The sequence below is a fragment of the Sebastes umbrosus genome, chromosome 19 (assembly GCF_015220745.1).
Source record: "Sebastes umbrosus isolate fSebUmb1 chromosome 19, fSebUmb1.pri, whole genome shotgun sequence".
Lineage (NCBI taxonomy): Eukaryota > Metazoa > Chordata > Actinopteri > Perciformes > Sebastidae > Sebastes > Sebastes umbrosus.
The window spans coordinates 7,295,834-7,440,012 of NC_051287.1; the positions used below are offsets into that span (position 1 = coordinate 7,295,834).

Genomic DNA, 144,179 nt, shown 5'->3' on the forward strand with positions numbered 1-144,179 from the left:
GAGTACGAACACACAGCTTGCTGTATTTATTTAGTCTAGTTTCAGACTGACATTGAGAATTAAGGTCTCAATGTCAGTTTCCAAATGAAATGATTTACTAAATAAAAATAAAAAAAACAAAAAATAAAATCCAATAAAATAAAATGAAATAGATAGTAATATTAAAAATAAAATAAAAAAAATAATATGAAATAAAAAATAATTGGTTGATACAAAAATAGCTGCAGAAATTAGGGAATGAAATAGGGGGATTATTTCCTCCGCGTTTTGTTTTTTGTACTCTCTTACCTTTACTAAAATCTGCATCTTTGTATCTACTACTTTGTTTATTCATATGTTCATTCATTTGTGATTATTTTTAATCGTATAATAACTAAAAAGCCATATATACTAGTACAAATAACGAGGAAATTCTCATGCTTGAAAAACGAATACTGCAGGATTTTACTTTGAAAATATGAGACCGGATGCGTCTCTCAGTTGTCAGGTGATCAGCTCACTGGACAGATCGGTTAGTCGGTGGCACAAGCGTCTAAAAATAAGACGAAAAGGGGGATTCTTTCTGTTTTTTATTCACCACGGAGGGAAATAAATCGTCGATACATCTTCTATTTTAAGGAAATGTCCCAGTAGGACTTGTTGTGGTACGTAAATACTGTTTTAAACGTTGTGTTTTGGTTCCGTTAGCCGTGTTGCTAACCCGGAAGTCGCGACATTGCAGGTATACAGGTTTAGCCGTTAGCTCAGTTATGTCCTCTAACAGCTGATCATCAGTGACAGTCAGCTTTCAGTCAACATGTCTGCAGAGTTAGTGTCAGTGACTGTTCTGCATCTGAATTAAATGCAATCTCCCTTTACTCCTGCTGCACAGCCTGCACAAATAATATTAAAAATAAATGTAGTATTAATTAATTGATAAAATGTGACAATTTTATATTTCTGTATTAATTTTGCTTCTTTATTTATATATATTAACTCTTTTGTTTAATTTCCCCTTAAATTATAAATGTATGTATGCATTTATTTATTTATTAATGTAAAAATAAATATAAATTAAATGCAAAAATTAATTAATAAATAAAAATAAATAAATAAAAGGGAAAATTAAAAAGAGGAGTAAATAAACAAGGGAATTAATACAAAGATAAAATATATAGTTGTATGTCCTCTAACAGCTGATCATCAGTGACAGTCAGCTTTTTGTCAACATGTCTGCAGAGTTAGTGTCAGTGGCTGTTATGAATCTGAATTAAATGTAATCTCCCCTTTTACTCCTGCTGCACAGCCTGCAAACCTGAATGTAACACCAAGGTTGATTATGTAAATATAGTGCATAAACTGTTGATGTTTTGATGTAGAAGTGTGTACTACTGTGTGTTGTTGATTTTTTATCAAAGGGTCACTGCTGTTTCTGTGTCTGTCTTCATGACAGGACAGAGACTCGTGACTCATCGATGGTGTATTCATGTTGGACTGTATCTATGACATGACTAATTCATTAGTGTAACGTTACTGATCCTAATGACAGGTTCTAATGGTTGTGTATATTGGGAGTAATGTTAATGTCTGCATATCGTCCGTCTGTATGTTCTGTAGTACACATAATGATGTGCCAACATGATACATGTTAGCATATTTTGCAGCCATATGGCTACTAGTCTTGGTGGAAAAAATATATAAATCAGAATCAGCTTTATTGGCCAAGTATTTGTGTATACATAACAAGGCATATTGCAATTTTGGTGGTACACACCATAGACTAGGTACACACAGTTCCAATAGAAATAGTGAGACATAGAGCTAAAAACAGGACAACAAAGATAGATACAAATAAACATAAATTACATAGAACTAATATGTAATGTAGGCTACATGTAAAAATAGGTACCAAAAATCAATGTACTGCTAGTCTACAGATCAATGCCTCATCATTTTCATTTTCGTCTGTCTGATTTTGTCCCTCTGTGCCTCTCTTTTTAACTGTCCCCTCTCTTTACAGACACATCAGCATAATGTCGGGGAACAACTTGGTTCTACCCATAGTGCTCTGGGGCCGCACGGCTCCCACCCACTGCATCAGCAGCCTGCTGGTGATGGACGACTTCAGCACCATCATCACCGGCTGCCATGACGGACAGATCTGCCTCTGGGACATGACACCTGAGCTGGAGGTACTGATGAGGGTGAAAGTGGTGATGATGGTGATGATGATGGTGGTGGTGATGATGATGTGGTTGTGTGTGTGTGTGTGTGTTTTTAACCTACAGCTTCTTTACTCTGCTCCTCATCGTCTTATTATAACCCCCCGGTTCTTTTGTTTTCTGCTCAGATTTGTCCCAGGGCAATGTTGTTTGGTCACACAGCCTCCATTACCTGTCTGTCTAAAGCCAGTGCGTGCAGTGACAAACAGTACATTGTCAGCGCATCAGAGAGCGGGTGAGTACATTTTTACGCTGTGGAAGCCATCTCTTATTAGTTTCAGGAACATGCTGGCGGGGAGCTGTTGTTGAATTATTAATACCTTACAAGAAGATTGGCAATGGACAACAAGTTTGTGAGACAAGTCAAATCACCTGCGAAAGCATTGGCGTGAATGCTAAAATGTAAACGAGTGAGACGGTTCTGGCCTTCCTGTAGAGCATGACAGAGGAGATGATACACACGTTCTAGATATGAACCCCCAGGATGCAAGTTTAACTGCAGATCATTTCCTACTCATTTATGTCTAACTTCAGCCTGTTCATGTTTTCAGAGAGATGTGTTTATGGGATGTGAACGATGGACGCTGTATTGAGTTCACCAAACTGGCCTGTGCTCACACTGGCATACAGGTAAGACACACACTCGCACGCCCTATTTTCTCAAATCAAAGCTTGTATTCAAATCCTGCCTTATGGCGCATTCACACCAAGCAAACTCTGTGTATAAATGTATGTTTATAAACCACAGACTGTCTATGGTATAAACAACAGCGTTGCTGCCGTATTTATGTCTATATGACTTTATCTTTAGTGTTGCAGGCTGGCACTGATCGATCCGAACACCATTCAGAAAACAAGCATTTAAAAAGTTGTTTGCTTGTTGTCTTGCTGACAGACATGACAAAGCATAATCTCAGACTTTTACCAATCGGCATCATCATGTAGTTATTTCTGCATCGTTTTGATCCTTTTATTGCAATTAAACCACAGCACAATCTGTTTATTTTGGGTTCATACCGCAGGAGCGACGTGTGGCTTGCTAAATACAGTCAGTGCAATGGTGAAATTCAGTGCCACAGGGTGATGTCCTGAACCCAGACATGACGGCGTTTGTTTTTCCGCCATATCTCGGACTTCCACAACATGTACAACGCAGCAACAGTGGTTATTTCTCCCATGGTTGATGGTGGAAATAAAAGTCGTTGGGATCTATGGAGTCAAGCTCCTTCTCCTCTCTGGTGCGTTAGTAACGCGAATGAACACAAATAATACTGGCGGTCCAACTTGTGCAAGTAAAGCGAAGCGAAAATTTGCGTCGCTCTTGATGTGAACGGAACATTAGTCTCACATAAGCACAACCAGATATAAAGGCCAGTCGCAAATGGTTTTGCAATTACAGCAATTAATGCTGAAGCTCACATGGTAAATTCATCTTAATGTAAATTTCCACAGCACTAATTCCACCAGTACAACAGAGTCATGTCATACCCACCACTCTGCTCCTCTCAGTTTCTCTTTTTAACACAAATGTTCTTTTCCTTCACTTCTTATTTACAATCTCTTCTACTTTTGCTGTTTTCAATCGCTATGAATCTACTGTCAATGAAAATCCACACATCCTACCAATGTTTCATATTCAAAGCATACCAGGAGAGGGAGGGGTTTCATGTTCAGGTCTCTCTTCACCTTTTGATTTCTCTGCTCCATGTTTCTCCTCCCTCCTCTGTGCTTCTCCAGTTCTATCAGTTCACCGTCGGCACTGAGAGGGAAGGGCGTCTGCTTTGTAACGGCCACTACCCAGAAATCCTTGTGGTGGACGCCACCAGCCTTGAGGTGCTGTACTCGCTGGTGTCCAAGATCTCTCCCGACTGGATCAGCTCCATGAGCATCATCCGATCCCACCGAACACAAGGTGAGAGTTGGAAAAGACATTGGAGATTAAACGGATGGGATTTGTTTCTCCAGGGTTGATTTTAATATTAAATGTGCTGCTCAGTGATTTTAATCCAATACGGAGCTCATATGTCTGATTTTTCACCTCCTGCCTCTGCATTTCAAAACCATCCACAGAGACATTTTAAGTGAGCAGCTCAGGCACTAATTTTGACTTGGTGGTACTTTGTCTCTTTGTCTCTATGTAGAGGACACAGTGGTGGCAGTGTCAGTGACGGGGATTTTGAAGGTCTGGATCATCACAGCTGAGGTCAGCAGGATGCAGGTACACCGCCATACAGATGATCAGTCTTGTGTCAGACCTGTGTGTACTGCCGGAAAGAAATGTGTAAACACAAGTCGAAGTGCACACCGGCCTTTACAGTATTGCAATGACTATTATGGTCATTATATATTAATATTATAAATGAAAATGATGATCGAAACAAATATCAGCTGATATACCATTAGCTATTTTTTCAACCTCAAATATTGATTGGTGTATCAGCTCAGGATCTAATTTGTTGTTTTTGGTGTGTGTGTGTGTGTGTGTGTGTTCAGGACCTGGACCCTGTGTTTGAAGAAGAGTCCAAACCCATCTACTGTCAGGGCTGTCAGAGTATTTCCTTCTGTACCTTCACTCAGAGCAGCCTGCTGGTTGTCTGCTCCAAGTACTGGAGGGTAAGAACCTGCATTACCACTCAGTAAATCTACAAGTACTGGACTAGAGTATTGTGCACACCTGTTGTTTTGGCCCTAGTCTGAGTTGTACTACATTAATAAAAGTGCGTGTGTCTCTTTCCCGCGTGTGTCAGGTATTTGATGCAGGCGACTACTCGTTGCTCTGCTCAGTGTCCAGTGACAGCGACCAGGCCTGGACCGGAGGAGAGTTCATTGCCACCGACAAAGTCATCATCTGGACCGAAGACGGCTGCAGTTACATCTACAAGCTGCCCGCCAGGTAAACCTGCTGCTTCTCCTCCGGCTCTCACATCATCATGGGTGCTTTAACAGCATTAAAGGCATGCATGGGTTTTTCTGACCGTGTATGTGCTACACAAATGCTGTAAACTTAAACTTATTGTGTGTGTGTGTATTCCTCAGCTGTCTGCCCGCTAGTGAACATTTCCGCAGTGATGTCGGGAAAACCAAAGAAGGCTCGATCCCTCCGCTGGTCTACAGCATTGCCGACCGCTCGGACAAACAGGTCAGCCCTCCTCTCCTTCACTCTGTAAACTAAGCTTTTGTAAATGTTGTATATTGAATAATATTTAAAACGGATTGTTGCACAGACCTGGAACGCATAGACCAGCTCAGAAAAGTGTTGTACTGCACACTCCTGCTGCACACCAGCAGATATTTCTTATTAAGGATGCTTTGGTGTACTTACTTTGGACTTCACCTCAGTCTGTTTTAACCCGATTGTCCCTTCAGTAATAGACAGATGCTAATGATTTAGCTGTTGAGGTACCTGTTTCCAGAGATCCGTATAACGATACTAGACAGGGGATTTACTGGATGTGGAGGGTTTTCCAGATCTGGCTTCTCTTTTGTGTTTTTCATAGCAATGATCTTAGCTATATGAGCTGGGCTAACCCAATGCATTCGGCAGGAAAAACATGTTGGTATTGTATGTTTCTGCAAACCACGGATACGTCGAATACCAACCTGACTAGCTTGGTTTAGCAAAAACAAAACCTGTCACACTGCTGGAACTTTTTGTGTGCAACTAGCACTTTGGATCTTATTTTACATACATACAAAAAAAGTAGACTGCTATAATGCCAGTTAGACTGTCATTAGTTGGTTCATAGAATGAAACTGCAAAAAAGTCTTGCACTGAACTAAACTTCCTTTTCCTGTTGTTCAAACGTGGCTTAAATAATCCAATTAACACCTAAAATGATCCTTTGTACACTGGCTACATCCGTTACAGGTAGCTGTGTGTAGTTGTCTTGTGGTGTTGGGTTGGCAGTCTGACTGTGTTTTGTTTGTATTGATTGATTGTTTGATTTGATGATTTGATTTAGGATCATCAGGGCTCACGTCAGGCCCATGGATTAGACCTAGTCATTTTTTAAAAGGTGTGAAGGAAAGAGAATCCTCACAGAGGAACTTCATAGACTAACATGACGGATTGGAGATGTTGCCGGGCCTCACCAGAGCTGGACACATTTTGTCCCGTTTGACAAAATGAGTCAACAAAAATCAGCTTTTACTGGCACAAGGTTATCTCCCAAAATGTTACAACTGTGGAAATGTATATCGTATGTAGGTCTAATGTACATAATGAAATTAATAGATATAACTATATCCAAGATACATGCAATGATCATGTTATGCAACTGATGAATTAGGGTACTGGCAAGTTTTTTGGACAAATTCAGGCACCGATAATAACAATGGAATCATTTATGTACTTTTATGAAGTGTGAAATCAGATGGTAAATGACCAGGCTTAATCCATGTGCGTGAGCCTGACCCCTGGTGTTTTGTATGTTCTGTGTAGTTATGATTTCATTTTGGACCTTCAGTATGTTGTTATGTGTATTTATAATTTATTGTCTTGTAGGTATTTATTTGTTGTCTGTGCCTTTTTGTTATTTTTGTTGTTCCTTTTTATTTTATTTTTGTCCTCTGATGCTGCCATGACTCCCTCCCTCCTTTGACCTCCTGACTCCTCTCAGAAGGAAGGAGAAGGAGGTGAGGAGGAGGAAGTGGTTGTGGAGGTGGTGTGCCTCCCTGCCAGCGGGTGCGACTTGGAGCTCTACACACCAGAGCTGCTATACCACCACCGGCCTCTAGAGGCACCAGTAAGCCCCAGAGAATGCACTCTGAATACCAAAGGCAGGAAGAAGAAAGTTCACCTTCTTGGCTGAGCTGCAAAAGCTGAAATGGACAGAATTACAGCGCTTACACTACAACCATTTTACTAGCCTTTAGTTGAAATACAAGCTTTTAAAATCAAAGTAATTCATTCCAAATTCATGCCGTTTTGCATCAAGCCAAATGTTTCGGTATGCAAAATGGTTCAAGTTAGATTTTCTGCACCATGAAACGAAAGTAAAACATTATACTATTTTTAAAGGACCATACCAGTCGATAGAGCATGTTTTAGCCAATTGACAAATTGTTCAACTGCTGAATATACAGTATTTGAATGTGTTCTATACTGGTGGGATATTTGTAAACTGAAGCTCAGAAGTCCGAGCATTCACCTTTTGTTGTTTTCAGAATTTGACCACGATCTTTTCCTAAACCTAGCTAAGTAGTTTTTGTCATGTAACTTCTGTACTTAAGATACACCACTTCCGTTGTTATTTAACCCAAACGATAATCTTTTCCTTAACCTTACTAAGTAGGTTTTGTCACGTATGTTACGCCACTTATGTTACGCCACTTATGTTACGCCACTTTCGGTGTCATGTAACAACTTCCAGTGGGGCGTAACTTGATTACGACCTTTTCCTAGACCTAGCTAAGTGGTTTTCTTGCCTAAATCTAACAAAGTTGTTTCCTGTGAAGACGGAAGTTTATTTTGAAAATACTAGAGCGTAAATTGACGCTGGACATTCGTAGGAAAATGCACGACAAATGAGGAATAACTTTTAGTAAAATATCATACGAAACGGTGTATGAGAATACGTTGAAACGGTTATTTTCATTAACTATTTTATTATATTTTTAGGATTAATTGGCTAATTGTTCAGTTTATTAAATGTCAGACAGGTGTGCACCTTCCTAAAGCTCAAGGTCACATCTTCAACTATCTCGTTTTGTTCGAACAACAGTCTGAAACCCAAAGATAGTCAGTTTACAATGATATAAAGCAGCATGTCCTCACATAGGAGAAGCTGGAACCAGAGAATATTTGATGTTTTAGCTTTTCAAAAATACTTTGTGATTAATTGATTATCAGAATTGTTGGTGATGCATGTTCTGCCAGTCAAGTGATCTATTAATCATCTAATCCCTTTTAATCATTTTTGCACTAAATGTTGACTGTGATGGATTAACTGTCTGCAGCAAGTTTCAAGCTCTGATTTTCACAGAAATGAACTTAAACCAATGTCAACGTTAGTTAAACGTAAAATCTGTGGTATGGTCCTTTTAAGATAGTCGGGTGTAAGAGTTGAGATCAGTGTGAGGTTTTACTACCTTGGAGATGAAGAGGCTGACAATTTGATTTGTCCAAAAATAGTTTTTGTTTCAAGACGGATTGCTTTGATTTTGTGACTTTGCAGCTCAGCCAGAAAGTAATGAGCTGAGATGAGAGGAGCAAACTGTGAGAACAGCAGCGGAAACACCGACATCCACTCAGTGGCTCACATTCACCCTGCAGCACTAACAATAGCGTTGTTCATTGTTCATAATGATAATTTGGGGGGAGTGGTGTCAGTGTTGCCGACTTTTGACTTAGGTTGATTTAGATTTAGGGACTTTTGGAGCTAGTTGGCAGCTAATGCTGCAGTTACTTTCATTGGAGAAGAGCTGGTAATACCGGGCTGGGTTTTTTCGGTTCTAGCGTATTCTTGCTAGTTTCTGAACATTACCGACCCTAGCTTTAATAAACAAATTTTTTCTGACGTTAGCAGAGGTGCTCTTTATTTCAGATTTCCTCTATTAAATGCTGTGGGAATCCCTGATATAAAGAGAAACTATTGGTTCTGTATGACCTGATTTAATATGTATAGCATGAATATTGAAAACAACAGTGGGCCTATTATGGACCCTGATGGAACACCATAATTAGCAGGAAAATTAAATATGGTAATAGCTGCTATAAAAGTAAAAGTAGATCCTTTATCCAATAGAAGTAATTACAGGTGTGACATGTGTACAGATGTTTCCCAATGTAGCCTTCAGACTAATTTTCAAAGTGTTGGGATGGAAGTGTAAGCCGCTGAGTCGATGACATTGAAAGTGACCGGCCTGTTTTGTTTGCTCCTCTCCCGGGTGTCCTTCCTGCCTGACTAAGAGACTGAACTCATTCTGGTTCACCTGATTTCATGCTCTCTTCCCACTAAAACAATCCTCCTCCTCCAAAAGCACCATCACCCTCCTCATCTGTCTTCATACTGATGAAGATGCATGCAAAGTCCCCAAGCTGCTTTTTAACAAACAAAATAATGACCCGCTGAATCCCTGAGTTCACGACGAGCCAAACACCAAAGGGAAGTGATGGGAATACCATGACATTAACCATCATGTTTGTCACAAAGGATAAACACTAATGATGAATACTAGACATACAAGGGACACAAATGTAGAAATGTAGGCGCCGTGACAAGATTCAGGTAAAGAACAGTCACCAACTGTGGAATGAATAAGATAAAGTAAAAGTAGAGGAGTAGGTTAGGTAGTGAATGGAAATGTTGTAGTAATGTACATAATCCTCAATTTGCAACCATGTTGTAATGCATCCTTGTATTTTTACACCCAATTTAAGTTTTGCACAAATATAGTCCAGATGAATGGGTAGAAACTCCACCCATCTGCAGCACAAAACACAAACAACAATCTTGCAAGTCACCATGAGTTGATATTCTGTCTCTCTCTGTCTCTCTAGTGCTGTCTGCTCTAAACATAACTCTTGTCGTCACTGTTGTTGGATTTATCTAATCACATCTTATATCAAGATGTGGTTTAGTTTGTGTGTGTGTGTGTGTGTGAGACTTATCGTGTGTTTAAAAAACAACATTTGGTGGCACTTTGCATACTCTCTGTGATTGTCTAGAGCGTTCAGATGAGCTGAACTAACCGGTTGTGTTACTCCGGGACACCTCCGCCATTCCCTGCCTCTGTACCTCTTTTAAATTTTGTAGTTACCATGGTGATGGCAGCCCATCCTCCTTACACGCCCACAGGTTCACGAGCTTTCATCCTGTCCATCATTATCACTACCCTTCACCTGGCAGCAGCTCCTGGAAATGACCTCATTCATAATGAGAATTCAGTTAAAGACACTTTTTATCCTCAATCAGGGTATTTGTCCTCGACTATAGCAACAGTACCCACGAGTCATAACCTGGACAGGTATGAAGCCAGGGAGCTGTCAGAATAACAGTCAGGGTGTCCACTACAGATTACAATCCCTGCCACAGCATGATACTGCAAACTAACAGACGGCCCCTGCTGAGGTCCAAATCCTGTTTGTTATCCACCCTGAAGTTGATTCATTGGCATTAAATGGATAGTTTGGGTGTTTTGAAGTGGAGTTGAATGAGGTACTTATCCATAGTCAGTGCATTACCAACAGTAGATGGCGGTTGGCACCAGAAGCGTAACATAATTGTGATTGGCCCTGGGGCAAAAAAAACATGCACGTACACACACAACCGTTCCAGACAATTGCTATGCCACCATGGAGAAGCTCACCATGCAACTCCCATACTGTAACCCAGCCTTAGATCAGCACCACGGACAGCAGCTGTGCAGCAGTACGTTGCTTTGCTGCTGTGCTGGTACTCCTGTCTGTTTCTCCAAACTCCATCTACTGTAGGTAATACACTGACTATAGATAAGTACCTCATACAACCCAGCTTCAAAACATCTGAATTATCCCTGTAGTGTTGAGGATGTTTCAGCCAAGCGGCCAGTATCGGTCGCTTTTCCACTGCAGAAATCAACAACCGTTGTCCCTTTATTCACTGCATAACGCCATAAAAAAACTCCAGCAGGACCGATGCTGTGTATGAACTTTCTCATAGGTGAGTGAACTAAGCAGTTGTAGGGTAGACAGCAGTACAAAAAACTAGCAGTAGGTGTAGTTTTAACCCCACCAGTCCCTCCTCTGTGCTGCATTAGCATTTGTTCTAATGCTTGAATCAACAGTTAGGGTGCGATCGTTGGACTTCTACAGTGGCTACATGTGGTTTGCTTTTACTCTTCACGTACCTCTGATCCTCTCAGCCCCTACCTGAATGAAACCCCAAACAGCATGTTAGAATCAGCCGGTATTTACTATCCGTGTCCTCAGCCTGAATCCGAGGTGTGTGGTTCTGTTTTCCTGCAGTTTGCTGTGTGTTGTTGCTGTTTGTATGAAGGCACCTACGAGCAAAACCAAACATTTCAGCTTCACATTCTCAGACGAAGAACCAATACGGCATGAAACACTAAACTAAAAAGTCTTTAAGGGAAAAATACTCCAATTGTTAAGAGATTTGGGGCGTCAGGCTTTCAGATGTTGACATGTCTTTTGTCCTCCACCGGCCTCCAGCTCCTGATCTGTCCTCCTGTGACTCGGTTCTTCTTCGGCCGACGGGAGCCCTTCCACAAGCTGCTGATCCAGGGAGACTCGGCGGGCAGACTGTCCCTGTGGAGCATCCCAGACACCTCGCCTCTCCAGCCGCTGTCGACCGCTGCAGGTATGGCGTGATGGACATGACACAATCACTTCCCTAGAGAAGGGTTGCTACTCTGTTGGTCAAAACAAAAACACAGAGTCCACTGGTGTTCGTACAGTGAAGTTACAGAAAAGTTCAAAAGAGGAAAACAACCAAAAGAACACGGATAAGAACAAACTTCTTGCCACCATTAATCCCTCTTAGTAATCATTAAAGAGGACCTATTATGCTTATTTTCAGGTTCATACTTGTATTGTGGGTTTATCCCAGAACATGTTTACATGCTTTAATGTTCAAAAACGCTTTACTTTTCTCATACCGGATGTGCTGCAGCACTTCTTTTCACCCTCTTTTTTAAAATGCTCTGTTTCTTTTCTCTCGAAAAGCCCAGTCTGCTCTGATTGGTCAGCTGGCCCACTGTTGTGATTGATCTGATTGGTCCCCAAATCTTTTCAACACTGACTTATGACTAAACATTTGTTAGTGTGTTGAGTGTTTATAGATAGAGAAGTAAATTCCCTCAGAAGTGGTGGTGAAACACAGAGGCTGAGTGACATCTAGTGGCCAAAATGCGTCATGGTGCTGTTGACTAATAAAGTCAATAATTTACATTATTGATATTTTTGTTTCTTACAGGGCTCATGATTTGAAGAATATGAATTAATTATCGTAAAAATATTGTCTCTCTCCGTCTCCGTGCAGAGCTGCAGGTGTCGTCCACCATCAGTCTCCAGGAGGCGTTTGATAAGTTGACCCCCGTGTCTGCAGGGATCATCGACCAGCTCAGCGCTCTACCTGGAAAAGAGGGACCCATCAAGGTTTGAAGCCAGACAATGTAACAATGTTTGAAGAATGCACTTTCAAAATATTATGTATTTATTAGGGCTCTCAATCGATTAAGATATTTAATCGTGAAAGTTTATTAGATCAGAGGTCACAGGGCCCTTGAAAAAAAAAATGTGTTAGGTCACATGGCAATATATTTGGCCTCTCACTGCAGCCTACCAATGTTTAGATGATTGGATAACTGCCATTACAGTTTGGTTGTCAGGTATCTGACTGTCTGTGTGTGTTGTTCTGATCCCTCAGGTGACGGCCAGCGTGTACATCCCCTCTCAGGGTCGCCTGGTGTGTGGGAGAGAAGACGGTAGCATCATCCTGGTTCCTGCCACTCAGACCGCCATCGTCCAGCTGCTGCAGGGGGAGCACATGCTCAGGAGAGGTGAGGGATGGAGGGAGGGTTGGAGGGGCACAGGGAGGCTGAAAAAACAGTAAACAGACAGTCTAATTTCTACAACAATTAATAAATAAACAAATCTAGGGCTGCTGCCTAAACTTCACCGGTTGGAATGAGCACAGTCAAGAGCTAGTTCAGTTCATCAACTCTGGTTTTAGTTCTGGTCCATTTTGTGTCTGAGGTATCATAAACAACCACATGTATTAGTCCCATCATCCATCCTCAGTATCTTACGCTTTGTGTCCGTCCGTCCCGCAGGCTGGCCGCCGCATCGTACCCTGCGAGGTCACCGGAACAAGGTGACGTGCGTCCTGTACCCGTATCAGATCTCCCCACGCTACGACCAGCGCTGGATGGTGTCCGGTGGAGTGGACTTCTCCGTCATCGTCTGGGACATTTTCACCGGAGAGATGAAGCACATTTTCTGCGTCCATGGAGGAGAGATCACCCAGCTCATTGTCCCGCCTGAAAACTGCAGCGTAAGACCGAAATCTAAAACATGTAGCTTTATGTGTTTGTTTCTTCCGTGGCCTTTTCTTTCTCTTGTCATTAGACTCTTTTTTCAATCTTGAGTTGTTTGCTTTTTTTGCTTCATTCGTTGTGTGTTGTGTCTGAGTGTGATGAACGTACTGAAAGGAAGTATCGTGTTATGTTGCTGACATTAGATAAATGTTACGCGGGGTGATGTCATTGTTGTTAGAGAGAACTTTAATGACCTTATATTGTTGTGGTCAAACAAACACACACACACACACACACACACACACACACACATTAAACCAAATGAAAATGTTATGTTGTTTAACTGACATTAAGATCAAATAGTTTGAATTGTGTTGTTGCCATGGAAATGAGATGTCAGATGCTGTTGTATTAGTGGAGCTGGACTAGAATGACCTATCGCACACACACACACACACACACACACACACACACACACATTAATTAAGACATTTCATGTTTTGTGTCTATTGAAACCTATATTACAAAAGTAATAATATGGCTCTTTCTCTGAGAAGTCGTCCCCAACGCAGCTGCCTGTCTACTGAGCATCTGCAGCGAGTTGTAGTCTCAGCAGTGAGTTCATCTTTGTGATATGAATTCATAATATTAATAACCGTGTTTTCATTAGTGTATAACAACCTGAAAATAAGTATCGTAGTGTTTTCGTTAGCTACACACAGCACCGACCATTGGATTTAATAGTGGACTATTTAACTCGGTGATACCCCAGAAGGTAACACAGTCAGGACTTACTGTACATGTCCAGTTCTGTGGATGATCCCTGTTGCCTGCTGTGTTTGCTCTGCAGACTCGGGTGCAGCACTGCGTCTGCTCGGTGGCCAGCGACCACTCCGTCGGCCTGCTCAGCCTCAGGGAGAGGAAGTGCATCATGCTGGCGTCGCGACACCTCTTCCCCATCCAGGTCATCAAGTGGCGCCCGGCAGACGACTACCTGGTGGTGGGATGCTCCGACGGCTCCGTCTACGTCTGGCAGATGGATACAGGTGAGTGACCTCTTCCGCAGTTCCTCTTTGGAGTTAAAACTTGTGACAAAAGTCAAGATGCTATCACTAAGTTTTTCCAATTAATAAATGGGATTTATTAATTAATAAATTAATGGGCTGGCAGTGAACTTCTGTATAATTCTAAAACAACCAATTCCCACAAATTCTCATATTTGTCTGCACTACAGGCTGCATGTAAAATACGGCCGCTTGTTTAGTCCCTCTCTGCATTGGAGACCGATGCAGGGCATACCCCTCTTGTGTTACTTTTGGATGGACCAGGAACGGCGTGTCAATAAGCTTGTTATATGCATAGTGTCCTTTCAAAAAAAAACTTTGGTTTTCACAGGAAGTTAGGTTTAGGCAACACAACCACTTTGTTAGTGTTAGGAAACGGTCATGCAATTTTGTTAGATGATGTATTTTTATGTATGAATCAATTATTTAATTAGTTAGTTAATTAGTATGCATTAGAGGTGTTTTGTCGGTGTATTGTTGAACTATGACAGAGCCAGGCTAGCTGTTTCCCCCCGCTTCCAGTCTTTATGCTAAGCTAGGCTAACCACGTCCTGAATCCAGCTCCGTACTCGACACGCAGACATGGGATTGATATTGATCGTTTCTTATAACTCTCAGAAAAAAAGTGAATATATTGAACTATTCCTTTAAATCTCATCTCTCTCTTCTGCGTCTCTGTTTAGCCGTTACCATGACAACACAGTCTGTAGTAAACGTTTATGTGGCACAGCATAGAGGTAGCACTAGCTTGAGTGATGACTAGCCATCGGAAAAGACCAGGTGCGTGCATGCGTGCGTGCCTGCCTGCGTGTGTGTGTGTGCGTGTGTGTGTGCGTGTGTGTGCGTGTGTGCACATGTGACTTGAATGAGCTGTAGTGCTGGGAGATTGCAGGGTAGCTAAGTGTGAAATTAAGGAAGGTGTGTGTGTACTCAGGCGTTGGACATGTAATAGGGCAATGGCTCACAGGCCCTTCATCACAAGCGCGCACACACACACACACACACACACACACACGCACACAGGTATAATGGCACCACTTCTTCTCTCACTCAATACCAGAGCCAATACTGATGTCAGCTCTGTCAGCTAATGATGTCTCTCTAAGCCTCGCTCTCTGTCTGTAAAGGTAGAGAATAGTTGCAGTCAGAGATGGAGACGGCTATCTGTGACCTGAATCATATTCAAGAGACAATAGATGATACTGGGCGTCGAGACACAAGGAGCGGGAGATGGTGCGAGCGAGTGGAAGATTGATATAAATAGAAGGAGGGTGCAAGGACAAGTAGAGAAAGATTGATAGGAACAGAGAGCAGGAGATAGGTGATAGGAATGAAAAGAGAGAGACAGAAGGAGGCTGAGATAAAACTATTCTCTGATACACTACATGGCCAAAGGTATGTAGACACCCGAACAGGTGATTGAACATAATGTGATAGCTGAACATGGGCATTAATCTGCTGCTGTAACAGCCTCCACAGCAGTGATCCTCTCCCATTCAGCCACAAGAGCATCAGTGTGGTCCAACTCTGATGTTTGGTGGTAAGATCTGACTCCCAGTCAGTGTTCCGGTTCATCCCAAATGTGTTAGTTGGGGCTGAGATCAGGGCTCTGTACAGGACGTACAGTATGTACACTACTCCGTACACTACGCCGTATCAAGGGTTTGAGACATGTTTGTTTACCCGTTTGTGTTTTCAGGAGCCTTGGACCGCTGTGTGATGGGCATAACGGCGGTAGAGATCCTGAACGCCTGCGACGAGCTGGCTCCGGCCACCGTGGACGCTCTGAGCCACTCAGCCGTGAACCTGAAGCAGGCGATGACTCGCCGCAGCCTGGCGGCGCTGAAGAACATGGCCCAGCACAAGCTGCAGACGCTCGCCACCAACCTGCTGGCTGCAGACAACGCCGACAAGGTACTGACAAACGACTAAAAACAGTTGCACTATAGCAGAAGGGAGGCTTTGTTTGGTAAATGACTTCAGCTGTCAGCCATGTGCACTAGTGCTGGACGGGGGAGCCAATTAGTTGTCAACTTATTTGTCATTTACTGAGCAGACACACCAAACATTCTCTCGTTCCAGCTTCTCAAAAGTTTCATCATAGTTTTCCAACCAGTTCAGTGTGGTGACGGGGTTGGCCTGTCCTGACTGTATTGTATATTTTCAAATATTGTAAATCTTAGTCGTATGCAACAGTTTTATTCTTTCTTAGCCATAATTTGTGCTGTTAAAGTCTGACTTAAGTTACACCTTTTTCATGGGAAATCAAACTCGGAGAAAACAAAACAGACAAATGAAATGACGTAAGCGTTCACTCCGGCTGCAGGCTGAAGAATAGTTCAGTTTTGTCAGATGTCGTCACTCTACTGACTTCTAATGTTGAGGTTGAATTGATTCAGAACTGATTTCTGTGTCTCTTTCTCCTCGGGTCTTTTCTCTTTCTTTGTCATTCATCAAAAACAGACAATAGCTTTAATACACACAAGCGCGTGCACACACACACGCACACGCAGTGGCTGGTCAGCTCGGTCAGATAGCTGGCTAAAGTCACAGACCAATTAAAACTGCTGTAGACGAACCAAAGGTCAACACTACAGCCACGGTGTGTGTGTGTGTGTGTGTGTGTGTGTGTGTGTGTGTGTGAGACACCATTGGTGTCTCCCAGGGAAGGATGAACTATCTTAAATGTCAAAATGGTAAAAAAAAAAGAGAAAGAAGTGCAGTGTTTCTTTCTCTGAGCTTTCCAGAGAGCAGCTTTAGGGGTTTAAAGGAGAAATCCGCCCAAATGTTAAGATGTGCGAGTCACTGTAGCAGAATATAATCGCTCGCTCGAGTCGAAATATTTCAAGTCCCGCACCATTCCTGTCGCCTGGCGCAAATTTATGTCTATTTGCTTCTGTGCATTGACTTGGTATGTAATTGCGCCTGAAAACAGGTTTGTGTTTACAGTTTTAGGGTTTAATTCATACCATTTTATGCCACATTTCATCCATAAAGTGCACCACATTTGAAAGCAGTCAAACAAATCCCAAGTAGTCAGACTCCCCGTCATCACGGCAGTAAGCCATATTTAATCAGCATTCAAACGAGAGTTTCTATGTGGAGCAGCTTGTCTGTGTCGACCCCTCAGAGGAATCAGAGCTTCACTTGTCAGACTCGGATGATCTGATCTGCCCTGACGGAGTTAACTCCGCCCACCTGGGCCTCCCAGCTCAGAAAACAAACGCTCTGAATTATTTAGTGTCTGAACAGCGTTTAGTTCAGCTGCTCGTACAGTTTGACTTTTATAGTTTGACTTGGAATCCATTTAGCTCGGCATCTCCTCTTCTGTTGGGTCCGTCCTTTTTCTTCCTCTTCCCTTCCATCAAGATGACCTTTGTTTTGTTTCTTTTTCCCGTCTGTGTTGGTTTTATTGGAGGTGTCTCCCGGGTTTTTCCTGCCATAACTGCTCATAATCACAGCTCCTCTCTGAAAAGGCCAACACACAAAAGCTGCAATCCCCCCCCCTCCCCCCCCACCCCCCGGTCTATCAGAAACACATCATTGTTGTTCTCTTGTCTGCCTCCCACCTCTGTGTCATTTCTCTACTCAAATGATGGGTCAGAACCACCCACTGTCACCGGTGAGTGTGTGAGAGTGTGTGTACTCCCCTACTGTGTGTAATGACAGATAATGGCCATGAAATGTCAGACTATCAACCCAGACATTACACCCAGCCAGCTCCCGGCCTCTGTTCGTGTGTGTTTACAGCTGTTGTTGTTGTTGTTCACATTTTCAGTTTGTGTGCGAGGAAGTCGATGTGTGACTTTGAGTTTGTCCTCTGGCAGGTTTGCTGAACCTGCTGATCTGTGAATGGTGTTGTCACACGAAGGGAAAAACTGAAATAATTAGTCGATCGACAGAAAAAGGAATCGGCCACAATTTAATCAACTAAAAATGTCAAACATTTTCTGTTCTCATTGTCTTAAATATGAGGATTTGCTAGTTTTCTCTTGTATATTAACTGAATATCTTTGTGTTTTGGACTGTTGCTCGAACAAAACAAGACATTCTCTCAGATGGTGCTCTCAGAGCTTGTGAATTGTTTTTTTCCATTTTAATTATCAAAGACACCATAGATTAATTAAAAAAAGGGGCTAGAGCAGGTCGTCGGCGGTTCGATCCCTGGCTCCTCCGGTCACAAGTGTCCTTGGGCAAGATACTGAACCTCGCGGCGTTGTTGTAGTGGCAAAATATGATGTGTAGGGATGTTGTTCATACACACAATACTGCTTAATTAGCTTTACATGAAGAGTAATGACTAAAAAGAAAAAAAACAGTCAATCTAAATTGTATCAACTTACAGGAAATGTATCCAGGAGGAGGAGGGAAGTAAAAGCAACACAGCAAAATAATGTAAAATTCATTAAAAAAGTTAGAAAGAATTTTCTTCATTTGTGCATCTGATGTCTCTATACAGTGTGTGTGTGTGACACACTGGGAACTGTGGATGTGTGTGTGTGTGTGTGTGTGTGTGTGTGTGAGTGTGTGTGAGTGTGTGTGACTGTGTTCGTTGGACCCCAGTGGTGTTTGCCAGAAGGGCCCTGCAGGACAATGACCTTTAGACCTGCTGCCCAGGAGCTATAGGACACTGTGTGTGTAAATAAGAAATTGAGTTGAAATGTCATTTATTTCCAAAGACAGACTAGTGTACTAAGGTGACCTCAAGAGTTTGAGAATTTGATAGGTAATTTGCTCAGAAAATTCAGATTTATCCAAACCAAACCTGGTCATTTGTAGCTCATGTATCTGCATGAGTTTACAGCCTCAGAAATAACATCAGGTCAACCACATGTACGTGTTTATTATTGTCCAAGTGTAATGTGGCTGATTGCCTTTAGATGGCAGTGTTCATCCACCAAAACATCGCACGCAGGCAGGCACACACACACACACACACACACACACACACACACTGACACTGCAAACACACACTGACACTGCAAACACACTCACTCTGAAACATGGGAATGAGGCACAACTATCTTGGCTTATTCCTGGTAAAAATCCAAGAATTCTAACAGCTATGTTCACTGTGTTAACTGAGGTCAGTTCAAAGGTAAAATGTCAGCAAGCTTTCACTAACTATATTTACCGTAGTGCACACACAGCGTTCTGCTGGCAGTCATTGTGGAAAAGATTTGAGCTGGAATCAAACAGCTCTTTGAATAAAAAAATTAAAAAAAAGTCAAAGGAGGCAAAGCAACAATGCGGTAGCGTTGATCAAATACACATGCATTTATACACACGCGTGTACTTCACCGTACGTGCATTTGCTAGACTCACACACACACAGACTGCAGGTGTATAGTGTCTCTCGGTCAGTCAGCAGTCTCCACTGCTAATTATTGTTCTCTCTCTCTGTGTCTCTCTCACACAGTCATGTCCAGTTCAATTCAATGAGCTTTAATGGCATGAAAGGTTAAAAACAGTGTTTCCGAAACCAGAAAGTTGAACACAGATTAACAACAATACCTAAATCAATGGTGGCCATCGCCATCTTGATTCTTTGCGACCAGAAGTGACCCGAGAGGGTGGAGCTAAGTACAACCAAACGCTGAATAAGACATTTTTAGGCGACCAAAAAGGTTATAATTAACTTTTAATGAATTGAAAACACTGTGAAAGGATTAGAGATGTAAGACGAAAACACGGACAACTCCGAGACCGGGCAACGCCGTGGTAGCGACCTGTCAATTACAAGGTAACCACGCCCTAAAGCATCCCCTGCTTTATGGTCTATTTGACTCTAAATGGGACCATCATCATACTGTATCGTAGAAGAATTGAAACTAGCGATTGAGACCATAAACTCATGTTTACAATGTTTACTGAGGTAATAAATCAAGTGAGAAGTAGGCTCATTTTCTCATAGACTTCTATACCATCAGACTTCTTTTTGCAACCAGAGGAGTCGCCCCCTGCTGGGCACTCTAGTAGCACTGACTAAAAAGAGAGAAAGGCAGCATTGCTTTGTGCAGTTCTACTTCAATGGAAAGTAAGAATTTGGATCTGCTGATGACTAGAAGATACAGACAGAAAACGATATGGTCTGTCTGTTCTGTGGTGAAGTTTAGTTTTATATCACAATCGTTTTAGCCACAACATGTAAAATACTACTCCAATAATATCAAAACAAGCTCACTACAGTTTATAACAAATCTTTAGACAGCAGCCATGTGGGAAATCAGACATCGGATCTGCTCAAACTGCAGACAGCCGACCAAAATTCAGCCAGATTGTTGATTGTTCATGTAATTAATCAGGCACCTCAAACTGCACGTCAGACGACAACTGATCTGGCAGAAGTCTGGTCTGATTCTAAAACTAATCTGGGGCGAACGATTTGGGACTAAAATCCGAACAGTGTCTCTCCAGTTGAAGACTAAACTAAACAGTCCTCATGCAGAAGGAAACCGCTGCGAGAGTTTAGAACAACAAATGGAGAATCCTTCATGAAACACAGTCCGATTAAAACCCAGCTTTGCCTTTTCTTTTCTTTATTTCCCTTAATCACTCCTCCCTCCCGGTTTCCTCTAACAGGATCACCGGTGTCTGATTGCAGTCATCAGGTCATTAACATGTAAACAAACAGCCCTGTTCTACATACAGCTCCACGCAGGTGTCTCTGTTAATACAATTAAAATCGAGCGGTGTGGGAGTATTGGTGGCAATTACAACTAATGGGTTGTTGTTGTGGCGGTGTGTGTGTGTGTGTGTGTGTGAGACTGAATGACAGTTTGTGTTTAAAGGGAGGACTGATTTAAATCATTATTCTCTGAATCAGTAACAATGTTGACAGTCCAGGTTGGATTTTTCATTTAGGATCTCCTAAATGTGGTTATTAAGGCTTCATTAATCAGTATATTTTATATTAACAATGAATAACATGTTTCATGTCAAAAGTGTGACTCGTGGTGACCCTCTTTTAGCGCTTTATTTCGGTTTTAATGGCACATTTCCTACAGCTAAAGTGCCAGTTCTCAGGAGTTGGTGGAGACCAAACCAGAGCCAAAAGGAGTGAATATTGGACTTCCATTTATCTGTCTGCTGGATGTGGAAGTAGGCAGCTGTTTGCCAACATCTTAGCGACAGCAACTTTAGAAGATGTTATGTCAGATGTTTTTTAACGTAAAAACGTGAAAGGCTCTCTCTAGACCCAGTGTTTGGTTTGTCCGTTCTGGGCTACTCTAGAAAGATGGCGAAGCAACATGGTGGACTCTGTGAAGAGGACCCGCTCCCTATGTAGATATAAAGAGCTCATTCTAAGCTAACACACAACGAAAAACACAACGATTGTTAGTTTCAGGTGATTATACACTAATGAAACGTAGTTATGACTATTATACTCCATTTCTGCAGATCCCCCGAAATGTTGCACACTGTTCCTTTAACTGATGATGCGCTTCTCTTGAGTCAATGATGTTTAAAAGGCTGATCCATGGCTGAGACTAGTGGTCAAAGGAGCAGCTGTAAAACGGTGGATAAACACATCTCATTTTCTATAAATTCGTCACAATAAAAGTCCCCCCTCCTTATTTTTGCTGCAAGTGTTTTCCATCACACAGCACGGCATGTAACTTTGGCCCAACTCCGGAGATGGTCCATCTCGGGCCCGACTCTGTACAACTCGGCACGGCTAAACTAGTAATGTCAACGCGGCACGGACTCGGAGCGGCCAAAAGTGCCAATGGAAAAACACCATCTGGTGCATGCTGTTACCCACCTAATAGATAAAATGGAGCAATTTTCACCAACTTTAATATTTTCTACAAAGAAATACCATCAGAACAATTTGAAAGATGCTTAAAAAACTGACATAGTGACTTAAATATGTGGCCAGTCATAAGGAAGGACAATGGACATAAGGACTCTGACTGGTTGGTCAGGTGACAGATTGAAAATATCCCAAGAGGGAGCTCTAATCTAAAATTGATATATACCTTTTTCTACAGGAACAAAGCACAGTTTTCATTCATCACTTATTTTTGAAAATTCTCTCTCTCTCCCCCCCAGGGCAACCTGCCGAAATACTCCCACAATGCCCTGGTGGTCCAGGCGATGAAGACCAACCTGACGGACCCTGACATGCACGTGCTCTTCTTCGACGTGGAGGCGGTGATCATTCAGCTGCTGACGGAGGAAGCTCAGAGACCGAACCCCATGCTGGTGTCTCCAGAGACGCTGCAGAAGAGCCAGGCCGGGGCCGACAAGGGGGGGTCCTTCCTGGCCAACAAGATCTTCAAACAGGTCAGAAAACGAAAATCATATGAAGCTTAGATGTGCTTAGATGTGTTACATGATGTCTTTTGTCTTCATATTTTCAGGATTGTATGTAGTGTTTTTCTGTTTCATCTTTTTCTTGTGCTGTTCTTATACTATTTTAGTTTTGTTTTTTAAAATAAAATTGTCTCCTGTCCCAACCAGGTGAAGGAGACGATGAAGGAGACCATCAAGGAGCACCTGTTGGACGAAGACGAGGAAGAGGAGGAGGAGATGAGGAGGCGGGAGGAGAAGTCCAAGTCTCTGAGTCTGCTGGAGTACAACCTGACGATGGACACGGCCAAACTGTTCATGTCCTGCCTGCACGCCTGGGGTCTCAACGAACATCTGGACGGCATCTGTCTGGAGCGACTGGGCATGCTCAGACCGCACTGCCCCATCTCCTTCGGCCTGATCTCCAGAGGAGGTCACATGTCCCTCATGCTGCCCACCTTCAAGGTACTTGTCTGTCTGGTGCCACCTGTGTTCTGGGTGCACTCTGGTCAGGATTCATCAGGTTGATAGAGACCCAGAGGTTGCCCCTTGATTCCAAATTGTAATTATTATTGCACTTAAGTATTATTAGTTAATTAATTATTATTAGTTAGTATTATTTTATTCATAAATCACATAGCAAATCAATGTTACAAAGTGCTTCACTTCGAATAATAAAATAATAGAATTAACCACACCAGTACTTCCAGGAGCCCTGTTTTCATTTGTCTGCCTCTGTTTCCCAGGAGTCCTTGCTGCGGCAGTTGTCCCTGGCGACGGGTCTTAAGCTGACTTTGACGGACATCGTGGGGAAGGGGACGTACGGCGTGTCAAGGGCCGTCACCACGCAGCACCTGCTGTCTGTAATTTCACTGGCCAACACTCTGATGGGCATGACCAACGCCACCTTCGTCGGAGAGCACATGAAGAAAGCACCAGTCAGGTAACGAACACACACAGACGTACATTTGAATATTCTTTTCTATCTTTTTTAAATATAACCGAGTAGTTTGGGGACGGAGAGGTCTTTCAGAAAATCACATTTTCTCAGGAGTTGGCGGGGACCAAACCACGACTCCAATGGGATGATAATGTGTCTGAGTCGGTGAGAGAAATCAGTGTGATTGACGCAGAATGTACGTGCTAACTGGCCGTCGGCTGTAGTCTTTGTGGTGTGTTCAAGTGCAACTTGACGGCCAAGACAAAGGTGACGTGAGGCGACGCAACAGTCAGCCTTCATCGCCGCTGGTTCTTTGATGTTGGGTTGGTGTGTCTGAGCTGTTAAGGAATGCCTCTGCACCTCATCGGTCAGGACCTGCAGCTCGCGGCTATTCAATTTCACTTTTCTTTTTCTCTCTGTCATTGCTCAGCCTACTGTGTTCTTGGCGCAAAGGTAACATTTCTACTTCGCCAAATGGATAATTGCAATCGCAAAAAAGGGGCAAATTGCACCAAGCTGCAAAACCTTATGGCCGTGTTTGCGCTGTAAAATCGCGCAATAACTTTTGTTAATCGGACCTTGAGATGGGGCGGATAGCGGTTGCAAGTGATGTGCAATTTATGGTGCTAACAGTGGCCGCAATCCATTCTTTGTGAATTTGCCCGTCAGTGGGGGAAATCTTTCCATCAATTTTTATAACAAGTGGACAATGAGTTTGATTTCAGTCAATGAAATCAGCCCAGATGGCATCAGAATCTTTGGAGCGCTGCCCACAAAAACCAGAACCACTCATTTGGCACAACACAAACACAGACATGTTCCCGAATCGGACACATCTTAGATGTATGTATAGAATAGAAATTCTTAACCTAAGCTCAACATATCTGGATTCACCAGGCACAAAAACACACCCCTGATCCATCATCAGTGATTCCAGCTGAAAAACAAAAAAAATAACAACCCAAACAAACAGAACAAAAACTGAATTCAAAGCACGGAACACAGACGCCGCTCACATACACAATAATACCACCAGCAGCAGCAGCTGAAGTTCAACTACTGTCAAGTCTGTGTGTGTGTGAAGCTGATTGTTTAGTCTGTCTGAGCTCTCATTGTGCTGTGAAAGATTTAACACGGAGGTCGAGGTCCTGCTGCTGTAACACCAACACATCATTTCATCATTTCGTCAACCCTGCACAGAATAACCGCGCAGGGAGGGCGAGCGAGGGAGGGCGAGCGAGGGAGAGTCAGAGAGGAAAACACAGAGCGAGGGAGGAAGTTGTTGAAAGGGAGAAAGGTGGTGAAATGATTGCTTTTATCAGCCTACCCTGATTTTTATTTCACTTTCAGTCTATCATTTAGTTATCTTTCTGTTTAATTAAATAAATTGGTTAACATATAAAAAATGTGTAATAGCTGGCTCTGTAGTTTAGCCTCTGTACAGGGTCAGCCTTTCAGTGCTCTCAAGTTAAATTCATACCTTAAAAGGCACTTAAATGTTTCCGAAGGTTGAGGTGAAATGAGTACAAGTTGGAAAGGAAGTCTTGCCTTACATTAGTGATTAACAAGTCCCTTAGTGTATAATAAGAGCTGTGTTCTTAGAGCCAGTATGAACTGACACACACAGGGAGAGCCTTTTGTAGTAGAGCTGCTAGCCCAGCTCCAACCCTGGTACCCACATAGTGACTCTCTCAAGGGGGCATAAAAATGTGCTCCTAGTGACTGTCAAAGCTCCAGCAGACTTCCTGTCTTTCCAGCAGAGGCACACAGAGTCTGACAGTAGATGCTCATTAGCTCTGACTACCAGTTCTACATGACTATACACCGAGCACTGGTCAGTCCCCTATCCCCTGACCACAACCAAATGTGGTTTCTTGCAGGGAGCGGGTGGTTGGGTTGATGATAAAGGTCGCTTGCCAAGTTCTTCAGCCATCTTTGTGTTTACTAGGCCACTAACCGGGGGCTGTACTTTCAACGTGATTGACAAGCCCTCGGGGCAGCTCTTCCTCTTCGTCCCCTCATGTTGGCTGAGGCCAGACAGGCCCGCTGTGTCCGTCTATGTCGGGATCTTTTATCTCATTCTGCTGTGTCATTGATTTGCTGAGTCAGAAATGATGAGGAAACTACGTGTTGCAACTTAATCAAAACTTGATAGACTTGATGCAGACAGAGGTGATAAACAGGAATTGGCAGCTAGAGCATCACAATCAAAGAGCACCACAGCAGGAGGACGCAGCACGCAGCCTGGAAAACTTTTCAAAGCTGTTTATTACTTTCTCAGAAACAAAGAACTTCTCTTCTGTGGTATGTCCGGATCAGAGAAAGTGATTGTGCAGCTACAGATGGAAACTGAATACTTCTTTATAAAACTCTTCTCTCTGGCTGTCTCCACTTCCACGCTCCAAACCAGCGGTTGTGAATATTTGAACGTGTTTGGGTTTTTGGCTTTTTCATGTTCCCCATCTCACATTAATGACGGCAGAAAAGCTTCCTCCCTGTGTGCTGGAGTTTGAAAAGAAGTGCTCCTGAACTCTTAGTGTTTTAGTATTTCATCACAACAACCACAACAGCGCTCCGTCCACCAACTCTGGCTTGAGGGCTCGAGCTTGTCCGTGGAACAAGCCCTGGAAGTCCTGTTATTGAGAAACTGACCTAGACAGAAATAATCATGAAAAACACAAAACCCTTCTACCTGGCTCTTGTTTCCTTTCCTAACCTCAGTCTATAATTCAATTCAATGTATATTTATATAACGTTGAATCATAACAGAATTTATCCCAAGACGCTTTTCATATAAAGCAGGTCTAGTCCGTACTTTATAATTTAGAGTAGGGTATTTTTTTTGTCCTTTTAACCGATTAGACTGTTGTCAGGCTATTAAATAGGCGTTATCAGTTGTTATAAACCCCATAGATGTGGGTCAATAGGGGCCCACTAGACCCATTAGTAGGTTTTATCATTTATTTACATGAAAGAAAGAAGGTATAAAAGAACACGACAGCGACCTCTAGCGACCGTAGTAATTATGACAGGAGCAAAGACGAAAGTCAGGCGCAGGGTTTTCACCTAGCAGACTGGAGTTCGCATCACGTGTGATACCAACAACTTGTAGTTGTCTTTGTGTTTGTAGTCATTTTAAGCCAAAACACAGTGTTGTTGTTTTTTTGCCTAAACCTAAAGAAGTTGTAGTTTTGTTGTGTAAACCTAAAGAAGTTGTAGTTTTGTTGCCTAAACCTAAAGAAGTTGTAGTTTTGTTGCCTAAACCTAAAGAAGATGTAGTTTTGTTGCGTAAACCCAAAGAAGTTGTAGTTTTGTTGTGTAAACCTAAAGAAGTTGTAGTTTTGTTGCGTAAACCCAAAGAAGTTGTAGTTTTGTTGCCTAAACCCAAAGAAGTTGTAGTTTTGTTGCCGAAACCTAAAGAAGTTGTAGTTTTGTCGTATAAACCTAAAGAAGATGTAGTTTTGTTGTATAAACCTAAAGAAGTTGTAGTTTTGTTGTGTAAACCTTTTTGTTTGTGTTCAAAACGTAACAATTCATTGAGCTGCACAACATGTTAGAACGTGTTGCTTTTTCGTTTTACTTTCACTTTTACTCCTATTGACCCACATCTATGGTGCTTATAGCGACTGATAACGCCTATTTAATAGCCTGATAACAGTTGCATTGGGAACAGACAATAAATATAGCATTTGCACTATAGCTGCACTGTGGACACATTGAAAAACCCATAATCTTCAGACATCCATATGGGTTGATTTTCACTTTCCAATAAACATCCACCACCTGTCTGTGTCCTACAATTCCTTGTTAATGCATTAAGTTTGACTTTTGGAGAAAAAAAACACATTTTACGGCTCCTAACCATTTCAATTCTGAACGTCCAATCATACGCGAGGCACGTTTAAACGCTCAGTACAGGATTTCGAAGTTAGATTTCTTTTTCCTTTGGCTGGAATTGAATCAACTAAAATGAGTGGATTTAGATTTTATTTAGATAACAGCCCCAAACCACATTTTCCAGCGTGTACACACATTACACATGCAGATACAAAAAGCAGCATTCTGATAACATCCTGAGCTGCACTGACAAGCCACATACTGAATTTATTTGGACTGATGAAGTCTGATGTCAAATACTGTGTATAAGTGACAAACACATGTAGTCTGAGGAGTAAAAGCAGGCTTAGTGACGTGCCATGAGTCAAAAGCCAACTGCAGTTTCTTCAATGTAAAAATTATCTGTAAAATGTCTTAAATAAGGCTGTCAATCGATTCAAATATTTAATCGCGATTATTTGCAAGATTGTCCATAGATAATTGTGATTAATTGCAATTTTGCAAATTTTTTTATCTGTTCAAAATGTACCTTAAAGGGAGATTTGTCAAGTATTTAATACTCTTACCAACATGGGAGTGGGCAAATGTTTGCTTTGCAAATGTATGTATATATTTATTATTGGAAATCAATTAACAACACAAAACAATGACAAATATTGTCCAGAAACCCTCACAGGTACTGCATTTAGCATAATAATTATGCTCAAATCATAACATGGCAAACTCAAGCCCAACAGGCAACAACAGCTGTCAGTGTGTAGTTTCATATGATACCAGTATGTACACTCTAGCTATAAAACTGAGCCCGCTACAAGCTCCACAATATTGGCGGCCCGTCAGATTTTTAAGAGATTACTTAAAAATCGCAAATTGCATTAAAGGAATTAGTGGCATTGAAACAAATTTGTGTTTTTGACAGCCCTAAAATATTTGGTATTCTCTTATGGTCTGGTGCAGTTTGTGCTGTACTCTCCATTCACTGCGCCTCAGCAAGGAAACACAGTCTGTGGACACGTAAAGAGAGTTTAGCACTAAAAATGACACAACTTTGGACTCCTGAAGCCATAGCCTTGAAGAATTGTACTTTAGAATCTGATTCATTGTTATTAAATTACTGGAATGTGTTTGGCATAGTTTTCGTGCTTGTTAGTGAGACTGTGTTTCTTAGTGTTTTGTGTGCCACATTGACACAATGGTGTGTGTGTGTGTGTGTTTGAGAGAGAGAGAGGGGTTGTCCGTGTGTTTTTGAAAAGCAGTGTGAGCAGGTGTGTGTGCGGTTGTGAGTTGAGTGGGGTGAGAGGGCATGCAGGTGCACGTGTTTTGGTGCTCTGTTGTTCTGAATGGTTCTCACTGGATGTTCTCTTTAGAATAAAACAATTAAAATAATTATGTGTGTGTGTGTGCTAGTGTGTTTCGGCACTCTATGTAGCAGCAGTGTGATTTTTCTGGATTAATTCAGATTTCTGGAATTTCCGACTTGAAAACACGTCCCACGTGATTTGTGTAAATCCGTAAATATTTTTCTGCAGACTAGGCTAACTGTAAACATGCCAGCTAAGAATGCCTTCCTACTATTCACTCTGGTTTGTGATGGTGTAAAAATGATGGGCTTCTATCCAATCAAATGTTATGATACTATCAAACTCTCTAGCCAATCGGATTGTTTCGATACAGCCCAGCGCACGTCCATAACAGAGACGATTGCAGGATATAAAAAAACACAACAGAATAATAACAATTTCAATAGAAAAGGATATCTTGGCAGTTTGTGATGTTCACTTTCTCATAAATTTGCTTTTTTGTACCCTTTCACACATTTATTAAGCAATAACAATATCTATATAGGAGTACTTTAGGGCTGTCAATCCATTAAACTATTTGTCTGTTGAAAATGTAACTTAACTGCATTAACTTCATGTGAAGTGGGCACATCTGTAAAGGGGAGACTCGTGGTAGAACCAATTTTATTCACATAACTTATAAGGGACTCCTTTCAAAATGGAAAAAGCTAGTATGACCTGGTTGGTACCAATGGATTGTTTAGGTTTTTTTAGTTTCATATGATACCAGTATCTTCACTCTAGCTTTAAAACTGAGCCCGCCACAACCCAAAAATCGCAAGTTGCTTTAATGCGTTAAAGTGATTAGTGGCGTTGAAACGAATTTGCGTTAACGCGTTACTATCAATGATCAAAATTATTCCTTTACCTCCATATTAACACTTTGTAACGTCCTCTTGTCGCTTTTTTAAAAAGTTCCTCACCGTAGATTTTTTGCATTTTTCAACTTTTAATTGTAGAGCTCCCCTGGCAGCGCTTGTTGCCTGGCAACCGTTATTGATCACTCTATTGATTGTTGTATTGGAAGTGTTTGTGTGTCTCCGAAAGTTAGACGCCTCCAGTCTGTTCAGACTCAGGATGGTGTCCTCAACCCAAAATTCAATAGGCTGGAGCCTGAGAACACGCACACACGCACGCACACACACACACACACACACACCACACACACTGATTTTCAGGAAATAGAAATAAAAAAAAAATGTTGTTTGTGTGAACTCCTAGTTTTATGTATGTATGTGTTTCTGTGAGTGTGTTTCTTTGTATTATGGTTTGTGTGTGTGTGTGTGTGTGTGTGTGTGTGTTGGCCCTCCTCTCTCCTCCCTGCTCCTTTTAATATTTCATGCCTCCTCTTTGTGATCCTCCTCCAGGCCTCCCAGACCAGGAGGAACCCCGGAGACTCCTCGCAGGACGCTGGCCGCCCCCCCTCAGCCCTCCAACCCAGCGCTACAGGCCCAGATCAAACAAGGTAACTACAAAAGGGAGGGGGGCGTTCGCTTCACACACCCCCAGGGCCCTGCGGGGAAGGGTGGGAGGGAGGAGAGGCGGGGGTTTGATAATGCAGCCCACCGGCAATAAAACCCACAGAGAGTTACAGAAAAAAAAAACTGAAATATCACAGGAGGAAGCTGCTGCTGCTGTTTCCACGGTCAGCGGGTCTTTAAAGGGGCGTTCTGCTGTTTTTGACATGAGGGTGGACGTGCTCCAACTTCAGCTGCAGTACGAACCTCTGACTGCAGCTTTGCATGTGGTCCTCTCTCTCTCTCAAAATGACTTTTATCAATGAAACACTTACTGAGCACTGAATTAGTTAATTTAGTAATACTGGCAGCTACACAGTTTAATAACCTCAGTCTGTACTCACATTATGGGGTTCTGTGAAGGGAGTTTTTGTGGGAGAGGCTGATTCACGTTCACTTTGGCGGCCTCGGTTTTTCAAATTCAGAGATTCATACGGGAAATATTGAGACTTGTCCTCATAAGAAAATGCAGAATTGTGTTTTGTTCAAATATCTAAAATAACTTACCTGGCAGAGGCTATTTTGTCCTTTTAGTGTGGAGAAGTTGCATATTAAGGTATGCTTATGACCAGTATGAATCCCAGAAAAGAGAATTTATCTAATCATCAGCACGGTCTGACAGTTTTAGAATCAAGGCAAAATATTCTATTTCAGTCTCCACATGGTACCTCTCTAAGTACGGTGGATTTTAATTGTTACAATACAAGAGAGGTGGACGAATCATCTATAGAGACAAGAAAGAAAATAGAAATTGAAAGAAAGGAGAATTTCACTTAGTAAAGGTGGAAAAAAAGGTCTTTCTTTGTAGAGAGAAACCTGCTCTGGTTCACTGTCGGGGATGTTTTAACCAGCCGTCACCATCTGCCTACCACACACACACACACAGCTACCTACCACACTACATCAAGCTCAATACCTACAAATACACACACACCAAAAATCTATGTGAGTACATACACCGCACACACACACACACACATATGCATACATATGCCATGGGTGGCACCCTCGGGTGTTGGGGGAAGGCGGGGTTTTAGTGCTATTGTCACGCCTTAATGGGGGCCAAGCGTGACAAGCGTGTGGACTTATTCACGCCACACGCCTATTCACCACCATTCAGGGGGAACGCTCTGCCGTGACCTCTGCTCAGCCAGCTACTCCAACCTGGCGTATGCGTGTGTGTGTGTGTCAGAGGCTTTGTGAAGGAGAGCGCTGTTAACCCTGCTCACCGTCTCCTTTCACATGGAAATAAATGAAGAGGCCCCTGTAATATACTGCAGCGTTTACAGTGAGATTAACCGAGAGAGAGCAGGGTGTCTCCACATAATTTAACATACCGAAAAAACATCGTACGGCTACTATTTTCCGATCATGTCCACACTAATTCAGATAAATTTTTAAAAAAAACATCTTTATTTTTCTCCATTTCGGACGTTTGTCCACACACTGCCAGCAATTTCCACCAGGAAGAATGGTTTCTCAGGGAACAAAGGATAATTTGGGTTTATTGCAATATGGGTCTTATTTCCGTAGTTTTGTCCATCATTTCTATCATTGATAATAGCTAGGACTGTCAAAATTAACGCAAGTTTGTTTTAACGCCATTAATTTCTTTAACGCAATCAATATTTCAGAGGTTGTAGTGGGCTCAGTTTTAAAGCTTTAACATTTATGATATTACTTTCATCCTTTTGATAAAGCCAGTTTGGCCTCCTTCAACATTCAAGCTGGTAAAAAGAGCTGTAAACCTGAAGATCCACTCAACATTCACTCTTTCAAAAGGATTAGTGAGAAGTGAGAATTCACTTGAGAAGTTAGTAATTATTAACTAGAAAAGTGCACTCGAGTACAAATCTGTGTCTCTACCGGATCCTTTACAGTCAAGATGAAGGGCAAAGATAACAAAAACGCGGATTTATTCACTTCGTACCATGCCTAACTTTAGTGGATCATAACATATCGGTATGGAATTAATCTGCACATGTTCCGGTTCAAAATTAGCTTTTCTATGGATGTCAGTTTTTGAGCCACGACAAAGGCCAAAATGTGGAAATGCCTTCTGCTAATGAAGCAGTTGTTGAACACTTGAGACTCCTACTGGCCGGAGTGAGGTGTCAGCAGTCAGTGACGGTATAAGACGGTCAATAAAATAGGGTTTTCAAAAATGTTGAATCACCGTACCCACGAGAGGTCCTTGAGCATGCATTCATAATTGAGCAGGAAAACATATTAGGATGATGGTTACATTATTTTGCGAGATTAGCCGTGGACAGACTGACAGAAACGCATGATCTCTCCACATGCTTAAATAATAAAGAGATGATACATTTCTTTACAATTTTAACAAATTGTACATATTTGTTTCTGGTGCAATGATGTTTTTTTTCCAGGGTTAAAAGCTTTGACTTTGACTGGACTCAACAACAACATGCTTGGACCCAGGCCCAGGCAAAATCTATAAAAGTTTAGCCAGGAAATGTTTATGGAGGATAAAACATTAGATGTGAAAGAATGAGTGTACTCTACATACATGGACATTTTCCAGTATACTAAGTCATGGTTCAATATTTAATCGCAATAGTTAAAGCAGAGCTAAAAAAAGAATCTTGTAATGACTTTTTTATATACTCTACCCTCAGTAACATGTTATAATTCCCGAGTTTTACAACATGTCAGGCACTGAATTTTCAAGGTAGAAATAAGTATTAAAGTATCATCTGCATACGTGATTATTTTATGATGTCTACACCAACATCCAAGCCTTTTCTAGAGGGCACCGTCCTGCAAGGCTCAACCATTACCCTAAAGTAGAAAACATAAGGTGACAAAATTATATCCGACCTCCTCATACAGCAGATTTTCATTTGAACTTTTATTTTATCTTTCTGATTTTCCTTTTCACCCCCCTCTGTTTCTCTCTTCACACCGTCGTTCACTGCATGGCTTCAGCCTGCTGCCTGTTCTCTAGAAAGAAACCCGTTCTACAAACACACTTCAATATTTCTTTCACTGTACTTTCAGTCAATCTCTCTTTTGTATTTGTGCACTTTAACTATTTCTCTTTTCTTCTTCACCACCAACTGATGTGTAATGTTGCTATAACTGTTTTCTCTGTCGTGTCCTACTGTATGTGCTACATGTTTTTTCTGTGGTAGTTGGGCTGTTTAAAAATATGTGACTGTTAGCTGATTTTATGTGAACAATAAGGGTATGTATTGTTTGACTGCATTGAAAAGTTAGTTATTGAATCTTATATATGTTCAAGACATTTCTCAACGTTTTGGAGAAAAGCTGGACTTTCTTTCTTTCAGTGGCAAATACCCTTGAAAATTAAAGTGTTCATAATCATTTTATCTCCACAGTATAAAGGTTTCAGGTTTCAGGTTTCTGGCCCCAGCACAGTGATGCTCAACTTACGGCCCGTCGACCATTTTTTAATTCACAGTGAAAATTAATTTTAATTAATAAATTAATTATTTTTAAATTTTATTTTAATGTAAATAATTGGCCAAAATAGACAAATAGTTTGTTTATCAAAAAAAATAATAAAATAATGCAGCTATGTTTAATGTTGTACAAACTCTTTAAAAAAATAACCAAAGCATTTACAATTTATTTGCAAAAGTTAATTTAAGCTAATGTCAGTTCATTTGAAAATAAATAATTTCAAAGAAAGATGAGCTATTGGACTTTTAATGTTTATTAATTTTATTTCATAAATATTATTAATGTTTGTTTATTAACTGTCACCTGACCTCCTGTCATTTTGCAAAAGTGGCTCCAGGGCAAAGCAAGTTGAGTATCCCTGCCCTAACATAAAGAAACATCAAATCTATATTCTTATTACTATTTGAACCAGCACATAATATTTTTACCTACAGGTATATTGTTAGACATCCTTTTTGGAAATAGGGTTTGTGTTCCTAATGAATATGGGTTAATAAAATGCTAGTGCCTCAGTCTGAAACCTGAATGTCCCGGTCAAGGATTTGTGTGTGCTTTAGTTTGTCTGGGTGTAACGATCTAATTTAACAACTCTTTTTCTAATCTCTTCACCAAGTGCTTGCTGGGAAATAAAGAGTCATCTTTGTTTCACTGGTGCTTTATTTTGGCCTTTTATGAACCTCTCTTTTTTATATCTTGTCACTTTTATCTGCTATAGGAAGTCTTCCCCTCTGCTTTATTTTATTGCTATATGCTTCTTTTTCCCCTTTTGTTTTGCAATTTTTAGATTATTAACTTTTTTGTTTTGTGGATGTTTTGTTTGTAAGTTTCCCTTTTACTTGCTTGTTACTACTTGTGTGAATAATTTTTTTTAGAAAATATTCAGTATTCCTCCTTTACATACTTCCTTTTTTGGTGTTTGACTTTAATTACGCAGCAGCCATATTTGATTTACCTGTAGCTAAGTGGGAACACTGTCCAGAGGACGTTTACCTACATTAGATGAGGACCGAGCCAGTTTGTAGATGACGTACCGACAGAGCAGGAGAAAGTCCAAATCAATCTTTTACTACATGAGAATACAGTATGTTTTTGAACGGATGGGGTTACAGTAGAATATGTTAGAACTGTGCCAAGATTTGTTTCTTTGTGGGAATCTTGCTAATGTTATCAGCTTTTATTTACCGTTATAATGTCAGCTGCATCTGCTGGCCAAGAAAGTTAACTATAGGTAAAGTCAAAAATATTGGGCTCATTATCAACCCCTACTTAAACAATTACTCGTAGCTGGTTTGATCTCTAATAATCGACTGCTAATGAGTACTAATACTTACTGATAATATTAGTTTGCATTGTAGGTTTGGGGGAAATCTAACATGGCTAACATTAGCGGAAGAAATGGATCAGCGTAAATCGATTTGTTGTAATCCTTTGATTTGGACTTTCTGCAACTTGTCCGTGGGATTTATGTTCATTGGATGATTCAGCAAATCAAGAAATATGTCCAGTTGTAATGCAGTTGTGTGTAATTTATACAGAGGGGTGTAAAACATTTGTCAGGGTGGTGGATATTTTTGTACCATGTCTGACTTTCTTATAAAGTATAGGAGACTGCAGCTCGCCGCCCGCCACAGACCTGCAATTATTGTCTGTTTTTTGTCGCAAACTATAACCGCAGTCTTTACCTGATCTTAACCACATCTAAATCATGGTTTATTTACCATAACCAACATTCTCCCCTAACCTTAACCATACTTTTAGTTGACATGTGCAGGTATTGAAGGTATTTTAAAGACTTTGGTGATTGTCATTGAAAAAATGTAAACGAACGCAATCGGGGTTCTGCAGAACCGTCCAATAGCAATGTTCTTCTTTTGGATCCATGGCTTGTTTTGCCATAGTTGATTTAATTTGCATTAGCGTAAAGCTAATTTAATATGCATTATTTCTTAACTTCTTACTTCCTTTCTTGTAATGACTTCCTTATGTTTTCTGTTCTTGTGTGTTGTAAATACATTTTCTTCTTCCTTGCTGCCGGACTGAGTATCCCATCTCTCCATTTTGCTAGTTTATGTGTTTATATCTTCCTAACCTGATCTTTCCTTCTCGACTATTTCTCTCCTTCTCTTCCTTTGCAAGCTGCTGTAGCTGCCACAGCCAACACCAGCACTGTTACTACCACTGCTGGGGTTCTAGGGGCCCCTGGGGGCCTTCTTCAGAGGGCCCCTGGCTCCCAGAGCCCCGGCCCTGCTTATAACATCCCCTCAGTCAACGAAGGTACAGACTGAACTGACGGGTACCGCTTAGGGACAGTCTCGCAGTCATACTCTTTTTCTCAGTTACTTAGCTTTGTCTTTGGAGATCTTCTGCTTCCTAGATCTTCTTTCCTACATCCCTTCCTTCTCTCCTTCCCATTTGTATTTTTAATTTTTCGCTCTCCATTCCTATTTTTGTTTTTTTCACAATTCTTCACCTCCCCTCTCTTCACTCCATCAGTTATTCATCTCCACCCTTTTTTTCCTGTTACTCTTCTTCTCGCCATGTCTAGTCACCTCTTTGCATCAGTCTTGCTTTTTCCTTCAGCCAATGTTCCAATCTCCGGTATCTCGCTCCAGTTCCTTGCAGTGTCCTTGTCCTTGTTTTGGTCTACAGCGCTGTTTGTTTATCTGTCTGTCCATCGTAGCTGAGTTCAGTCCACTTTCAATCCAGTCAGTTGAAGAAATTGATAGTTTTGGGTCTCCAGATGTGAATGCTGCAAAACACTTGGCACAGGAAATGGTCAAGTGTCTATCTGACTTGGTCATGGGAAATTAATCAAACCTCAATCTCAACCAATTGGCCTCAATATCTTATTACAATATTTTCCTTGGCCTTGCAATGTTGTGAAAAGGGTGCAAATTGCATATTTTTAGCCAATCTGCTACAAATTCAATAATCATTACAAATACCCAGGACCAGTTTCCTAGTGCAGCAAAATTTGGTGAGACAAAGAGCTGTGTCATCAGCAAACAGCTTTACTTTACTAATGTTTGGATGAACTGATGCATTTGAGAGTGAATTGACCACAGTCCTTATGCCCTGGTCTGTTGTATTTTTTCATTTGTTAGCAGTATTGTGCAATCCTGTCCTGTTTTCTGTCTCTAAGCCTACCTGTCTGTCTGAATGTCCATGTGTGTCCTGACATTTCAGTGTTTCTAAGCTCACTGTTTGCATGCTTGCTATTTCCACTGTGTCACTGGGGAAAAAACAAGCAAACAAAAACAATTTAAAACGGATCAACAAAAAAAAAATAATGAAGATTTTCCCTGGTTTGACATTTAGCCGTCCCTCTGTTTTCAGTTGCAGCACATCCATCTGACACTGTAGTACATTTTGAAGAGGCATACATTGTAAAAGTTCCGTTTTGAAGTTAAAAACAGAAGACTGGATGATAACTTATTTCTTGAATTAATTATTGTAATTTGTATTAAATGAACTAAAGAGTTCATCTTAACTTTATAGGAGACTTTCTGGTGTCCTTCTTGGAGCCTAATGCTGTTTTTTCTTTTTAAATAGCTATCATAAACATTTTTTTGTTTTTTTAACAGGATGTTGGCTTTTTCCTTGAAGGCCTGTTGCCCCATCCACCTAAACAATGAATGTGCTCCCAAATGATCTAAACTGTTCTACCTTTGTGGTTTCTATATGGAAATCAAGTGCCTCTCAAAGCTGATAACCTTAAGTTTCCAATTTTCAGAGACTACAGTTTTTATTTAGTTTTGTACCAGAAAACAGCAAGCATGCACACAAAGGCTTATTCCTTCCCAGTAGGAATATTTAGAACTAACCTCTAATTTTCTGTAGAGGTAAACAGCAACTTTAGCAAATCTGTCAAGTTTTTTATACCATGTTTTTCCCCAAAACACTGCCCAGCAGAAACATTATTATTATTAATAGTATACACTATCAGGAGTAGTTAGCAGCAGTAGTAGCAGCAGCAGCTGTAATACTTGTTGTGAGCAGTAGTAGTTAGTAGCATCGGCAAGGATAGTTGTTGTTGTTAGGAGCAGCAAAAGTATAAAAGACAATTCATACTTTCCGCGTTCGCAAGGGTCTCCTTTGGTCCTTGTGACATAAATATCGTCAACCGCCCATGTCCGTGAGAGTTCGCGCGGACCCCAAGTGGATCTGCATCCCATAATGTATGTCTGCGCAAACGCGCCGATTCTGCATGCTCCAGTTTCATTCCACACTCCAGTCCAGTAAGTGGCTTATGCACCTCTAGTTGGTTTGTCAAGAAGAAGAAGAAGAAGATAACAAATGGATGGTTGTTTTTACCCTCATTTATATAATTTGTTTTCCAAGGCAGGTTTGGTGATCTTGCAAGCAAGAGTACACTAGATATTTAAAAATGATCCAACCAAAAAACCGAGCCCAGTGTTGCCAACTCTTTTCCAATGAAAGTAGCTAGCGCTAGTGGCTAACTAGCTCCAAAAGTCCCTAAATCTAGCGAGAAAGTCGCCAAGTCGGCAACACTGACAGTCCGTCTGTTCAGGCCTCCCTCCGAAGCCACTCCCCCACGATTATCAGACTTTGGTGACGCGCAATGAGTGCACGGGCAGAGTGCGCACAGGCAGGCAGGTAGGCAGGGAGCTCGTCCAATCATTACATTCAGGCCGATTTAAATGATTGTAAGGGTTTATTACAGTCCTTCAACAGCCACAGATACAACACATTAATGCTACAAACTGGAATGGAGGGATTGCATGCGTGGATTGTCAGACTGATACGGACCCTCAATTGTAGTATGAATAAAACCGGGGAAGGTATGTCCGAGGCTTTAGTAGTAGTAGTAGTAGTAGTAGTAGTAGTTAGTAGCACCAGCAGGAATAGAGCTCTGCAGCAACCGTTGTAAAAGAAGTTAGCAGTAATATTTGTTTTTTTAACTGTGCTTAAAGGCATCTACTACATTGGCCATTGTCAACCACAATTTTTGGTAACTAAAAGCACAATTTGTAAAACAAATTAGTCATGAAATTGGCATACAGTAAAACATCTTACACTAACCGTATAGCCCAGTGAAGTCACACACCCAAGATTAAGGTATGGTGAGGAAAGCAGATGAAGAAATGTTGTCTGTGTGTAACATCAAATTTATCTCAACACTCTCACAGCTGTCGCTTGAAATTAAATTACATTTTCTTTTTTTTACATTTGAGGTTTCTGCAAGACAGTGATGCAAATGTTGCAACTAGAGGTTGACCGATTTATTTTCGGATTCCCGATACTGAGATAATATTTGTCATTTTTGTGTGATTCATCACAATCAATCTGTCAACCTCTACATAGAATATTCCTGAATGTGATATGTTTGTAATACGCCTAATGGTTTGAGTTTTCCCTGTATATTTCAATGGCGGAGGTAAGTTGGTGACCTTGGATAAGAAATTTGTATGGAATTTCTTACCTGGTTAAAAGCCATTCACTGTCCGTTTAAGTGCATTTCACATACATGCATCTTCCCTGGAAAACATATATTAAACCAATATATGTGATTAAGGTGCTTGGTTGATGTCGAGTATCGGCGAGCAAACATTTAAGTCCATTTTCTTTGTCACAGACATGTAAAACCTGGTTTACATTTCTCTGGTGTTTGGTGTAAAATATAAATATTCAATACAATATGCCATATACAGCTGGATTTGAGCCCTATTAAAGCGATACCAAGACATTTTGAATGTTAGTTTTCCATCAGTCACTCAGGTAAATGCTACTGAGAAAAAGTGTTATGTATAACACTTATAAACCCTACACACGTTTTCTAATGTTTTCCTCTGTTTTCAAGTAAATTCCTCCACACATTGCAGTGTTGCTGAATGAAATAAAACACACTTAAGTTCATCATGCCAAGGTATCGTTATGAGGCTTTTGTCGATCCACCTGACAGTGCTGTATACTGTTATCTGTTTACCTGTTGAATGCCATCAAACATACTCCAGCTCTGGTTAGCAGAAATAATCACTTTGCTCTAACCAAGACTGCAAATATTAGCCGGTAATATTCCCATCCTGTGTTTAACTGTTGTTAGTGTGTTTTTATTTTATATGAGGATTTTATAAGTAAGAAGTCAGTGTGTTTGTGTGTGTGTAACGATGTGAGAAACTCACTGCTGTCATATGGAAACATAGTTTTTTCAAGCTGAAGGGGCAAATTGGACCAAAATAGTGTTTCAAACTCCTAAAGGAATAGTTTAACATTACAGGAAATACACACTCGATATCAATCTCCTGTCTGCAGTGTGTTCATGTGCGACTTTTAAACGTAAAGTAAAATGTTTGATCAGTTTTTTAACAATTTTTCTTTCACTTTCCACAATGGTTGTGATATCAAAGGATTTATCTAACACTTCAGTCCATTAGCAAGATATCTTCATACCTACTGACCAGATTTCCAATAAAATCTGCCTGGTCCCCAGAGGACCAATCCTAATTAATTTGTTGACCCTTGACCTTTCCTCTTTCCTGCCACCATCGGAACAAAATTTCCACTTGTGCACAAAATCAGAAAACAATTACTAAAAAGCTAAATTATCAGCATGTCATTTGTTCTGTCCAAACACTTTCATATTGCCTGTTATAATATGAAAAGGAAAAAAAGTGTTTTTATGTGACGAGAGTGAGATGTGTGTATGAGCACATGAGAGGTTTTGGAATATAGAGTTACCCACTGGTCCTCCATGTAGTCTTTTCTGACTGTGTGTATGTGTGTTTGTGCAGGTTGGAGCCAGCTGGCAGCCATGCACTGTGTGATGCTCCCTGACCTCCTTGGCCTGGACAAGTTCAGACCTCCTCTGCTGGAGATGTTGGCGAGGAGATGGCAGGACCGCTGCCTGGAGGTAACACACGCACACACATTGTATGCACAGGTCCAAGCTAAGCCTTTTTGGGCCAACCCTGTCTCCTAAGAATTATGTTTTTCTACTCTGAATTGAATTATCAACAGCAAACACGTTTTGAAAGAAACACAATGTCAACATGATGATGATTTTAAAGACACACGGCATTCAAAGTTGGCCACTCCTATAGAGTGAATGAAGTAAGGGGGTGGCTTTAGTGAGGACAAAGCAGTGAATCAGAGAAATAAAACGCTATTTTTAGGGCTGTCAATCGGTTAAAATATTTAATCACAATTAATTGTGTTTGTTCATAGTTGATTATTATTAATCGCACATTTTTTTATCTGTTCAAAATGTAGCTTAACAGGAGATTCGTCAAGTATTTAATACTCTTATCAACATGGGAGTGGGCAAATATGCTTGCTTTATGCAAATGTATGTATATATTTATTATTGGAAATCAATTGACAACACAAAACAATGAAAAATATTGTCCAAAAACCCTCACAGGTACTGCATTAAGCATAAAAAATATGCTCAAATCATAAAATGTCAAACTCAAGCCCAACAGGCAACAACAGCTGTCAGTGTGTCAGTGTGCTGACTTGACTATGACTTGCCCCAAACTGCATGTGATTATCATAAAGTGGGCATGTCTGGAAAAAAAAAAAATACTTATCAGAATAGCCATAGTCTTAACTTTACCCTCTGTGCGGTTTTAGGTGCGAGAAGCAGCACAAGCTCTCCTGTTGGCTGAGTTGAGGAGGATTGGCCAATCGGGACGTAAGGACACCATCGACCTGTGGGCTCCCTACCTGCCTCAGTATGTGGACACTGTCAGCTCCCGTAAGTACCTCACACTGTTCGCTGATTTCTGTTGGGAGCGGGGGTAATTTTGGTTTGCCCTAATCAGTCGTGCCTGACGTATCCATCCAGCCAATGTTACTTTCAGTTGTGGTAGTGGTTTCTAGGATCAGTTAGCTTAACGTTTTTCACGTCGATTAAAGATATATGACGATTTAAGAGTTGTTATTTCCGTAAATACATCTGCATCCATCGCATCACCAATTGTCTCTATTTTTGGGGCCGTGTTTGTGGCCACTGTTTTCCATGGATGTAGCAAGATAGCTAGTTAGCTATGATGAAGGAAGGGAGATGATATGCCCATTCTTAATCCCACCTACAAAGCTGTGATTGGTCAATTAGTGCAACAAAAGACCTACTTAAACAAATCTGAAATATCTATCTATCTATCTATCTCTCTATCTCTCTATCTCTCTCTCTCTCTCTCTCTCTCTCTCTCTCTCTCTTTCCTTCACTGTCTCTCTCCTCTCTGTCTGTCTGCTGTATATTCCCTGGTCTCTCTCTCTCTGTCTATAGTTACACCTGCTGATGGGAAGAAAGGTGAATCTCCACCTTCTTTTACTAGAAACAGCCTACTAAAATGCTGTGTGTGTGTCTGTGTGTGTTCGGGAGTTGCCTTGTGGTTGCTGAGGATGCTGGGGGTTTCTCAGGGGAACAGTTGCCATGGAAACGGGCACCGGTCAGTGTTGTGTTACCACAGCAGTACCGCAGGCGGGGGAGGTGGGGGAGCGATGGGCCGGTGACCTCAGGGGACGGGGGAAGGATGGAGGGGGTTGGCGGGAGGGGGGTGGAGGGGGACAGAGACAGTGAGATAGAGCGAGGTTAAAGGGTCATTGAATTTGATCTGTGTGCTGCACAGCAAGACTGGAACAGAAAGTAAGATGACTCCATGCTGGTCCTGGAATATCATGGGAAAGTCGGGGAATGTGTTGAATCCTCTAGAGAAGTCTTTTGAATCTGAAGCTGCTCTATTGTTAAACACCAAATATGTAATTTCCACACATTTTGAACTCAAAATCCAACCTTTTTTCCTTCCTGTAAAACAGGGTGTGTTAACCCTTTCTGGTCTCTGACCCTGTGTTTTGGCCCCAACGTTCTCGTACCATCACATAATAACTGCAGGTCTACTCTAATCCTGAAGCTAACCAGCACTAGCACTAGGAAGCATGTATAAAGAGGAGGGTGACAAATATTATCAAACAGGAAACAACGTGGCGGCCTGCTCGTAAACTTTCTGTTATTCCGTCTAAACAATCCACCAAAATCTACTTCTAAAAAACATTTTAACATATTAAAATCAGTTGTAGATTTTAGTTTTCAGTGTAAAATAAACAAAACATCATCGTCATACTGTATACTGGACACCTCTCACACGCTCACTCTGTTGTCCTTCTCATGGGATGGAACATAAGTGGAGCGATTGGACCTATTTCACACTGTTGACACTGTTATCAAATAGGCTCTCTGTAGTCCTCTTATGTCCGTCTGTCTCTCAGCTCATCCTCTCCAGCAGCAGAGTGGTCGGTGTTTGAAGGAAGACACCCGTATTTATCCATTAGCTTTTAGTGAGAGGAAATGTCACTGAGCCCCACTGACGCTGCATGGGGCTGACCAGACAACACACACACACACACACACACACACCCATCCAAAGCAGTGGCCATGACCTTTCAGCTCTCCAGGACGCGTTTAAAGGGCTTTAACACAAAGGAAACAGGCGACCAGGAGTTGTTAACCTGCACTCAGAGGGAGAGACATAAACTGTCCACCCCTGTCTTTATCATCACTGCAGTGTTTAATTAGCTGCTTTTCACCTTGAAGGAGCAGTTTAGTCTTTCTGACAGTGAGATGAGAACATCAATTTCACTCTTTGTGTTAAATAGGGACATGGTTAGCGTAGCTTAGCATAAAGTTTGAAAGCAGGGGGAAACCGCTCTCCTCTGAAGTTAGAGCGTCTCTAACAAGCCCCCCAGGAAGAGTGCCGGGCGTTGAAGCAAATCTTCGCAGTGGCCAAACGGCGGTGCTATACCTTCCATGTCCGTCACGTGATGCCATTTGGCCCAAAAATACTTTTTTTCCCATAGACTTACATTGGGAAAGAGACGTCCACAAATCCGATGGACGTTCGCTGCATGTACTGCCGCGCTGCAGGGACACAGAGTCGGTTGAAAATCCGGAAAGTTTGCCTTGAATGAATCAGACCTCGGCCACATTGTTTTGGAAATGAAAACAGCATTTTTGCCCACTGATATCCAAAAACACACCTCTTCCTGTCTCTCTCCATATTGCCCTGTTAGCTACAAAGAACGTACAGTTTATTGATTCGCCCAGAGTCTCATTTGATTGGATGAATTTTTGTAAACGCCCCCCCCCCCCCCCCCCCCCCCCCCGAGTGCAGGATGAGTCATTAAATATCTGTTTACAGGAAGAGAAAAGACAGAGATTTATAATACTGTGATACTGGAGGTAAATGAACAATTAACACAGGGACACATGATTGAAACTGGGGAAAAAGTATTTCTCATTTCATGGGGACTTTAATCTTTGGGGTGAAAGACTTCCAGAGCTGCAGGGGGTAGAAAGGGGGCAGTGGCAGCCCAGAGTACAGCCTCCAAGGCTGGGCAGGGAGAAAGACTCAACCTGGGGATGGGGGCGGGGGGCTGGATTGATAAAGAGGGGCTCTACACACACTTTACACTCTCATATTCACATACACACACACACACACTTGATTAACCAAAGTCCCCAGCATTGTTCCTCCTCACACACACACACACGCATGAACACACCCAGTTGTTAGGGTCAAACTGTGTGTGTGAAGCTGTGTCTTTGATCACTGAACAGCAGTCACCATTTCCTCTCTCTCCTCTGCCTTTAGTTTAATATCTGGCCCCGATCGCCCAACTCATGAACCTGCTGTTGTTAAAGAACCGCCTCCTCCTCTTCTCTTCTCCTTTGCTTTTCTTTGTCATCCTCTCATCTCCTCCTCTTAGCCTTTTTCTTTTTGGCATCTGTCTCTTCATCACCTCTCCTCCCTCTTCCACTTCATTTCCTTCTTCCTTTCCGTCTGCTCCTTATCCTGCTCCTTCCCCTTGTTCTCTCCCTCCTCTTCACTATTCTTACTTTTCATTCTCGACTTTGTTTTGTTTGTTTCTTTTACTGGTTTTCTATCCCAACTTTTACCCTCCGTCCTTTCCATCTTTCCTTCCCCATCCCCCCTTCCTTTCCCCTTTTTTTCCCTTCATTGCTGGGTGGATGGAGTTGACATTGACTGGCCTTATATTCTTCCATATATATCTTCTATGTAGTTTATTTATATATATAGGGCTGTCAAAGTTAACGCCATAATTACACGTTAACGCATATTCGTTTTAACGCCACTAGTTTCTTTGACGCATTAACAAAACTTGCGATTTTCTATTCGTTGGATTTTTAAAGCTAGAGTGAAGATACTGGCATCATATGGAACTAGAAAGCTAAGGAATCCATTAGTACCAACCATGTCATACTAACTTGTCAAGAAGGACGCTTGATAACGCTCAAAACTTACGCTACTTTTTTGGCGAAGAAAAACTGGCATGGCCATTTTCAAAGGGGTCCCTTGACCTCTGACCTCAAGATATGTGAAATTAAATCTCCCTTACAGATAAGAAATGTGCAATCAACTATGGACAATCATGCGATTAATCTTGATCAAATATTTTAATGGATTGACAGCCCTATTTATAATATATATTATTGTTTGTTAGATATATAAAACACTAAAATACAAAAAAATAAATAAGTAATGAACATTGAATATAAATAGAAGCACGATAGAAATAGCAGACAGTGACAAGGTTTGACATCTTCCTGCTGTTTTTAAATAGAAAAATAAAAATACATATCTCAAATATGTGTTTTTCAAAAATAATTCAAATAACACAGCTGCTAAAAAGGAAACCGACCTGCCTCATCTTACCAGAAAAAAACATAATCATTGATCATTTTATCTATAGCTCTTAAAAAAAGAAAAGAAGAAATGAAACAAAAGATTCAAAATGAAAAAGAAATTGAAGCTTAGAAAGAGGAGAGTACACTTTGATTTAAAGAACAGGAACCGAGGAGAGAGAGAGAGCAACAGACAGAAGAGAGGAGGACGGGATCCTGGAGGTTAACAAGGCATGCTGGGAGCTATGTGTCATGGCTGACATGACAAGCTTGACCTTGGAGCAGGGCACAACGCCTCCTCCTCCCCCTCTGTCATCCACCCCTCCTCCACCTCCCTCAGCTCCTGCGTCTCTCTCTTTCTCATTCCCTCGCCAGTTGAGTTATAGGCCCGACGTGTGTGTGTGTGTGTGTGTGTGTGTGAATGAAAGATGAACCACCTTAAACAACACATGCATACCAGAATTAACCAAATCTGCTCAGTGGTTTATTATCAGACGCAATTCCGTAGCTCTGGAAAGTTATTGCAGTGACATCATTTCATCCATGCAAAGTAATCCATCAGCAATGTGCAGAATATCGGACCATCCCGCACTTCATGATTTATACCAAGTGCCAATGCAGGAGGCAGTGTGTCCTTTATGTAGCGAGGTGGATCGTCGGGGTGGTGGAGGTCGGGGTGGTGGATGGGCGTGTAGCTCGTCTGACTCTAATGCAGGAAACCTGAGTTTATGTCCTGTCACAGACCTGCAATTTATAATGTGACCACTGATCTTAACCGAGTGTTTTAGATGCCTAACTCTAACCATACCTTAGAGATTCTCTATACAATATCCAGAACATTAATATTGAATAAAACACGTATTGTCCATGTACAGATATAGTGGAGTAATGGCTAGCTGATGGCTCCCTCTGTGTGTGTTGTAATCTGAGCTTCTCTGTGCTTTGTTGACGTAACCGGGCTGGCTGGCTAGCTCACGGCCGCTGCTCTGCACTGCGGTCATACGGCGGTTACAGCTGATAACGACGGCGCCATTGCATTGAGTTTGCCATGTTATGATTTGAGCACATTGTTTTATGCTAAGTGCAGTACCTGTGAGGGTTTCTGGAAAATATTCTGGACATTGTTTTGTGTTGTTAATTGATTTCCAATAATAAATATATACATACATTTGCATAAATCAGCATATTTGCCCACTCTTATACTTGACAAATCTGGCTTTAAGGTACATTTTGAACAGATAAAAAATGTGCAATTAATTTGCGATTAACTATTTTAATCAATTCACAGCCCTAAAAATTACAGTATATGTATTATGTTTTGTTTATGCATAAATTCCCATGCGGTATATTGTAATTCTGTTTCAGAATCAAGGGTCTAAGCCGATAGAGGGTGTCCTTTTGGACAGTACAAACACAGTGACACCTGCCAGCCAATCGGAATATATCATTTATCATCTTTACTGGTTCTTCTTTTCTATTCTGATCATCTCCTTTGGCTCCAAACACTGCTGTGTTCCACGTCAGTAGAGCTCTGGTAAACTGAAATTGAACTGAGAGAGAGAGAGAGCTGTTTATGTAGAAACATCAGTGTCCAATCACAGCGAAGCATCAATTATGTTTTAATTAAGTTCAATTAAGTTTTTATCACTTTAACATTTGAGACGGATAATCAACAACCAGGCTGTGTATTGGCCTTCTGTCTTTGTATGTGTGCATGTGTGTGTGTGTGGTCATTATGTTGAGCTGTCAGCAGTGTGTGTGAGCAGGTTAATTGGAACATGATGCACAATGTTAACCAGAATGAATCAATGTAATTACAATGTGTGTAATTACAGTGTTTTTCTGGTATTCATGTCCTCGTGTGTTGTGAATTATTTGGGGGTGGGGGGGTTCAACACAAATGATGTAATTTCTGAAATTAGCTTTTTTTTTTTTTTTTGCCCGTTGTTTTCCCGCACAGGGAAACAGTGTGAGGACTGCATGTGTGTGTGTCTGTGTGTGTGTAATTCATTAATTAGGCTGTTTTCCCGGAGATTAGCCCAGCGTAGGCTCTGTTACCTTTACTCGCTTCATTCATTAGCGCAGCATCATTCATTAGCCCAGCCGCTAATGAAAAGCCACTCTTAATTGGCAATGGAGAGATAAGGGCTAAATGAAAACACTAAATAAAGAGGTTGTGTGTGTGAGTGTGTGAGTGTGTGAGTGTGTGTTTCCATTAATTCTCTAGATAAGGAGGAGGCCCAATAAACCTTTATTAGCTACTTAACCAGGACAGTTAGTCTGATAATAAGGATCAACACAGAAACCTGGTGTGTTGAGCTTACTACACACACATACTCACACATTGTTGAGGGTGAGGAGAGTCATTTAAATACCTTGTATGGTCATGCTACTTAAAATACACTGAACACACTGCATACATGTATGCTAGTCTGCTCTTTATGTCTTTTCGTCAACATGTGTTTCCTACACACTGTGTTTCTTTATTGATTTATTCCCGTCAAATGACTCAACCTTATCTGTTCCAACTCACTGTATGGATGTTAAAGGAATATTTTACAAGGCTTGATATGATAAACTTGGTAAACTGTGGTCTTCCTGTTTAATGTCTCAGTACGTTTTCTAATGTTTATTGTAACTATGCTGTTTATCACAGTGCAGACATGGTGTTGTCTTGACAGAGATTTGATCTTATTCAGGGGAAGTTCACTGAGAGCAATAGTCTCTTTTTCAGGAATGCCCTGATCACATTCACACAGTTACAGATTCACACTTGGAAGCTCGAGGGCACCTTAGTGGTAGTAATGAGGGAGGGGCAAATGCTGCTTCTTCACTTTCCCCACCCAGATTTATCCTGTCGCTCCGGAGGATTGAACCGACAACCTTCCGGTCACAAGCTTGCTTCTCACGCCCTGATGGTCCGCCTATTTCATGTGACAATACAGGCTGATATTTAAAAACTAAAATGTTTGTTTCTCTCTCTCTCTCTCTCCTTAGCTGGGTCAACCACTGAGCCCTCCCCTCCAGCTCCGCCTCCTCCCGAGGTTCAGCCAATAGAAGCAAAGGTTCCTGAGGAGGAAATGGACGTTACGGATGATGACATCACAGCAGGTAGGGACATGAAATACGACGTATAAAAAAAAGGCTCATTTAAAGTGGCAATCGTTGAGATTTCAGTTGACGGAAGGGGTTTATTTCACAATAATGACTGGCTTGCTGTACATTATCCTTTCCATAACAAAGAGTATTGAAGCCAAGAGACGAAACTCCGGTGTCTTTTTGACAACTGCCGCCATTTTGGACTGAAAATGCTTATTGTATTTATAATATTTTATTGTTCAACACAGGCCAATTTTGTAGAATTCACTTCTTGGCAATATACGTTCTTTGTCTATAATCCAACACGGTGACCATCTCAAAAGGCATAATTATTGCACAGTCCTATCCCGGTATCAGGGACAGGGTGAGGAGTTGGTTCACCATCTTATCAAAGATTCAAAATTACATTTCTTAAAGCAACTTACTTACAAACTTACTGTGAAATGTTTGAGGGTGTTTGGGGTATAAAATTAAAGGATTGTTTTCCCCAGTGACCTGTGGAGCCTCATCTGGTTTGATATAGGAAACATTAAAAGGTCATTTATCATTTATGTGACACTGAATTTAGGAGTTTTGCTCCGGTGACTCTGAATGTAGGTTAATCACTGTGTGTGTGTGTGTGTGAGTGTGAGTGTGTGTGTGTGTGTGTGTGTGTGTGTGTGTGTTTTCTAATCAGTGCCACACAGCCCATGTGTAATGTCAGTGTACTGTGACCTGCATGGTGTTAAAAGCAGTTTGATGTTTAGTGTGCACACATGCGTCCTCTCCCTCTCCCTCTCACACACACTCACACAAACACACACGATAAGGTGAGAAACACTTCTCCCCAGGAAACGACTGACACCTGCAATACAGGTAGAAAACACACACACACACACACACACACACACACACACACACACACACACTTTTCCAGTCCATTTATCTTTTGACACATTTCCCAGAAAGTTTAACGGTGACAGACACAGACAGGTAGATTTTCTCTAGTGACTACACTCACACAAACAAACATTTGAACAGTACATTTTGATTTATTTGGGATCATTTACGTATAAAGATCGAGTATTTTTCCTTTTGAGTGGCTTGTGTTCCACCAGCTTCATGCCTGTACACTTTGCACAATTTACTTCCTCGTAAAGCAGCTGATCATCATCTCATTAACTGTAATGGATTCAGAGATCACAGAAAAACAACTTGCACGTCTAAAGGGGAAATTTATATTCCAAAAAGCACTGCAGAAATGGCTCCAACGCTGTCTTACCATCTCTTCCCTTCCTCCTCCTCCCTCCATCCTTCCCTCAGACCAGTCAATATCGCGGATGTGTCTGACAATTTATCATTTCTCACAGCTCATTTTTCTCCTATTGACAGCAGTTTTTTTTTTTTCCATTCAGTCTCTGCAGTATTAAATCTGTTAGCAGACGCCTCAAAGACAGAGCCGAGTCTGAATCTTCTCTGCTGTGGTGGAAAAAACTCATTGAGCCTTAAAACTTTTCACTGTCTTTCTCTTCCTTCCTTCCTTCCTACCTTCCTTCCTTCCTCTAATTTGTGATTGATGTACTGTTTTGGGAAACCTGTTAGTGTTTTGGGTAATGGAGAATCAGCTACACATGTGTAGTTTGTGATATTACTAAGCAGTTAAAGGTGTTTAAAAATATATATATTTTTTCATGAAAATCAAACCCCATGTTTTGATTTTCAGTCTACTATATCCATTCAATGTAATTACCTCTCCATATAGTAAAGTGTCCATAGTTTTTATTGGTTGTGGAAGAGTCCGCCATTCCCATGCTGGATTCAGATTGCCTACCTAAACTTGAGGGATTCACAGAAAAATGATGCACGTATGTAATCCAGCACACTTTGACCTCATTGATATCCGCATATTTCTGTTTGTCTATTTGTTGAGAAAGTTAAATGATTTATATACGTACGCAGATGATAGGGCAACATCTTCAAATGTCTTCTAAACCCAAAGATATTCAATTTGCAATGATATAAAACAGAGAAAAGCAGCAAATCCTAACACTGGAGAGGCTGGAACCAGACAATAGTGATATAATAGTGATCTGCAAATCAACAGAAAGGTAGATTCATTAGGTTCATACTTGTACGAGGAACTTTCATTTTGTGTTGATTTTGGCGGTCCCTGTGGACAAAAGCGGTAGTGTTTCCGAGCACCAGACTCCCTTTAGAAAACCTCTCATTTTACTGCAGCAGGGTCTGACGGTCTGCCCCGCGTATTCCTGGTTCTGGTTCTCCCGTGCCTCCCTTCCCTCCCGGGAAGAACAGGAGAAAAAGGGGGAGGGGAGGAAATATAGAAGTAAAAGAATGTAGGGAAGGACAGGAGATGAGGAAAGGGGAAGAGGAGAGAGGAAACAAAAGAGGAGGAGATGAAGAGGAGACAAAGGAATAAAGACAGAGATGTCGACAGCCACAGAATCACTTGGCTGCAGGCTGTTACCACAGCGATAGACTCATCACCTCCGTCTACTGTCTCCCCTGTCACACACACAAACACACACACACACACACACACACACACACACTGTTCAGGTTGTGCAGGTGACAACAGTTGTTGCTCGGTGCCACAGCTGCAAAACCTCCCAGACCAGAGCACACACACACACACGCGCGCACACACACACACACACACACACACACACACACACACACACACACACACACACACACACACACACACACACACACACACACCTCTGTGTGTGTGTATGTGTGTGTTGTAATTATGTCCATAGCAGTGTCAGGGGATGTCATTAGGATCCACAGTACCCTCCTCCTCAAATCCTCCCCCCAAGCCCCCCCCCACACACACACACACACACACACACACACACACACACACACACACCCACACCCACACACACCTCTACTGGCATGACATTTTGATGGGAAACATTTTGCCAAAGCATCTACACAAACAGTGTGAAGTGAGTGACGCAGACAGTGAATACAGAGACACAATGATGCACAGTGAACAGGATGAAACAGGCGGTGGTGATCTGGTGATCACTAACTGTTTAGTTGAAATTTGTTTGTAAAACATCTATAAACATTACATAGATAGATGGACCAGAAACCAATTATTAGCCAGACAAAGTATTAACTATCTATCTAAATAATGTTATATAGATTCTTTACAAAAGTATTTATTAACCATTTAACAACATATTATAATCATCAGTTACAACTTTATAATAGCCATCCAAATAAAGTTTATAGACGGTTTACAAACCGATTATTAACCATTAACAAAGTGTTACAAATACCTATCTATGTAAAGTTTACAAATAATATCTTAATCATTAGCAAATACCATTTCTAAATGTTGGTTATTATAAAGTGTTACCAGCTGTAGAATTAGATTATTAGTCTATCAACAGATAATTAACATATTTTTTTTACAAGCGATTGTCATTTATAAAGTCAAAATGTCAAATATTCTCTGGTTCCAGCTTCTCAATTGTGAAGATTTGCTCCTTGTCTCTATTCTATATTATTGTCGGTTGAATATCAATGTTTTTTTGTTTTTTCCTTTTGTCTTTGGGCCGTTGTTCAGCCCATAAGAACACTGGTAACTGCAGTGTTTTTCAATTCACTACAAAACATCTGCAGCTGCATTGAAACCCGATCATATTTATGTGGAACAGTAACGTGGTTCTACACTAGAGGGAAGACTGAGAGAGAGGATCTCATCTCTGCCTCTGATGGAGCGGCTGACCTCAGGGAGGTCAAAGGTTGCTGCTGGACACAGTCCCATCCCCCCCTACCTAAAACGGAGACGTTTGAAAACACAGCTGACCCCATGTTAGTTTTAAAACTCCCGGTTTGTATTTTAGTCTGGACGGACAGAAACGGAGACCTTTGAAAGCGATGACGCAAACATCAACGTTAGTTTCTTTATTGGGTCTCATCAGCCATGACATCACGCCCCATCACATGCACCTTTTCCGGAAGAAAAGAAATGACAGCCTAGAACACCAGTGGTTAATTACAACATGGATAACGAGCTACAAGCGTTGCTGACCTTGTTGTCCATGCTAGCAGCTGTAGTGCAGTTCAATTCTGCATTTTATTATGCTACTACTGCCTACGTGCGCAGGAGGCAAGCTTTTATTTGAGCGCTTTGCATCAATTACTGTGTCCAGCGCTGCTTCCTGTTTACACCGGCATGCGCATGCCCAGTATACTTGAATGGTCATGTGATATGCGTTTTCAGGCATGGTAGTATGAACAGAAACGGCCCTTAAACGCCCGTCTGGACAGAGGTCGTTTAGTAACGTATTAGTGTGGATGTAGCCTTAAACCACAGATAGATACTTGCAGCAGTATTGCTTTCTATTCAACATCAGTTCCTCATCCTGTTAGTTGGGAGGAAGGAAGGAAAGTCGTACCCTTGTGAGGGGTCTGCAGCGGCACAGATAGAGGTCAGAGGTCAAAGGTCAAGCTGACCCTCACCTCACAGTGTCATTAGCCCCAGTTGTGATTTGGTTAGCTGAAACGCTAGCCTCCCCTGCTAATCTAATATCCTGGAGCCTGGAGGTCGCCTGGGTCAGATCACATTTCTCCTCAGAACAGATTGAACTTATGGAGAGATAAATGGTCGGAGCTGCGACTCCCAGCGCTCTGATTGTTTCTGATGATTGTGTCTCTTCTGTTTTACACAGCGAGGGACCCAGCTGGTGTGTAGGAATATTATTATATTACACACAGAAGAGTGAAGTTATTGTCCAAATGTTATTAATGTACAGGAATGTATTTCTGGTGGATAGATGGTAGGACAGGACAGTATGTATGAACACAGAACATTTTGTTCGCTATGGTACATTGTAGTATGGTATAGCATGGTATAGTATACTATATTATATTATACAATGTATAATAGACACAGAATCAGATTATTCTTGTGGCGGTAGCTGACTCACTTCTCTCTCATTCTTTGAGAATATGTGCAATGTACAGAGATAAGAATCCAATGTAATGCATTGAGGCAGATGTGGGATCAATAATCTAATAATAGTGGTCTGTACATCCATCAGTACTTTGCAAACTAGAGAAAAGGAAAAGGCGGGAACAGTCCTTTGTTTACGTTTTCAAGGTTGCGCGTGAGTTGTTTTACTCACCAGCACGAGTGCTGCTCTATCGCCGCATTTCCACCAGATCCGGTGATGGAGTGCGTCTCAACGCTTTCCATTCATTTCCTATGGAAAGCAGGAGAAGCCCAGTCGCCCAGTGCATGGTGGGAGGTTTTGCGGCGAGTTGGAAAGGGTTTGTATTTGCATAACGTTGAAAAATGTTAACTTTTATGTAAATGAGCCCGTCCAGCGCGACGCATCCGACTCACGAAACTTGGACCAAGCTGTCAAACTAGGCTATGTAGTTCTAAAATGAAACGAGAAAAAAATTCTCGCTGAAAATGTTTTCAGAAGTAGATTTTGGTGGATTGTTTAGATGGAATAACAGAAAGTTTACAATCAGCCTGCCATGTTGTTTCCTGTTTGAAACGGCAAACCAGAAAACCAGGGACCAATCAGGTGCATTCAACGATCGGGTAGGTCACCGCTTGAACGGCCAGTTGAGAGGAGCAGCGCGTCCCCTGTTGTCCCCGCTGGACCTGGTGGACATGTACTGCTGGATTTAACATTATAGACATGACCACTGACTATTTGTGTAACAATTTAGCCACAAATTCACAGACTGACCGTACACGGTGCAGCCATGTACTCGGTTTTGACCGATTCTTGTTTACTTTACTGAGGCTCTGAATGTCCCATCAATATGGTTCTTCACTGACACTCTCCTCTCATATACAGATCGTTTGTGTTGAAAACTTGCAGACAAAAAACACAAACACTATGCTATAGTATGGACACAATGGTACTCAATTACAGAATAAAGACATGCATTCATTCACTGCTTTAGTAGCTGCTAGTGCTTCCTCTTTTCTAACCTAAACAGTTGATCACAGTATGACACTCACATTCTCTCTCTCTCTCTCTCTCTCTCTGTCTCTCTAACACACATACATACACACACACACACACGTACACACTTGTCTCATGGTTGAGTGGACAGTGTGATAATGTGCACGTGAAGGGGGATGGGCAGGGTGTGTGTGATTGTCTGTGTGTATGTGTGTGTGTGTGTGTGTGTGTCAGGGTTTATGAATGTGTCACAAAGATAAAGCGCTGGCCTTGGGGTAGTGTGTCCGTGTGTGTGTGTTTGTGTGTGTGTGTGTGTGTGTGTGTGCATATGTGTGTGTGTTACAGACTGGCAGCCTGCTCATGACGTGGATGGAGAATCACAGAGACAGATGGAAATGACTGGTTTACTGGCTGGATATCTCGGCGGTCACTGTCAGAATACCTGATTGGCTGTTTGATTACTAACCGACTTAATTGCAACCTGATTGGCTGTCTGACTGACGGTTTTGCTAACTGGTTTAAAAACAGGCCTGATTGGTTGCTTAACTATCTCAGCTCCTAGTCACAAGCCTGTCACAGACAACCATCCACAGTGTGATGGTTTGACTTCATTATTATTATTTCCTTATGAAGTCATTTAGGTCAGACGAAGAGTCAACCAGCACGACTGATTGTTAACGTCAGAATCCCCCAGCTCATCTAGACAATCAGACAGACAGAGAGGTAGTTAGTTTCCAGGCCTCTGGGTAGATTCAGATGTTAATACTGGTCACATTGATCAGTATGAAGCTCTGTTTTCACCTCAGAGTGAATGATTGAAAGGCAAAGCACTGAAATCAGAGGCTGCAGATTTCTCAACATGTGTCCTGAAGTCCAAATTTTTATTCAAAGCAAACTACCAACCTCTTCTTCACCGTCTTAAAGAAGTCCAGTACATTCAGATTCACTATTCTCCGCTGTTTCCTCCGCTTTACTGTCAGCAAGTGATTCAGTTCAGGAAAATGTTGAGTTCTCAGATAATTTGTCTTTTTCACCGCAGAGATCTGCTTGTTGTGTCTAATCAGGTCGGATTAACTGTCAGACATCTTGAATTGATCCAACGCTTCAGACTCGACACAACAAACTATAAATCTGTCATCAAGCTTTTTCCCTTATTTCTCCTCCATTTCTCAGCAATCCAACAGAGAAACAACTCTCTTTTAAAGTTATATTTCATGGCATTTCTTATATGAAAATGGTTCCACTCCTCTCTACCACACTGATATACAACATTATATTGATTTTCTTTTTTTTTTTTTAAAGTAGAAGAAAGAGAGGTAGGCACAAACAGCACAATGGTACCACTTTGAAAATCCAAAATGAGAACATTTTGCATTTGGACATTAACTTTGAGCTGCAGACACTGTGATTTTGGTTTAAATACATTTAGAAGTTCTGTTAAAGTTCTGAAAAGTCCCATTAGATATTGTACTGATGTAAAAAAAACTCCAGACATGGTGAGGCTTTTACCATCCTACAAGTTTTGCCCTGGCAAACCCACAGTACTGCAGAGACATACAGTATACACACAGAGGAAAAAAAAAAGAGGTACTGTGACGTATTTCCCCGTGAAATGGAATATTTGAGCGGTGTACAGTTACAAGAGGGATTTAAATCAAATCCTTTGCATTTGATTGGACAACTAAAAAGTGGGTGGGCTTAGAAAGCAGCGCGATACGGAGCTACTGAGGACTGTTCTTGTCGCTAAAAGTTGCAGATTCATTGATGTTATTGTTGTTGAAATTAGTCGGCACTAGCTTACGTAAGCACACGTCATATTTTGTTTTACAGGAAGAAAAGCTGATTGAAGTTTGATATAAAAATACAAAGAATTAGATTTTTTATTTTAAAATTGCATTTATCGTTAAATCGCAATTTTTTTATGTGTTCAAAATTTACCTTAAAGAGAGATTTGTCAAGTATTTAATACTCTTATCAACATGGGAGTGGACAAATATGCTTGCTTTATGCAAATTATGTATATATTTAATATTGGAAATCAATTAACAACACAAAACAATTACAAATATTGTCCAGAAACCCTCACAGGTACTGCATTTAGCATAAAAAATATGCTCAAATCATAACATGGCAAACTCAAGCCCGACAGGCAACAACAGCTGTCAGTGTGTCAGTGTGCTGACTTGACTATGACTTGCCCCAAACTGCATGTGATCATCATGAAGTGGGCATGTCTGTAAAGGGGCGACTCGTGGGTACCCAGAGAACCCATTTTCATTCACATATCTTGAGGTCAAAGGTCAAGGGACCCTTTTGAAAATGGCCATGCCAGTTTTTCTCTCGCTGAAATTTAGGGTAAGTCAGGAGCGTTATTTAGCCTCCTTCACGACAAGCTAGTATGAGATAGGTACCAGTGGATTCCTTTGGTTTTCTAGTTTCATATGATGCCAGTATCGTCTCTCTGGCTTTAAAACAGAGCCCGCTACATCCTCCGAAAGATCGCGGCCCGTCGGATCTTTAAGAAGTTAATTAATAATTGCAAGTTGCGTTAACGAAATTAGTGGCGTTAAACCAAATTTGTGTTTACGCATTATTACTCGGTGGGAGGACATGAACCACGGTCTCCTTTGTCAAAGTCTTGAGCTTTGTACGTCTACCTACTGTACCTGCTACTTCTACCACTTACTGCACCAAACAATACTACAAAAGAAGTTACCAGTGCATTGATGCATTGATATCATACTGACATAATAGTCAGCTTTGAAATATCTCCAAAATGATCTGTATTTCATTCCCCTGGTAACTTGTTGGGTTTCTATAAACATTTTAATTGTTCTGCAAGATGTTATGGTCCTTTATCATCTTCCGTAGTCCTCACCTGCCTCGCGCCTCCTGTTTCTTCTCTGTCTGTGTGATGGGAAGATAATTTTCTTTTCCCTCTCACTCTAAGTTGTAATGCTTTTCATTTGGCGGAGTGTAAATCTAATTCCGTCAGATGGCTTTGATTCATCTGCGAGCGAGAGGAGAGTGCGACTAAGCTGCGGTGGCTTTAATAAAAGTAATTCCTTCTTTATGAAGAAGTGGCGTGATGGAGGCCGTGCACTGTCTCTGCATTAGGGAAATTAACATCCAGAGCCATTTTTCAGACCGCTCCATTAACGGCACGAATCTGACAGCCGCAGAGTGACGAAAATATTGGTTGTATTAAAAACCTGTCGGATAGTAAATTAAACTGCGAAACAAACACATAATTGATAACAGAGGATAGAAAAATAAGACCTCAGGCTTTCAATATTGCCAATCTGTGCCTCCGTGCAGTAGTACTGACTTATGAAGTGGAGCAAAGTTAATGTGATTGGGAGTGGATGTAGCTGTAGAAAAGTGCATCTGTCCTGCATCACTACTGTGTTGAAGCATGTGGGGAAGGCAAGGGGAAGAAATACCTGAAATGTTAGGGATGACTCGTGAGTCAAAATGATGACACTCAGTTGAAAAGTTGATATACTGAGTCCAAATTATTAGATAGTAAGTCAAAATCTTAACTTAATACTTATTATTTTGTATTAATCTATGATATAAAGTTTATTTGCATGTACTGTAATTGTCAAAATGTATAATCCGTTATGAAATAACATAACATATATTACAATATATTGTAATTAGGGCTGTTAGGTGATTCAAATATTTAATCGCGATTAATCGCATATTTTTTATCTGTTGAAATTGTACCTTAAAGGGAGATTTGTCAATTATTTAATACTCTTATCAACATGGGAGTGGACAATATGCTTGCATTATGCAAGTGTATGTATATATTTATTATTGGAAATCAATTACCAACACAAAACAATGACAAATATTGTCCAGAAACCCTCACAGGTACTGCATTAAGCATAAAATATATGCTGAAATCATAACATGGCAAACTGCAGCCCAACAGGCAACAACAGCTGTCAGTGTGTCAGTTTGCTGACTTGACTATGACTTGCCCCAAACTGCATGTGATTATCATAAAGTGGGCATGTCTGTAAAGGGGAGACTCGTGGGTACCCAGAGAACCCATTTTCATTCACATATCTTGAGGTCAGAGGTCAAGGGACCCCTTTGAAAATGGCCATGACAGTTTTTCCTTGCCAAAATTCAGCGTAAGTTTGGAGCATTATTTAACCTCCTTTGCGACAAGCTAGTATGACATGGTTGGTACCAATGGATTCCTTATTTTTTAGTTTCATATGATGCTAGTATCTTCACTCTAGCTTTAAAACTGAGCCCGCTACTACCAAGACATTGCAAGTTGCGTTAATGTATTAAAGAAATGAGTGGCATTAAAAGGAATTTGCGTTAACGCGTTCACTTTGACAGCCCTACAAAAAAAGTAACAAAACGACTGGGTTAGGTTTAGTAGAGAAACACCATGATGAAAATAAGTGAACACTGAGTTTTAGTTTCACATGGGACACGAACGGCGATCTCCTGGACGAAAAGACAGTGCCGTTTTCGTTGTATGGGAACGAAATTTCCCAGGCTGATTTGACAGATCATTTCAGAACAGGTTCTTATTTTTTAAACTATTTTTCATGGGATAGGATGTTTATATGATGTTGTTGTATTGCTGCTTCATGATGTAGGCCTTGGCTGTTCTAGAAATAAGGGAAACTCTGAAAGTAATAGCTGCTGTGAGGGAGGTTAATGGATCTAAAGATTGATGGATGATCAGCAGAGATGTAAAATCAACAGGATGTGTAGTTACTAGTAAAACCAGCAGTTTGCTTTAGTTGTGTGGTCTCTTCTTACAAACTTGTATCCAGTTTGTTTGTGGTATCTCCTGCGGACGCCCCCTGACCCCTCCCCCTCCCCTTCCATGCCATCTAATTGAAGCGCTGTGTTCCCAGCAAGCGTAGATAGCTCCCCTGTCTGTGTCTTAAGACAGTAAAATACACTTAACCTTCAGATGGACTCGGGCCGGTTGGAAGGGCAGCCACCGTTTCAGGACTCAAATCTTTTTTCTCTATCAACTTAATTGTGTTTTTCAATTATTTCCCCAGATTTTCTGTCTCCTGACATTTGCTGTAAGGACAGTGTTTACCCCCGACTCTCCCCCTCCTCCCACAACATCAGCGCTCTTTTGTTTTATGGAACTTCTTTCTTGATCTAGAGACATACAAAGGCTTGAGGCAACCTTCAGAGTTCTTGTTTTTTGAGTTCTTGTATATTCATGCTTTTACCTTCATGGCTAAATCTTTTCTCTCACGGCATTTTACTGCCTGTCGTTCACTTTTCTTCCTCCCTCCTTTCGTTCTCACATCAGTTTCCTGCTGCTATTGATTCCCTCCCTCAGTCCCTGGTGATCAGGTTTTACCAGTCTCCCATTGATTACCAATGGAGGCGGGTTGAGGTGCACCATGGGAAGATGGTGGGGCTGCAGCTCGAGAGGGGAGGGTTTGGGAAGGTTGTTGGTTTGATTTCCTCAGCAGGGTTACTAGAAAACAAAATATATACAATTTTTTATCATAATAGTAATATAAATATATATTAGGGCTGTCAAAGTTAACATGATAAAAATGCGTTCACGCAAATTTGTTTTAACACAACTAATTTCTAGTGCTAGAGTGAAGACATCATATGAAACTGGAAAACCTAAGGAATCCATTAATACCAACAAAGTCCTACTAGCTTTTCACAAAGGAGGTTAAATAACGCTCCAAATTTACACTAAATTTTAGCAAGGAAAAACTAGTATGGCCATTTTCAAAGGGGTCCCTTGACCTCTGACCTCAAGATATGTAAATGAAAATGGGTTCTATGATTTGAGCATATTGTTTATGCTAAATGCAGTACCTGTGAGGGTTTCTGGACAATATTTGTCATTGTTTTGGGTTGTTAAATGATTTCCAATAATAAATATATACATACATTTGCATAAAGCAGCATATTTGCCCACTATCATGTTGATAAGTGTATTAAAAACTTGACAAACCTCCCTTTAAGGTACATTTTCAACAGATAAAAAAATGTTAGATTAATTTGCGATCCATCACGATTAATTATATACAATTATACGATTGATAGCGATTCAATATTTTAATCGTTTGACAGCCTTTGTATCAATAAAATTTTAATTCAGTCACAATGGGGTTAAACTTTATTAATAAAAAATAAAAAAATTCTGTGTTTGTACAAAAAATAAAACAGTAATTTATTTGTTTAAACTGTCACTAAATGAAATACTGAGGAATGAACAGCTTTTATTATGTGGACAGCAGGTCGCTTTAGAACTTGAAGTTAATTGGTAGAGAGCTGACCCTAATCATTGTGTGTGTGTGCGTGTTGCTATATTGATTACTGTTCTTCAAACAAAGGAATCAGCTTCTCTCTTTCTTCCTTTTAATCCTTTTTTCCCACCCTCTTTTGCTTCATCCTTTGCTTTTTTTTTTCTTTCTGGCTCAGTCTCTCCATCATCCCTCTATTTTGCCTTTCCTTTCTCTGTATTTTTTTAGTTTCTTTTCCCTTTCCTCCCGCTTCTAGTCTGTTCTCTCTCCCATCCTACCTTGCCCATTCTTCCCTTATACCTCTTTACCCCATCCTTCATTGTTCAGTCTTTTCTCTCTACCCTCCTCGTCACCGTTCTCTTATTCGAACTTTGCAAAAAAGGCAGAGAAAAAAAATAAATTGTTCTCAAAACTTAAAGCAAACAAACATTTAAATATAAGAATATGAATGTAAATAAATACAGTTAATGAAGATGATGATATACGTGTTTAAACCTTTTCTTAAAGGTGAAAGAGTTCAAACTTCTTCTTCTGCTCAGCAGCATTTCTTCTTTTTCTCTGACACATCCATATTTTTAGCGTGATTGCATGGACTCCACAGGTTGTTGCATTACACCATCCTGCCCCTTTTTTTTAATAGATTCCTTCCTTTATGGATAATGTCATCTCAGCCAGAAAGCCTTTTTATCCCGATCCGTCTGTGGTTTTTATGAAGATTTAGCCGAGCTGAGGCGAGCTCGTCCGTCCGTCCCTCTTTAGTTTATTGGGTTATGTTTGGGAGCAGGTTGGCCAACAAATAGGATTTAGATACAATGTCATTATAATAGATCTGCCGGTCGTGAAGGAAGCAGATCGATAGGCTTCAAAAATCAATCCGTCCGTCCACACGGGCCGACGGGCAGCAGGTACACACAGACAGGAAGTGATGCGACATGACGGCCGCTCACATCTCTCCAATGATGAAAGTTCAGGGCATCTACACGTCTTCGAAAGGTCTTAGATTATTTCTTACAGTTGTACGCAGCACAGCGTCAAATGACTCCTCATTACCTGTTTGTCGTTTTAGTTTTCTTATCGTCTTATTTGGTACCTTTTGGGATTGTCAAGAATTTAAAATAAAGTTTGGAGTTTCAATCTGTAATAAATATTCCAACATGCAGTGATACATTTTGAAGACAGAAAAATTAGAAACCAATAAAATGTTACATTTCTCTGCTGGCTTTCAGTTTATAGCTGTGACCAGATACTGTATGTTCAGCAGGCAGGTCTTGTCAAAAAACCTTAAATCAAGGCTAAGGCAGACTGTACATATGTAGCCTGGTGGACAAAACCCAGAGAGGAAATTCCAATAAGCACTTCCTGCTGCTCATAAAGCTTATTGCTGTGAACACATGGTAATAATTGAAGGTGACCAGATGATTGCATCAGTGTTTTGATCACCTCTCTTCTTTTATCTGCTTTATGCCAGCTGGACAGTCAGACGACATTTTTTATAGAGATTTTAAGGTGTCAATCAAACAGAGACTGTAACTGTGACAAAAATAGGATTTTGAGAAGTCCCCAATGGAAATGACACGCTTGCCGAGAGTTATTATTATAATATCATCTGGTTCAACGATATGAATTTGACACTGGATTTAAAAAATATATCATGTTGATGATATTGCCTCAAGTTAATCTATAAATTGTAGTATCAGGTTTCATTTTAAATTAAATAATTTATTGTAAGTTATGTTTTTAAATGTAGATAAAACGTTGGTTTGGTTTAGCAGTTTCCTGCGGATCATGCAAAGATAAGCTCAGTGCAGGATTGTTGGTCTAGAAAACATCCAGAGAATCGATAGAGCTTGACACATTGGTGCAGTCAGTCATTGTTAACACGATAACACCATTACCACCAATAACTTAACAAATTAAGTGTTAGAGATATAAAAACCAAATATGTTTCTGCAGCTGCACAGCCAGAACATGTTTGAATATCAGAAGCGAACACCAATGACAGCGCAGCATGGGTGCTTATCCAATCAGGCGTCAGAAGGTGTGACGGACCTGTTACTGGTTATTGACTGTGGTGTAGTGAACACACCAGTGCATATACACACTCACACCACACATTGTACACCCGTCCTCCACACTCCTCTGTAAATACGCTAAGAAATGAATCCTATAAGAGTTCTATCAAGGGGACTACAAAAGGTGCACACTTATTTGTTCTTGTCTTGTAAAAAGGTTTAGGTTTATATACGACTAAATGCCTCTGAAACCTGCAGAGACCCCTTCCATCCGTCTAAATCTCCCTCCTTCTCTTTACTTTCTCTTTCTCTCTGTAAATCTCAACTTTTTAGTGATTCTGGTTGGAAGTCTATCTCTAATTCTGTTATCTACTGTCCCAGTCTGGCCCGGGGATGGATGCCATCTGTAATCCATTTATCAGAGCCGGCCGCTGGGCCTTTTTCCAAATGACAGCTGGCCCTTAGCAATCTCATTATAAAAAGCACCAGGATATAATATGGAAATATGGGGGGGGGGGGGACTCCTGAGGTCTGAGAAATGGACTGAGCAACAAACACACAGTGGACAAAATATTAAAACAAAATCAGTTTTTTTTATTTTTATTTTTGATGTATATTTGGGCCGTCAGTCGATTGCGATTAATCGCATGATTGTCGATAGTTAATCGTGATTAATCACACTTTTTTTCCGCCCAAAGATGCATGAAGTTATAATGTAATTCCACTACATTCAAACTCAAGCTGTGTTCGAACTTACCACGATTTTGAAGTTATTATATTTCATTGGAGTGTAATATTTTCAGGAACAACTCACCAGCTGAGTCATTAATCATCAGTGCAGATCACAGTCTCCTTTTATCCTGAGTCATCATCCCTTAGTAATTAGTCCCCTCATAGAGTGCTCCAGGGATGACGTATCTTTGTAGGCCAACCAGGAAGTTAGCATTGCCCCCTGGGTTCCGGCAAAAAGCCAATGGGATTTTTTCCGTTGGTTTTTGGATTATTGCTGAAAATAATCTCTGTGGCAAACACACGTTTATGATACTTAGACGTTTTGTTCCGTAAAATAATCTTCACAAACGAACAACGAGGCTGTAAAGGCGGACAAGTCAGCTTGATGACGTTTAGTAGTCTCATTTAGCTACATAAAGGCTTCAAAATCCACGAGTGGGATATTTATTGATGTATTTTATGTTGTAAAACAAAACGTTAAAAGCTCTTCAGCTTGTGTTAACCACATACCTTATTTCAGGCATCTAACTATAAACCCATTGACTTCCAGATGAAGGAACCGGAAGTGTTAAAATGCTCATTTCCAGGTTTTAGGACTCATTCTTGTAGCACTCTAGTACAAACTGGGGGTCAGGAGTTTGGACAGCATGGGCATTTACCAGACAGGGAGGGTCTACTGAAAGATGCTATAGCATGGTATATACCAAGGTGCATCATGGGAAATGTAGTGTATTTGAAGTTTGACCCATACTAGGGACTGAAAGTCAGGATATATCGGCTTCTATTCCTTCTATTTTGACCGCTCTTTCTTTTATCTGTCTTTTGTGATGAGTACCCCAACTTTTTAGAAGTGCAATACTAAATCACTGGAGTACCCCTTTAAATCTAAATTCAGGCATGACAACATTTACCAGTTGAGGATCTATTCTATTCTATATCTATCTCTATTGTGATCATGTGACGCTAACTAATCCAACACGTGTGAAGAGAAAACTCTGTTAAGATCAACAGGAAATAGACACAGCAGTGACCAACTCTCTTTCTATTCATCACACCCAGTGTGCTCGCTAACCCCTTACTCCTCACAGACACTGTGAGTGTGTGTGTGTGTGTGTGTGTGTGTGTGTGTGTGTGTGTGTGTGTGTGTGTGTGTGTGTGTGTGTGTGTGTGTGTGTGTGTGTGTGTGTGTGTGTGTGTGTGTCTGTGTGTGTGTGTCTGTGTGTGTGTGGTGAGCGAGCGCTGGTTCCCTTGCAATTCAAATCCATAACAATGCTGTGCTCGTTCATCCAGAGAGAGAGAGAGAGAAAATAAGAAAGAGAAATCCGAGGGTGAGGCTGTGGGGTGGTGTGTGTGTGCCTGTGTGTGTGTGTGTGTGTGTGTGTTTGGTTGTTACATGCACACACAGATTTTATGTAGTCCTTATTGGGCCTTTGATCCGAGGGGTGTAAGGAGCTCTCATCTCCCACTGTGTTACTCATACAGACACACACACACTTATCGGTCGCACACACACACACTCGTGTGTTCCTCTCCGGGCTGCAGCAGCTCCCCACTGTGTAGACCCTGTCACACGCGCACACACACAAAAGAGGTTATTTTGGGGTCGTCTTGGTGAACACAATGGACGGACACGCCCCTACACACACACACACACACACACACACACACACACACACATATATATACACACTCAACAAAAAAGGTTTCCAGTTGCACGTGTCCAAAAGCCTTCCAGAGGTCTGTGAACATGACCGCCTGTATGTAAGTGTGCGTGTGTGTGTGTGTGTGTGTGTGTGTGTGTGTGTGTGTTTGCACTGTGACTAAAGGCTTTCAGCGGGACAATAAGACGTGTGCCTGCGTGTACGTGTGTGTGTGTGTGTGTGTGTGTGTGTGTGTGTGTAATGGTTAATACCAGGACAATAGAAGTGTGCCTGTTCAGTTGTTATCGGCTCACTGGAGACTCACAGGCCTGCTGTTTTTTTTAACCACCTTTCACCATGAAAAGGAAGAAAAAGGAGACGGAAAAAAAAGAGATGAGAACGGGGGTCCTCCCCCCTCACTCTCTCTATTCAGCTAAAACATCTCTCAAAGTGTCAGAAGAAGGAAAAAAACACACCTACAGTGTCTTCAGACCTTGCTAAATGAACTACAATGTTCTTATATACATTTTTTGTGGGTCACTAAAACCAATAAAGAGCGCTGAAAGCAGCGTTTACAGGTCAGATTTGTGGTTCAGGTTCTGCAGCTTTGCATTTTAATGAGGTTTCCTTATCTTGTGACGGACATTAGATGGAGCTGTTGGCAGGTTTTTTATGTTTTACGTTTAGGATATTTGCAGGAGGCACATTTGGGACAAATTATGATTTTATTGGTTGAAAACATGTGAAATGGTTATTTCTTTTCTTTGGTTGAAATATATAGCTGACCCTGAATCCACCATATTATACAGTTTACTGTAGTGTATGTTATTATATTGTATAATACTCAGCTTTTGGTTTTAAGTCACTTCAAATCATAAGCAGTTGTGGGAGATATGTTTGATAAGCTTTTTTTATTTAAAACAAAAATATATTAATAGGTTTGAAATTTATTATCATGTTTTCATAATATATTTGTACCTTAAAATGAAATACAAAAGTGCATCGTTCTCAAATTCAAAAGTTCAATAAGGGTGTAACTGCTGGGGTCGAGAGAGATAATATACTGTAATAAACTGTATTATGCTCCTCTATATTTGACAATGAATATGATGGCGCATATTTTGGTAACACTTTATAATAAACATAATTTATTAATGGTTAATTGATAGTTCATTAAACTTAGTTAATAGTTATTTTACTGTTAACAAACAACAAAATGACAATTAATAATGTTTGCTAAATATTAGTGATGCTATCATTTCTGTTATTCCAACAGTTTATTGTTGCACACATTATAACATTTTATACACTATATATATAAAGTAAGTATTTGTTAATGTTTAAGATATTATTTGTAAACCTTAAAGAAATTATCTGTAAAGCATCTACAAACATTACATAGATATTTGTAACACTATAGCTATGATACAATATATAATTTATCAACAAATTATTTCATATTACACAAACTGCTGATAAAATAACAGAAATTATAACATTACTAATAATTAGTTAACATTATTAATAACCATTTCATTGTTTGTTAACAGTAAAATAACTATTAACTAAGTCTAAATAACTATCAATTTACCATTTATTAATGAAGTTATTTTAATAGTAGATCTTGAGTTAAGATGATTTGGTTTATGTCATTTGAAACAAACTATGAAACGCACAAGAATGTTTCATCATTAACCACCACAAGACACTTAATTTCTCTCTCTGTGTCTCTACCAGGCTGTCTGTCCAACCTTCCACCAAACGCCAAGAAGATCTCCAACTCATACGAGGAGCGCCGCAAGCAAGCCACCGCCATCGTGCTGCTGGGGGTCATCGGGGCTGAGTTTGGCGCTGAGATCGAACCTCCGAAGGGTTTAGCGCGGGCCCGAACCGGCGGACAGGCGCCTGAGGGCTTCGGACTGACGAGCGGAGGGTCATCCAACTACTCACTGGCCAGACACACATGTATGTACAGAGATAACACACTCATTGCCATATTTACAACCTGGATATCCCCAAATGTATTTTGCGTCCCGAGGTAGGCATGTAGGGATTGTTACAGGTGTCATTGGGGCTGTTTCTGTGTCACTTGGCATCGGGCTAGCTTTGCCACAGTTTAGAACAGGTCCAGCTAAACTGAACCTGAACCTCCTGGGGTTTAAACGCAGCTACATGCTAAGTTAGACATGGTTTTCCTGACAAAATGAGGACAGGATCAGCTGAACGACAGCTAAGTCTTTTTTGTTTCCACTGTATTTTACAAACAGTGATGTTTCGGATATACGTCTTTAACCCTTTAAAAAACGGACCATTGTTTGCATGAAAAACCATAACAGCTAAAGCATTTATTGTTTTTGCAACGGAAAGCCAAAGCGTCTTGCTTTCACATCATCCCGTTGTATGCTTGTGATTACGTTATTACGTTACGTTACGTGTCGTACAAAACGCAGTGACAACACGCGATGGCGCCAGAGTATTCCAGAAATCGTTGTTTGCATGATCCTGTTTAAATGGATGTGAAATAAAAACTATAATAGCTAGAGCATTCATTGTTTTTGCAGCAGAAAGCTAAGGCTTCTGTCTTTCGCGTTGTACGCTCCTGATGACATTATTACATTATGTTATGTGCGAAACGTAACAAAACTATCAAAATGCCTTTGCACTCAATCTGCTCATAAAAATGAGCATATCTAAAACTTATGGATTGTTTTCTACATTTAGAAAATCTTTTGGATCAATATGTTTTGTGTTTATTAAGTGACATTTTATGAAAAAGACATGTCAGATTTTTTTTTTTTTATTTCTGACAATTTTAATACTTTATAAATTATTAGCTTTTGTCATTTTATCATTGTTATTGACTTACATAACCTTTTAGCTTAGATTGTACAGATTTTAGGGATGTGACGTTTGAAGATACTCCAAGAAATTACATCACTATAAGCAAACATACCAATGTGGACACTGGCAAACCATTTCTATTACAGAGTTCAAAGGGTTAAAAAGGTGACACTGCTGTTTGGAAAGCGAGTGAAGTCAGCGGTTGTGGGACAGACAACAGTGGCGCTGATACTGTTATTGATTTTCTTTCCTTGTAGTTCTTCTATTTTTCTATAATCTTGTTTCATCTTTGTCATTTTCTCCTTGCTCTGTTTGGCCGTATGTTGTATCTCCATTACTGCCAATGCCAGACACAGAGAAACCTTTGAAACTTTTGGTTTCTTGGGTATCGTTTAAAATACCAGTACCAATACCAGTACCCTTAAAGTGATACCAATACCAATAGGGTGCTTCATTTGATACCTTTTTTTTCAATAGCTTGAGAACTGTTAGATGGATTGGATGGAAATTTGGTACAGACATCCATGGTCCCCAGCAAATGAATCCTAATAACTTCAGTGATCCACTGACCCCTCAACCAGCCGTTCGTGACCAAATATGTATATATGCATACAGTATATGTGTGGCCTCACAGAACTGCTGCAGGACTCTCACCCTCAGACAGATACTGACATGTTCAGTGGTTCCTGTTTTGGTCCAGAATCATGGTTTTCTCCAAACTCAGAACTACACAACTGACAAAGTCGAAACTTCATTGTTGGATTAGAGGTGAGGAGAGAGATGGGATTGATTTTCACCCACCAAGCTTGACACCTTAAGGAGCTTGGCGTTCACTTCCACACACACTCACTGGGCCCAGCCTGTGCCACGCTGTGCCTGCAGCGTTGGACCTTGGTGGGCATCAAACCTGCACTAAGCAGAGCCGCTCTTCCATTCTGCTGCCCCTGAGCTCTGATTGGCTGCCTCTGGGGCCATCCGCCCAGCGACAGAGCCTGCACCCTCACTGATAGACTGTGGAGCGTGATGTTGGCCTTGAACACAGCGGTCAGCTCACCTGTGTGGACTCACCGGACACACACACAGATGCACAAACCCCAGTAAAACCCCAAGCCCATGTCATCAGATGAACACAACTCAAGATTTAATTGATCCCCTTGAGTAGAGCTCCCTCCACCCAATTAAAACCTTTCACTGACCCCTCTGGCTGGGTATCATTTGGACAATGTGGTCCCGTATGATACTTGTTTTCACTAAACAGAATAAACCAAACTTCTCAAAGTCATCCATGTTTAATGTTGTCTTAACGTAAAGCAATCACACTAGAACTTTGCCCAGATAAAATACAATATAGAAATTGGAAGAATTCTTACTTGAATCGGAAATCAAAGAATACGTCAAAGACTAATGCCTCATGTCCACAGCATGGTTTGGCTCAACTCGACTCACTTTTGGTACAAGGTCCTTTTCTATATTTCGTTACTCTCCACAGCTGACTGAGGAGGAAAACTTTTGCTGCATAGAGTTAGGTCAGCCGGGAAGTTGACCCGGATGCAGATCCCTATGCAGTTAAGCCATAATGGCCGTTCCAGGCAGCTACTTTCTGTTTTTACTTTCAGTCAAACTCTGAGACAAGTGTTAGAAATGATTGATTATGTTTATTTGGAAAGCTGTAGGAGGCTTGCCCCAAGATATGTCATTTTGACTATATTACCTGGGGAATGGGAATGGGAAAAACAGCCTCCCATTCACACACTGTAGACCAACCCATCCACCTCGACCACTTGTTTACTAAGATTTTGCGGCTGTAACTTCCTGCCATTGTTCTTTATTCAGTCATAATTCACATGGCCACTAGAGGTCTTTGTCACTAACCTAAACATTGTTGTATTTAGGCATTTGAACAAACAACTGATTTTGTCGTTTTTCTTGGAGAACAGTCTCTAAATAACCCCCTTTTCCACATATAATAAGCATTTTCAGTCCCAAATGGCGGCAGCGGCTGTTGTCAAAAAAACACCAGAGTTTCGTCTCCTTGCTCCTATACTCTTTGGTTGAGCATTTCACTTCGTTTGATAACATTGAAAGTAAAGTTAAGCTCTGCTGTCGGCCTCCCAACCCATTAAAAAAAAGACAGAGAAAAAGAAAGAAAGAGAGATTGCGAAGGCGAGCGGTAACATTAAAAGAGTTTAACAGCGCGTTGGCGCTGTGAATGAAGAGAAAGGAAAGTTATTTTCTGATTGTTTCATGTCGTTAATGTTCTAAAGCACAAATAAATAACCATCATCAAACACTCAACAGGTGATTCACTGTGGAGACAGACGCTCTTTGTTTCATTTTCCTCCTCTGCATTTCATTCATTACATCCAACATGCATTAGTAAATATATGCAGCAGTAGATATCATCGCAAGGTTTATTTTTTTCTAATGTGTTTTCTAAAAGTCCCCTGAACTTTTGTTGGAAACCCCCATTTAACTAAACTGAGGAGGCTACAGAGCATCCTGCTCCGTTAACTGACCCCACAGAGTGGCTGAACCCTGTAAAATGTGTTATTACTTAATATAAAGCTTCAGCAGACAATTACAGATGACTGTAAAAAGCATGTGGTGGAGGACATTATTTAGTCTTTCATCACTGTTTCTTTCTCATGTGTTATGCTGCTTTCATTCCTGCCTCCTCGTCCGTTTTCTCCCTCTCTTCTTTTTTTCTCGCTCTCATTCAGTCTGTTGTTTTTCTCCCTCCTTCCACTCTCCATCTCCCCCTTCTCCTCTCTCTCTGTTATGAAATTGAAAGATGGATCGGCGTAGTTGGCATACAGCGCCGTGTGTGTGATGAATGAGAGCTGTCCGCCCAGAGAGAGGGAGGGTACAGTAGTCTATACAGCAGAGTATAGATTGATGTTTTCATATGGCGAGGGGGGGAAATGGAGGGAAGATGGAGGGGGAGATTGAGCTTAAGGGAGGAAGGAAGGAAGGAGAGATGATGACAGAGGGAAGTGAGGATGTGATTGGACAGGATAAAAGAGACAAACTGTACATCTGTGTATCATCTCTGGACAATAATGCTCACAGTAAATGTCAAAATACCTCCAGTGGCCTCTGAGGCCCATTCACCGTGAACGGTGGCATTTTAAAACATTCATGAGAGCAGATTGGAAATTGAGTTTTATTTTCTATCATTGAAAATTGAACAGGGGCAAGCAGGTGATGGAAACTAAACCTAGTTTGAGGTTTGACTGGCGCTCTTTTAATTACGTAATTTTCGTTGTGCCCTTCTCCTCCTCTCTGGAGAATTAGCAGCACCAACTGATTATCTTCATGTGCTCAACTCCTAATATTCAAGCAACAGTAGTAGTTCAGGGAAACACGCATTCATTTGCATTTTTTTTGCTGAAATTGTCTGGAAATTTGTCTAACATTTGCTCTAAATTTGAATGGAAATGTTTTTCTTACCATTGATTAGCACTATATGTTTTTTTAATGATTAATAACTTCTTAAAGGTGCTAAATATATGATTGGGAGCATTTCTATTGCCTCTCAACGGCTCTCAACATGGCGACGGCTGAGCCGGCGGCAAAGAAAGTATATTGCCAAGAAGTGAAAGTCAATTGTTTGTTCGCAACATCAGCGCCCAGCAGCAAAGCTATGCTTCCGCCATTTTGGACTGAAAGCGATTACCGGACGCCAGTAAAATGTCCGTCTACAAAGTGCTGTACAAAAGTAAAACTAAATTATTTATATTCTATTGTCATATTCTACCAATATGCCCTGTCTTTAGTAAAATATTATAAATATAATGAGCGTTTTCCAAAGTCCAGAATGACGGCAGCGGCTGTTGTCAAAAAATCCCCAGAGTTTCATCTCTTTGCTTCTATACTCTTTGTCGGCGGCTCACAGCTTACGGTTCTAATGGTTCTAACAGTGCTAAGAGTGCACTGGTTGTTGAAGAATACTAATTTTATTTTATATATTATATTCTGATAATCACGATAGACACAGCGTCTCTCTTTCTCTTTCACTCTCACTCTCAAACTGGCTCTCATTCTTTGTCTTTTTGTATTGCTTTTTTATTATTCGTTCTCTCTCCCTCTCCCTGCAGCCAGTCCGATCTGGCTCTCATCCACTAACCAAGTCCCCAACATTGATTTACCTTCACCTCTCATTTAAGCTTGAACAGAGGAAGAGAAAGAGAGAGAACGGGGGAGCAGGGCAGATGGAGGAAAGAAAGTAGAAAGCCTGTTAGTGGTCGACTCGGCCTGGTAAACTTTAGACATCACCAATCTGTCACTATTTCACACTCTCTACTTCCCTCCCTCCTTTATTCCTACTTCCTTCCTTCCTTCCTTCCTCCTCCTCCTCCTGCTCTAATCACCCTCTCCGTGTTAATGTGACATGTTTACTGCTCTAACTAACAGCTCATTACGGCCAACTGATGCTTTGTCAATAGCTATTGGTTCATTTGGGTCCGGGCCTGTCTTTAAACAAAGATGTCCACCGTGAGAAATGGACCTGAGTCCGGCCGGACCTTTTCTCACTTCCTGCCTCAGTGACTTGAGGGGAGGGGTTGTAAATTTGAATCTCGATACCGGCCAATTACAGCACTGATTGTTAACGGCCATCTTTAATAGTCCAGGACAACAAAAAAAATAATAGAGGCTTCTATGTGCAAATGTGTCCGTCAGATTAAACCTCCATCAGGTTCATTATAAACACACACACACATACACACACCTGCCCACCCACAGTCAGTCACTGCTCATAGCGTTGAACTTTGACCTCATAACCTCTGAGGCCTGAGGGGGTGAGGGGGTGAGGGGGGGAGCTCCGCTGGTTGACTGTGGGAAGAGCACGTACACACGTATTAACAATGAGGGGTTTGAATTTGACCTTTTGCCCCATGACCCCCAAATTATACTGCCCCCACCTCCACTCCCTGATCCCATCCTCCCACACAGTCACCTACCCAGTTTATTTATTGATAATCAGTTTATTTGAAACTAATGTTAAGTTGATTTCCTATCAAAAGGAAGGCAGCGTTTGCAAATAGCGTTTATCATAATCTATACAACGTACAGACCATAAGAATGTTAACCGAGCTTGTAGCTTGTTTTAGGCCTCATCATTTTTTATTTTATTAATTGAATTTATAATGTGTTATAATCGGCTTATAGCACTGTATAATTATAGTTATAAGCACCTATAAATATATATAATGCTTTATAATAATAATAATTACTAAATAATAGTAAGGTGAAATATCATAATACTTCATAATTGCTGGTCACTCATTGACATTTTTTTGCAAGGATCATAGTGTATTATAATTCCCATAGTTGTAATACATTATAATCTTCCTATAATGCATTGTAATGTGATTATTAGTAATAAGCATTGGTGCTTTAAGTAAAGTGAAAAAATATCATTAAATCTATGCAAGAACAACACAAAAAACTTTAATATAACAGTGATTATAATGCATTATGAAATGATTATAATGTATTACAACTATGAGAATTATAACACACTATGATCCTTGCAAAAAAAAAAAGTCAGTGAGTGACCAGCAATTATGAAGTCTTCTGATACTTGACCTTATAAGTCATTATAAAATGCTTTATAATGTGTTATGATTATTGTTATAAAGTATTGTGAATATTTAAAATGCTTTATAATAATTATAAATAACTTATAAGGTCAAGTATCATAATACTTCATACAGTAATTGCTGGTCACTCACTGATCATAGGGTATCGTAATTCCTATAATTGTAATACATTATAATGTTTTTATTATGCATTATAATGTGATTATAAGTTACTCTAAGTGGTCACTGGGTGCTAATAAGTCGTAGTTGTAGTTTATGGAGTATGATGATACTTGACCTCATAAGTCAATATAAAATGCTTTATAATGTGTTATGATTGGTATAAAATATTATGAATATGTATGAGTGCCTATAACTATAATTATACAGTGCTATAAGCAGATTATAACGCACTATAAGTATGTTTATAATGCATTATAGACATCAGCGTTGTAGAAAGCACGAACAGTGTTTTGAGGTACATGTTTGAAGAGATTTAGGTGGAAAAATCATACAGGAGTAGTCTAACTCTGAGCGTAATTGATTTCTGTTGGTGGTCTCGATGATTTGTACTAATCACTAACTGGAGGTCAAAGTTCATTCAACCCTACATCGCTGCTGATATTTATAGTCCACTATTTGTATGTGTATTGATGTATGTAACAAAAACATGATTGATTTTAGCTCTTACTGCTGTTTGCGCACGCCATGTTGATCACCAGCTGAGGGTCAAAGTTCACCGCCTTATCACTGATTCAGTCACAACACGCTAACAACACACCTACTCTGCATGTTTCACTCTTTCGTCTCTTTTGCCAGCAGCCACAACATAACTGCTAACAATGTTAGCGCAGATGCCCATCTCTTACAGTCTATATCACCCATAACAGCGTATCGCAACGATGCTAACAAAGTTAGTGCTCTATCTGTCGCTGCCGGTATATGGGTATATATTATGACAGTCGTACCCAGTAATGCTAACACGGTTAGCTTCTAGCTATATCTTTCATAGCCCCATCCATAGGCTGTGTGTGTGTGTGTGTGTGTGTGTAGATATAAACCAATAAGGAAGGGTTTGCCATTTAAGGCGGGTTGATGATTAAATGCCAGGAGATCCAGATGATGACATTAGCTGTGTGTGTCTGCAGACTGGAGGACCTTTAGAGCCACCACAGGATTATAAATACTTATAGTAAATGATCTCTTTTATATTATATGTTTCCTCATATAATGATTGTTTAACATTTACATGTCAAGTGAAAATACAATGAACTGTATTGATCTCTGACTCAGACAGCAGAAGAAGAAGGGAAGGGCCTTCCTGATGCTGTTGTAGAATCTCGTTCTGCTACGATACGATCGCTTGAATGAATTAATAAATGGCCAGTTCATTTATGACAACTGAATTTATATGCATATGGCTTTCTGTTAACAACATCAGATGTTTATTCTGCCTTTTCGCGTCTTCATTTTCCTTTGGCTATGTTTTTGAAGCACTTTGTGAAGAATCTGCTAAAAGCTCTGGACCTTAGGCTTCAGTGGGTGAGACAGGCAGAGAGAGACAGACAGACACTCGGGGGCGAGGGGGGTGTATGCATGTGTGTGTGTGTGTTGGGTGGGGGGGTGTTATTGAGGGATAGGGGGATATTTTCAGGCGCCTTAATGGTCAGTCTGTCCCCACAGAGACTGGCTCAAATGTCAGGTCAGCTATGAAGTGACCTCCATCCCGCTCGCTGTCTTTATCCACTCAGTGTGTGTGTGTGTGTAGCACCAAAGTAGAATCTTTTTTTCCCAAACCTCATTTGAGATATTATGATTTATTATTTTTGTTTTATTTCTAAGACGTTTTCTTTAAAGAGGCCCTATTATGCTTATTTTCAGGTTCATACTTGTATTTGGGGTTTCTACTAGAACATGATTACATGCTTTAATGTTAAAAAAAAACGCTTTATTTTTCTCATGCCGGCTGTGTTGCAGCACCTCTTTTCACCCTCTGTCTGAAACGCTCTCTTTCAGCTCCAGCCCCGCCCTCTCAAAAAGCCCAGTCTGCTCTTATTTGTCAGCTGACCCAATGTTATGATTGGTCAACGGAACCAAACTCTTCGGACTCCGCTCCAATTCTGCTCTAACTAGCTTTGTTTGAGGGCGTGACAAACTAGCTGCTAGGCAAAATGTGTTACTTGGTGACATCACCACGTTACGTAAGAAAAGGCGGGACTTCAAGCAAGGCATTTCAGGCAGTTCAGGAGCAGTGTTTCTGTGGGGGAGAGTAACTCTCTTTGGCCTGGACTTTAGGCTTCGTAAGTTTGCAGAACCTTTTACATGCACAAAAACTATATAACACAATAAAGGAAAAGGAAAAAGGACAAAAGCATAATAGGTCCTCTTTAATGAAAAAGCAGAAAATAGGCCGAAGAAAGGTCCAACATACAGTATGTGTCGATGTCTAAAAAAATGTCGGAAACTTTTCCGATAAGTGTTCGGAAAAAATGTTCGAAATAATTCCGAAAAATGTGTCCGAAAAAAAAGTCAGAAAAATGTTGGAAAAGTAAAAAAAAAAAAAAAAAGTCAGAAAAATGTCGGAAAAGTGAAAAAAAAAAAGATTCTGAAAAATGTCGGAAAAGTAAAAAAAAAAAGAAATTCTGCAAAATGTCGAAAAAAAAAAAAGTCTGAAAAATGTCGGAAAAGTAAAAAAAAAAAAAAAGTCAGAAAAATGTCGGAAAAGTAAAAAAAAAAAAAAAAAGTCAGAAAAATGTCGAAAAAAAAAAAAAAAATTCTGCAAAATGTCGAAAAAAAAAAAAAGTCAGAAAAATGTCGGAAAAGTAAAAAAAAAAAAAAAAGAATCCGCAAAATGTCGGAAAAGTAAAAAAAAAAAAAAAAAAGTCTGAAAAATGTCGGAAAACTAAAAAAAAAAAAAAAGTCTGAAAAATGTCGGAAAACTAAAATAAAAAAAAAAGTCGGAAAAATGTCAGAAAAGTAAAAAAAAAAAAAAAGAATCTGCAAAATGTCGAAAAAAAAAAAAAAATTCCGGAAAGTTCGGAAAAAATGTTCGAAATAATTCCGAAAAATGTCGGAAAAGTAAAAAAAAAAAGAAATTCTGCAAAATGTCGAAAAAAAAAAAAAAAATTCTGCAAAATGTCGAAAAAAAAAAAGTCAGAAAAATGTCGGAAAAGTAAAAAAAAAAAAGAATCCGCAAAATGTCGGAAAAGTAAAAAAAAAAAAAAGTCTGAAAAATGTCGGAAAAGTAAAAAAAAAAAAAAAAGTCAGAAAAATGTCGGAAAAGTACAAAAAAAAAAGTCAGAAAATTGTCGGAAAAGTACAAAAAAAAAAAAAGTCGGAAAAGTGAAAAAATAAAAAATCTGCAAAATGTCGAAAAATAAAAAAAAGTGAGAAAAGTAAAAAAGAAAAAAAAGTCAGAAAAATGTCGGAAAAGTAAAATAAAAAAAGAATCCACAAAATGTCGGAAAAGTAAAAAAGAAAAGAAAATCAGAAAAATGTCGGAAAAGTAAAATAAAAAAAAGAATCCGCAAAATGTCGGAAATGTAAAAAAAAAAAAAAAAGTCTGAAAAATGTCGGAAAAGTAAAAAAAAAAAAAATCTGCAAAATGTCGAAAAAAAAAAAAAAGTCAGAAAAATGTCGTAAAAGTCAGAAAAATGTCGTAAAAGTAAAATAAAAAAAAAAAATCCGCAAAATGTCGGAAAAGTAAAAAAAAAAAAAAAAAAGTCTGAAAAATGTCGGAAAAGTAAAAAAAAAAAAAGAATCTGCAAAATGTCGAAAAAAAAAAAAAATTCCGCAAAATGTCAGAAAAGTAAAAAAAAAAAAAAAAAAAGTCTGAAAAATGTCAGCAAAGTAAAAAAAATGTCGAAAAAAAAAGAAAAATGAATGAAAAAAGCTGATATGGTCGTGGGCCTTTGACCATGTCGAGATTGTAAATTCGCTAACTCTGGTGCATTTCCATTGATGTTAGTGTTGAATATGCACCGTCCCCTTTAACTGAACACATAAGTGCAGATTTAATGTCCCATTTCAGCGAAAAACACGACAGTGTGAAATAAAAAGCGTCAGGGAGGCCGATGCAGCTGCTGTGTCTCACCTTTATCACATCTTAATTCTCTTTTTGTCCTGATATTATTCACTCCTGCAACAAAGGGAGAGAAAGAAATGTGAAATAGGAGCTTATTAAATCACATAAAGCGTTCTGCAGCATTGTTGGAGGTTCCCTACTTTACTCTGATTCTACTGTTTCTACCGTTTGCAGGTAAGGCGCTGACCTTCCTGCTGCTGCAGCCACCCAGCCCCAAGCTGCCTCCCCACAGCACCATCCGCCGCACCGCCATCGATCTGATTGGCCGAGGCTTCACCGTGTGGGAGCCCTACATGGACGTGTCAGCGGTGCTCATGGGGCTGCTGGAGCTCTGCGCTGACGCCGAGAAGCAGCTGGCCAAGTGAGTCATGTGGCCACACAAACTCAAATATTATTGATAAAATACAAAACAATTTATTTTTAATTCTGAAATAGATAAACACTGTACCTAAATATATAAATAAGACATTAAGAGGCCCGGAGGAAATATATGTTAGAATTTTGTCAGTGGAAGAAAACAGTGGCATCACAATACATTACTCAATATTGTTGTAATGTGTGTAGAGAATTTTGCTTTTTTACTTCTTTTGCCAAGAAATACGGTATGTCCAAAAGATCCGGCAGGACCTGCTATATGTTGAAGTATAGTCATCAAATGGCACTTAAAGGTTCAGTCGGTTACTTTTAGAGAAATAACTTTTAAATTTAAGGTATACTGCAAGATATAAATACACACATTGCGCATAAAGACACTTCAGTTCAGTCCTGTGTTTCTGGTTTATTCATTGTTTGTGTTCAGACTGCTCAGTCGTCCCTCTCAGATTCCAGAGTACAGACAACAGCCTTATTATACATACAAATATAAGCACACACACAGAGAAACACTCAGGCACTATAGAGCCGACACGCTGAGTTATGGAAGCCAGGCTGTAATCTGATTGCAGGACATTATGATGATGTAACGATGTCTGCGTTGCTCTGACATGTGAGTCCTCCGTCTGCGTTCACGTTGTATCATGTTCTTTTTCCCTTTTTTTTTTTGCCCCCACTATAAAAATGTCTATCCAGAAAACTAGTGGTCAGCTACACTAGTGAAGCCATTTCCTGCTCCTCAGAGGGTGAACCCTTTAGATTTTAATGTCCAGTTCACCTTTCCTCAACTGCTGACAGAGAATCCTGGGCACTGCTGGTGTTGGCACAAGCCAGTCAGCGGCATAGACTGGTTTGACACGACTGTAATCGTAACCTACCTAGTGCCCAATGCAAGAAGGAAGTGGTAAAGTAGTAAAGCCAGCCTCTTGCTTGATTTGATTGGCTGCCTGGGCCAAGTGTGACATTGACGAGTGGTGCGTCTCCGCACCTTGCACTGAAAACAATAGTTTTACAGGCGACACGTTTCTAGCGAGGCATGTCAGTGTGATCGGGGCCTTAGACCCCAGATGTTGTGATCAACATCACAGCCAGCAGAGAGGAGGTCAAAGGTTGTGGCTGCCTTCACACAGTAGTCATAGTGAGGATGTGGTTAAGTTAATGCAGCGTTTTGAATGAGTGAAGGTCAGAGGTCACAGAGAGAAGGTAATTCAGTGGCATCTTCTCGTGTGTGTCTGTGTGTGTGTCTTTGTCTTCCTCCCTGCTGAAATTGACCAACATGAGTTGATCCTATTAAGGCTGAAACTCGAGCTGGGCCAGTCTGGTTAAATGAGTATAGATATGTCTGCTGCCATTGAGTGTGTGTGTGTGTGTGTGTTTGTGTGTGTATGCAATCAAATTTTAGTAGAATAGAAGAAAATTAAGAGAACTTGGACAGAGTCAGACATAAAGAGTCTCACAAAATAGTAAACATAAGGAGCAGTCTAGAAAACCGGAGTCATGAGTTACACACAGTATATATAGTTCCGTTAAAAACAATAGGTGGTGGACTTTTTTGGCCCTTGACAGAACCTGTGTAATTCCAAATACTACACCTGTTACTACTACTACTAATAATAATAATGCTAATAATTTCAAAATCAAGTACTACAACTTCCGTGTCCGTCACGTGATGCCACTAGGCCCAAAAATACTTTTCCCCGTAAACTTACATTGGGAAAGAGATGTCTAAATCAGTAGATCATTTTCTTTTTTTTTAGGTAAATCAACTTCCCAGTATGAATACTCGTGAAGTCCCTGGTGCTCGGGGCCTGTGACTTTAGCCCCGGTAAACCTGTGAATTAAGGCGTGTGAGCAAATAGGATAAGGTGTTGTATTAACGTGTTGCCGTCCTATGCTTGTGCACTGTTAGATGTGATAGAACAGGCAGCAGAATTATCTAATAATTGCTCAAATTAATGAGAACAGTATCAGTGGCGAAGCATTTCTCAATCAGGCTTCAATAGCACGATACGTTTTAAAATCTCTCTCTCTTCTTTGTTGGTGTCACGACTTTTCAACTCACTGCTGTTCTCCACCATCGACACCTCTCCCTCTGTGGACCTACTGACAGATATCCCCTGGGCATTGTGGCTTTTTCTGTAATTGTCCTGTCATGTCTGAAAGAAAGCCATGAGGAACATTTAACTTACATTTAATGGACATCTATGTCTGGATGACAAAAAGCCATTACTTTAATGGATAGATGTTGTCTATTCCATATCTGTAAACTGCACCATGTAACCTGTTTCCACCAGGCTTCCTGGAAAACTTGGAATTTTTCTTTGCAGTTTTTAATTCATCCAAGGACCCTTTGGGCAACTGAGGAACTTACTGTAAAAGACCTTTAAAACATTTTGAGAAATAAACACATGTGCTCCATGATTGTATCTGGCAGCCCATGTTATAGCCAGAGACGCTGCACAGAAATACAGTACTGGGCAGATTGATGAACTGCTGTTTGTCAAGAAATAGTTCCAGCAGGTAACTTCACTTAAAACCACAATTTGTCTTTTTTATATTTCATATTTGCATTTTTGAGTCAGGATTCAAAATATGGATAAAACATGTAGGTGAAAACTTACTTGATGTCTATTAAATAAACAAGGTGCCATATGTAAATAAGAAAACTTTGGAATTGCAGAATAAGGCCTCTGAAACTTTCCATCCGAAAATCTGTCATCGAGTGTGACTTTATCAGATGTCCTACAGCGGACTGGGATTTAAAGGCCTCTTGCTGACCTGGATCTGGCTCTCATCCGGTCAGTGTGATGTGTTTGTTGTCGCCACTGCAGAGATAAATGCATGTTTTAATGTGTGTCTCTGAGATAGACAACAACACAATGTATTTATCCCTGCATGTCAAATACACACCATATTCTCTCTGTGTGTTTTTGAAAAATTGCATTTGTCATGCAGAGGTGGACCGATGTTTTGGTAATCTGTGTGTGTCGTGCAGAGATAAGCACATGTTTTTTGTCACCATGGATGCCGACTCATGAACACAACACGATGTTTCCACACAGAAAAACAATGACAGAACTACAGGTCACTTCTCAGAAACAAACAAACGTGTGTGTTTACGGTGTTCTTTAGACAGTGACAGGTTTAATGGAAGATATATTCTTTAAGTTAATTGTAACCTTTTGGTTGCTTAAAAATGTCTTATTCGCCATTCGGTTGTACTTAGCTCCACCCTCTCGTGTCACATATGGTTGCAAAAAAACAAGATGGCGAAGGCCAAAAAACAAGATAGTGATGGCCAAAAACCAAGATAGCGATGGCCAAAAACCAAGAGGGTGACGGCCAAAAACCAAGAGGGTGACGGCCAAAAACCAAGAGGGTGACGGCCAAAAACCAAGAGGACGACGGCCATAATGGAAAGTGTGCATGTGTGGGCAATCAAGGGAGAGGAAGTGTGCATATAGAAGAGCTCCAGTTAACCTATCTGGTAACTATTAGATGTAATTCGTATAATGATCTTGTTTATCAGTGAAGTGTACCGAACACCGCTGCAGACTGGAGTCTCTGCTAGAAGGGGGACAGTAGCCTCAAATGAATTGATCGAATAGACCCCATATCATATGTGCATCTGCTGTCTGAAAGGGGTTTAAATGAGCACACCAGCCTGTAAGCCTAAATAATACTAAACCATCCAGTTACCCCGTCTGCAACTCGTTGAGCAAAGCGGTCAGTAAGCCAGTCGGTAAACAGCCAGTCAGTCACAGTCCTGGTTCCTTGCAGCGGTGACTCTCATCATGTGATCGAGGTTATTCACTCCTCCCTCACACACAAAAATCAATACTTCCAATCCTCACTGTGTGTATGTGTGTGACTCAGTATTGACTGGATAATGTCAGCGTGATACTGGCTGTGAATGCAGTCATGTTGCCAGGTTCACACACACACACACACACACACACACACACACACACACACACACACACTGAACCTTGTGGGAGTGTGTGTGTTTCTTGTCATCTCCACGTACTGTAAATTCAGTAGTTGAACAATTTCAATCTGATCTCATAATCTAGTTCACTTTATTTTAGTCTGTCACAATGGTAACACTTTATAAAAACCATCATTTATAAATGGTAAATTAATAGTTAATTACTGTTAAACAATGGAATTATAATTAATAATGTTTATTTAATTATTAGTAATGCTATAATTTCTATTATTTTATCATTAGTTTGTGTAATATGAAATAAGTAGTTATAACTTTTATATTGTATCATAGCTGATAAGAGACGATAACAATTATTATTATTATTTATCAGTTTATTGTTGCACACATTATACCATTTTGTATACTATATTAGGTATTGGTTAGTGATTAGAAATGATTTGTAAACCTTTAAGAAATTGTTTGTAAAACAATTATTAACATTACATAGATATATGGATCCGAAACCAACTATTAACCATTGACAAAGTATGAAACTATCTAAATAAAGTTTATAGATGCTTTACAAAGTATTTATTAACCATTTAACAATGTATTATAATAATCCATTTCAACTTTATAATAGCCATCAAAATAATGTTTACATACATTTGCATAAAGCAAGCGTATTTACCTACTCCCATGGGAGTATTAAATACTTGAAATCTCCCTTTAAGGTACATTTTGAACAGATAAAAAAAAAAAAGTGCAATTAATTTGTGATTAATCGTGATTAACTAGTTTAATCGGTTAACGGCCCTGACTATTAACTTTGATTCTGGCTGCGCTGTTGTAATGAAATATAATAGATTGCACCGGTGTACCTAATAAAGAGGCCACACACAGTTTTAGAGTGTGTGTGTGTGCATGTGTGTGTGTGTGTAATAATAATCATCCAGATTATTTCATTACATGCTCTAAACGTTGGTTATTAACCTCGGTGGTTCTCCGTACAATTAGCTCCCTGCACTCCTGCCGCCTTATATCAACACCGTGACTGTTTCCAATTACAGCCACCCCTCTAAATGAAATTAAACATTTCAATATTGCTGATATATTGCCAATATATTACCAGTATTAATTACAGGTGCTGTAGCTGTGATCTGTAATCAGAGGAGATGAATCGTGCAGCTCGGCCGTCCATCCACCCACCACTCTCTCTCTCTTCCTCTCTCCCCAGAGTAATTTCTTAACAAGGTGGCCTCGCTCACCCCCTCTCTCTTTCTCTCTCTCTTACACACACACACACACACTCAGAGGGGTGTGTGGCCAGCTGTTAGGGTGTGTGTGTCTAATTCCTGTTGCATTGTGGGAGTCCATTATGCCGTCGTCTGGTGAATGGCTCCCATTGACTCGGCCTTGACATTATAAGCTGCCCGCTAATCTCTTCACTCCATATATTAGTAAGGCTCCATCTCTCCGCCGCTCTCTCTTCTCTCCGTTTAATCTTGTTTTCTTCCCCTCTCTATAAAATAGTCTATTTAAATGTGCCTCTTTAGATCATTGTAAAACATCTCTTTAAAGGATAAGGCTCATGATATTCTATATGTTTCTTACTGTCAACAAATCCCATTAAAAGACCAGAACCAACAGTGAATGTATCTACTAACGAGTATCGTGTGTGTGTATCAAAGCCTGATATCTCTTCCTCCTCTGTGCCATAGAGCTCCATTAAAAACACATCAATGAGCCACACTGTTGCACTGGGTGACATGTTCCTTCATCACCATGAACACACATACACTGTTTATTTTGACTCAGTCCAGCATACACCGTCCTGCTGCTGTAAATACTCACTGGCTAGTTAGCGATACAACCCAAAGTCCTACCGAAGTTTAGTTTTAATGTAAGTGTGATTAAAGGTTACTGGCAACCCAGAACTTTATCCAGCAATATCTCTGTCAATTTTATTTACTTGCTTAAAGATAAAAGCCCGTAAGTCCTCAACAAAAGCATTATGCAGAATCCAACTCGACTTTGGACTTGACAGTGATTTGTGACTTCACTTGGACTTTGAGTTGGAATGACTTGATATCCTCCTATGTTAGAAAAAAGTGTGCAGCGAATAAATTTAACGTCAGCCGATCAGGTTGCATGAGGAGGAGTGAAATGTGCATTTGGTAGTTCAGACAAACAGACTACAGACTCTGCTGTGCTCGACAAAAAACAGCTCAGAAATTACAAATAACATACTAAGGTGCACCTGAGCCTTTTTATTTTAAATGCTAAAAGGTTTATTTGAAAGTGATAAACGCACATTTTAAAACATCTTCATTATTTCTGTAAATGTATTGCCACTGTTTCCAATTTTTTAATGGGATTACATTTCTTGAAACACAAAGTAAATAGGACTTGGACTTGACTGGGAACCTACTAGACTTGAGACTCACTTGTGACTTGCAAAACAATGACTTTCTGATATTTTATTATTTAACTTTTTACTCTGCATTTGTTGAAAAACTACACCGTCCAGATGTTTTAGAGAAATTGTGGAGCCTTTTTAAAAATGACACTATTTTTGTGAGCTGTTTTATATTCTTCAGTAGGAACCAATGGGACTCATGATCTCAGTATTTTGTAATATGAAATGAATATAAATAATTAGCATTCAAGTAGTTTTTGACCAAAAGTTTTTATCTGGATGAAGAGACCCAGGTGCCATTGTGTCCTCCATCTTCTAAAACTAGACCTGTTGCCTGTTGCTTCTCTCCTAACTTAAATCTTTGCTTCTCGTGTTGATCTGTCTTACAAGCTCCAACATGTTAAAAAAAGCTCATATGTTTACTGTATTTTGGATTTCAAAAATATGTTTTTGGCATATGAATGAAACCTCTTCCACTCTCTCTCTCTATCCACAGTGTTACCATGGGTTTGCCCCTCAACCCGCCGGCAGATTCGGCTCGCTCAGCCCGCCATGCCCTCTCTCTTATCGCTACTGCTCGGCCACCAGCCTTCATCACCACCATTGCAAGAGAGGTGAGAATGAACTGTTCAAACATTTTCACAAACAGCCACCACATACTTTTACATATCATGTGTTGCTGTAAGATGAGTTTTTAGTGCAGAGTTGCCTCTTTTGGTTTGCACAATGTTTCCATGCTGACTGTAGTGGAGAGATGGTAACAAAAAGAGGAATTTTATACTAAAAAGAATATAAATTTAGAAGATACCCACTTGATTTGTTTAACTCAGACTACTGAAGCCTCTTATTAACTTCAAATAAACTGTGAAAAGTCATTTTGCACTGAAATATGACTGTTTGAAAACTGTTTTCCAGGTTCATCGGTACAACGCAGCTCAGGCGAACTCCCAGTCGCAGCAGAACGTTCACACCACCACTCTGGCCAGAGCCAAGACTGAGATACTGCGAGTGATTGACATCCTGGTAGAGAAGATGCCTGGAGACGTCGTGGATCTGCTGGTCGAGGTAAACGTTATCACATGTCACATGAACGGGGCATGAATCATTCTCCACAATCCCAGTAAAGACAACCAAGATTGCATATTTGGCTTTTAGAAAACTGTTACAAACATCTCTGAAAAATGTTGAATTAATTTCCTGATACAAACTTGAAAAAAACAAACACAACCATTATGGGAAATATCATCACATCCCACTATACCTCCTTGTCTCCTTCTCTCCTCCTCCCCTTTCCCATATGTCATCATGTAATCTCCTCCCTCTCCCCCTCCTCTTCTTCAGGTGATGGATATCATCATGTACTGTATTGAAGGGTCTCTGGTGAAGAAGAAAGGACTACAGGAGTGTTTCCCTGCTATTTGCAAGTAAGTGTGTGTGTATAGGTATGTTGACAAGGGTAGACTCGTGGGTACCCATAGAACCTATTTTCATTCACATATCTTGAGGTCAGAGGTCAAGGGACCCCTTTGAAAATGCTAGTTTTTCCTCGCCAAATTTAGCGCAAGTTTGGAGCGTTATTTAGCCTCCTTCACGACAAGCTATTATGACATGGCTGGGACCAATGAATTCTTTAGGTTTTTTAGTTTCATATGATACCAGTATCTTCAAGCTAGCTTTAAAACTGAGCCTGCTACAACAAAAAAAATCGCAAGTTGCGTTAATGCGTTAAAGAATTAGTGACGTTAAAACAAATTTCTGTTAATGCGTTATTATCGCTACATACTGTAGTTCAGTTGTTTCTCGTGGTTCAGTTTTATGTAAACGAGTGGTAACACAGCTTGATTGTTAATTCTTTGTCTCTTGAAACCATCTTGCTTTCTTTGCTAAATTGCTAGATGATGCCCAGTCGAATGTTAATGTATTAACGTGCGTTTGTTGTCCACTCATTCAGGTTCTACATGGTTGGTTACTGTGACCGTAGTCACCGCATCGCTGTTGGAGCTCGCCAGGGTTCAGTGGCCCTCTACGATGTTCGCACTGGAAAATGCCAGGTACATTTAAAACTCTACACAGCTCGTCTCAGTAGCTCCGTTGTTTGATCGCAGCAGGATGGAAAAGCTGTAGCAGCTGGTTAGTTTCTGATTGACACCAAAGTCTAGCTTTTGCCAGTTTTATCCATTATCATCCAACCACCCATTTTAACCTTCATTCTTTCATACATTCATCTCTGTCCGCTTTTTGATTTTCATCCATCTATTCAATCAGTCAATGCTACACCCATCCGTCCATCCATTCAATGAGTCAATGCTATATCTAACCATCCATCCATCTAATCAATTAATGCTACATCCATCCGTCCGTCCATCCATCCATCCATCCATCCATCCATCCATCCATCCATCCATCCATCCATCCATCCATCCATCCATCCAGCCAGCCATCCATCCATTCAATCAATCAATGCTCCATCCATCCATCCATCCATCCATCCATCCATCCATCCATCCATCCATCCAGCCAGCCATCCATCCATCCATTCAATCAATCAATGCTACATCCATCATCCATCCATCCATCCATCCATCCATCCATCCATCCATCCATCCAGCCAGCCAGCCAGCCATCCATCCAGCCAGCCAGCCATCCATCCATCCATTCAATCAATCAATGCTACATACATCCATCCATCCATCCATCCATCCATCCATCCATCCATCCATCCATCCATCCATCCATTCAATCAATCCATCCATCCATCACTGAACATGTCCAATTGTTCCTTACCTAATTTTCCGTCCATCCAGTAAAAGGACGTGTTACCTGTAACGACAGAAGAGTAGAGGAAGAGATGAGAGCAGTAACAAGGGGTGTAAATAAAGGGAAACAAGGAGGAAAGAAAGAGGGAAGCAGGAGAGGAGTTTTGTTGCCCCGACTTATTTTTTTCCCTCAGTAATTGATAAATGATGAAGCGATGACTCTCTTAATCACGTTTTTTTGTCTTTGCACACATTTATGTTTGATTGTGTGTGAGGTTGTGTAGTGTATGTGTTTGCGTGTGCTACTTGCCTTATTGTGTTTGTGTGTATTTCTGTGTGAGTGTGTGTGTGTTGGTAATTTGCTGCGTATTGATTTGCAGTAACCTGAGCAGTCTAGTCTGGTGGAGGGGGTCATTTATATCTGATAACAGCACTGGCCCCTGTTCACCCGACATTTAGTTTGATTGTGTGTGTGCGTGTGTGAAGGTGTTTATGTTTGTGTGCACGGTTTAAGGACAGGAGACCCTTTTCTTTTGAGTGTTATTTGCAGTAATTAACATTTAATAGATAATGGCATCGCATGTGTGTAGTATTTCAATCATTTAATTTCAAATGTAAAATAAAACTATCATCATTAATAGGGCTGGGTATCTTTGGCTATGTTCAAACTGCAGGCTAATCCAATTTGTTTCTCAAATTAGATTTTTAAGACAGACTGTCCACACTGTTAATCAGATTTCTGTGTCCAGATAGCACCAATCTATCTGCACAGGTTGCTGTGGTAACGGCGGAAGCCTCAGTAACTACATAGCTATGCTGGTGCTTTCCAACACGGTTCAGAAATGTCAACATTCAACATATCCGTGGTCTGGAGAAACGTGCAATAACGTGCGTAACGCTGAGGTAAAAAGAAGACATAGTTTGCTGTCAAGAATTAATGAGCAAAATCAAAAAGCATCTACAAAATTTCGTTTCAAATCAAAACCCGTTCTCGACACCCAATGCTTTTAAAAAAAGACGGTTAATTTATTATGATTTATCAATGATACTTCATCTAAAAGCTACTTAACATTCATCCCTTGTAGACTTGAAAGGTGGCTTTGCAAGCTTTGTGGCATCCTCCTTCACTAAAAACAGCGGCTCTCAGCAGCAGTTTGTATCATGACAGTTGAAAATAATTCAAGTTTTCAATATGGAAATAAAGTTGTAAACACATCCACAGAAACTTGTCGAACCACTTGGCAAACTTTTGGATAAATAGCAACATAAAATCAGGGTGAAAAATCACATTTGAAACAATCTGCTCCTTGTTTAAACAATCAAAAGTACAAAATCTGTACGATGAGCCTTGCTTAGTCAGTTGGCAGATTCATTGCCTGATGAAACATTTCGATTTCCTCCTGATTTAATTCACTGAGCAAAATTTTTTTAAAAAAAGAGAGAGAAGGAGAAAAGCAAGTGGTGGTCTTGAAGAGGGATGATGGGATAAATGAAGGAAAAGAGGAAGGGAGGAAGGAAGCAAAGGGAGAAGAGGAAGGAGAGGAGAGGCAGAGTTTTTGTTCATAATCCATTTGTGTGTGTGTGTGTGTGCGAGTGTGTGTGTGTGTGTGTATGTGTGTGTCCAACTGTAGCTAGCTAGTCACTGCATGACCATCTGCCACAGCTTTGATCAGCCTCCGTGAACAGCCCTTTGTCAGCTGCATTTCTGTGTGTGTGTGTGTGTGTATGTGTGCGCGCGTGTCCAGCTGCTTGCTCTGCTTCTTTAACAGACTCTACTGAGTCTACTAATTGAACACAAAGAATCAATCTGACTGATCTTTCTCTCTGTCTGCATCTGTTTCTTTCTGTAAGCACCGCTGTAGCTTTGCCTCTCATAGTTAACACCTCCCACTGTACATCCCATGAAGCCAACCAGAGTAGCCAGCTGAAGATGGATTTATGCTTGATGCAAGGGGTTAAGTGCAGTCTTACCGTGGATACCTCTGTTTGTTCTTCAACTTGCTTTGTTGTCTTCACTATTAACAACATCCAGCGTCATCAGAAACTTTGAGAAATCACAAAATCACAGTTCTTGCAGTCTCCACGTGGTATCTCAGAAGTTGCTGTAGCCCTGACATGTAATTACGTTTTTGAGGAAGTTCATATCAGCTATGGAAGTGCTGGAAGGCAAACCTAGAAATCCCACTTTGGCATTGAGGCAACTCAGGCCCACTGGGCCCACTGGTAGAAACTCTGGTACAGCAGGTACCGGAGGGCTTTAGACTAACGCTGGCGAAAATCACCATGTGCTACGCATGTTATTGGAGAATTCCACTAGACGGCAAACCAGATAACTCAGACCGTATAGTACTTCCACATTTGCATGATATAAACAATAAACATGGTGACACTCGAGGAGGTTACTATATTGTTAATTCCGAGATCAAGGCAGAAAAAACATCGGCGCAATCAAGCACGTCCTGTCACATCATCATACTGCCCCTACCGTTCATGGGTGTATTGCATCTCGCGGACACTTATGGTCAATTTCTGAGGACGTGCACAACCAACGCCCCAAACAGACACAGGATAGTCAAGGCCGCCATCATGCGCAAACAAACGCGTAGTTAAAAACAAGTATATCTCCGGCTTTACACCACCTCTAACCGGCTGTTAGAATTGTTAGCAATCCCTTATTGAAACAACTTTACTTTGGTAACTCTCTTTGGTAACAGTTTGACACGGCACTTAGCACGGTCATTAGCTTGATCGGCATTCCCCTGTGTGTGTAATTGTTAGCTGCAACCTGCAAGCATGTACTGGGGTCCAGGCCTAGCCCTCAAGCAGTATGAAACTATTGTTGAATGGTGGCTAAACAGGTGGTTTAATGCATGTTTGTTTGTAAGCTTGGCCAGGTCCAGCCTCCCTCCTGCAGTGCACACTGCCAGGATCTGCTCCAGCCTTGGCCCATGTGGCCTATACTACATGATGCAGCTCGATGTAACAAACACATCGATAGAAAGTAATTGAATACGCAATGAGTTTTACACCAATATAACCTTTATTACAGCACTCCCTTATGGTGGATGCAGAAACATCAATCAGACGTTAAATCAGTGAATGACGCAACTTTCATGTGAAAACATCCTTCTATTGGTTAACATCATTATCATTCTAAAAGGAGGCGGGCTTTAAGAGCTGTTGGTCTCAGTCACAGGGGATGGAAATAAGATGGGATGAGCCTTCTGTATGACAAACACACACACACGCACACACACACACACAGTCGAGTCCCCCAGGCGTCAGGTGTATTGAAGTACAGAGTGCTGTAAATGGTTTCAGTGTGCTTCACTGCTCTCTGATAGGCTGATTGATTTGGTAGGCAGTCCACCGTGACACACACACACACACACACACACACAAACACATACACACACACACCCCTAGACACACTCACTGAGCAAAATATATATTAAAGCATCAATATTTGATGCACATTAAACAGTTCTACTCTGCAACATGTTTCTCTCTCTGTACGTACATGTTTTTTTCTGTTCCTTTTTATTTTTCCACCAGGTTGTCATCATCTCGTATTCTTTAATGGTCTAAATACACTCATTTGCAGTAAATTTAAATTAAATGTAATTACAGAGCGCTTATAATGTACTCTTGGCATGCTGTTCTTACAGCCCTGCATTGTACAACAGTTTTCACATAACTGTCATGTGCAAAATTAGTCTTATATTTCACACTTAGTGGAAACATTGCATGGATTTTGGATGAATACTTTTATATATTCATTAAAATAATACATTCATACATTTAAGAAAGCTATAACAAATTAATTTAATTACATTTTCATTTGATGATGCATTAACAAACTCATTACATTTTCCGATTAATACTTTTATTTCCTGATTATGTCTTTAAATGTGTATAAGTAAATATAAATAATTGATTAATAATTATATTTTAAAATGTAATGTAACATTTTATTTAAAAAACATTTACTCATGTCTCTACCTATGATATTCCATTTCACAGTGCATTTGATTTCCATCCCAATTTGTAGACATTTAAGCAGTGTGCCACATAAAAATGAATGAATGAAAGAATGAATGAATGAAGTGCAGGAGAAGCTCTGATTGGCCAGATGTTATGCGTTAGTCAGAGCCATGGTGTTGGCAGAAATCGTGTGTGTGTGTGTGTGTGTGTGTGTGTGTGTGTGTGTGTGTGTGTGTGTGTGTGTGTGTGTGTGTGTGTGTGTGTGTGTGTGTGTGTGTGTGTGTGTGTGTGTGTGCGTGCGTGCGTGCGTGCGTGCGTGCGTGCGTGCGTGCGTGCGTGCGTGCGTGCGTGCGTGCGTGCGTGCGTGCGTGCGTGCGTGCGTGCGTGGTCAGAGCTCAAGGCTCCACAGTCCTCATTGAATAAGACCAACTGAAATGAAATTGCTTCGTCTTTGTCTGCTATAGTATACTGTACATATCTGCTACACAAGAGCCACAACTGAACAACAACTACATTAGCTTTCCTGCTCAAGTCTTCTTCACAATTATAAACAAGGACACGGGTCTTGTTCTGCACTTTAGCTCGTTGAACAAGCGACCAAACAAACCTTCACCGGGGAAAAACCAACCCCAGATTCACTGCGTTTTGCCACTCTATATTCACTTTTTTTCGGCCGTGTCCACCATTTTTATAGCTTCCTCTTGGATGCAAAATCCAGGCAGAGGGCAGAAGTATATGTGGGAAGTGTCAAGTGCCACTAGCTCAGGTAGTAGTTGTTCTCTTTGGTTTAAATATTCTTTGGTTTGAGCTGATGAATGTTTGCAGACAAACTGTGTCCACTCTGTTGGCCTTTTGATCATTTTGCCTTTAACAAGTAACTGGAAATGTGATTTGGGATCTCGCCAAAGAGATAATATTAGAGGAGAAAGACTGACAGAGGTGAAGGGTGGAAAGAAGGGATTGTGAAGAGTTGAGAGAGGCTGGAAAGAAAGAGGTAGACAGGGGTGAAGGCTGGAAAGAAATGAAAATAATTCAGCTTTTTTTTCCCAGCCAACACTGCTGGAATCTAATAGGATTTCCCCCTAAAAGGAGGAGGGAGAGAACGAATTAAAAAGATGAGATTTTCATTTCATTGCGTTATTATTTTTTTTCTACTTTAATCGCCACAGACGGGTTATTATTTCATGGTCTGGAAGCCTGAGGCGACGCATCTTAATCTCATCTGGAGGTGAGAGTTTGTAATCCCAGTCGCAGGCAGAGGCGGGGTGGGGATTTCTTGGAGGGGGGCGTTTATTGCGTTACACACCCTGCATCTGGTGGGACAGTTTATTGCGTTACACACGGCGCAGCGTCGCTTTATTTTGTCCCCTGAGTTCTGGAGGCGAATGGCAGCATCTGTTGGACCAGAAGCTGCCCCTCATCTGATGGAATTATCTCGTTCAAACCAAACACTTACTGTCAGGGAAAATCTGGGCGGCGCGGCGGCAAAACAAGTTTTTCTGAGATGCCTCGATGAAATTTCAACGAGGAGCGAAATTTGTTCTTCATCTCGTCTTTATCACAAAACAGAATTTATTGAAGTCTGGGTTAGAACCTCGAGCTACTGCAGTTTGGATTCATCAGCGAAAGGAAGCGGGTGGAAAAGTCAAGTTTTGCTGTCTTTAGCTACTATGGGTGATGAGGAATGATGAAGAGTTGCTTGAGATGCGTTTGAGGGTTGTTGTTTTTTTTTAATAAAAACACTTTGATACTGTAAAGTGGCTATTTGTTCCAGTCCAATCTGTAAAAAGGTTCTATAAAACCTCCATAACACTGCGTTACACTTCATAAACTGATGAAATTGTGGTACAATTTTGGGCCATACAAGCAGCACACACACGTAAACCCACTTTTTATAACATAGTGCCTGTCAATAACAAACCACTAACACCAAAGCAAGCCATGAGGACCCCTGGAAGACATTCAGAGACAGGAAAGTTATATTCCCTATAAAGCAAACCAGAGGAAATCAGTTTGCATTCAGCAAAATGAATAACGCAGGAAGAGTTCAGGTTGCTTCGAGTGCTTGATGGGAAAAAGTCACAGGCCTCTTGTTTCATGATAGTGTGGTTCAGCGGTATGTGCAAAGCAGGTGCCAACCTGCGGTTCGGAAAAGTGAAGCCAATGAGGAAGTGCCTTAAACTTGCATTCTTTCTAATAGCCAGCAGGGGGCGACTCCTCTGGTTGCCAAAATGCCAAATTTGAGGGTTTAAAATGGCAGTTCACAAACCGATGGGTGACCTCACGGTGACTACGTCCACTTCTTTGAACACCTTCCTCCCACACACTCACACACACACACACACACGCACGCACGCACACACACACACACACACACACAAACACACACACACACACACACACACACACACACACACACACACACAACTCAGCACTCCTTTATGAACTGAACATTTACACAGTGCAGCTCTTTGGCTTTTAATAAGTACAACTAATGACATTTTCATTAGGCACAACAGAGATCAGTTGTATCTGAAAGCATCTGATTCTATTTTCATACAAAGCACTTTAGAAGCTGCAATTACATAATTAATATATGTATAGGTTTATTATTAGCTGTAGCGGTAGTACTGTTCCATTGTAGTGCATTGGGTGTACTGCTTCTTGACTAAAGTTGTTGTATTCGTATTTGGTTGCTTCTTTGGGAGTATTTTTCTTCACTGTATTTGAACCGGATTTCTATTACAAATACATGAAAGAAATCTCTCCACCAAAGGATTCACTGATGAAAACTGTGCCTGTAGTATTCAGAAGAACCCGTTTGTACGAGAGTTTTCAGCTCCGGTAAAGAGTTAATTTGGTTTAATGAGTCCGTTTCACTTTCTCTCTCTTTTTCTAGAACATCCACGGTCACAAGGGTCCGATCACAGCAGTGTCGTTCGCCCCTGATGGCCGTTACTTGGCAACGTACTCCAACGCCGACAGCCACATCTCCTTCTGGCAGGTGAGGGACACATACACACACGGATACACAGATTTCTTTTTAAAGTTTTAAAATGTTTAGTTTTCAGGCCTTAAAAAGTCCAGCCATCACGGGGGATATTTGCTCTGCTTAGGTAAACAGTTGTTGAAGTGTTGGGTTTTTTGGATTGATCTTACTCCCTGTTCCTACGCCTTGTTTTGAAGTTGGTCTGAGATGAAATCCCAGCAGCTTTTTCAGGCTCTTCGTTTCTCCCAAGCACTACAATCACGTGTCTGTTCACACCCGAGGACTGACTAAAGCTGCTCTCACACATGCACCTGCATGCAACCCTGAACTTATCTAGACATTACGCGGAGGAGCTGTATGTCAGAATGCAAATCTCCAAACAGGGTCTGAAATTAGCGCCTGCCAAATGCGGGTAAATTGTTGACAGTGGCGGGTAAATTCGTCAGGCCATCCGCCACTTTGGAGGGCAGGGAAAACGCTAGGGAGGGGAAAAGAGAACCGGTTCCCGTTGAGAACCGGTTCCAAGTTGTCCGATTCTTTGGCATCTCGTGCCTCCGTGTCTATCGATTCCTCTGTATTGATGCTTACAGAGAGTTACGCATGCTCAATGATGACGCAACTGCATACGCACGCTGTATCATGTTTCAGTTTGTTTGGGACTATAGCCATAGCGGTTAAATGCATGGCGCTACCACAACACACTATTTTTTCCCTGATAAAGCTACAACAGGTGGAGAGTTAGTAACGTTTCCTGTTAGCAGTTGGTGGGCAGCACAGTCCTGCTTGGCTAAATAACGGAGCTACTAACGTTAACAGAGATGCCATTGACATACATTCATTATGGTGTGTTCAAGCTCTGTTCAGTAAAAATTAGCATTGTTCAGATGAATCATGAGATCAGAGATGAGGTTTGTTTTAATTCAATCGCTAACTGAAAAATCTACAAAAGCATCTTTCAGACTGTGGTGAGAAAGACTATCATGCTCTGTGTCTGTGGAAAAATAATATCTGCAATAATGTGAGGTGACTAAAACAATATATGTGCACTATTAGTCATTGTCTATTATTATTAATCATATGCTGTACATACAAAAACTGAATAAATAAATAATAGCAACTGAAAGTTCCAGTACAGAAAATAAATATGAACAACATCTAAATAAACAATAACATCAAGTCAGCGGACCAATCAAATACATACACACAGACACACACTTCTTATCGTCTTCCCAGAACTGTTATTTTGAATGAAAGGTCTTTACGACCTCTGACACGACTGTCTGCAGACACACACACACACACTAATGGCATTACTGTAAGCATAAACCGCTGCTAGCGCGCCGGCAAGACGGCTGCTGTGGTAATGAGCTGGCAGACGCTCTGTCGGTGTGTGTGTGTGTGTGTGTATGTGTGTGTGTGTGTGTGTGTGTGTGTGTGTGTGTGTGTGTGTGTGTGTTTGAGAGAGAGGGGCGGTGTCGTCTCAGGAAACGATTGAGTTTCTACTCGCTGTGTTTTTCCTACACACACACACACACTAACTGGCTATGCGCCGTCTTCACAGGACGCATCGACTGAAGCATCATGGGTTAAACTCAATGTTTCCTCAGAGGGTTCAGCACTTCCATCACTGACAGGAACTGGTGATGAGGGTCTCCTTACCAAAATGTTCAATAACTTATTTTTCACTACAAGTATTGACCGTATAGTTCGTATAAAATTCAACATAATAGGGAAGATGGAGCAGGTAAAAACTTTAAAGTGCAGTAAAGTTTCAGCTCTGATTCCTCTGATCTATTATCATCTGTTGTTATTGTTGCATGGTTGAAAAATAAAAAAAAAAATTATGTAAAAATACAAAAAGAGAAGATGATGATAAACCCCTCCACTCAAAAATGTGTTTGCTTATTGTTACTTGGGTGTTTGAGTTTCACTGTGTAGAATGATGTTTATGCAGAGATAAAATACAAGCAGGATTTTGTTGCATCACAACTACGGCTGTCAATCAATTAAAATATTTAATCGCGATCAAACGCAAATTAAACGCACATTTTTTTATCTGTTGAAAATGTACCTTAAAGGGAGATTTGTATTTATTTAATACTCTTTTCAACATGGGAGTGCTCGCTTTATTCAAATATATGTATATATTTATTATTGGAAATCAATTAACAACACAAAACAATGACAAATATTGTTCCTCAGATGAACACCAGTCTGCTGGGCAGCATCGGGATGTTGAACTCTGCCCCTCAGCTCCGCTGCATTAAGACCTACCAGGTTCCTCCTGTGCAGCCGGCGTCCCCGGGCTCCCAGAATCACCTGAAGCTCGCCCGCCTCATCTGGACCTCCAACCGCAACGTCATCCTCATGGCCCACGACGGCAAGGAGCACCGCTTCATGGTCTAAACCCAGATCTCTGGTGTCTCCAGGCTGAGAACCTCGTTGTTGTATCTGTTTGTAGCTCCGAGTCTGAAATGCTGCAGCATGGATTCACTCAGTGGTCACTTTAATTTTAGCTTCAACCAGTAACCTGAGCTGCTGAGTCCAACAATTGATAGAGTCTTAAAAATAAGCAAGGCTGATAGAAAAGGCTCAGGTGGTTTCATCCAAACGTTTGTCTTTAAAAAAGACATTTCACGTGGAAAATCTGAAGGTATCGAACTGGCCAGAAAAGTAAAAACCCAGGTCAGGTCCAGGCTCGGATCATTGTGGGGAAACTCGCTCTGTAATTTATTTAAAAGCTGTGATAGAAAGCTTGTTTACATTATGATTTGCATTGATGTTTTTTTTTTAGGTTAATACCTTCTCGTCATTCCTATTTATTTCCCTTTTTTGCCAGATGGCACATATCTCCTCTGTCGCCATTTTGGGTCCCAACTGTTGCTTTTTATTTGAAGTCAGCCTTTGATTCGCTGCCATTTGGCTTCCCACCTAATTTTATTTCAGTGCTAAATAAGATCATCTTATTATTAAATGTACGGAATATTTACTTTTTAGAAAGACTGATTGGAACATGGATTCAACATAGGGACTCAAAATAAATCAATCTTTGCTCCATTTTCTGTTCTTTATATTAAAGTTTGTTAAGGAGTCAAAAACTGAAACAACCTAGAATGAATTTATTTTTATTGCTGGAATGAATTATTTCTCGTAGATTGTTAAAAAAGGATATTAAAAGAAATTCTCCGCTGCACTCTTGAAGGCTTTGGTACACATTTTTCACATTTCAGACTGCATGTTTGTGTGTGTGTGTGAGTGAGTTCTTTGGTGTTTGCTTTTACTTTTGTGACACCTTTGAAGCTTTTTTCCATCCTCTCTGAGCTTCACGCAGAAATGTGTGTGTATGTGTTTACACCCAAGTCTATTTTCACCAAAACACATTCTCACTTCAGACTGCTCGTCCTGAAAGCACCATCACAGTAAACCTTTAGACATTGGAGGTGCAGCATTACTCACTGCAGATATTAAAAAAAGACAAAAAGCAACAAAATATATATATATTTTGGTCACATTTTACGGGGATAACGGCAACATTGTATGATTCAACAAAAGGAGTTCTTGGGTCCTAATACTGTTTAGTTCTTGATTTTTGTTTATATGCCTCCTAAGTACCTGGTACTATTTGGTTATATGATATTATTATTACTAATTATCCATCCAAGTTGGTCAATTTTCTTAAAAAAATCTTCCTTTCCTTGATTTCACTTTGCATTGAGTCCGAAAACAACATCAGCTTTGTTCAGCCTCTTTGAGTCAGTTTTGTCTGTCAAGTGATCTTAGTTAGTTTGGTGTCTTCACAACCCGTTCACACTCCCAAGTTGTCAAATACTGCTGTTTGGTAAACGCCCCTCAGTATCAGAAACAGACGGAGGCACCCTTTAGCAACAGTATTTGACGTACTGGGCTTTCAACTAACTCCAATGTAAACCCACCTGTGGCATTATTTGACGGTCGGAGCAAGTGACGTAGTATTAATAGCATGAGAGTCCGTTCAGGGCAGGCGGGACGGGTGGTGGATGGGTCAAACAAACACAAGATTTTCAACCAGGAGACCAGTGTTCGTGTCCCATGTGAAACTAAAAGTAACGCTGACTGATTTTGTCATGTCAGTCTTTAGTCACGTGACTTGTCGGTATCGTCAGTCGCGTAAGTCACTAGTCAGTGAAGTTAACGTCAAGCACGACCATTTCCTAACCCTAAATAGGTGGTTGTGTTGCCCAAACCTAATGTCATGTGAAAACAGAAGTTTATTTTGAAAGGACACTCTGTATGTAACAAGAGTATATTGACACGCCGTCCCCACTCTGTCCAAAAGTAACGCAAGAGATGTACCCCGTGCATTAGTCTCCGATGTCGAGGGGCACTGACCAAGCAGCCAAGTTGGGAGTGAGAATGTGTTTGTCTTCAACCTTCCTCCGTTTTATTCAATAACAGCCAGTTTCCATGTCTACATGTTGGTCCAAGTTCCCAACTTTTTATTTAAATTTTTTTTATTTTTCTCCAATGATTGTGGATCATGTACCTCACTTCCTTGTAGAGTGTCCCTCTCACGATGTTAATACTGTTCTGGAGGTTCATATGTTTGAAGGAAAACTGCAGCTTTCTCCTTTCTTTCCTCCTTTTACCTCCCACTTGTATTTTTTGGGGGGGATTGTGTGTTTCTTTGCAGATGACAACACTTTATATTTCACTGATAGATGTGAAGACTTCTCTTCGTCTTTTGCAGCTTTCCTCTTTCATTCATCCTCCTCTCAATGTGTACATATACAGTATATATATATCATCAGAACTGCTGCGTAATGTAGTCTGGTAATCTTGTACAGTGAGCGTAGATCCTGTTTGGTGTATTTGTTGTGGCTAACGTGACTGTCTGCCTGGCACTGACTAATTCTTCAAATGTGTGAATATCCTGTTTAAGTCGGTTTAAAACTTTATATTTAGGAGAAAAATGTCACAGTATTCCATTTACATCTCTAGGTGTTTGATGAAGATTTTAACTCTCCTTTTATTAAGAGAAACACTATTATGTTATTAATGGGACACATTTATAGTTTTTTTTTTTTTTATTTAAAAGAAAGCTGCATCTGTTCTCTTAAATGTTGCTATTCCTTATAAATAACAGCGGGTAACACAAAGCATTAACTACATCTGGAACTAACCATATCCACCGCTTCTTATAAGAAATGCTAACAGCTTTAGCAGCGTAATCTTTTTAAAGAGCAGCTGAAAATCTTGCTTTTGTTGACCTCCAGTGGTTTATCTTCTCACCTTGCTTCAGTGACGTAGAATTGTACTCCAAGGTGTGTCAGTACACCATGACATCCCTGTTTAATGTCAATAGTTTGGGCTTGGAGGTTTTCCAGTATGACTCTTTATGGTTGGAGACATGTTTTTGCACATTATACCTTAACTGTTGGTGAGGACCTTCTTTTTAAAAAAAAAAAATGTTGTCACTTTTAGCAGCACATTCTCACTCCCAACTCATCAAATACCGACGCTTTGTCAGTGCCCCTTGGCGTCTGATACCGACTCACCCTTTAGCATCTGTATGCGACGCACCGGGCTTTCAACTACCTCCAATGTAAACCCATCTTAGGTCGTGGTGGATGGATGGATTAAACAAACGCAGATTTTCACCCAGGAGACCGCTGTTAGTGTCCCGTGTGAAGTCAACGTTGACTTATTTTACATTACATTCATTACATAACTTCCGTACTTAACTAACAAGCGTATTATTTTATGTAACAAGCGTACTTATTTTAACCCAAACCACAATCTTTTCCTAAACCTAACCAAGTACTTTTGTTGCCTAAACCTAACCAAGTAAACCGAAGTAAACCTACGTAGGAAGTTTATTTTGAAAAAACACTATGCATGTAAAAAGCGGAAACTGACACAACTTGTGACACATCCAACACTGACACTAGAGAGGTACATACCTAGAGCGTCATAGTTTGATGCGTAGGGCCACTGACCAAGCGTCGGTATTTGACGTGTCGGGAGTGAGAATGTGTTGCAACCCGTCTGTGAGGATGAGTTGGTTTTAGTGCTCAGAGTTTTATACAGAAAGAGAAATATATACATATACAGATATGATATTTATAGAGTTACCGTTTCCTGTGAGAATCAGTTTGAATTTAGGTTTTTGTGACTCTCGGTAGCGGCTGACACATGAATTTGATGAGACACTTTGCTAGCTTTAATTCTATATTTTCAACTCTTTCTTCCTCCTCTCTACCCCCCCTCCCTCCTCTCCTGCCTCCACCTCCTGTCAGTTTCATTAGTGCTGTCAGAAAGCTTCTAACACTGTTACACACCTGTAAACCCGAGCGTGTCAAAGCTTTTCACAAGTTCTTCCTCTCTTCAGAAAAAAAAAATACCCAGTAGACGGGTTTCTGAAAACACACACACACACACACAGACGTCAAGTCCAGCAAGTCCAGACAGCTTTGAGATCTTAATCTTGGTTTTCTTCACCACTCTTAACAGTTTGAGAAAATATGTTTTTGGCAGCCTCTCTGGGGAGGAAAGGTGAGAAAAATAAAGAAGGCAGAGAGGAAGAGCGGAAGAGTAAGTAACAAGTGAGGAAGATCAGGTCATCCACCCAGAAAAAGGAGGTTCTTTGGGTGGAGGTAGTGAACCGAAAATGTCTGAAAGAACCTTCTGGCTTTTCTTCCAACATGGAAAAAAATACAACAACATGTGGTGCAGTTACTGAAAACGTCTAAAAAAAACTGCAGATACATTTGTTAAAGTGATCTTTATAGCAACAAGTGGTGCTGTTCTGTGACTTGAATATAAGAAATTATAAATATGACAGGAAGATTTTTACATTTTTAGGTCCCTTTCATTGCTTGTCAATAACAAATGATTCAGCTTTAAAGGGGACATGTCATGAAAAACTCACTTTTTCGGTACTTTGTCAGGAGGAGGTCTTAAAGAGACAGGCGCTAAAAACGGAGCGTTTCAGACAGAGGGTGAATACAGGTATATTCAGACAGACACTATGAGAAAAATAATGTGTTTTTTGAACATTAAAGCATGTAAACCTGTTCTAGTAGAAACCCTGAATACAAGTATGAACCTGAAAATGAGCATGATATGGGACCTTTAAGTGTGTCTTATGTGCAATTACCAGATTGATCCAGTTCTAAAAGGAAAAGTGTCTACTTACTTAGCTTTTTCAACCGCGAACATTCAGTTCTGATTCAGTTTTTGATTATATATTTATTGTTTACACATTAAACTCAATCTAGATATTAAATAGTGTGTGTGTGATGTAGTGCATGTATATGAGCTTCCCTTGATGTAGCACAGAGCAGATTGAATCTACATGTAAACAACACGTGTTGTGTTAAAATGTGTTGTTGTTGTTGACTTTGTGTCCAATAAAGATGAAAATGAGACAGCGGGTGTTGAATGTCTGTTCTACTGTTTTATGCTCCATATTCATTTCTCTCAGCCTAAGCTTGCTGAAGGTTGACAGATTTCAGCAGTTTCAGTTATTTGATGACACTTTTCTTTAAAGTTATAATCTTTAACATTTCAGTCCTGGGGTATCCTGCTTAGTGCAGTTCAATTCCAGTCAGGGACCTTCTTTTGCATGTCCTGTCTCTCTCTCCGTATGTTTCCTGTCTGTATCAGTAACATCATTTATTCAAATAAAGTCAGTCCCGGTTGTTTTGGTGACACCTGTGGTAAAACCAGCTGTGTTTTAAAGTATTAGTGCAGCGTCCGTTTGGACTGAAGTGCTGCTTGCAGCGTCGTGGAGAACCGCTCATCGCTCGTTGACTGTGTGAAGTGAATAAGAGTTTGGTTGTAACGTTGGTATATCCAGCACGCTGAGCCCTGAAGCTCCGCTGCCTCACAGAGCGCGATCACTTGTTTATTCAAAGTTAAGTGTCCAAATTTCACCAACTTCAACACTGCACATCCTTTGGTTCCCATCAACGAGAGTGAAGAAGATCAAATGAATGGTTCTCAAGATGATATCCACAAGTCTACAGTTTCATTTAGCGGACGCTTTTTTCCAAATCGATGTACATCTGAGAATTCGTACAACACAAGCAAGGTGTGATTGGCAGCTGTGAGTCTCTCTAACGAGCTATGGCCGTGCTCGGCTCGTGATTGGTTCTGGAAGGTGACCTCGATACCGCGGCTCCACCGCCCGATCACTACCGAGCAGAAAAAAAATGCCTTAAATGACCGTTGTCTTGTTTTGAAATAATGAAAACCTTGAAAATTATAACTTTAAATCAAAAAGTGTGTTAAATTAAACAGTATTCATAACACTTGAATTCTTTAAACATCTGCAGTTCTATAATTCTGTCCTCTGTGTCTCTGTCTGACTAATTAACTCTGGGTTTACACACTCTCTCTCTCTCTTAACTAACATGATCACGAGTTCAGAGCTGTTTTAATGAGTCTCTGATCCCAGAGCAGCAGATCAATCTCCTCCTTTAATCTCCGATCTCTTTAACGCTCTGACAGTTTCTCTTTCCATCTGTCGGATATTTAAACCGAAACCTTCATCTCATTCACTTTAAAAAACATAAAAGCTGAAGTGTGTTCATAATTTAAAGGTGGGTAATGATTAAAGTTGTAGTTCTACATGTAAAGTTAACTGTTCAATTATTCACTTTTAACTTTAGTTTTAATAAATGAGGAGGGAAGCAGTAAAAAACACAGCAATTAAGTACAGTTTCTTTCTTTTTCTCTTTCTGTTTTATTGTTGCTTTTAATATTTTCAAATCCGTTTGCGCGTGGCCATGGTTATAAGAAAGCAACGTTGACTGATGGTAGGAGACGGGATGCGAACAACAATATCCTGTGTCAAAGTCATAATTCAAACACTTGAAGGTCTTAAGGTGTGCCATTTTATCCATTTTCTCTCAAATTATTTAACCTGTAAAATAATCTTAAAGGTAATTTAGTGGACTTCCATAAAGTAAGGGGACTTATGATAGACAGAATGAAAAACAATAGTAAAAATGGAAGCAGCAGAGGCCCAGATATCTTTACTTTTAATCCCCTGGATGGGTCAAGCCTCAAAAACACTGGATCCTACATTTCCCACAATGCAACTGGATAGGGTCTTTTGTCAGACCCTCCCTGTGCATGTCATACTTTTCTGTTACAGCGATCAAGTCAAATTGATCACTATAAGCGGATGATTATTATAACCAAATTTTTGTTGTTGTGCATCATTTCTCATGCAGATTACCATCTAATTGTATATTTATTATATGAATACAAAGTGATGAAACAGACCGCTTTGCTATTTTCTAGCTAGCTGCCAATTCTTCTGCCTTTTCCCCCATCGAGGATGAGGCATTGACGTTTTTGGCCGGCTCTGCAGCGATTGCTTTCCCCGTTCGCATTCCTTTATCATTCAGCGATGACTTTCCTTTTTCCATCATGATTTCAATGTGCACGCAGCATCAGCCTCACGTATCCAGCCGGGAAGCAGACGGTCCGCAAGGCAAAGTATCAAGGGAGTAAAGTAAAAAACAAAACAAAAATTCAATTAACGTTAAACTAACGTAGTTTTAAAATGTGTTTCCATATGTTTTCATGTATGAAAAGACCCAAAATGAACACTGTAAGCGGACTACTTGATTATAAGCAAATTATTTAAACAGCGTTTGTATAGGAATGATTCTGTCCCAAGCTTTTTGATCCATATATGCAATTAATCACCATCACTATAAGCGGTTTTCACTGTTTAAATTTGTAGAAGCTGAGATTAACCCTAATGACATCATTATGACATCACCAGGGGTTATTTTCTCACACTTGATAAAGCTCCTCCAGTCACAGAAGACATATTTTCACACCACAGAGTGGTACTAACAATGACGTGTTATTATTATTTATTTGTAATATTTGTATATCTATAACTTCCTCCTCTTCTCTTATATCAGGCCATAGATCAAACCTCCAGGTGACTTTGACCTTTGACCTTCCAACTGCTCCATCCAGAAAATCCCAAACTCTTTCCGTTCTCTCTCTCTCTGACTCTCTTTTGCTCTGTAACCTGCTTTCTGTCTCTTTTCTTACATACGCTCACGATCTCTTATCCTCCTCAGTCTTTAATCAGCCCTCAGTATGAACACCATCAGGTATTGATGGTATTGATCGGCAGCTGTAATCTGCAGGCGCAGCTCAATGTTTCTCTCGTCTTCTCTGCTCACCTCCAGCTTTACATTCCTTCACACAGAACCAGGATACAACCTGCAGACCTTTAAAAAGTTTCCAAAAACTAACTTCAGGAAGAATATCTGCTCTCACTTTGTGTTGCCTTCAGACAGAACATGTGTCGGCTGTTCGGGTGGTTAAACCGATGAGAATCAGACCAGAACCCACACAGACATTAAGGAGCTTAAACCTGTAAAGGGTTATATCATTTTAAGAATTATAATTATCTATATGTCTATAATGTAATTGTGTAATGTTATAATTTCCACAACAGTTAAAAGATAAAAGGGTAACACTTAATTTTACAGGTCCGCAAATTTCATGGTAATTAGGTGATAATTAGCAAGTAAACTATTTGAAATTTCTTTTGAATTACTGTCAAATTACCCCGATATTTACCTCAAAATGTATCAAAAATTACTTCATTTGGCTGTCTTGACTTGGGACTTGACTCTGGACTTCTATTATTATTATTTTATATCTATTATAAACATCATTTAATAATTATATTCCGCTATTTCCCAAGAGCTGGTAATTTATTTAATACATTTCCAGGAAAAGAATACAAAGTTAATTGATGGGCTTTATTTCCATGTCTGCTGATAAATAGATAATAATTAGCAAATAACTTCTTTTAAACTTCTTAAAAACCTCCCTGAATTATGACATGAGCTACCAGGTTACATTTGTGTAGACAATAAGTCACACAATGGTGAGATTTGTGCCTGATCAGAAGTGTCTTCTATTAGTTTTCCACCTCCGATTAAGAGCAGCACACAGCCGCTTCTCAAGCCTAAGGGCCTTATTTTAACCATTATATGCTATTTTAGCATATAATTATTAAATAATGTTTATAATAAAGTAATTTTCGATAAATTTTGAGGTAAATATTGGGGTAATTTGGCAGTAATTCCAAAGAAATTTCAAATAGGTTACTTGCTAATTATCACCTAATTACCATGAAATTTGCAGACCTGTAAAATGAAATGTTTCTACAGAAACTGTATAGCAGTGGTACATAATTTATCTGTCAAAATGGATTTCCCAGGTTCCCAGGTCCCAAGCTGTCAACCGAAACAACCCAGTACCAAGTAGTAACTAAACTTCTCCAGTCAAACAAAACCTGCAGATTAGAGCCGACGGTGCGGGACAAACCACAAAAACTAGGCCGACAGAAACTCACCGACGGCCCCAAACTGTCCGACGGTCGGTCGTTATTATTCCGTTAACTTTGACAGCCCTAATTCATTTATTTACTCTGAATTTTCTTCTTGCTGTCCGCCACCTCTTCTGTGCTGTTGCTCAGTTTGTTTGTCCGTATACCTCATTGAGTGAGGGGTCATCGGTGAGTAAAGAAAAGTCTAGAAAGCAGCAGGAGGTTCAGTCTCTTTGGTCTCAGATTATTTTATTGATCAACTGAGCCAGCCATCCTTTACTACTCTCTCCTCTCTTCTACTTTCTACCCCCCGTCTTCCTTCCTACCGAAACAAATGAATCCACTTAAAGTAAAAGCAAAAATCACCACATATTCATCTTCAAATCTCCTAAACTTGTTTCAGTTTGTACAAGTTTTATCGTTTAGTCAAACAAGCATTTTCATTGCGAAATAAATTAGAACACATTTTTTTCCCATGACTCTTTTTCCCATCAGAGGTGTTTTTCTCAAACAGCAGCGAGCTCATTTTGGAATCAAACCGCTGTTTGCTTAAGTTGCTCTGGATGTGAAAGTTTTGTCGAGATCAGAGAGTCGTGTTGTGTGTTTATCCATTATTGATGTTCCCAAAAGTTCCTGCGATTCAGCTGCAGGTGGTTTTTTTTTTCTCAAGATAAAAAGATTATCAAAAGATCTGCGGTTGTTTATAATCGATACGATCTCACAGCTGGATGGGAGAGAGTTTTAGGGGGGGAAAAAAAACACTTCATTTTATAGCGACCGAACTGTTTGATACGACCCACATCCAGATACAGTAGCACTACTGTTTGTCTTTAAAGTAAACCTTCATAATAAAGGACCGTCACCCTGGTTTGAGCTCAGCATTATCGCACAGCAATTTTGGCGAGGAAAAACTGCCATAGCAATAACCATGCAGTTTTTTGCAAGCAGTATAAATGTGTTATTTTCGCCTATTATAAAATGATGAATATTTCTGCATACTGGGGTCCCTAAACAGTCTTGGAATTACATAAATTGGGTATCACTGTAAAGCTGAGACTCTTGTGGATCCAATGAGCCCAACTGTATTCAGGTGTGATGATGCTAGTCCCCGTAGTAGCCTTTTCATTGTAGTGAGACCATTATTTGAAACTTGACCTCACTGTATAAGATGACCTGTGGTGACCTCTAGGATAATCACAGCCTCATGAAACGTTGCAGCCACAAACTACAGATGTAGAGCATTCAGAAGATGGATGGCTTTCCTATCTAGATTGACAATAAGTGGGTTTCTGAGCAGTTTCCAGAACAGAAGTGCTCGCCATCCAATTGCCGAAAAATGCAATTCTTGCACAAATCTCCAAATGTCAAATGTTTTTGAAACCAAATCACAGCATGACTTTTTCTATGGTGTTCCTCAAGGTCTTGGTGTCTTAATGTGGTATTTCGGGGGGATTATTGATCATTTTATCAATTCTCGAAAGGTAAAAAATGGTTAAATTTAGCACCAAATCTGTGTAACAAATGGTACCAAACCCAAAATTGCTGCAACAACTTATGAGACATAATCGAGCATGGGAATGGAAATCACAAAGTTATATCATCATGCTCTACGCTTATACAGCTTATACACTTTCAATATGTATTTTAATTGATTAATTAATTTATTAATCATTTTAATTAAAACTTTGTAATGACTAGAACAATTTGACACACAGTGTTGAACTGCATATCAGATTAATCTTCAGCTCCCCAGCTTTCAGATGATGTACACCACTTCTATGTGACGTACAGTATACCGTTGACTTTTTATCTACCCCTGAACATCCTCTGTCTGTCCTCCACCCCTACCACTCTAAATAAAGAATCTTGCTTCTCTTCTCGTCCTCAATTGTCATTCCTCAAGTTAGTGATTTGAATTCAGATTTCAGATGAAAACTTCTCGCTGCAGTCTACCAGCAGATCTTTATCCCTACAAGCAGTTTTAAGTAGTCCACTTATCCTGCCGCATCTTTTCTCTGAGCCTCCTGACAGCAGCAGCACATTTCAACATCAGAGCCTTCAACCTGCTAAGTTCCCTTTAATCCTGAGAAAGTATCCGCGCATACTTAAACGTGGGACAAAGTACTCCGGTGTCGACGTTTAAAGAAAATACGAAGGAAAGTCGATGTTAAGTGCCGGGTGAAAAGGAGATCAAAAACACGACAATATGTGTGTTTAGCTCCGACAAGCTTGGAGTTTGTTGTTAAAGTTAGTGAGGAAGAGAGCAGAGAGAGGAAGAGGAGGGAGGAGGGGGGGCTTGGTTTCGATTAGTTAAGAGCAGAGAGGCTGTGATTCTGCTCAGCTGGAGAGAGAAAGTATCGACGTGGAGTCAGAGAACCTCGGCTTCCCCTCGCTTTCCTCCCCTTCAGTCCCTCAGGTAGGCATTAAAACCCGGCAGAGCGAAGGAGGGATGGAAGGATGGAGAGACGGAGGGATAGAAACCCTCGAGAGCCCAGCCGGAGCTTTGATTCACCGGGGTTTCTCACATCAACCGCAGGAGTCTGGGGCCCGCAGCTCGAGGAGGGGCCGCCGTCTTTAAAACCACAACGCTGTCAAAAATTAATCGCCGCCGCTTTACTTTTCAATTATCAATTCAGCGTCGAGCCGCGCTGCAGCTTAGAGCCGGCTTAAGGTTACTAACGGCTGTTAAGACGCAGGGGTTTCTGGGATTGGAGCGGGAATGATGTGTGTTTGGTGTTTTAACGAGGTGAGGAGATCAGAGATCTATGTTCAGATCATCTGAATACACTCAAAGAAGTGATGAGGATTGCACATAAATTTATGTTTTTATTGGATTGGTTGACTGAAACCTGCCGGTAATTACAGAGGTTGGAGCAGAGCTTCTCAAACTGAACAACACGGTCTCACGGCAGTTACTGACTCTCAGCACGACTTTCAACAACGTCATTTTCATGTGTTTACCTACGAATGTCCAACAACATGTGACGCACGTGTCAAGTTCCGCTCCAGTCGTTTCAAAATAAAACTACTTAGTTTAGGAATAAATAGACTTGGTTAGGATTAAGCAACAAAACTACTTAGTTAGGTTTAAGAAAAGGTTGTGGTTTAGGTTAAATAGCATTGGAAGTGGCGTAACTTAACTACTAACATAGCCCTCCTGTTGTCTTCGGGTCAAATTGACCCGAAGACAACAGGAGGGTTAAACAGGCCAACTGATGATAATGAACAAGGCTATTATTTGACAATAATGTTTTCTTGTCTGGCTATTATTAATAATATGAGCATACTTTTGTTAATTTTTCATGACCTAATGTTGAATTTCTGTGGATTTATCCCTCCTGTTGTCTTCGGGTCAATTTGACCCGAAGACAACAGGAGGGTTAATTACGGAAGTTACGTTACAAATAACTTTGACTTTTGATTTCACACGGGACACAAACACACCAGTAGTTTTAAGCCCAACCATGTAGTTTTTTCCTAAACCTAACTAAGTGATTTTGTTGCCTAAACTTAAAGTAACACCAAGGGTAACATCAGTGGATTTAATGCCAGAATTAGCGTGACACCACAGGGCGGTATGTGACGAGTACACTGTGATCACTATCGTCAATAAATGACTGTGATGTTCCCTAAAACAACATCCCTCTGTACCTCGTCACTTTTTGCAGTGTTCTGGCCCCGTACAGTGGTGAACTCCTCTCTTTTCTTGATGAAAGGTATAAGAGCCTCAAAGAACAAACTTTCTAATGTAACATATTGATCAAAAATTACTTATGCAGCAAATTTAGGCCGCGTTCCTTCACTCTGCTTCTCTTAATTCCTTTCATCAGTCGGCGTGAAGGCTTTTCTGCTATCGAGCGCAGCACAAACCTTCTGAGGAGGAGCCAAGGCACTTTTTATCTTCCTGGCTGACTGTGGAATGACCTCATTATTTATCATAAGGAAAGCAAAGAAAAGTTTATCGGCTGCTCTGCTTTACTTTTGCAGCTCATATTCTTACTTTTGTCATGTGCAAATGTTTTACTTGTTACAGCCGTATAGCATCATTGTGGCTCCATCAGAAAGAGGAACCGTCCGAGAAAAACAAGTTCAGGGCCGTCCTGATAGCCGAATCAAATGTCAATCAAATCAAAAATACTTTATTGCTTGGTATGAATGCCTGAATTAGCACCTTAAATGAAAAGTTGAGGTGCTTTTATGAAACAAATTAGGGAGTACCTGGAATGTCATTTTGTAAATTGCAAAGTGTTTTTTTTATTCTTTAAACATCCCTAAATTTATGTTGAAAACCTGTCAACCATTTATTTATTCAAAGATTTGCCTCAAATACGGGCTTGACTTAAGGGTGTAAATTAAGGGGAATGTCATGAATCCCTTATATCAGGGCGTCGTGGTGGTCCAGGGCTTTAAAGCACCAAACTGTTGGTTGTGTATATTTTAGTCAGCTGCGGGTGTGATCAGAATAACAGCCTTTCTGCTCTTAACTAATCGAAACCTCCTCCCTCCTCTTTCTCTCTGCTCTCTTCCTCACTAATTTTAACAACAAACTCCAAGCTTGTCGGAGCTAAACACACATATTGTCGTGTTTTTGATCTCCTTTTCACCCGGCACTTAACATCGACTTTCCTTCGTATTTTCTTTAAACGTCGACACCGGAGTACTTTGTCCCACGTTTAAGTATGCGCGGATACTTTCTCAGGATTAAAGGGAACTTAGCAGGTTGAAGGCTCTGATGTTGAAATGTGCTGCTGCTGTCAGGAGGCTCTGAGGAAAGATGCGGCAGGATAAGTGGACTACTTAAAACTGCTTGTAGGGATAAAGATCTGCAAGTAGACTGCGGTGAGAAATTTTCATCTGAAATCTGAATTCAAATCACAGCTGTGAAAAAAACACTTTTTTCGACATACAATACTATGACTTTTTTTTCACTTTTCAGGACACACTATACTATGACTTTTTTATCACTATTTTTGACATACTATATTATCACTTTCTTACCGCTTTTTTCAACAAACTATGATATGACTTTTTTATCACTTTTTTCAACATACGATACAGTATATAAAAAAAGTCATAGTATAGTATGTCGAAAAATTGGATGAAATAAAATTGGACAAAATTTTCAACATGCTATACTATGACTTTTTTTCATCCAATTTTATTTCATCCAATTTTTCGACAAACTATATTATGACTTTTTTCGTGAAATTTTCTACATACTATTCTATGACTTTTTTTCACAAAATTTTTCGACAAACTATACTATGAATTTTTTTCTTGAAATTTTCGACATACTATACTTTGACTTTTTTCACGAAATTTTTCGACATACTATATGACTATATGACTTTTTTTCATCAATTTTATTTCATCCAATTTTTCGACAAACTATACTATGACTTTTTTCGTGAAATTTTCGACATATGACATGACTTTTTTCACAAAATGTTTTGACATACTATGACTTGTTTTCATGAAATTATTCGACATACATTTGTGACTTTTTTCAGAAAATTTTTCGACATACTATACTATGAATTTTTCCATGAAATTTTTCGACATGCCATACTATAACTTTTTTTTCACAATTTTTGACATACTATACTATGACTCTTTTCAAAACATTTTTTGACATACTAAACTATCTGATTTTTTTCATGACATTTTTTGTTATACTATACTATGACTTCTTTTCACAACATTTTTCGACCTGATATACTATGACTTTCTTTCATGAAATTTTTCGACATGCTATACTATGACTTTTTTTCAAGAAGTTTTTCGATATACTTTACTATGAATTTGTTTCACAAAATCTTTCAACATGCTATACTATGACTTTTTTCACAATTTAAATAAAAAAAAAAAGGGTTATGGTTAGAGTCAGGTTTAGATCAAGGTTAGGTGCTATTATGTCACTGAGGGTCCTCACAGGGATAGACACAAACGTTGGATACAAACATCTGTGTGTCCCACAAGGGACAGATGGGTTGTTTCCAGGAACTCCGCCTTCCACCCCCACACACACACGCACGCACGCACGCACACACACGCGCGCACACACACACACACACACACACACACACACACACACACACACACACACACACACAGAGGGATGAGGGATGTGGTGACATTGTGATGAGCTGAGCAGGGGTCAGAGGTCACAACCCCAGAGGGCCAGAGGACACGTGTGGAGGCGGGACCGTCTAAATAGACAGCAATGTGTGTGTGTGTGTGTGTGTGTGTTTGACTCTGAGGCCGATGAGCTTAGAAGCATATATACAGACACACACAGACGTATGTAGCTTAATGAATTTCAGATACACTTATACTTACAAAATATGTTAATAATAATATATTCTCTATCTATCTATCTATCTATCTATCTATCTATCTATCTATCTATCTATCTATCTATCTATCTACCTATCTATCTATCTATCTATCTATCTATCTATCTACCTATCTATCTATCTATCTATATCTATATCAATCGATTAAAATATTTCATCGTGATTAATCGCATGACTGTCCATAGTTAATCACGATTAATCACACATTTTTTATCTGTTCAAAATGTACCTTAAAGGGAGATTTGTCAAGTATTTAATACTCTTATCAACATGGCAGTGGAAATATATGCTTGCTTTATGCTTTATGCATTGCTTTTAATTTTTTTGATTGCTGTCGGGATGTAATGAAAACAAATATAACAGAAACTGTTTTTGAAGAACATTACCAAGCCTAGCTTTAAATTCTATTATTATTTTCAATATTTTCATTCTTCATATTTTATGTCTTCGTGTTCACGTCAGTTTTACGCTCGGTTTGAAGAATGAGATCAATACGTTCTTGAGTTTGCTGCCTTGAACAAGCGTCTGCACGATGCCGCTCTTTACCGCCGTAATTTGTACACCAGCGGACGAAACGATTGATCACGTTTTCAAACCAAGAGCTGCTCGATGATAAATATTTTATGTGTCGATAAAATGACTCACTAACAACGCGTGAGTTGTTGTGAACTCATTCTGGACACAGATGATCTCAGTGAGGATATTGATGGATTGTTTATGAGCCGCTGATAGGAGATGAATTGGTTTAGTGGCGTAGCATCCGCTCTGTGTGTCGGAGCTGCTGCTCATAATCACGGCCCCAGATGATTGGCAGCTGTTAGTCTGCAGCCTGTGATCCATATTATGGGAAAATAAATGAGGATGGAAACCTTGTAACTCCAGTTTACAGTTGTTGGTAAAGTCTTGTTTCAGTTTGTATTCATCATGTTTTGAAGGCAGATCCAGCTCTGAAATGGCCTGTTTGCAGGAAATGAAACACTTTCAGTATCAGTAACCTTCATGTACGTATGTAAATAGGCGTTAGGGTAACAGAATATTGATTCATATTTGATCAGCGCTCCCTAATTTGACCGTTTGATCGGAGTTCGCGAGTGATTGACAGCTGCCACAGTTGAATGAACAGCCAATAGGAACGCTCTCTCTCTCTGAAATGACCTGCAAAGCTCTTTCTAGAAAATTTCCAATTCCTATTTAGGATATTGTTGGGAAAGGGCAACATGTCCTCAAGTCAAGTCAAACTTTATTTATATAGCACGTTGAAAAAACAACCGCAGTTGACCAAAGTGCTGTACATGTACATAATACGAATGAAATGTTCTCATGCCTACCCGTCACATACCGCCCCTTGGCGTCACAACCACTATAGTTACCCTTACCGTCACTTTAGGTTCAGACAACAAAACCACTTAATTAGGTTTAGGAAAGAACTACATGGTTGGGCTTAAAACTACTACGTTTGTACAGTGAAAATGACGCTGAACGTTGTGAACACGGGATACGAACGATCAGCTGGTTGTAAAGTGAAAGTGAAACTTAACGCATGACACACAAAGAGCGGTTTCCTGGATGAAGGTGTAGAGTGTGTGTGGACGTGGAAAGTGAGTGGTGAAGCAAGAGAGAGAGCGGCAGCAAATGTGTGTGAGCTAATTATGATTTCCGAGGTAATTGGAACACAGCATTATTTCACAGTTTGTGGGAGGGTAGGCACTCCAGATACCCAAATGTATGTGCAGTATTTTTTCATTATATGTCCCCTTAAAAGCTGCATATAGTCTATAAAAGAGCTTTTCACCCTTAAAGCTGCTCTGCACACGCACTTTTTGATTGATTCAAACTGAAGAAATTGCAGTATTAGAAACTTTTGGCGAGAAACACCGTGGTGCAGCAGGTTTACGCCTCTGAAATTGAAAATCCTTCGGACAAAGAGTGGAAGCGAGGGAAGGAAAGATTTATTTTCACTCTGCTAAATGGCAAATGTCAATTCTGCGATGCCACCACGTCTGAAACACACTCACATCAGTCTGTAATTTCACCTCAGAGCGAGCGCGAGTAACAAACGACAAAACTAACAACAAACAATAACAAATAACAAACCCCCCCGTCTGCAGCAGACGCATCATGGAGAAGCGAGGTTGTCACCTGACGACGGTAAATCGCCTCCAGGCCAGATTCCTCAGGTCTATTACAGCCGGAAGACGAGCAGGAGAGACGGCGGCGAGCAGGATGTGACCAGCAGGAGCATCGACTGGTTAAGGCTGAAGATTGGTGAGAGCGGGCGGATCGATACGCTCAGAGCCTGGACAGAAAGCTGGACGTTCAGAGAGAGAGGCCTGTGATTACAGCAGAGAGAGAGGGAACAATGGAGGGAAATAAAGAGAAGAAATACTTCTTTATTATTCTCTGTTTCTTTTATTCTGCTCAAAACAAAGAAGATTGAACCTAAAAGTATAAATGTAATAAAGCCAATCATTTCCCAGATGTCAAAATGTTCAACCTGTCCTCATACAACGGTTCGTATTATATCTTACGAAAAAGTTGTTCCTCCTTTTTTGTTCGTTTTCCTACGAATGTCCAGCAACACGTGTCAGTTTCCACTCGATACATGCATACAGTCTTTTCAAAATAAACTTCCGTCTTCACAGGAAAGAGCTTCCTTATGTTAAGGCAATAAAACTACTCAGTTAGGTTTAGGAAAAGATCAGCTTGGTTAGGATTAGACAACAAAACTACTCAGTCAGGTTTGGGAAAAGATCGTGGTTTGGCTTAAAATAATTCCAGAAGCTGAAAGTCGGATATTGGAAAGTCTTTATATTATTCTGGTTCACGATTACATTAATTACATACAAATTGCTTTTGTACCATATACACAAATTACAGTGCATTACATTTCGAAGGTATAGCTCCAAACAGTGTATGACACCAGCCTGAAATGATAGTGATGGATGGTGGTGGAAAAAATGTCAATCTTAAAGTGAAGTTTTCACGTAACTTAAAATGAATGTTGATTTAAAATGTATAAAGTGAAACGTGCATAGGTGTATCAGAAAACTGCATTGAGTGCCACATACTACCATGAGTGTAGGAAGTATTGAAAATGTGAGGTTGGGACAACCTAAATGGGGGTCCTCCTCCTATATTGTGGTGCCTTTCAACAGGTGGTCTGATACTTTATCTGGCTACACTAGTATGAGAAAAGTTGAAGATATTAAAAAGCTATAATTTCAGAAAATGATTTGATGACGAATAAAATGATACCTCATTGTACTATATACTATATACTCATTGTTTATTTAAATTTGAGTATTTATGCTTACATGAAATTGCAATTTCTGTTAAAATGATGCATTGATCAAACTGTGTAAACAACGTTTTTGTAGTTTTTTGACCAGTTTGGTCACAAAGAGCTTAAAGGACCAGATGACAAGTGTGTGTGTGTGTGTGTGTGTGTGTGTGTGTGTTTGACCTTGACACTGACTGAGCTTTAGCCTTAGGCCTGTCCTTTAGCTGTGGGGAACACAAACACACCCACACACACCCACACACGCACTCACTTAAACATACATTCTCACACAAACATATTAACACATGCACAGAAAAACACATATGTGATGAAGATGCACAGATGACACACACATGAATGCAGATGAAATATGTACAGATATCGTTGGTTACACACACACACACACACACACACACACACACAGTTCCCTGTGTAGCCAGCAGGGCTGTGGCTCATTAATATTGCATTGATTGGACAGAGAGGAGCAGTGGACTGGAAGAACTGCGTGTGTGTGTGTGTGTGTGTGTGTCGGGTTAGAGGAGACAGGAAGGAGAGAGGAGGAGCGTGAGACAAACAGATGGAGATTTGAGATGAGGACTGACAAAAAGGTCTCTGTACTAAAACATGAAAAATCAACACATTCTCACTCACAACTCGTCACATACGGCCGCTTGGTCAATGCCCCTCGGCATCGGAGACAGACGCACAGGGTGTTCCTCTTGCGTTACTTTTGGACAGACCAGGGGCGGCGTGTCAATATATGCTCGTTACATGCATAGTGTCCTTTCAAAATAAACTTCCGTTTTCACAGGATGTTAGGTTTAGGCAACACAACCACTTAGTTAGGGTTAGGAAACGGTCGTGGTTGACGTTAACTTCACTGACTAGCAACTCACATGACTCACAGGACTAACGATACTAACAAGTCACGTAACTAACGACTGACGTGACAAAATAAGTCAGCATGGCTACGAAATGTGGTCTCCTGGTCATGTGTTTGTTTGTTGCTTGGTTTTGGTCGTTTCATTGAGACTTTATCACACATCAAAACAAACGTATCCGTATTGACATCTGAAACAACGATGATAAAGAGTGCTACAGGAATGAGTCCTATAACCCGGAAATGAGTTAGCATTTTAGCACTTCTGGTTCCCTTGTCTGGAAGTCAATGGTTTTTAGTTAGATGCCTGAAATAAGGTATATTTTTTCTACGACAAAAATACGTCAGTAAATATCCCACTTGTTAATTTTGAAGCCTTAATGTGTATTAAAAAAGGCGATTGCTAACAAGTGGCTAAATGAGACTACTAAACGTCATCACACCCCAGTGTCCTTGCTGGACCTGGTGGACATACATTGTAAGGAAAGCAGGGATGGATGGAGGAAGTGAAGCAGAGATAAAGGAAGGAGGACATGAATGATGGAGGATAGAAAGGAGAGATGGAGGAAGGCAATAGGAGGCTGACGAAGGAAAGGATAGATGTAGGGGTGAAGTAGGAATGGGTGAGGGAGAACAGAAAGGAGGAAAGATAGAGGTGAGAAGGGCAGGTTGGTTTAAGGACGGAAGGTGTGGAGGGAAAAGGTGAGCAACAGGAAGGAAGGAAAGAATTCATGGAGGAGGTAACGATATGAAAGATGAATGTGAAGAAGGAAAGAAGAGAAAAAGAGAGAACGAGGGAGGAAGGAAAGGAAAGATGAAAGGGTGGACAGAGCAAAGGGAGGAGAGAGAGATAGAGAAGGAGAAGGGGGGATGGAGGGATGACAGAGGGAAGGGAGGTGAGAAGACAATTAAAACAGTCAACAGGCACTTTGGATTCCCCCGACTGCATCTCATCATTACATCACACACACACATACACACGCACAAACACAGTTTACAGGCGAAGTGAGACAAGCGGGCCAGACACGAAGCTCTTTGGTTGCCGCGGGAAACACTTCCGTGTTTGCCCTAACGCCCTCACTTCCTGTCCACTGAGACGTTTAGAGAGCTGTGTGTGTGTGTGTGTGTGTGTGTGTGTGTGTGTAGTTTTTATGTTGCATGGCTAATTTTGACAGCATGGGAATGAGAGAGTAAGTAATGGTCCCGGCAGACAGCGTATATGTGTGTATGTGTGTGTGTGTGTGTGTGTGTGTGTGTCCAGAGAGTTCCATCCATTAGTGATAATGGGGAAACAGAGCTGCTATTAGCTGTTAATGGACAAACACACAACCACGCTACAGGCTTCTTTTCTCTCTTTCTGTCACGCGCACACACATACACACACACACACAGCGTTGCTTCCACAGTAAAGTGAGAGCTCATTGAAGTCGGTATAGAAAGTCGGTTTTAGCAAGATGAAAATGTGTTCCATCTTCACGTTCTACTTATTGGATATTTAACTCACTGGACACACAGAGCCGTGGAGCCAAAGGATGGCAGTCTAAACCAGCGGTTCTAAACCTTTATGGACCCTCCTTGATGAGCTGACATGCCTCAAGGGCCCTCTCCGTGTGAAAAACTACTGGTTTCCCAAGCTGCATGTTTATGACTCTACGTGTAAAGTACTGTATCTGTTACAAAGCCACGTTCAAGCCACTTAAACCCTGTTTCCACCCGGCATTAACATGGACGATCGGATCACAAGTGGACAGCGCTAAATACAAGTGTAAACGACCACCAAAATGCAACTTGACGTGGTGGTCTCAGACACATTTGACCGCATATCTTTTGCAGTGGTAACGTTAATGCATCCCGATGTGTCCCTGATTTCTTCTTCTACTTCCCGCCGTTTAAAAACGACAACGCATTTGGTCTTTGCATCGCTTTCCTACTCTGTTCTGACCTGACAAAAATGCGTGATATGGGTCTACAATTCTACAATTTCATTTAGCAGACGCTTTTGTCCAAAGCGACGTACATCTGAGAATTTTGTACAACACAAGCAAGGATCTAGATAAGAGGGAACAACGTGAGTAAGGGCCAACAACAGCTTCAAGTCATGCCTTACCAGCATCCCACCACAAACATTCTTCCCTTCTACCTACTCCAAAACTCTAAGAAACTCTAAGAAACTATAGCAATTGGAGGCATCTTGAAGAAGCTTGATATTAAACTTCCAGTACAGACACCTCAGAGGGCCTGGTGCAATGGAGAGTTGAGCCACCGCCAGATGGTTGTCACATGGTCCCTCCACTCCTCCTCTCCAAGTCTGCCGCTCCGCTATATTCGCACTGTTTGCCTCCCCCGTGGGCTGGTTCGACCTGCACGTGGCGTCTCCCTCAGCCAGCCTCGATGTCACCACACTCAAAACAACGCACACAAGCTCTCCCCAAACTTCACACTAAAACTCACATTCAAAGTCTGGTTTGTGCTCTTCAAATACATAAACACTTGCCTACGAAGTACTAAAACATGCTTCAACCCTGGGTCCAAACACCCAAGAGCGATCGCTTTAAATCCACTTACAAACATCCCAAAACGGGAGAGTTCGCACGTCAAAACATTGTTTTTAATAAACTGGGGAACATTGGACACAACAACTCTCGTAGAAGGTGCAGACAGCAGGAACACAAGTACCAACACTCCCTTTACCCAGATGCCACTAGCTAACACCTTTCGAACCAAACTTTCTTTCTGAAGAAGTACCACCGCAGCCTTATTCATCAGTGAAGCATAGATGAGCTTTTTGCATGCCGACTGCTTTCAAGACATCTTTCACCACAGCACTGCTTTCAGGCACACACCTTATTACGTGGTGAAGCGACTCCGTTCCTCCGTTCCTCCGTTCCTCCGTTCCTCCGTTCCTCCTCCTCCTCCTGCCTGCAGGGCTGTGTGCTGGCCTGCCCAGCACACAGCCCTGCAGGCCTACACTTCCCCAAACACAACTAAACCTCGCTCCTGAACTAACCACCTAAACCACTTTTATCAATAAGAAGGAGGAGGTTGGACGTCGCGCCCACGTGGTTAGATTTTGGCTACTAAAACACTTTGTTTTAAGGTCAGGGAAAGATGGTGGTTTGGTCCTTGTGTCACTTTTTACAGACCACTGTCTTTCCCTGACTGAGTCCCTTTTCCTCTTCTCTCTTTCTTATTTTTTTTACCCTCCTTCCTTCTCTCTTACTTTTCTCTCTTTTCCTTGACATTGTCCCTCTTATCTCCCTTTGCTCCATGTTTATTCCCACTTCCCTCACCCCTACACGCCTGCTATTTTTTCAATTTCCCTCACAATTTCCCCCATTTTTTCATCCCCTTTTCTTAGTCCCTTCTTCTCCTCTCCTTCTCCACCCTCTTTTCTTCTCCATCACCTTTCTTCTCTCTCCTTCCTGCTTTTTCCTTCACTTTCCTCCCTCCTCTCCACATATCTCCCCTTCCCTATACGTATGATCTCTCCCTCATTCTCTTCTATTTCTTCATCCCATCTTTTCCTCTCTTCTACCTCATTTCTCCTCCTCCTCCTACCTTGCTCTTCCTTCTCTGTTCCTCTTTCCCTATACATATTTTCCAGTTTCCTCCCTTTCATACTACTCATCTCTTCTACCTTTTACCTATTACATCTCTCTCCTCCTCTTTAACACCATCAATCCTCTTCCTCCTCTTTCCTCTACTGCTTTTTGTGCTCCTCAACTTTCCCTCCTCTTTTGCAAAATCCTTCTTCTTCCTCCCATCTTCCTTCTCTCTTCCTCTCAATTTTCCCTCTTTCCTCTCTTCTCCACCCGCTCCATCCCTAACTCCTCCACCTCCGTTAGTTCTCCTCCTATGTTCCCCTTGCACCCCCATCTCATTTCTTATTTTTTTTCCATATTCCCCTCCTTTCTTTCTTCCTCTCCTCCTTCTGTTCTCTCTCTCTTTCTCCCCATTTCCCTCTCTTTCCTCCCTCCTTTCCATGTTTTTTCCTCCTTTCCCTCCTCCTTCTCCTCCTCCTCTCCTCCATCCCCCCCTTGCTCCCCCTCCCTCCCTCCTATTAAGGTCAGGATGGTGCTAAGTGTCTATCAGTGCTGATGAGGCTCAGGAGACTCCTTTGTTCTGAATGAGGGTGAAAATTTGAAACAGCCACAAGAGCAAATAGCACAACTCCCCCTCTTCCTCACCCCCTCATCCCACCATCCTTCATCCCGTCGTCCGATCAATCGCTCCTTCTCCCTAACAACTCTATTGATCAGATGCACTAACAACATCTTTCATTTATTAATTATGAGAGAAAGTCTTCCTGGGATTTCTCCCTCTCAGTTTGTTCTCCTGAACCCCCTCCTCATCCCTGCTCCCTCCATCCATCTGCCCATCCCTCCATTTTAGGGATCTGATGTTTCAAATGCTCTCATGTTTTTAAAAATGTTCTAGACAACCCACAACATTTTATACATGTTGCAAAAAGTGAAAATTTTACTAGTTTTAGTCGCATTTAACAAATATGTTTGTTTGTCAAATATGAAATGTGTTATGTGTGAATATGAAATTAATTTATTTGTGGTTCAGGCTTTTCTTGGCTTGAATTAAAGGTGCTGTATGTGATATCCAGAGTATTGAATACTCGATTCTGATTGGACAATCACAGTGTTCTACGGACAGTTACGTTTGTAGAGTCCTGCCGTGGTTTGAGATTATTCCAGCCGTGTGTCACGCCTCTTTTATACGTCGCGGGTGCAGAAAAAACTTCTGCACGAGATACACCGGTGTATTCTCGCTTATAGCTCCTCCAGCAAGCCTCCTCGATCTTCTCTCCTCACTCCTCGCTCCTCGCTCCTCAAAGTGCATTTTAGGAATTGGGTCGTCCTTCAACATGCAGCTCTGAGACCAGACAAGGAGGCATACAATTGAGAAATGAGAAAGATCCCATGTTGTCTCCTCCTTGTTGCCTCCTCCATGTCGTCTCCTCCTTGTTGTCCTCTTCATGTTGTCTATTTCTTGTTGTCTCTTCCTTGTTGCCTCCTCTTTGTTGTCCTCTCCATGTTGTCTCCTCCTTGTTGAGTCTTCCAAGTTGTCTCCTCCATGGTGTCTCTTCCTTGTTGTCTCCTCCTTGTTGTCCTCTTCATATTGTCTCCTCCTTGTTGTCTGCTCCTTGTTGTGTCGTCCATGTTTTCTCCTCCTTGTTGCATCTTCAAAGTTGTCTCCTCATTGTTGTCCTCTCCATGTTGTCTCCTCCTTGTTGTCTTCTACATGTTTTCACCTCTGTGTTGTCCCCCCCTTGTTGTCTCCTCCTTGTTGCATACTCCATGTTTTCTTCTCCGTGTTGTCCCCTCCTTGTTGTCCTCTCTGTGTTGTCCTCCCCATGTTGTGTCCTCCTACAGTTGCGTTTCCAGACTTGGTGAGTCTTCATTGATTGGAGGAGCGAGCGCTGACAGACTGACAAATAGCCTTTTTATTAACGGCCTGTCTGTGCCTGGTAGCCAGAGATCGCAGAGAAGAACAATTCAATTCAGTTCAATAGACTTTATGTCTCCCTGCAGGGCCATTTTCATTACAGGCATAAAAACACTGATTAAAGACAAAAAATAGACATCACTCTCATAAAGCCAGCCTGTACCACAGAACATGAGGTTTACCTGCCTGCTGCAGGCATCATGTGTTCATATTGTTTATAGTCTGTTTATGTAACAGGATGATGTAGATTTAAACTGACAGTCAGCAGTCTCATTATAGTACCAGCAGCGGTGAAGTGTTCAGTTTGATGGCAGGTAACATCATCTGCTTTTCCCTCTTAAATAGTTGCTAATATTAGCTCCACAAACAGTGTAGTGAAGTCTTGTGAGGAAAACATTAAGGCTGACCCTCACTAAACGATTTTTCAAATCTTAATAGATGTTGAAAATGTGAGAGACTCCACACATAACGACACGTTATGTTAAATTTAACAGTTTTGTTCCTATAGTTGTGGAGAGCAACGTTTTGGCCAAAACAGCACAGCACACACTGACAGATTCATTCATGAACAACAAGCAAAACGAAAGATCTCTCGTGATCAAACGTGATATAAATGTAAACAAACATAGTGGACGACGGGTAGGAACAAATAGCGATGTTAGTTTTTACTTTGTACTGAAAATTCACGAAGGATGGATCGATGCAGTCATGGAGACACGTTAAATAAACGCTTGTGTTGTTGCCACAAATCACCGAGTTGGTCCTCCATTTCTGAGCTCCATCTTACTACTACTTTATGCTTTCCATTTTGTATTAGCTCATGCATTAGTAGCGGCCGCCATGACGGCGGTGATTGTCCTTCCGCTTCAGTCAGCTTGGTTCTCAATTGACTATCGTTCTTTCCCATATGACTGCGTCATCGGCTGTCCGCAGGGTTCCCCACACACAACAGGATATCCCCTCGTAAATATTGAACATGTTTAAAATTTACGATTTGAAATCAGTGCGGCCAGGATGGACTTCTGAGCCGATCGGGGATGTAAAAAACACTCTTAACATACCTCACACCACAGGAATATCTGGTTAGATAAGAAGATAATCTGCAGAACCATCAAAAAATCAGGGCTTTGCTGACGATTGTTGGGAGGGGGTCATACCCGGCATTATACATGTGGATTAAATGTGCTTTATGGGTGATGACATGATTTTGTTGCTTGTTAAAATAGCTTCAAATGTGTCTGAGCATGTGTGTATGGGCCTGTATGTGTGTGTGTGTGTATGTGTATGTGTGTGTGTGTGTATGTGTGTGTGTGTGTGTGTGTGTGTATGTGTGTGTGTGTTGGTTGAAACCCACCAAATCTTCCTTTTTGTGCAAAATATGTTCTTATGTGGTGATGCAGTGGTTGTTTGACTGATAAATTGACTGACTTTATATTATATGATTACGTGACAGCCTTTGTGCAGTCTATAGGCTTTAACCTACATATACAGTATATTAATATGTTTTAGGCATTCCTATAAATGTGACGTGAACACAGAGTTCGCTTGGTTTTCTACACTTGGCCTTGTACTTTGTTTTTTTTTGGTCTAGTGGAGAGAATTATTGGCATGTGGAAAATGGCAACAAAAAATTAAATTCACTGATTCAAATCATTGCAATTAAAACTACTTGGACCATGATCACTTGATACTATATTAGTTAAATTATACTGTAGATATACAGTAATTTATTAAGACAAGAAAGTGGATTTATTGTTAAGTTAAACAACTGTCCTCATTTCTGTGTAATGTTGTTTCCTTTGATACTTACACTCTTTATTTGTGTGGTTATTCTCAAATACAGGAGTATAAATGTGATTCTTTTATCCAGGGTGGTGAAGTATTGGGTGTTTCAGATCCTTTTTCCTCCTTGAGGACACACATTCTCTCTCTCTCTCTCTCTTTCTCTCTCTATCTCTCTCTCTCTCTGGTGTCCTCTGTCTCACCCGGCCCCCAGGGGTGCTGTCACACGATTGGTCAGTGACATGACAACCAATTAAGGACTAATTAATCAAGCTCCAGTTGATAGGTAATATCCTGAGCCACTCGGGGTGAAACTGTGTGTGTGTGTGTGTGTGTGTGTGTGAGAGAGAGAGAGAGAATGAGTAAATTGAGGGGGAGAGTAAAAGAGACTGTGAGAGTGAAAGTGAGAAAAAGACAGAAATGTTTGTTTCCGTCCAAAAACAAGAATGTGGATCGGTATGTTCCCATCATCACGTCGGTATCATCAGTCCTGTGAGTTGCTAATCAGTAGAGTTCCTAACCCTACCTAAGTGGTTGTGTTGCCTAAACCTAACTTCCTGTGAAAACTGAAGTTTATTTTGAAAGGACACTGCATTTAACAAGCGTTTATTGACACGCCGTTCCAGGTCCGTCCAAAAGTAATGCAAGCGGGCTACCCCCTTGTGTCGCTCTCCGATGCCGAGGGCGGTATTTGACGAGTTGGGAGTGAGAATGTGTACAGTATGAGGTTGTTGTAAGTCAGCTTACAGAAATAACTGCTATAACATCAGCATATTTCTTCACTCAGCTGAAAAGCGTACCTGCTCCTAGTAACTGCTATCACAGCCTCCGTGTGGACTGAAAATGACGCCGGCGGGTCAGATACGTCAGTCACTACTGATGCGTTTGGGCAAAAAAACAACCCAAACAGAAAACAGCTAACATGAACATGATGTCACTCTGAGTAATGAAGCCAAATGGACATCCGGTCCGATCATCAGGCTAAAACAAGAGTTGTGTCACTCCTCCCTGCTGCGTAACATCGTGTACTTGTTCTTGTAATAGATGGATGCAGTATAAATACATCAGTGAGCTGTGCGTTGAATGTATACAGTATAGTGCTGCAGTGCAAACACACGGAGCAGTAATCTGCCCTGCAGTGAAACTCTGTCGGCCCTCTAAAAATAAATGTGATCACTGTGGGGGGGCCCGGGGCCCTCGGGCCGACCGAATGGAAGTATTGATGAGAGCAGAGGAAAGAGAAATACACACACACACACACCGAAGCAGAGTGTTAGAGCCGCTGGCTAGAGGCCACAGTAAACCTATTGATCCATTGTTGTTTTCAGCCCATCTCTACACGCGCTAACACACACACCCACACCCACACACACACACACACACACACACACACGAGAGAGAGGCCAGAGATGCTATTATGGTGGGTTCTGTTTGTTTTGTTTTTCTTTCCATCCATGCCTCCATTTGAACCTTTCTAATACCTGCTTTCACATGAACAGAACACACTTTTAGACTTGTAAAACACAAACAAATAAAAAAAAAAACTCAGACGCGTGGCACGTTGTTCGAATCCAAATGCGAGCATCCGACTATCGCGCCGCATCACGTAGCATCGGAGGCTCTCTGTCCACGCTGAATGCTTTAAATATGCACTTCTGTCCTACGTCGTGTAAACAAACCACGTACATATCAGCCGTGTGCTCCATATCAGACTGGAGACGCAAACACTTAAGAGATGGGTTGGTAGTACTTGCTATCTACCTACGTTTGCAGCCTATTTTCTAAACAGAAAAACACAGGTTTTAAATTGTGATATTTACTGGAAATGACATACAATAGGGCTACAGCCCGCCGTGCATCTTGCTCGTGGACAAGATGCAACAACACCACAGGCAGTGACAGGTGCAGAGATACTCTAAACGGGAAGTTAAACAACAGATTCATCAAACATTCTGATTGATTTCTTACATAACAACAATTTAAGTTAATAAAGACTAAACGTGGATGTTTCACTCAGCAGTTGTTGTCCCTGCTCAGCCTGCTGTATAGTGTAACATCAGTCCATTGTTTTATTCCATGATACTGAACAAAATAATACAAACAGGTAGAAGAAGTAAGATGTGAGAGGAGCACAGGATGCTTTTCTTAATCTCTTGGGTTTTAATGCACCTGATTTCTAGGTCGACATTCTCTCATTGTTTTCTATTGAGCTAGATTAAAAAACACACATAAACGGATTAGAAATTAACTTTCACTCTTAAATGTTGGAGGTGTCCCAATAAACAATTTCCCAGCGAATCAGAAAGCAGTGTTTTTCAGTTGCTGCGTGTTAACTAATTTGGATCTAATTGGGCATTTAGCAGCTCGGACAAAGTGGCTTGTTGGAACGGTTTCAGTGTCGAAGTGAAATCAATGTTGTTTTGTTGGTCGATAAATGAACATCGGATACTGATTGACGGAATATGAAACAAATACGATGCCGAAAATAGAAAACACATTGACGCAAACATAAATAATGTTTTAGAGCCTCTGCGCCTGACATAGAAACCACCACACTGAATGAGAGAGTGTGTGTGTGTGTGTGTGTGTGTGTTGCCCTCTCTCTCCTGCTGTGAAGTCAACCCTCATGCTCTATTTGCAGTGATTCCATCGCCCAGTTCCCATGCCCTCTCCCTCTGATAGGGAATTAGCTAGCTCTCTCACACACACAATGGCGACTCCTGAAGAGGTTAGTGCAGTAGCATCAGTTATATCAGAACTGGAGAGTATGGCCCAATTCCAGCCCGGCCCCTACACCCTCTCTCTACACACTTCCACTCCAACGTTTGTGCGTTCCTGTGGAGGGTCCGCCAGATATAAATGCCATCCCGAACCAATTAGTTGGGAGTGGAAGTGGGTTACATCGATGCCGACTTAACCAGCTGCCCCTTACTGACAGCGTGCAACGCCATTTAGAGTTCGTCATGGAACACGCTCCAACGTCAGTTCCGTGCGACTACCGGTACAAACGTTTACTCGTGAACTGCTCAAACTAAGATAGACATTTAATTTATTCTTCTTTATTGTCATAAAGATGTTAACAACTTAAAGTAAATACAATGTATTTAGGATCAAATCTACCCTTGGCTAGTCTAGAAAACGTTGAAAGTGTTGTATATTTATACAACATATGCAATATCTTTTAACAACTATAACCCCATAATTTATTATATCTTCAACTGTGCAATACTGATTTAATCCCCTGGGGTCGACGCTGTTGTATACGACAGAAAAGTACTTTACTCTTTTTAGAATATCTCCAGTAATGTAACTGTAACTTGCAGCTGCTTTGTCACCACCGTAGCTTTCTAATGAAGTGTCGGGATCGATCATATTCCTTTCAGACGGTTTGTAATCCAGCTTGGAACAACAGAGTTTTTACAAAAACTTCATAAAAGTAATAAATCCAACAATGAAAGTCTTCGGTGAGCTAACTTTTTGTAGGAAAATGGACAGAAAAACGCCAGAATGAATGTAAATATCTCTTGATGTGTGTTGGTTAGAATGATGATTTGGGACTTGGGAGAACATTTTTCAAAACCTTGCTCCTTATTGTTCTGTGTGGTTCGAATAAATATCTGTGATTTTCAATTTTCGTTTTATTTCTCTTGTCTTTATGGTAATTTTAATTATTCATACATTCATGTGACATCACTGCAGCCTACATATTCTGATAGCCCAGTTTGTCCTTAAAAAAAATATAATTGTCATGATTGTGCATTACAGTGTTGAGTCATTTTTACAAAAGGAGACCAGGCAGACCAAAAATAGCAACAAAAATGGCTTAGACCCCAGAGGGTTATTAACAATAGTTTACAATAATCTAGTGCAATAATTGAGCTGTTCAATAATCTGGTTTACTCTGGCGTTAACACTTTAATTATGAAACTACAATTAACTCTGGAAACTGAAGACACTTGGCTGTTTTTTATATATTTGGGATGTTTTCTGAAGCAGTGTTTGTATGTAGTAAGTCAGACATGTCACTGTTATTAACAGTAAACAGAGAAATGACGGTTACAGCGCAGATGGTCTGTTGTGTATGTGTGGAGATTGGCTTGGCTGATGTTAAATTCCCGGCATGAATTGTTTTCCCAGTCCGGCCCTGCCGACAGACGGGAAGCCGGTTTGGTGACAGCGAGTCTGTGAACGAGCAACAGCGTCACTCCAGAGATTCATCGATCTAAATCACATATGATTGATTCTATTTCTGTTTTTCTTTCTCTCCCCATCACAACTTTCCTCCATCTGTTTCTGTTTCTTCATCTCTGTGTCTCTCTCACCCTTTAGCCAACTCTGATTGGCCCTCGTCATCCATCCCTTTTTCTCTCTCTCACACGCGCACACACACACACTTACTTTAACATGGCCTCTGGTCTGTTCTCTACTCACAGGCCAATCAATAGACAACATGTTGAGCTCTATACAGGCAGAGCTACTATGGATCAGAGGCCTAATTGCATGGCTGCACAGCAAACTGAGAATGTGTGTGTGTGTGTCTGTCAGCGTTAATTCTGGCACCTGATTTTGATTTAGTTTTAGATTTAGTTGTTCATCTATCGCTATATAGTTGTTCTATAAGGTTAGTGACACTGTGACTGTCTTTGGCTCTGTAGTAATAGAACAGACCGACTCTCCTCAGTGAATCCAGTTATCCTTTCCAAACTCTGTTTGGAACTGCTAAATCGACGTTGCTCCTGCTCACCCAGCATTACCGCCTGCTACCTCCACTGCAGAGCAGCAAATCATTCAGAAGATTGTTTCACTCACTTGTTCAGGTAACACTTCATTTTACAAACATGATTTAATAATTATATTCCGATATTTCCCAATAGCTGTTAATTTATTTAATACATTTCAAGTTAATTGATATGCTTTATTTCCATGTATGTCTGCTGGTGAATAGATGATAATAAGCAAATAACTTCTTTTAAATTTCTTTAAAATAACTCCCTGAATCATTACATTAGCTACCAGGTTACATTTGTGTCGACAATAAGTCACACAATGGTGAGATTTGTGCTGATCAGAAGTGTCTTCTATTAGTTTTCCACCTCCGATGAAGAGCAGCACACAGCCGCTTCTCAAGCCTAAGGGCCCTATTTTAACAATTATGTGCTATTTTAGCATATAATAATTAAATAATGTTTAAAATAAAGTAATTTTTGATACATTTTGAGGTAAATATTGGGCTAATTTGGCAGTAATTACAAAGAAATTTCAAATAGATGACTTAATTATCACCTAATTACCATGAAATTTGCAGACCTGTAAAATGAAGTGTTGTTTTTTTACTAAACGTAACCCAGTAGTTTTGTTTCCTGAACCTAACTAAGCAGCGATGTTGCATTTTTCTGTTTTGATTTGTTTCAATTTACAACGTTAACCATGTGTTTAAAGCTGCAACCGTAATACAGGAGAAAAGAGGCCAACATTTCCCTCGAAACATAACTGAGAACGCAGTTTGATTGTATGGGAATGTAATTTTGTGGGAGACCAAACGAGGTGGGGGGCTCTGTGGAAGGGACTTTAACTGACATCTGTCTGGGCCCATCCTGCATCATCCCGTTAGTACAAGACAGTATACAGTACACAGATTTCTTATACACTAACTGCAGTATACAACAGTATACGAATCAGCTCCTGTGAAGAGATGGAAACTGTCTGTTCACCAAACGCCTTGAAACTCAGCTTTTATCCTTGTGAACCCTGATTTTCCAGCACACATACACGCGTTTGACCCTCATGTCCAGTATCCTACATGCTCCCCTGTGTCCTCATTAACCCAACCTCGGAGGCCGCCATTCATCTCTCTGCTCCCGTCTCATCCCCTGTAATAACATCCTCGCCCCGTCGCCTCGTTTAACTTTTTCAATTAAAAGAGGAGGATCACTCTATTAACCCCGCGCCTCCTCCTGCCATTTTTCCAGCCTAACGTTGTTTTGGAGCGGGCCGCGGGGATGGCCCAGGCGGCCATATTTCACCCCGAAAACCGGCTGGTGTCGGCGCGGTGACAGCGAGCGGCAGGCGTGGGGGTGAGTTATGGAGCCTCGATGGAGAGGGCAAATCATAAGTTTGTGTCCCGTCCTGCTGCTGATCTGTGAGGAGGGAGACGAAGGAGGACGGATACATGAGGAGACTCTCTACCCATCTGTCTGATACTGTGTCTGTCTCTACCTGTCTGTCTGATACCATGTCTGTCTCTACTTGTCTGTCCTACCTGTCTCTCTGTATCTACCTATCTGTCTCAGTGCTTCTCTCACTGTACCAGTTGTCTCACTGTACCTGTCTGTGTCTTACTGGTTCCGTCTATATACTTTCTTATTCTCTCTGCATCTGTATCACATCAACTGTTTCTTCAGCAGCCGTAATTGTAGTATAACTTTGTGTTGTTTTGACGACATTGTTCTTGTTTTTTAAAGCATAAAGTCACGTTTGTAGGTCATTTAGATGTGGTAAGGTTTTCAGGCTGTACTGGAATGAGACAGCCTTTTCTTGCTTCTAATCTTCTGACATCACTTCGTTTTAAATGTTAGTCGATCTCACAGCAGCTGATGCCATTAACCTGTATTTTAGTTTCATTTGTCCGGCAACGTTGTGATGTAAAATAATGATTTTATCTGCAGCTCAGAAGCCTGGTAATGACTGCTGGTCAATGTAGTGTTTATGAGCTGGGATCAAGTTTCATACTCAGTCCGTTGTCTGACAAAAGAAACAAATAAAAATGTAAATAAGTTTAGTTTATTTGACATGGACATAATATTAGCATTAGAATTTTAACGAACATTTATACAAAAGGACTAAATGTGTGTTTAGTGTTTGTTGCAAAACCCTAATTTACAACACCTGCCCACAGGAGGCTTTATGGTAACACTTCATTTTACAGGTCCGCAAATTTCATGGTAATTAGTTGATAATTAGCAAGTAACCTATTTGAAATTTCTTTGGAATTACTGCCAATTTACCCCAATATTTACCTCAAAATTTATCGAAAATGACTTTATTACAAACATTATTTAATAATTACATGATAAAAAATAACATATAATAGTTAAATAAGGCCATAGGTTTGAGAAGCGGCTGCACGCTGCTCTTCATTGGAGGTGGAAAACTGATAAATATTCATCAGGAGACATGGAAATCAAGCATATCAATTAACTTTGTATTCTTTTCCTGGTAATGTATTAAATAAATTACCAGCTATTTATTACTGCTTATTGGGAAATAGTGGAATATAGTTATTAAATAATGTTCATAATAAAGTAACTTTCGGTTAAATTTTGAGGTAAATATTGGGGTAATTTGGCAGTAATTCCAAAGAAATTTCAAATAGGTTACTTGCTAATGAATTACCATGAAATTTGCGGACCTGTAAAAGGAAGTGTTACCAAATTCTGTTGCATTTTCAGTTCAGTTGGTACAGTTGATTTTCCTCAACACTAGAACCATTATATGGTGAATTTTGCTGTGACATTCATCACAGAGAGTAAGGGACTGAACAATCCTGTCTCCCTAAATATTATGTTACCTTACAAGTGAACTGCATTCTCAATTACGTTTCGAGGTAAACTTGTTTTCTCCCGAATTACGGTCGCAGTCTTATAAGGTTTTAAACATGGTTAAATTGTTGTGAATTGAAACAAAACAAAACAAACATGCAACAAAACTACTTGGTATTGTAGGTTAGGCTAAAAAAAACTTGGTTAGGTTAAGTAAGAGATCATGGTTTAGCTTAAAATAAGTATGTTTGTTACATAACTGAAGTTACGTATGTAACGTTTAATGTTAAAATAAGTCAACATTGAGTTTTGGTTTCACACGGAACAGCGTTATCCTGGGTGAAAGTCCTGCATTTGTTTGACCCATCCATCCACCCTGACCTCTTCCCTATGCAGATTTTGATTAGAAGTGTAGTTTTTTGTGTTTCAATTCTCTCTGCAGTTGTCTACTGTCAATTTCCCCCTACTCCCTCTCCTCTTCCTCTGTAGTTTTTGCGTCTGTTTCCCTGTTCCTCTTCATATCTTTATCTTTTCAAGTATGTCTCTCCATGCCTGTCTGTCTCTCTCCCTGTAACAGATTGTGGGTCAGGCCCGAACAGACGATATCCGAGATGAGCTGCAGTTATTAAAAACGTCACGGCACAATTACCTTCCTGACAGATGACATCACCGTGACATCATCATCATCATCATCATTGTGTGTCCCACTCTGTCTGTTGCTGAAGGTCACCTTGCTTTGAACAAACCAAAGTCCATTTCTGCAGCAACACTTTGGGCAGACAAAAAGTAATTACTGGAGTTCATCTCTGACAGTTAACCTGTGCCATCATCTGTAATATTTAACGCTCATTTTTAACATGTAAGTAACAATTCACATTTATTAGAAGTACCGCAAAACTGGCATCACATAGAGGTAAAAAAAAAAAAAGTTTCAGGACGGCTTACAAGTCTTACATGAAGGCAATGACCTTACTCTAATAATTTAAGAAAATGAATAAGTGATTTGTGAGTTTGATTTAATAAAATACATGAACTAATTTGAGGATACATAACTTCATTGAGTCAATTTATGACTTTTTTCCCCGTGCAATTAGCAGACAAAACTCTGCTTCCGTAAATCAGAGGTACTAGTATTAAATGTGATTTGTTAAAAAAAAAAAAATCCCTGAATTCTTGAGCACTCACAGATGGTAAAAACAGATTAATCACCTCATCGCCACAAAATGAGCCAAATCAAGCGCCCCTTTTTTCTGTTTAATATCTGAAACTGATCCAACTCTCCCCCTTTAGGCCCCCGTCAGCTCTCACAGCACCCCTCCACCCCTTTACATGCCATCATTTATTAATGGTAAGAGGTCTGCATAAAGCATTAGCCGTGTTTGTGATAAACCATTAGTGATGTATTTCATTTCTCAGTAGGAAACGGAGGAGCGTTGGGGGCCGTTAATATCCGTTAATGTTAAGAGGCGGCGGAAGGGGAAGAGGTTCCTCCCTCTGAGGTGATTAGACCCGTCCATTTAGTTAGAGGACACACACACACACACACATGCACACGGTTTCATCCACAGCCCTATGTACATACGGAATATACACACATATTAACATACAAACACACTTGCGTATACTTGTGCATGTATGATTTAGCATGATTTACACACACACACAGACACGCACACACACTCTGCTTATTTCCCAGTTAGTGGAAAGTACGTACAGTAGTAAGTACTTTAGTAAAAGTAAGTGCTGAAGTACTGTACTAAAGTACAATTTTGAGGTACTTAACCGCTGCCACAAAACTGTGTTAAATATTACAAACAGACTTTTTTTTAACAAGCATAACACAGAAACAGTCCACTAATAACCACATAAACTAACTAGATTGTATGACTGTCTCATCTATATCTCTGATCAATAGAAAACTTAACACTTCATTATCTGTAAGCACTCATCCTACTTAGGGTCACGGGGGGGATGGAGCCCAGCTGACATTGGGCGAAGGCGGCGTACACCCTGGACAGGTCGACAGACTATCACAGGGCTGACACATAGAGACACAATCATTCACGCTCACATTCACACCTATACGGGCAATTTAGAGTCAACGATAAACCTAACCTGCATGTCTTTGGACCGGAGGAAACCGGAGAACCCAGAGGAAACCCACGTTAACACGGGGAGAACATGCAAACTCCACGCACCACCGTGCCAACCCAAAACTTCATTATAATCAACCTAAATCTAACAACAGTAGGGTAAAAACACCTTTAAGACAGTGATGAGACCTGATGTCCCTGGATATAATGACCAGGCTTTGCATACAGTATACGTTTTGCTGCTGCCCCCGTCCACAGCAGTACATTGCTTTGCTCCCGTGCTGGTACTTCTGTCTGTTTCTCCAAACTGGAGGCGTGCCGACCGTCATCTGCTGTAGGTAACACACTGGCTATGGATAAGTACCTTGTACAACCCAGCTTCAAAAAATCTGAACTATCCCTTTAATGTTGCATATACACCTCTTACCGCATTAACATGCATTTCTCCTGTTCTAGATAAGATATACAGATAAAGATTGCATGTTCATGACAGGGAGAAATGGGGCTTTTCCTCTGGTTGGATGAATCCAACCTTCCCATTGGCTGGTGTTCCGCAGAGCCATCAGGTAGAAACATGTCCGTGTGTGTGTGTGTGTGTGTGTGTGTGTGTGTGTGTGTGTGTGTTGACAGTGTTTTAGTGTCTAGTGCTGTCCTCTAATCACAGTGATTATATCTCCTCAACAATCAACTCTGATTGTTCAGCAAAACACACATCAATTATCTTTGTAACACTGCAGAACTACCCTTTAATCTCAGTCCTGTGTGTGTGTGTGAGTGTGTGCTTGTGTGTGTGTTTGTGTGTGTGTGTGTGTGTGTGTTTGTGTGTTGGTCTCTGGTGTTTTAGCACACAGGATAAGATATAAATTAGTAATGATGAGCATGCTGCTGGTGTGACTGTGTGTGTCACTACAATGTTCATCTTCACAGCTCAGATGCATTTTAGATCCTTCAAAACAACAGAGAACAATCTCCACTCGGCGTCCGAGATTCTCCTGGTTTACGCTTTCTTTAAGTTTGTTATTTATCTATATTATAATCAATCACAGTAAAAAAAAACACCTGTATATAAAGCAGACATTGTATTGTACTGAAAATATTCTTGATTTGATGCAGTTTCATAAATCACATTTATTTACTGCATTCATTTATCAACTTTAAATTTTAGATTTTGGCGAAGAAAAAACTAGCATGGTCATTTTCAAAGGGGTCCCTTGACCTCTGACATCAAGATATGTGAATGTAAATGGGTTCTATGGGTACCCACGAGTCTCCCCTTTACAGACATGCCCACTTTATGATAATCACATGCAGTTTGGGGCAAGTCATAGTCAAGTCAACACACTGACACACTGACAGCTGTTGTTGCCTGTTGGACTGCAGTTTGCCATGTTATGATTTGAGCATATTTTTTTATGCTAAATGCAGTACCTGTGAGGGTTTCTGGACAATATTTGTCACTGTTTTGTGTTGTTAATTCATTTCCAATAATAAATATATACATACATTTGCATAAAGCAAGCATATTTGTTCACTCCCATGTTGATAAGAGTTTTAAATACTTGACAAATCTCTCTTTAAGGTACTTAAAGGACTTTCCTACGCACCTGTCTGAATACAGGTATGCAAAGATAATATTTTTCCTGTAAAATACAATACATTAATATATTTATAAATTAATAATCAAGCCAAAGACAAAACAAAAATTAATAAGATGTATAAAAGGTTCAACCACTGATCTACATTGGACAGCAAAGAAGTTTGCTGCAAGAAAATGCTCAAATTGAAGCAATAGCATCTAAAATATTTAAAAACAAATGCCCAAAAATAAAATAAAAAGAAATAAAATAAAAGCATCAGTCAGCCGCTGCCTGGAGCCCTGCAGTGTCACAGCCTCAGTCTCAGTGTAATAAGTCAACTGCTAATTACTGAACAAGTGAGATTACAACCTGAGTGTGTTCCAGCTGCCGGCCGCTTGTCAAACATCCCTCCAGCAGAAATCAATAGGTCATCATCTCTACATATTACTACATCTCAGGAGGAGGGGGCATGAGGAGGAGGAGAGGAGGAGGAGGAGGAGGAGAGGAGAAATTAAAGCAAGGAAGGGGAGAGAGTAGAAAGAAGAAAAAAAATGTCAAGTCTAAAGTTGTTACCTATGCTGGGTATGAGAACAAAATCATGTCTTTATGTTAATGTGTATTTTTGATGAAGGACTACAGGATGCTAACAACCCAGTTAGTAGCATTTTGTAACCATTAATCACTACTGATCACTAATTAATTAGTGACTGCAGGCGTCCGTATTTAGGTTCAGACAAGAAAACCACTTAGTTAGGGTAAGGGAAAACATCATGGTTGGGCTTAAAATAAAAAAAGTAAACTAACTAGAACTCCGACTCCAGTCGCCACATGATGGCTGTTTTCATCAAATTTCAACACATCCTCATCCCAACTCGTCACATACCGCCGCTTTGTCACGTCCCTTGGCATCGCTTTATGTTTTAGCATCAAAACCACTATAGTTAGGTTTAGGAAAGAACTACATGGTTGGGTTTAAAACGACTATGTTTGTACGATGAAAATGACACTGAACGCTGTGAACATGGGACACGAACGAACAGCTGATTGTAACATGATGCACGGGACACAAACAGCAGTCTGCTGGATGAAAGCTGCGTGTTTGTTCAGCCCGTTCGCACGAAAAGGTGTGTAAATGCCACGATAATGCGTAAGGCGTTTAGCGTGCAATAAGTATGCCTTTCTTGATTTCAGCGCGTCATTTGTACGCCATGTATCCTGAACTGACTGCAATGTAAACGCATCCATATATAAATGCTATGGTAAGAGTTAGTGAGGTAGTATAAAAAGTCGATTTAGTGACATTTGTCACTATTGTCACATGTTTTTTGTTGAAGTTTATGACGTTTATTTCTGTAACTATTTGCGTATGAGTTTTACTTAGTTTACTTACTTATTTTAAGCCCAACCATGATGTTTTCCCTTACCCTAACTAAGTGGTTTTCTTGCCTGAATCTAAGTTAGTGGTTTTCTTGGCTAAGCCCAACTGCGGATGTTTGCGTGGCATACAAATGACATGCGAAAAGCGGCGTACAAATGACACGTGAAAAGGTTAAAATGCGTACTCATGACACGCGTAATGTCCGTGTATTGTTATGGTATTTATACGCCTTCCCGTAAGACGGGGTTGGTTTGTTGGACCCATCCACCTCCCCTGTGTTTTCGCTCTTTAAACTACGTCACCACACTCCCGGCGTTCTTTATCAGAGCATTTATCAGAATACATCAACCATTGACCATTGTTCTAAAAGAGACCATGATAGCAACAATCAGTCAGTAAACAGTCAGCACATCAATCGTTAAACTTGTTAAACTGGGAAACTACAAAGCAGCTACAAGTGTGTGTGTGTGTGTGTGTGTATCAACAGACAGACACTCTTAACTGATATCCACTTAAAATGTGCCGCTGAGTTGCAGTCAATGATTAAACAATTGAGTCTGAGAGGCCGAGCAAGTGATGGGGTGTGTGAGCTAATATTTGGATGGATATTGATTGTCATTTTTACAGGTCATTTCCTCTGAAGATGATTAATATGTCTGTTTCTCATTCATCCTACGGTCCATAGTCTCTGTTGTTTAACCCCTCCCCCCCCAGGCTGGATCGGCCTCGGAGGACACCGAGGAAGACTGGTGAGCAGGAGGTCGCTAGTTGGAATCCAATGTAGGACATATTTAATACTGAGCTTATTAATATAGCCTAAATGTTCTTTAACAATAGGTAGGGTGTCAGCCTCCACCCTCTTTTTGAAGGACATTATACCCAGATTAAAGTTGCAAAATGTTCATACTAAATGTATCTGAAAACGCTCAATGACAACTTATTTGATTAGTTTTTCTACACAGTCGTGGCAGCTAACGCAATGTTTAATTTAACGGTTCTATTTAGGCGAATAGAGAAAGATCGTGGTCTCAGTAAAATACTAAAGACATCCACACGGACTTGAAGCACAAGACAGGATTTTTGCTTTTTCAATATTTAACCAGAATCACGATCTTTCCACCCGATTCGACTGTTATCAGGCCATTAAATAGGCGTTATCAGTCGCTATGAACACTTTTTACGCATTCTGGTCAAACGCACATTGATCGCATCTTCTAATATGAATAGATTTCTTCTGGGATTCTGGGTAATACTGATGGAAATGAAGCAGATGTAAAAATGAATTATGTAATCTCCTCTCTGTTGTATCTCTGCCACTATCTAGTCCTCTCTCCCACTCCTCTTGTGTCACTCACTCTCTTTCCCTTAATCACATTTACTTTCATTTTCACCTTCATCATCTCGTAATCAAACATCCCAGAGTACATTTTCTGAAATGAACTGAGTCAGTGTCACTCTGCCTCATGTATTGGACTGTCCCTGTGTATTCCACCTGATGAGCTGGGAGGTCGGTACACTGTAAAAAATGACCCCCGCTGATGGAGATGGTGACTTTTGGTTCAATAAAGACAAAACAATCAATATTTCAATACTCAATTACTACTCATTGGTATTGATAAGATAATTAGTGGTGACAGAAAGTGGTTTTTTTTAAATTTTCAACAAAATAATATTTTATCTTTTTTAGAATGACAGAGTTATTTTTTTTTTATTATTAATTCAAAGTCATAATAATTTTTTTGAGGAAAAGACTTTTATTCAGCAAGCACTCCGGAAGTCAAGAGATGTAGTATAAAGAGCGAGAAGGTCCCCCTAGGGAGGAGAACGGGGTGGATGGGTGGGTCAAACAAACACAGGACTTTCACCCAGAAGGCCGCTGTTTGTGTCCCCTTTGAAACCAAAAGTCAACCGTTGACTTATTTACGTTGACTTCTTAACTTACGTACATAATTTATGCAACAAATGCAATTATTCTAACCCGAAACCATGATCTCTAGTAAACCTAACCAAGTAGCTTTGTTGTCTAAACATAACCAATCGTTTAGTTTGAATTAACAACGTTAACCACGTGTTTAAACTGCGACCATGCGTCTGTATGAGACAGTTTACATTAAAGCTGAAGTAGGCGAGATTGGAGCAAATATGATTAAAAAAAGTTATTTTTATAAAACCGTCGCTATATTGTGACAGTAGTACATTAAACAGGTAACCTGAAAAAAATCATGTGCCTCTGTGTGCTCCGGTGTTCCTAACGGCATCTGCAAGATTTCACAGACCGGAGGAAAACAAGCAGTAAGAGCTGATCTGAGGTCCGCTGTCAAGCTGTCGTCTATGAGAGCCGGCTGTCAATCACTCGCGAACTCGGACCAAACGGTCAAACTAGGCAGCGCTGATCAAATATGAATCAATATTATGTTATGTTAATGTTTATTTCTCACCTCAAATGTTTTCAGAATCATCTAGTAGTGCACGGTTTAGCTGTAAAATGAGAAAGTTTGTGAGGCGGCAGCCATTGTGGAATCTGTTGAAGGAACGCCAAGTACCGGTCACATGACCGGAGCACAGCCAATAGGAACGCTCTCTCAATGAAATCACCTGTGATTGGTCAAAGTCTCCCGTTACGGAATTTTTTAAAGGCTGAAAACAGAGCCATGAGGAGGTGCAGAAGTCTAGTTATCTATCAATATCTAACAATATGCTGAAAGGTTATTATGGAATTTTTTGCCCAATGATGCCAAAAATATACTGCCTACTGCCACTTTAACTACTTAACTTACATACGTAACTTAATTTAAAAAACATACTTAATTTAACCCAAACAATGATATTTTCCATGTAGTTTTTTTTTAATTCACAACATTAATCACGTGATTAAAACTGCTACTGTGCATCTGTATGTGATGAGTTGGGAATAAGAACGGGGCGTTAAATAACACACGAAAAGCTTATAATGCGTAGACATGACACGCAAAACGTCCTTAAAAATTACATGCTATTTTTACGCCTTCCCATGAGATCACATTGAAATTTCCCAAAAGAGTTGGTCACTGTAGTCTTTAGCAAACATAACTGAAACCGGAGTAAGTACAGCATTTGTTGGGACTATTTTCAGCGGCGAATTAATACATATTTGGTGCTCTAGTGAGTATTTCCAGCAGCAGCCTTGAAGTGCTCTAACTAACTGTCAGTCACGTAACAGTGTAGCCTGTGAGAAAACTTTTTACTTTGACGCCTGAAATAACCTCACAGCCTTAAATGTCAGCGTGGTGAAGACAGTTTGTCTGGTCTCTGGCTTTTTAGCACCTTTAGGGGCCGTAGCGCTGCTTCTTAAGGACAGATGTAACAGAGTTTGGAAGCTCCTGCACTGCTTACACATCACCGACAGTCACTTCTCCTGGGTTAGATGGAGAGAAATGATTTGTGGGGCTTGTCATATTTTACAGTGTTCATCTCATGGGGTAAAATCATCCTAACAGATCAGATCAATGGTAGCTCGTATAAGGACGGATCAATACTGTTTAGAGACAGACTGATCAGTAAAACTGGCGAGTTCTGATGTCTGGGAGCCTCAAGTTTAATGAAGGAGACAGACGGAGACAGACAGAGCGAGGAAGAGGAGGGGGACAAAGGAAAGGAGGAGTTTTATCTACAACTCTGCTACTACAGTACTACTCCTAATACTGGTACTGGAACTTGTTTGTTTTATTTATTTTATTTTATTGTATTTCTTTGTAGGGGCTTGAATATTAAAGGTCTTATGACAACATTGTTGTGTAAATTATTATTATTATTTTTTTTAAATAATATATCAACAGAGCCTTTAGAAAGGTGATGAATAAAAGTATGGCTTTTCCTGAAAAAGAAAATATTATGATTGTGAATTAATAGTTTTAAAAACTTTGGCGGGTCCAAAATTAATGTTTTGTTTATCTCTGTGTTAGATATGTGACGTTTGATTCCCACTTCTAACAAGGCTTGTGATGATAGTAAGTGTCTGGCAACGACTTGTCGTGAAGTAAATGCTATGGAACGGGGGAGGGAGAATGCGACATCTAGTGGCTGAATGTTATCAATGTTATTAATTGTACCTTTAAACACATGATACATGTAAATGTGATGTATTTTACCCATGTTAGCTTAAAACTCATTAGACGCGTCACACTGACACACTATAAAATGCAAACAAAAACTATGCATTGCATTATACTTACACCATATCAAAAACAAGTGTGCATTAGGCAAATTATACTACTTCTAATTCTTACAACTACTGCTACTAACAGTATACCTCCTCTATTTGAGTTTGTATTAATCTGCACAAGTTACAATTAGGGCTATCAATCAATTAAAATATTTAATCGCGATTAATCACATGATTGTCCATAGTTAATCGCAAATTAATCACACATTTTTTATTGTTCAAAATGTACCTTAAAGGGAGATTTGTCAAGTATTTAATACTCTTACCAACATGGGAGTGGGCAAATATGCTTGCTTTAAGCAAATATATGTATATATTTATTATTGGAAATCAATTAACAACATAAAATAATGACAAATATTGTCCAGAAAACCACACAGGTACTGCATTTAGCATAAAAATGAAATGACAATGTCAGTTTTGCCTCACCAAATTTTTGCGTAAGTTTGGAGCGTTATTTAACCTCCTTCACGACAAGCTAGTATGACATGGTTGGTACCAATAGATTCTTTAGGTTTTCTGGTTTCATGTGATTCACTCTACCTTTAAAACTCGCAAGTTGTGTTAATGCGTTAAAAAGAAATTAGTGGCGTTAAAATGAATTTGCGTTAACCTGTTATTATTGCTTTAACTTTGACAGCCCTAATGGAAACATCAATTTGTAGGAGACAGGGTTGCAAATAACTAGCTTTGTAAATTACAAAGGTTGGCAGGTACTGGCGCAGCCCACTAGATGCACTCTGGTTGAGAATAGCTGTTTTATGGCATCATCAAAACATATTTGGTTCTAGTTAGCACCTACATTTTCATTTTGTGTACAACTCAAACATATACTACTACTACTGATATCTGCCTGGTTGCTGCTGACGGAAGTAACTAGTAGCTAAAGCTGGTATAAAGTATTACATTTCTTCACTTTGCATTAATGTTTAAAATTAAGTTAATAAAAATCTACTACAATGTGACCTTTTACTACTACAGCTTTTACTGTTACAAGCATGCTAATGATGTCAGGTTATTATTTCTGTTACTTTGTCCTCTTGCAGATTATTAATGCATATTATTGTTATGACCGTGATTGATTAAACATAAACTGAATTTGTTTGTGGTGTTCAGCTCGATGACGGCAGTAAATTCTTAAAGACATGGATTGATCTGAGGCCAAAACTGTCCTCCTTTATTTCTCCTTCTTTACTCCTCTGTTGCTTTCTCTTTCCTCTGTTACATTTGCAGCGCTCTTTCTGTTTCTCTCCTTGTTACTTTCCCAAATTCCTCCGTAATGAATGAGTTTTCCCCAGTGTGTGTGTGTGTGTGTGGGTATGGTTGTGTGTGTGTGTGTGTGTGTGTGTGTGTGTGAGTGATTGATGCTGGACAGCTCTGGTCACGCACCTGCTGAAATTGATTGGCCGGAGCGACTCCTGCAATCAGTGAACAGAGACCACCACCTTAGCCTCCCCCCTTCTATTCTTCCTCCTCACTTCCTTCCTTCCTCCTCCCTTGTCTTTTCTCCCTCCTCTTCCTCCCTCTCATCATCTTGCCTCCTTCCTTCCTTCCTCTCCTACCTACCTACCTTCCCTCCCTCCCAGTCCTTCATCTCCTCCCCCACAATCCTCCTCCTCTTTACCCCCCCTCACTTCTCCACACCTCGTTGGTCAGCCAGGTTGCCTGGCAACAGCTGCTCTCTCTCTCTCTCTCTCTCCCTCGCTCTCGCCCAGGTATTGTGGATCTGTGAAAAGGGGAAAGAAGAGAAAAAAAAGATGGATGATAGAGGGCCAGAAGGGAGAGAGAGGATTGGAGGCCAAGAGGAAGGGAGGAAGACTGGATTAGGAGAGAGATGAAAAAGATACAGCGGGGTAGGGATGGATAGAGAGGCTGGAAGGAGTGGATAAAGGGAGGGATGGAGGAAAACGTGTGAAAAAAAAGAGAGAAAAAGAGAGAGAAAATGTGGGAAGGCTAGCGGGGGGGGGAGTGGATGGATGGATGAGTGAGGGAGGAGTGGGGGGAGGGAGGAGAATGTATGTTCTGCAGCACAGAGACCATCTCCTCTCACCTAATTCTCCCATTTATCTTTTCTCTGGTCTGAAATAGAAAGAAATTGACCTTTCAGCCTCTGGACATGTCGACCCGCTGGTCTCAGACTGGAGCCCTGCACAGACAGAGTTCAGCCAATGGACTCACACCAGAGCCTTACGGAGTCAGAGTTGAGCAGCTGGAGTCTGGATATCCGTGAGCATTAATCTAACATCAAACAACTATTTTCTATGTAAAGATATAAAGAAGTAATGTCTACTGGAGCAGAGAATGAAGTCACTCTCCCTCTGTGCGTGTTGTAAACAGAGCTTCTCCTTGTAGCTCCTGACTAGAAGAGTAGCCCCTACCCTCCAGTTCCCCCTCAGGTTAACACTAGGGCTGTCCATCAATTAAAATATTTAATTGGGATTAATCGCACATTTTTTATTTATTCAAAATGTACCTTAAAAGGAGATTTGTCAAGTATTAAATACTCTTATCAACATGAGAATGGACAAATATGCTGCTTTATGCAAATATATGTATATATGTATTATTGGAAATCAATTAACAACAAAACAAAGACAAATATTATCCAGAAACCCTCACCGGTTACTGCATTGAGCATAAAAAAGAGACTTGTGGGTACTTATAGAACCCATTTTCATTAACATATGTTGAGGTCAGAGGTCAACAGACCCCATTGAAAATGGCCTTGTCCGTTTTTCCTCGCCAAAATTTAGCATGGAGCGTTATTTAACCTCCTTTGTGACAAGCTAGTATGACATGGTTGGTACCAATGGATTCCTTAGGTTCTCTAGTTTCATATGATACCAGTATCTTTACTGTAGTTTCAAAACTGAGAAACTGAGAAAATAGCAAGCATTAAAGAAATGATCATGTTATTCTCACGTTAACTTTGACAGCCCTTGTGCATACTAATGGGAGGAGGTCTGTAAATATCTGGTCAAGGTCATTTTGCATGCACTTTTGCGACGGTCCCTAACTTCAGCTCATCATTTTCCCATCTGCTGCGAATTGTACACGCCAGGCTTCTGTATGCCACGTGGTATGAAGAGGAAGTGGAAACCTAGTAATTTTTATCTCAGACCTGGTATACATTGTTCATGAGCAAAATGTATGCACACACATTTTTTAGCATTTTCACGTTGAAATTTTGGTTTGGCCGCAGTGTGGAACAGTGTGGACGTATACTCTCAGAGCCTTATATAACCAGAGTCTGGCCACAGAACTCTGCACAACAACAATAAAAAAAAAAAGTCGACGATTGAGCTGACCTGCTGGTTCTTTACTGTTAGTCGACTCGCAACCTGATCCAACCCTGTCTGTGTAGAGCTCTGGCCAGGTTGGCCTATTTGGCTTTGTAGCACAGTCCTTCACCACTGTCTAAACACACACACACATGCACGCACGCACGCACACACGCACACGGCTCAGTCCATTGCTGGTCACTGTCTGAACTATGAGTGATGTACAGTCTGTCTGCTGTCCTCCATCGATACAGTGGACATAACAAAGCACTGCAGCCTACTCCATTTACACGCACACACACACACACACACACACACACACACACACACACGCACACACACACGCACGCACGCACACACACACGCACACACGCACACGCACACGCACGCACACACACACACACACACACACACACACACACACACACACACACACACACACACACACACACACACACACACACACACACACCTCATCTTCAGAGAGGAACAGTTTCAATCTCGAGGTCGGGATGATGAATTATGAAATGTGGAAACTGGATTCCTCAATGTGACCTTGGACGTTCGGCGGAGGCTTCATTTACACCCGCTGTCTGTTCTTTACCTGCTGAGCTCCACCTCACCTGACATCCACACTCAGACAGGAAATAAATAAACTACTAACTATTGAAAACAGGCCAGATAATTAAACTGCTGATATTAGAATAGATCTGACTTTTAATCAGGGGGCGTTTAGGGTCATTTCAGATTCAGCAGGTCCATTTTATTGAACAATTACTATGATTACTTTACAGACAGTATCAGTTAGTGCAATGGTTCTCAACCTAGGGTCCGGGCCCCCCTTTGTGGGGCACCAAAGCTCAGAGGGGATGCACCAGGATTTGTCTGCTCTCAGGTTGTCAATTTTTCTTATGTACAATTAAAATCATAATAACATATTTACAGGATAATTAGCAAAAGTCTGTATAAAAAAATATTGAAAAAGATATACATTTTGCTACTAAAATCGGACTAAATATTCTACCTCAATCCATATTTGTTGGTGTTTAGCCTTTCAAAAACAACATT

At 40.5% G+C, this 144,179-nt stretch overlaps 1 protein-coding gene across 4 annotated transcripts; it reads left to right on the forward strand.

Annotated features, from left to right (window-relative positions):
- Nucleotides 1–481: 481 nt before the first annotated feature.
- Nucleotides 482–97,042, forward strand: LOC119478069 (WD repeat-containing protein 7). Of its 4 annotated transcripts, none has more exons than XM_037752480.1 (31): nucleotides 482–644; nucleotides 2,000–2,171; nucleotides 2,330–2,436; nucleotides 2,753–2,831; nucleotides 3,939–4,113; nucleotides 4,343–4,419; nucleotides 4,695–4,814; nucleotides 4,949–5,094; nucleotides 5,238–5,340; nucleotides 11,353–11,500; nucleotides 12,182–12,297; nucleotides 12,569–12,701; nucleotides 12,975–13,195; nucleotides 14,029–14,224; nucleotides 15,942–16,156; nucleotides 22,298–22,531; nucleotides 22,709–23,002; nucleotides 23,284–23,480; nucleotides 30,022–30,119; nucleotides 35,755–35,892; nucleotides 40,371–40,489; nucleotides 41,212–41,335; nucleotides 48,281–48,394; nucleotides 66,718–66,945; nucleotides 77,662–77,848; nucleotides 84,703–84,820; nucleotides 85,122–85,271; nucleotides 85,548–85,630; nucleotides 86,158–86,257; nucleotides 93,846–93,950; nucleotides 96,138–97,042. In XM_037752480.1, exons 2-31 carry the CDS (start codon nucleotides 2,013–2,015, stop codon nucleotides 96,339–96,341), a joined length of 4,488 nt encoding a protein of 1,495 aa, XP_037608408.1. In that variant the 5' UTR covers nucleotides 482–644; nucleotides 2,000–2,012; the 3' UTR covers nucleotides 96,342–97,042. The 4 variants fall into 4 exon arrangements, with proteins under 4 accessions (XP_037608408.1, XP_037608409.1, XP_037608410.1 ...); XM_037752481.1 differs by having other exon boundaries at nucleotides 35,764–35,892; XM_037752482.1 differs by having other exon boundaries at nucleotides 4,343–4,404.
- The last annotated feature ends 47,137 nt before the right edge of the window (nucleotides 97,043–144,179 follow it).

Coding starts and splice junctions, on each gene's coding strand:
- LOC119478069 (XM_037752480.1), top strand. CDS start 2,013: ATGTCGGGGAACAACTTGGTTCTACCCATAGTGCTCTGGGGCCGCACG. Junction 22,532..22,708: donor CCAACAAGATCTTCAAACAG/GTCAGAAAACGA, acceptor TGTCCCAACCAG/GTGAAGGAGACGATGAAGGA. Junction 40,490..41,211: donor GGCAGGACCGCTGCCTGGAG/GTAACACACGCA, acceptor GTGCGGTTTTAG/GTGCGAGAAGCAGCACAAGC.